This window comes from Halichoeres trimaculatus, unplaced genomic scaffold (assembly GCF_033239565.1).
Source record: "Halichoeres trimaculatus isolate MK-OKI-2021-1 unplaced genomic scaffold, fHalTri1.1 fHalTri1_scaffold_13, whole genome shotgun sequence".
Taxonomy (NCBI): Eukaryota; Metazoa; Chordata; class Actinopteri; order Labriformes; family Labridae; genus Halichoeres; species Halichoeres trimaculatus.
The window spans coordinates 11,440,757-11,584,935 of NW_027437191.1; the positions used below are offsets into that span (position 1 = coordinate 11,440,757).

At 39.6% G+C, this 144,179-nt stretch overlaps 6 protein-coding genes across 7 annotated transcripts; 3 read left to right on the top strand and 3 right to left on the bottom strand.

Annotated features, from left to right (window-relative positions):
- Positions 1-817: 817 nt before the first annotated feature.
- tcf23 (transcription factor 23) lies at positions 818-9,191 on the top strand. Its single transcript, XM_074685597.1, has 4 exons — positions 818-1,349; positions 2,822-2,974; positions 5,989-6,153; positions 8,550-9,191. Exons 1-4 carry the CDS (start codon positions 1,173-1,175, stop codon positions 8,685-8,687), a joined length of 633 nt encoding a protein of 210 aa, XP_074541698.1. The 5' UTR covers positions 818-1,172; the 3' UTR covers positions 8,688-9,191.
- An 8,411-nt stretch (positions 9,192-17,602) lies between these two features.
- On the bottom strand, positions 17,603-49,977 carry slc5a6a (solute carrier family 5 member 6a). 2 transcript variants are annotated; one of them, XM_074684957.1, is made up of 18 exons: positions 49,767-49,977; positions 36,679-36,786; positions 33,667-33,900; positions 33,354-33,575; positions 32,726-32,791; positions 30,379-30,430; positions 30,169-30,236; positions 29,483-29,637; positions 29,254-29,394; positions 28,366-28,495; positions 27,218-27,306; positions 25,919-26,031; positions 25,681-25,748; positions 25,466-25,552; positions 25,134-25,312; positions 24,926-25,029; positions 23,520-23,641; positions 17,603-23,440 (listed from the first exon to the last, which is right to left on the bottom strand). In XM_074684957.1, the coding sequence occupies exons 3-18, from the start codon at positions 33,790-33,792 to the stop codon at positions 23,240-23,242; spliced, it is 1,923 nt and encodes a 640-aa protein (XP_074541058.1). In that variant the 5' UTR covers positions 33,793-33,900; positions 36,679-36,786; positions 49,767-49,977; the 3' UTR covers positions 17,603-23,239. The 2 variants fall into 2 exon arrangements, with proteins under 2 accessions (XP_074541058.1, XP_074541059.1); XM_074684958.1 differs by lacking the exon at positions 49,767-49,977 and adding an exon at positions 40,197-40,208.
- Positions 49,978-52,132: 2,155 nt separating this feature from the next.
- Positions 52,133-57,573, bottom strand: rpl7l1 (ribosomal protein L7-like 1). Its single transcript, XM_074684532.1, has 6 exons — positions 57,470-57,573; positions 56,808-56,916; positions 55,576-55,739; positions 53,546-53,683; positions 53,345-53,457; positions 52,133-52,868 (listed from the first exon to the last, which is right to left on the bottom strand). The coding sequence occupies exons 1-6, from the start codon at positions 57,481-57,483 to the stop codon at positions 52,660-52,662; spliced, it is 747 nt and encodes a 248-aa protein (XP_074540633.1). The 5' UTR covers positions 57,484-57,573; the 3' UTR covers positions 52,133-52,659.
- Positions 57,574-58,536: 963 nt separating this feature from the next.
- On the bottom strand, positions 58,537-62,545 carry LOC141801786 (gap junction Cx32.2 protein-like). The gene is made up of 2 exons (XM_074685050.1): positions 62,467-62,545; positions 58,537-60,200 (listed from the first exon to the last, which is right to left on the bottom strand). The coding sequence occupies exon 2, from the start codon at positions 60,189-60,191 to the stop codon at positions 59,424-59,426; it is 768 nt and encodes a 255-aa protein (XP_074541151.1). The 5' UTR covers positions 60,192-60,200; positions 62,467-62,545; the 3' UTR covers positions 58,537-59,423.
- A 7,496-nt stretch (positions 62,546-70,041) lies between these two features.
- On the top strand, positions 70,042-73,774 carry LOC141801873 (gap junction Cx32.2 protein-like). The gene is made up of 3 exons (XM_074685180.1): positions 70,042-70,105; positions 72,754-73,103; positions 73,229-73,774. The coding sequence occupies exons 2-3, from the start codon at positions 72,770-72,772 to the stop codon at positions 73,747-73,749; spliced, it is 855 nt and encodes a 284-aa protein (XP_074541281.1). The 5' UTR covers positions 70,042-70,105; positions 72,754-72,769; the 3' UTR covers positions 73,750-73,774.
- A 3,268-nt stretch (positions 73,775-77,042) lies between these two features.
- gja1b (gap junction protein alpha 1b) lies at positions 77,043-84,864 on the top strand. The gene is made up of 2 exons (XM_074684840.1): positions 77,043-77,198; positions 80,564-84,864. The coding sequence occupies exon 2, from the start codon at positions 80,580-80,582 to the stop codon at positions 81,747-81,749; it is 1,170 nt and encodes a 389-aa protein (XP_074540941.1). The 5' UTR covers positions 77,043-77,198; positions 80,564-80,579; the 3' UTR covers positions 81,750-84,864.
- The last annotated feature ends 59,315 nt before the right edge of the window (positions 84,865-144,179 follow it).

The following is a 144,179-nucleotide window of genomic DNA, read 5'->3' on the forward strand; positions in this document are numbered from 1 at the left end:
ACACACACACACACACACACACACACGCACGCACACACACACACACACACACACACACACACACACACACACACACACACACACACACACACACACGCACACACACACCTTGGGTTCCCTGGGAAAATTTCTGCCAGGTGTAGTCTCTCTTCCATAGGAACACCTGTTGGCAGTTCTTACAGTTAGTTGCGGCGTAGTTTCAGAAATACTTGTTTGAAAAATATCATTTCTCTTAAAGCTTTGCTGACCATTAAGTAAATTAAAAGAACCTTTGTTTTTTTTTTTGTTTTTTTGAGGCACCTGCTCACCTGTTTTTCATGTGGCTGCATCAAGGAGCAAGGATTTGTAATACGCTACTCCTCAAGCCTGTTTACAGAATATGGTCACCCCATGATATTGGTCTGACTGACAGTAGAAAAACAGAAAAGTCTTTGAATCAAATATCTTGTCTTGAGCGTACAGATTGTGAAGTCTTGTGCTGACAACAAAATAAAGTTCACTTCCGCCTCTCTTTGGTAATGTTCAATGTCGCTGTGCCCCAAGATCCCGATCCAACCCTGGTCCAGTTGTTAACAGAGCTCTGAGTTTCCCAAGCCCCCCATTGCCCTGGCTTGGGACACCCTCACAGTACTGCACTCCCTCGAGAACTGACCGCCTGCCTGCCTGATCTTCTTGGCAGCCATACAGCCAAGGGAGGATTAGGACGACCAGGCCGCTGAGATAAGGACCACATGAAGTTCCCCACATTACCTCACCCGATAAGGAAACAAGCAGAGAGGGAAGGAGGGAGACGGTGTAGACTGGGAGGGATTCAAGACGGTGATGCGCAGAAAAGCAGACTGGTTGTGAGGTTTGCTTAACTGATGAAGGATCTGGATGACACTGACGCTACCTGAGAGACCAGGGGAACTTTAGGGCAGAACAAAATGACACAGAGTAGAGCATTGCTGGGACGTCCTTTGAGATCATAATTGCCGCTGAGTTTTTAATCAGTGTTTTAACATGCTCTCAGATAAGATAGGAATATGAGCTCAGACCCTGCGCTCTTTAGAGTACATACTTATTGTATGATACAGAGGCTGCAGTTCACAACACAAGAGAGCACTTTGAAAGCTAATCAACAAAACTTAATCAGGACAGCAGTCGTGAGGGGATTTTATTGAACTATTTTTATGGCGTCCATGGCGGTAAATCCTCTGGAGGGTCTCATGTCAGTTGCTGCAAACCACCAGTTGGTCCCAAGTTCCAATGCTGAACCTCCGATCCGGCAGCACCGTGCAGCCAAAAGCCCAGCGGACCTGAATGGGCACAAGAGGGGTACACGCAGCAGCTGTGAGCAGAGGAAGTGGGTGAGTCTGAACAAATAGTGTAGTTTCCGAACCAAAAGTTCAGCAGCACCTTTTATTTTTTTTTAAAAAAGAAGCAGAATTCAATAAGGCAAAAAAAAATTCTTGCCATAAATAATGCCACCATACTAAGGTCAAAATCACACATCATAGTGAAGTTTTTAGAGTGTTTATACTGACTGCTTAACCTTCATGTTGTGTTCGTTTCATGTTACATATCTTTGTGTTCCTGCTAAAAAAAATGACCGGTCCATTAGCACTCATCATGAAAACTGCAATAATACAAATATTATACATTTTTGTGTTAGAATATCTTTTATTGACTTAAGTTCTTGTGATCATAACACATTTGAACCTGTGTGACCTGTAGGCCTCACTGATCTAAGCTTACACACATGGAATTCAAGTTCTATAGACCATCGTCTCTGTTTTATTTTTGACTGTAAGAAATGATCAAATGAAACAAAGTAAAGTCAAGTTTATCAAAGACTATTTTTGGTCAAAGTTACCACTTTTGCTTTGAAACTGTTTAATATTTTTTAAGAGTTGCATAAAATAACACTGATAAAATTTTAAAAGGTACCGTAAACATTTGAATTATGTTCAAAGGGAATTGTCCCAAAGTACATTTATAAATATATTCCAAGATTATTGTCATGATACAGAACAGACAAGCTATCAAGAACAATAATATAACTATCATCAGTCCATCAGATATGTGACAAAATAACAAAACTAATAACAAACATAAGAATGCCTAACACTCATCTGTAACCCAGGTCAAAATGTCACAGTAGAGGAGTCTTTGCTCACCTTCGGGGGACGCTCATCATCTGTGATGATTGGACTTAGGTCATAGATAAGGGTTGGGTCTGTGTTGTCTGTTTCTGACACTTCCTCCTCTTATCCATCCTCACTGTCAGCATCCTGGCCTCTCCTAGTCACCAGTTTGGTGATCACATTTATGATAAAAAGCCTCATGGTGCATTGACCTGACCTGATGCTGCCACTCAATGAATGGGGGGAGCAAGTGTCTCAACAAAGCATTGATGTATCAACAAAACTACCAGAAAATTCATTTTTTATTCAAATATAATCAAAACCTTCTTTCCCATTTATTTTCATGTTTATTCTTTTTTGACTGAACTCCAAGAACATGACAGAATAGAACAGAATACACACAAAATAATATCAATGACATTTATTTTCTCTGTTGGGACAAATTCATAAAATCTCAAGTCAGTGTGAGCAGGTTAACTGAGTTTTTGAAAGATAAAACTTACAAATCAGTCAAATTTGACCAGAACACAATATAAGGGCTAAAGCAGAATGATACACAGGCTGTTTGGTTGTAATGTTAATCTTTGTACGATAGTGCATGAAAGGCTGATATTGTCCGTAACTGATTTGTATTGAGGTCAGTTTTCTGAAGAACACACCAAAGTGTCCCACTCTTAACATTTCCACTGCTGCAGGTTCACACTGTGTGTAGGTCCAGACCAAACTTTGGGTCCAGTTGTGGGTCCCTAATCCAGTCCAGAACCCTAAGGAGTCATCACTCACCAGAGAATGCTGCGCGAGAGAGGAGTCGCATACGGAACCTGCGACAGGCCTTCCACAGTCTGCAGGTAAACAAACACTCACAGTTTGAACCAATCAGAGTGAATACTGGACTGATGACTGCTGTGCTCCTCTGGCTGTCTGTAATACAGAGGGATGTACTGAACTAATGCTCTGTTTTATGGCCGGCTTCACTTTTGTGCATTAAATGCTAATCATTTATGGACATTTACTTAAATAAAAACTGCTGTGATATGTAAACAAAACATTTTTGTTCTTTAATGTATCAAAAATATATCTATTTTTCTTTGTTGAAACAGCTGACAACATATCTTTGTTTTTGATCTTCTCTACAAACTTAGACCAAATGAGACTGATGACTGGAGTGTCTTTATGTTCAGTTCCTGTTATAGCATAGCTAAAAAACATTAACAATTCAGGCCTGTCTAGGTTTTTCTCACTTTTCTTGGTGATATTCAGCGCTCAATGGACTTATCCAACCACCATCCAGCATCAAAAAGGGCTCTGATTCAGACTCTTTGTTTTTCTTGGTGACTTTTCACCATTTTGAATTTTAAACTGAATTCATGTTTTTATTCCCAAATTGCAATTAAAGGTGCTGTGAGGAGTTTGAAAGTGATCTTGAAAAATTCTCCTTTCTAGATATATGCCTGATTGTAAACCACAATTTAAAATTAGATTATCAGCGCCAATATTGCTGGTTACAGCTTAGTTTGGGTCGGCCAGGACCAAATTGATTTACGGCATGTCTAGGTCTCTATGACAACGCTACGCCAGCTGACAAAGTTTAGTAAAGATCTGTGTTTTTCTCTGCTAAAAATGGTTTCTGTGATTTATTTCGTAGTGATGGTGGACACTGAAGCCTAACCGTCAGACAGAATAAGGACAGAAGAGCAGAAGAAAGATAAAGGGGAGAGTGATACAGCATGAGCTAAAGGCTGATTAGCCTTTAGCTCATGCTGTATCACTCTATAACACAGGAGCTAAATTGTTTGTGATAGTGTTGATTCCAACCCACAGTCAGCAGTTATTCTGCAGTGGTCTGTTCAAACTTGAGAGTCTATCAATGAAATAAAGAGTGAGGTTACGTTAGCTCTGTTTGGTAGATGACTGGCAGGACATCTGCCAGTCATCTACCAAACGTTACACATTACAGACATGTCTCAGAGCACTGGACTGTCAGCTGGGCTAAATATAAATGGCTACTAAACTACATACAAACTGACAGTGTTTACTTGTTGTCACATTACAGATACATCAGAGCACCAGGCTGTGATGTTGTTAGCATATAGCCAGCTGCTACAACGTTTGCTTGATGTCACGTTTCAAACCGTGGCGTTACGTAATTGTACCGAAAAGTACCTTACCTCAGTGCATTGCATCCAGTAAAAAGTTGTTTTGCACAAAGATTTGTTTTGGTCCAATCTCCATTTAATTCCACAACAAACTCATGCCTCACTAAAAGTAATTTACAACAGTGAGCGGAGACTCTGGGAGTGCAATTAAAACAGATCCTCCTCATAGCATCTTTAAACACAAATAACATACTTAATAAAGACATTAACAGAAAAAAAAGGAAGAAGCTAAACTACAAAAGCTAAAATTACATCCAAAATCTTCAATGTTTCTGTTTTTTTTCCTATCAATGTTTTTTATTATTATTTTCAAAGCTATGCACCACATTGCAGTTACAATTGATCGATAAACATTAAAGCACATCATAATTTATCATAAAACAAAATAAATGGCATAACCAGTTTACAGATGTGTTTAAAATGTGAGAAATTGAAAAAAAAAAACTGGGAAACAAAACGAAAATCCACATGTAGGGGAATTGAGCTCCTAGAGTCACTGAAGGTAATCAAGTCAGAAACACTTTGAAGTTTTTTTGTTTAGAGGGCTGAAGGTTTAACTTGGCAGGTAAGAGGCCACAGCCTCAGATTTACATTTCCAGTTCACTCCTCTGACTCTGACTCTACGCACTAAAGACATTAAACACCTCAGATCTTAAAGGTCCCATGTTATGCTCTTTTTCTGCAGTTTAAAATGGATCATTGATGTCTTCATGAAATGGTGGTAACATGTTTTGGTCCAAAAAGCAAATAAATCAAGTACAGCAGCATTGTTTCCAGGCTCTTAAAGCCCCTCTGTTCATAACGCTCTGATTTAGTGGGCGTTACCTTCATATGTAAATGAGCCACCGCTGATACCGCCCCGCTCTTCAGCGTCACTGAGAGCGGCGCCACGAGCTCCAAGTGCACAATGTTAAGAAAACAGCAAAGCTCGTTTACCGTAACATTACTGGCTAAAACAACAGGCTAACCGCAGCTAAAGTTAGCATCCTGAAGCTAACACAGAGACAGGGGGGACACTGAGGAAAAGCTCTTACATCTGCTCCACAGCACACAGCATTTAAAATACTCACATTTCCAGGGTCTGAGGTTTGTTGGCGGATGGTTGGTAATGCACCTGGATTCAGGACCAGTCCGTTCACTAGCCCTCTGTTGTACTGTCCAAAGTTGGAAAAGCAGTCGGCCGCGAAGTGACTAGCACACACATGCACAGTCTTACTGAGTGTAGCTGGCACATTTCCTTGATAAATGAACTCTAGCCACTTAGTTTTGTCTTCTTCCGAGATGGGAAGCTTGTGCATGAAACTATGTGGCTGTTTACAGCCAAAAACAGAGCAGTGATGGCTGCTGGAGCAGGGGTATCTGTTCTGGTGGACCAAACAGGTCAGACTTGCTCCTGATTGGTCAAAAAAGGGAATCGCTGACGTCGGCAAATCCCCAAAATCCAAACATCTCATTTTAGGTCAGGAGTTTACATTCACAAGCACTACTAAGTGCAGATTTCATCGTTAAATATCACATTTTATGGGCTGGGAGGAAAGCCAAAGACCCACAAATTGAACTATAAGACTTAATAAAGTGATTTTTGCATAATATGGGACCTCTAAAACTACAAACATTTTGTGAATATTTTGACCATGTGTTCTTCAGTGCAGTTCAATGTAGATCTGATAAAAAAAAGTTGATCTCAGTGCGTTTGTTTTCCACAGGCTGCTCTGCCCTCTGTCCCTCCAGACACCAAACTGTCCAAGCTGGATGTTCTGGTTCTGGCTACAGACTATATAGCTTACCTAACAGAGACCCTGGACCAGGGGGAGACACTGGCTGATCATTCCCTGTCTGCCAGACCAGGAGGATACCTGCATCCAGTAAAAGTAAGAAAAAAGATCCAACAGTTTACAGCAACATTACAAGTGCTGCTTTGGTCTCAGCAGATGTCTGTTAAACATGAGTCTAGTTCTGCTCTGAGTTTTTCTCTGTTAAAGGAAGTTTTTCCTCGCCACAGTTACATGCTAAATAACTTGCTGCAAAGTGCTCTGCTTATGGTATATCTAGGACTGATCTGATTTCTTCCTGTGAGATATGACTGGATGTTATCCTGTTTAAATGTTGGGGCTTTATTAAAAAAAAAAAAAAACACAGATCACAGTCCAGACCTGCTCTGTCTGTAAAATACTTGAGGTGACATTTGATGTAATGTCGTATGACTCAAGAGTGATGGATGGTTTCTGTAAATTAGTAAGATGTTGTCACCCAGGGAGGTACAGGAAGAATTTTCCACTGCGCAGGTAAAAAAAACAAAACGCAAAAACTCTCGTCATCTCTTGTTTCTGAGGCGTCAAGCTGGTTCTGATAAGTCAGCTATGTGGGACTTTCCACACATGTGAACATGGAAGGTGATTTTTTACTAAACAAAAATAGACACAACACTTTTTATGACCTCAAAGATCAAAGACTTTCTATTTTTAAATGGATTATGGTCTAAATCTGTGTTAGTGAGCTTTTCTTCTTGTCAGAGATAAACCATCCAGCCGTATCCAGGTGGCACATGGAGATGCTAAATGGACAGCATGATTACTGCACAGGTGGGCCTTAGGCAGGCCATGTTAGAGCCTGATATATCAATTAACCGTAATGTGATTAGTAAAATGCAACAAACATGCAAAGATTTTGATCTTTGTTTAAATGTGGTGTGTGGTTACAAGGTCCATGTCATGTGATTTTCCTCAGCAAGAGGTCACATTATTGATAATTTAAAAATAAATAAATAGAATAAAATCAATAAAAAAAGTAAAATAAATAAAATAAAGTAAAATTAATAAAATTTAAAAAAGAAAATAAATAATATAAGATTAAAGAAAATATCTAAAATTGTAGTGTATGCATAACATACATATAAATGATATATAAAGTAACATGTAAGTTTTCACATTAGGGCAAGAAGTTCTGTTAAGCTTTGGGCTCAGCATCTTGTTACATTAATCGAAAAAGTGGTGTGCACAGACCTTTTTAAGGGCAGGGATTAACCAAAAATAAAATAAAAAAATACACTTAGTTCACTTTTTTTTTAACAATTGGACCCCACCCCATGGTCACATTACTGTTAACAACTAGTTATTACAGTTCAGGTTTTGTTACTTTTTTTTTTTCATATTTATTATAGTAGGCTCCAACAGGCTGCAGAACCAGAAATGCTTTAATTGCTTGGGCTAAAACTCCCTCCACCAGCAGGTTTGGAGAGGAAACTGCTTAAATCAATCCTAGCAAAAAGAAATAGGACAAATAAGTTAAAATAAACAACAACAACAAAATAACAAAATATCAAAAACATTAAAGTAGGAGCATATGGTAGAAGACAGGCAGGAGTGACTACATGTAAATACAACACAATAAAAGACAACTCTAAAACCGTGCACTTGAAAAATCACAAGTTACAACAGTAATTAAATTTTATCACGAAAGATATTATTTTGAATAATAATTTTAAAAAACCTGTTGATATTATCAAGGGCAGTGGTTGCTTACATTTGTGAAGCACCGTATATAGAATCTTTAATGAATTCAAACAGGCAGCTGAAAGCGTTTTACAAAAGAGTCAAAGACTAGAGATAGAAAATAACAGCGATATGTGAGTAGAGGATAGTCAAAAGTTATTTTGGTAAAGCAGTCCAGTGTATAAAAGGAATTATTACAAATGTAAAGTTAGATTCAATGGGTCTGCAGTGCAGTTTTTAAAAACATTCAGATGGCTTGTTCGTTCTAATGTCCAGAGGCAGAGGATTTCACAGCTTTGAGTCATAGAAACAGACAGCTCTTTGTCGGGTGCTTGAAACAGAAAAGAAAAAACATTTGAGGAACTAAAGCTGTGTAGAAAATGTAAGAACAGAAGCAAAAACATTAAAATCTACTTTTTAGAGAGTGTGAAGAAGAGGGGCTATGTGACCTGTGTTTTATTCATGTTAAAAATGTGGCAGCAGCGTTTTGAAAAAGTAGAAGCTTTTTAAGAGACTCCTAAAGTAATAGTAACTGAAAAGTAACAGATGTAGAAGCCCAGCGCTCATGTCACTGAGCAGACTGAGAGTTAATGACCTAAACTTTTTTCATTTTTCTGTAAATTCCACAAATTTAAAAACAAGACAGAAGTTATAAGTAAACTACAAAAGAGGGGACAACAGACAGTCTGCAACAAAGAAAAAACATTCAACATGAGACTAGCAGGACTTATTAACCTGTATAAAAATCTAACACATTGTTCTGTCACCATCCCCAGAAGTGGCCAATGCGTTCCTTGCTCTTCTGTGGCAACATGGGACATCTATTACCTAATATCCCAGCCAATCAGATGCCACCTCCAGGATACGAGGGTACACGCCCACTGGCCTCTGCCTTGGAAGAAAGTAGGGATTGATGGACCACTCTGTGATGAACTGAGCATCATCACCTGCTGTGAAAGGAGACTTGCACCATAAAAAAAAACACATTATCAGATATACACTATGTAGATTTTGAAAGCCAAGATTCCAGGTGCCTATTTAAGCTCACTGTATAATTAAAAACTGTCAACATGTCTGGATTACACAGAAAACGTGAGTCGCTGTTATCTGGAGTTGGTAGTTACAGCTACTTGTATAAACAGAGCAAATCACATGGTGCAGAGAGATTTAGTTTCACCTTAGTTGGAAGCATTCATTTATTATCTGAAGATTAGAAAAAAAGGTTTTCAGGAACAGCTTTAACACAAGGAAATGAAAAAGCTGCTGTACATAACTCATGACATAACAAATCATCACAGTGGAGAGCACTGTGTAACTTTTTATCTTGATTTAGAAGCTTGTCCAGTGTGTTGGTGCTGTTTATCACGTTTCTTTTGCTGTGTTCAACTTTTGTGCTCAGTTGTAATGATGGAGGTGTACGGACCTGTTGTTTTTTGGTATAAAGATTTTAATAAAAACATTTTTATCCACCAAACAACACTTTTTCTTCTTTCTTCATATATTTCAGCCTAAAGAAAACCAACCCACTCTGAGGTTTTATCCTTTCATCTGGATGTTTGTGGCGCTGCTTGGGGTTGATATTTGTGTGTTGGCAAATGTGTGTGTGTGTGTGTGTGTGTGTGTGTGTGTGTGTGTGTGTGTGTGTGTGTGTGTGTGTGTGTGCATGTGGGAGTGAAAGGATGGATGGACAGATGGGCAGTGAGGGAGGGATTGTTTCGGGAACACAGCTGCTGTGTGATCACGTTGTATCTCTGCAGTAATGAGCACTTAGTTCTCATTACATCCCTGCCACAGAATGCAACCTTTGACTTTGACCAAACATCTGCAGCAACAACTTGTGTGTGTGTGTGTGTGTGTGTGTGTGTGTGTGTGTGTGTGTGTGTGTGTGTGTGTGTGTGTGTGTGTGTATGCGTGTTAAATCTTTCAATGCACAACCTGTTTTCCACACTTTCGGTGCTTTTTCAGCTCAGGGACTTTCCCCTGGAACTATGTGGTTTTCTGCTGCAGGAACAAGGTTCTGGTAAATTCAGGGTTTATAAGTACCTTAAAGATGTCCAGGAACTTTGAGGGGCAGAGCCTGAAAAGGCCATTTCAAAGATGGGTAGCACCCAGATCGTTTTTATTTTCTCCTTCTTATGTTCACAATAGCATCACATGAAGCTGGGCCACATCAAAATGATCCAGATTTGTAAATCCCATTTCTTGCTATCTAGGATCAGGTAATCTGTCCCAGTTTTATGCAGGTTTTTCAAAGCAACATTGGATTGGATCACCCTGATCTGGATACACATTTTGTAAGATTACCAAATCCGGATTATCACTAGTCTAAACGAGCCAGTTGTTCAAGGTAATCCATTAGAACATAACATTTACAACATAAACTGAAGGTTCTAAAACTAGGAATGGATTACGTGATCTAATCCAATTTTGAAACCTTCCCTTTTGAACAACCCATTTTCAGATTTGAATCTAATCCAATAACCAAAATCCGATTAGATTGGATATATTACCTGATCTGGTATGAAGAAACATAGGAAGACAAAGTGTGCCATGTACCAAGCCTTTGAAAAGCTCAATTAAACTTAAATACCAAATAAAATTAACCCCTAAACAATGGTCTTCTTTGAGCCTGATTGTGTGAATGTGTTTCTGTCAGCTCCTGGTGTTACAGTTTAAAGAGTGACCCTGTAAACTGGAGACCTTCAGCTGAACGTGTTCGTGGATATCCAGTTTAAAACCATAGACTGTATAAAACATGAATGAAGCATCTGCAACGTCTACCGTCTGTTCCTGAAACCGTGAAATGAAGCCAATACACGGACGCAGCCAGTTTTTCTTCAAGCAGCTTCAGGGCGCCTGGCGATCATGTGACCTGAGCTGTGCCTCTGATTAGAAAATGAAACGATCCTAATAACTTCTAAACCACTGAGATGGAAAAAAAAAATCACTCACCGTACAGTGTGTGTCTACAGTGAAATCAGCGTTTTAGACCCAAGCTGTTTCTTAAAACAGGCTGTGAATACGTTTTTAATGCTGTAAAAGTCTGTTTTTATGGCAGGGTGTGTACGTGACTTCTGGTCTTTCTGCAGCCAGTCTCAAGTGGATTCTCAATGAACAGTACTTCCCCATAGGCTTCATTTTTACTGACCAGTTGTTGCCACTTGTTTAAAACCCCAAAAGAAGTCTGAGGGAATGCATCCTAGGTCAGTTTTATATACATTTATATGCATGTCAAAAAATCTCTATCAGATAAAAGTTTGATGATGATCTAAAAACCGTTGCAGAAAAATGCTTCCCGCTGAAAGTTGCCAATCAACAGGGTTGTTTTTCGATCTGGCCCCCGATGACAGAGTGGTCCTGTGTTTTGCTGTCAAAGCTATGCTAAGTGAAAACAACAACAACATCAAGCACGCTCAGCCAGAGGGAAGAAAGAAAACTCAATTGCATTCAATTGCTTTATTGCACCAAGAACACTGAGCTGTGGGATTTTGTGACTCTTAGTTAACACGACAACCGTTTTGGGGTGAAATGCAAAAGTATTGTTATGGTTTAGCCTCGTGCTAAAATGGACCTAAAATAGCCGACCTAAGACACACACTTTTGAAAATGGTCTCCAGAGTGGGATTTTTCTCAAATGCTGCTGACGCCGTTGTCGTGTAAACAGTTAGCCTGCGTTTATAGTGGAAACGCTGATGCCACGCTCTGTTTCGCACGAGCGCATACAACAGGACAATAGTACTGTTGTAATGATCGTCGCAAACTACCGTGTTGTGCTTGTGCTGCTCAGTCTGCTGAATCTGCTGACTGTCTTTAACAAAATGAGCATCTGTTGCTCCACTTTTAACTTGGTATTCTCCAATACACCAGATGATCGGCTCAACTCTACTTCAGTGGACATCTCTCAAAAGCGGCTTCTGGACAAGACAGTTAAAGCACCACCTGCAGGCCTGGCATGCTCACTGCAGTGTTTTCAGTCTCTCAGGGTTCCGTATAATTGCAATTTTTTTTCACTGCATATTAGCATTTTTGGATGAAACGTCGTGCAAACAGGACCTTATATTGTACATGTGCTTGTACAGTGAGTTCAAACATCATAGTCAGATTAACCTTGACTTAACAAATTCCACACAATGAAGATGTTGCACTGCATTGTTTTTGTAGAAATGTTTCCTAACAATGAGTTGTGACTTTAGAGTTCGAATGTTCTAAAGTTTGCATACACTCATGTTTGCCACCTTAAGCACAACACACACTAAAACAAATCCTGAAAATGTAAAGCATGTAAAACACTATGTTGAAAGGTAAATCCAATAGAAGTAGATTAGAGGCTCACCATTTTGACCAGACAGGAATACTGTTTCCAGTGTCCTCATGTTTCCACTGTTTCAATAAATCAACCACCAGTTTGCAAAGAACCATGTTTTATTGCTGTCTGATTACTCTGTAAATGCTCAGTGCTGAAATCAGTTCCTGTAAGTCATGCAGATATGTTTGGAGGCTGGACTGAAGAGGCCTCCAGCAGATGACTAACTGAAATCTTCTCCCCCTCAAACAAGATGGGCTCAGCTCCACCAACAAAAGCCCAGTGTTCAAGGCTAGCTCTATAAATCTGCCAGAGGGGAGGGGATGTTTTCCTGTGAGAAGTGGTGACTTATTTGGAGCTGCTTGGTCTGACTTCCAAACCAAAGGTTAAAGAAGGACAGGGGAAGCCATAGAGTTTGGTGGGAAAAAAAGGGTTTACGGCAAAGGTTAACTAACAGAATCAGGGTTCTGTCTGACAATATCTTTGTAAAAAAATAACAAAGAAGTCATGGAGCTTTTACAACTTATTTATAAATACTTTGTGGAAGCTGGAACAAAGCACTAAAGCACCAAAATAAGGCTAAATTATTTGACAACATTCAGTCTCCAAAGTCTTGAATTTCTTTGAGAACTCATTATTGACTCAATTTTTGATGATTTGCTTTAACCTGAAGCTCAACATCAACAAGCTTGTACTGGAATACAGAAGGAAGAGGAGTCCCTCTGCGTTTACACGGCCGGTAATGCAGAGGGACTAAAAACGCTGTAGTAAGCATGCCAGGCCTAAAATACCAAGAGCAAAAGTGGAGCAACAGATGCTCTTTTTGTATAAAGACAGTCAGCAGATTCAGCAGATTGAGCAGCACATGCACAGCACGGTAGTTTGCAAAGATCGTAACAACGGTACTGTTGCCCTGTTGTATGCGCTCGCGCGAAGCAGAGTGTAATGTCATCGTTTCCACTGAAAACGCCGGCTTAATGTTTACACGGCAACGGTGTCAGCAGCGTTTCAAAAAAATCCCACTCTGGAGGCCGTTTTCAAAAGTTTGTGTTTTGGTCGGCTGAAATGCTGTTTCAGTGTAAATGCGAGGCTCAAAAGCAGCAAAACTTGCATTTCACCCTAAAACCGTTGTCGTGTAAACAGCCCCTAAGATGAGGATGAAAGACAAGATTTAGGTCAGCCTGGATAACCCCCTCTCATCCTCTCCTCCTTCTCTTTTAACAACTCAAGAAACCCCAGACCATCCTAATGCTGAGCAGCCCCCCTGACACCACCTGTACATTAACTCCCCCATGTTATAAATACCTGTAACTCAATTTAATGAATTCAAAAGATCAAATTAAGCTCTTGTGCAACGTTTTATCAGTTTCCAAAATATGTAAATGTCAACTATTGATTTGAAAAACATTTCCAAAGAAGTTTGAACGCTTGCAAGCTGTAAATTAAAACAAGGTTTGATCATTTCCACACACCAGTACATTAAACTGAAAATAGCTAAAAGAAAACACATTGACGTGTCACTGTTATGGCAAAAGTCTATAAATGGAAAAGGTTCTGCACTGTTGTTACTCTCCCCTGGAGCGGTCCACCTGCAAATATGAATGTAACAGCACAACGCAGAATGTTCAATGAGGTGAAGAAGAACCCCAAAGTGTCGGCTAAAGACTTACACAAATCTCTGGCACATGCTAACGTCTCTGTTTTACGATACCTACGCCAAAGAAGAATGGAGGTCATGGGAGGACACTACGGAGGATCATACTGCTGTCCACGAAAAAATGTATTAAAAAATTACTGCATTTTCAAAGTGTGCAGACAAGCTCCTGGATGTCCCACAGCACTACAGGCAAAATTTTCTGTGGGCCTTTGACACCAGAAGTATCACAGAGGGGAATCATGGCTCAGGGCAGCTATCATTGACAGAAAAATTGATTCTCATGTATATAACTGTGCAGTCCAGGTCATTCCATAAGCTTTTATTTTTGCAACTGTATGTTTCCATCCATGTTTCCATGTAAAGACAGATAATTAGCCACTAGTACAGCTTTCAAAAAGTTTGTATCCAAGCTTCCAGCCCCCTCATCCCATCACGTCACAGATAATAAAATATTTCACTATCTCCTGCTCATTATAGCCAGAACATGCTGATTACAGCCTGGATTTATGGGGCTCTGAAGCCACACTCCCTCCTGCTTTGGCTGCTCCTCAGCTAGGACTGGGTAGAAGTGGAGAGAGTAAGACAGTAAGGGGGAGGATTGATGATAAGGAAGAGAGAGGGGTGAGGATAAAAAAGAAGAGAGAGAGGGGAGAATCTGGCAAAAGGTGGATCAATTAATGAAATTTGGGAAATATAACCCCCTTTGCATTTTTCTGTTAGTGCTGCAGCAGCCAGCATTACTTTGTGTGGCACCAACATTATCAACAACAAGAAGTCAGGGAGTTCAGTATTACATGGATCTAAAAAGATTTAACAACCTAAGATTTAACAGTCTTTACTCATTTTCTCCTCATCAAACAAAACAAGAACAATGAAATACTTGAATGTCACAGGGTTCATTTATTGGACAAAGAAAATAACTGTCCACAGTAACAAAGTAAAGTCACATAGCAAATTTAATAGCTGTATCCCGCCCCCTTCGCGCTGTCCCGTATAAACGGGAATTTTCTTTTCCACTCATTACTAGTACTTTCTTTTCTTACTCATTTCTTCTGCTTCTTCTTCTTCTGTTCTGTTTGCCGCGCTTAACTGCGAGCCGAGGTGTAACTGTTATAAATGTCCGGCCAGAAACAGCGTCCAGTCAGAAGAGAAGTTTGGTGAAGCAATATTGTTGTCCAGGTGAATATCGGGAGAAATTCGTGAGAATTGTGGGCCCGGGAGATTCTCAGGAGGGGCACTGAAATTTGGGACTCTCCTGGGAAAATAGGGAGGGTTGGCAACTTTGCACTCAAAGGCAACAGAAGTACTGTGGGGGACAATAGTTTTTGAAGCCATGCACAGCAAGTGGATATCTATCTATCTATCTATCTATCTATCTATCTATCTATCTATCTATCTATCTATCTATCTATCTATCTATATATCTATCTATATATCTATATCTATATATATTTATATATATATATATATATATATATATATATATATATATATCAGTCTTAATTTGTAAAGAGCCAAATCACAACAAAGGTTATCTCAAGACATACATATTTACACACACACACACACACACACATATATATATATATATATATATATATATATATATATATATATACTTTTCACATTTAAAACAATTTTTTTAACAATAAAATATAAATATTCTTTTCAATTTACATATTTATTATCCAATATATAACCTTGAAATGCTGTGGTCATGTCCAGCATGAAAAATTGCCTACTCTTCCTTTCCCTCACAGTCACAAGGATACAGGACCTTAACATGGAACGTTTTAATTTTTTTTTATTGCGATAAAAGTCTGTTGGCTTATGGCTGGGTGTGTACATGACTTCGGGTCTTTCTGCAGCCAGCCTCAAGCGGATTCTAGACGAACAGTTACTTTAAGCACTTTTGCATAGGCTTCATTTTTACTTACCAGATGTTGCCTCCTTGGTTTATTGCTACCATAGACTGTAAAAAAATGGACATCATCTTGCTTGGCTCCAAATGGAGTTTACCACAAAAACTGCTCCCCCTGGTGGCTGGCTGCAGTATAGGTAAAAAAAAATCCTACTCCCCAGTCATCCCAGATGGGCTGTGGTCAAACTCTAAAAAATGTATACACCTTGTAGAAATGTTTCTCACGTCTGATTGTTGTGATGATTTGAAGAAATTGTTGGGCTGCATTTTATCCAGGTCCTCTTTTCTCTGAGAAGTTTTGTTTTCATTAGTTATAAAAGGTTAAAAACAATGTTTTCCCTTACGTTTAGCGATGATTGACAGCTGCTGTTAATGTGTTTTTTTTTTTTTTTTCGGGGACTGAAAAGTATGTCAAGAGGTAGAGTCAAGAAGTGATTTGACTCTAAAAAAAAAAAAAAAAAAATTGTCAGATTCTCCCAGAATCCCTCACTGTCTGTACTGCGCAGACTCTGGCTGCACAACTGCTCCAATGGCTGCACCTGTGACGGGGGAATTTAGGCTTCAAAATCGTACAATGGTAAATGGTGGAGACATGCTGATCACTCAGGCCCCGTTTACATGACGCCGAAAACGGTCGATTCCGCAAACATTTCGTTGCGTTTTGGCCTTCCGTTTGACGAGACCACGTTGCGTTTTCAGTGAAAACGTAAACTTTTGAAAACGCTCCCCAGAGTGGAAAGATCTGAATCCGCTCCTCCATCCAGCTTCGTGTAAACACAGAGCGGAGTGTCTCAGGGTGAAACGCTGACGTCACCGCATGCGCACTCGCAGTTTCAGGTGAAGGCTCCGCGCTCAGCCACATTTCCAGTTGAGCCAGTAGGTGGCGGTAATGCGCGTTATGGTTGGATTGCCAACCGTCTCACACAACAAAACGGCAGAAAAAGAAAGAACAGAAGAGGAGACTTGTCCTCCTGGAGTCGTATGAACGCGGATCGTTTTCACGCCGTCCTCATGTAAACGCGGGTGGCTTTTGAAACCGAAAGGAAGAATCTTTGCGGGAGTCTCCGTGTAAACGGGGCCTCAATATACAGTCTATGGTTGCTACCAACACTTAGGTTTAGGTGAATTACTTCCACTTACTGGAAAGATTCAGCATTACAACCACAATAAAAAAAACACTGATGTTAGTCCATGAGATAAAAGCAAAGTGATGCGATGGAAACCCTGGTAAATACTCTCATTTCTTGTCATAAAAGAGAAGGTAACTATTTCACCGGTAACTGTTTACTACTACAAATATAAAGGCCATATAAACCACTTGTTAATTTTCTCACACCAAACATGGATAATTTAAAAGCAGTTTTTCTATCGGTGTAGGAGCAGATCGTGTTGAGTTGGTTACACTTGTGTGTGTGTGTGTGTGTGTGTGTGTGTGTGTGTGTGTGTGTGTGTGTGTGTGTGTGTGTGTGTGTGTGTGTGTGAACTATGGGTGGTAAACTATATAAGTAGGAGCCTTGGTGTTGTGGGCAGGTTTTCCATCTGGTGGTATGAAAAATTTTTTGATTGATGACACTGGATGACATAGGACACTGAAGTTGATGAAGGTATCATACACCTTCTTTTTTGGTAGTGATTTTTGTCAATAAAATGGACATTGAAAACCACAACAAACAAGAGGAGTTTCATTCACAAAGCAGTACCAGTCGGCGCGTCAATTATTACGCCGTGTGAGAGATCTCAGTGGCTTGGCCTCTATAAGTGGTGTAAATAAAAATTCAATCTTTTGCAGATTTATTTTCAATTAACATTAAAACTTTTGTTGAATTGTGATGTGAAATAAATCTGCACCTTTCCAAATTTTTTATTCATAAAAACAGGACCCTGAAATCTTCACTCAGCAGTGCCAACTACCTAATGTATTCTTATTCTTATTTATTGGTTTTTAAAGAGGGAACAGCACATATTAATGAACATTTTTACAAATGTAAATATGCCAGATTATAGCCTTGGGCTAATTTTCATCTGCAGACCCCCTGGCAGGTTGATGGTAGCAAACACAAACAAGACACTGCAGACTAAATACAGAAGACAAGTAGACAGAACAGTAGACAAGTATAAAAAGAAACAGAAACATACATGTTGCACATTCACAGGTAGTGGGCTTTTTGAAAAACACAACAGACTCTTTCAATGTCGTCTCTTCTTTTACAAATAAGTCAGAGAACAAAACTAAGCACCACGCTGAATTTCTTGATACTATTTTTTTTATTTCATCTTTACTCAAGTACATTTAACTTAGAAATCTCACAATCATACATCGAAACATTTTAACAGATTCAAATCAAGTCATTTCAGATGGTCGGTGAGTTTAAAAGGTGCATGCACCTTCCTTACTCACACCTCGTCCATCAACAGGACTCTTCTCTGTAGTGTTTAAATGTGACACAGGATTCATTTTTAACTGGGGTTTGGTCCACTCCAGTGCTCAAGTCTGGGACAGAAGTCACATTTATAGAAAAACCTGGACTGATTATGAAAACTACAGCAGGATAGTTTATAAAATCAAAAACAAATGAAGGATCAGCCAAAGCAGAGGAGCCACCACAGCTCCAGTGTTTTAAGGCTGCTTGTTTACTTGTTTTTGGAATGCATAGCTGGAGGAATTCTTGGAAATGGGGGACACATGTAATAAATATTGTTATCAACAATATTTATTATCAGAAGGAAATTACTAAGTGTCACACACCTCGCTTACAAACGTTTCTCTTACCTGTATTATTAAAGTAAATATTTATTAAAAGGCCTCTGATCAGTAGCAGTGATAAACACAGGTCTACTCAACAGCTCAAGTTGACATTTTTGTACTTAACTCAGCATTTATGGGAGCTGCTGTGCACCGACTAATGGCTTTAATCTTATTCTTTCATCATTGTGCTTCATAAGGTGTTAATATTCACTAGTTTCACAGTGCTCCACTCAATGGGGGTATATAAAGACATCTTTGACAGCAATAAAATGCCAGCACTTGGATTATAGGCCCTCACAGAATGAAGGAGCTCATCTGTAGATCACTGAGGTAACATTACAGGCACACACTTCAAGTAATTTCAGGTATAAAAACAAAGGATTCATCATTACTTAATCATAAATAAAAGTACACATCGTCACATATGATTTACAAGTTGTTCAAAAACTTGTTAAATCATCACATGGTTTTGAAAAATGTGACTGAGGCAAATGGGATGTAGCACTAGATCTGACCAACATTTCCTAAAGGAGAATGTGGTCTAAGGCAAAGGACGCTCACATGTTTTTGAGTGGACTGCTTTCATCATCATTCACATAAGATAGACAGATAACATAATCAACAAATCATCTGAAGGTTTAAAGTAAAATTAAAGTCTTTGTCTGTATGCTTTGGATGAATCGAGGTATTTCTAAGCTTCAGGATGACAACACAGAAGTGTGTGTGATGTACAGAACTTGTGCTCTGGTGGATTTGAAGGTCCTAACATTTCCTTAACCAGGAAGTCTAGAGGAGAACACAATCCTTTTCAAATAACAGGAAAAGCTAAATTCTTTCTTCTCTGCTGTTTGATTGTCTGGATAAATCTGCAACTTCAGCAAACCCCTTTAAAAAGAAGATTTAAGGCAACTGAGACGTACATATTAATGTTTTCAGGCATGTGACGTAGCATGCTGACGCAGCATGCTGACACAGCATGCTGACACAGCAGGGTCACACGGCGTCGAAATACAGATCAACATTAGATAAAAAACTTAAGTACCTCATGTTGATGCTAACACCTCTTTAGAAACATGTTGGACTGCTTTGCCGTTTACACGCTTAACAAGACGCATGACAAAACAACGAAGTCCAACATCAAGGGCACGGACTGCACTGACTGGAAACACAGTACCTCTTCAGACACAATGACAATGGATGACTTGAAAATGTTGAAATGGATAAAGTCAAGAATTCAGTGATTCCAAAAATCATGACAATGACAATATTCAAAATACACTTCACACAAATCAATCACATACTGGCACTGACACTGACCTGGATCAAAAAAGACGGGCACTTACAAAGAGGTCTAGAGTTCAAATACAAACTTAACAGAGAAATGATCCATCTTAACATTTTAATCCGACATAAATGCAACACTGCTTTCAAAACAGGATGGGTCACTGTGAATGTTGTGATTTTCAAAACTGAAACCTCAAAAGCATCGCAATCTACTTCCCTAAAGGTATAATGCAGAGTCCCAACCTGTTTGGAAAAAGATTTGTGCATCGAAATGCTTTTTGTTTCAAGTGACTCAGAGGGTTGCTGTGCTTCATTCAGGGCAGTCACAGTCGGGTGACCGCAGTATTAGAGGCCCGCGTGTAGAATGTGGTCACTATGGGGTACAAGCTTTAAAACATAACGCCAATGAACACCAGAAACATCAGCAAGTTTTGGTTTATCACCAAAAGAACGCTCGGCAAGAGGCACTAAAATGGTTTAGGATGACTTCCACTTCCTGAACATGTCCAGAGTTGTATGCTAAGGGTACGATCACTATCAGTGAACAGAGAAACTTCAAACTTAAGTTGGTTAAAAATGTAAGGTCAAAAACATTCTTTGCCATGTATACTGCCAAACACACACTGCTGGCTAGGGCTCTGCTGCTGCCACTGAACACGATGTCACACTAGTTTGGGAAAGAAACCTGACCTGATTGTTCATCAATGGAACTAAAACTGTGCAGAAAGTGCAATATTGCTTATATGAAGTTAACTTAACAAGCCACTGATCATTTCTTGGTCTATCTGTTGTCAAGAACAGCTAAGAAACCAGAAAATAGTAGCTGAATCTTCAACGCTAGGATTTCTGTGCTCTTTTATTTGGCTGCCTTGCTCTGCTTTGTAGCAACCTGCTAACAGGGCTGGTGGAAATCAAAGCAACACATTCCTTAATGTACACAGGCATGCTGCTGTAGATTATGCGTCCTGTCTGCTACCATGTTGATGATTCCTACAGTTAAATCATCAAAAAAGTGCTCCAAATATGAAATAATGGAAGCTAAAAATACATTTCTGGTGTCCTTAATGGGTTTTACACCCCACTGATGAGCCGACTACCCATAATCTACACAAAATCACAAACAGGAAGAGTGTTTTGGTTAAAAAAACAGAATCCATCAAGTCACTAAAAAAGACCACGGCAAACGATGAAATATCAGAATCTTCCTGCTTTCTTTTACCTGTGTTTCTCTGCACAAAACAGAAGAAACTGCACGTCAAGTTCATGCCACTATGTTATGAGACATGTAAACAAATAAAAAAATGCCACCTTATGCTAAAAAATTCAAACTTAGAGATTTCTGTGTGGACAATCTGTTGGTGTTGATTGCAGTGACACCTGTGGCCAGAATCGGTACTTTTTTTTTTTTTTTCCAAGATGAAGACTATTGTGGGATGAGCACCATCACCCACTGACAAATGAACAGAGAGCAGATCTTCTTTTTTAACTTTACTCTTCTTTGTTCAAGACAACTATTCCCAGGATGCAAAGCGACAAAGTAATGTATTTATTTGTAGTTACACAGCTCTATGGTTTGAAACGTGACGACAAACAAACTTTGTAAACACAGTTTGTAGTTTAGTGTCACATTCTTAGTGTTACCCACAGCCTGGTGCTCTGAAAAGTCCTGGTTAGGTCCTGTCAGTGCTCACCTACCAATTCCAACCTCGCCAAGCAAAGCTAACGTAACCTCAATCTTCATTTTATTGATAGGCTCTCAAGTTCGAACAGACCACTGCAGAATAACTGCTGACTGTGGGTTGAAATTAACATTATCACAAACAGTTTAGCTTGTGTTTTAGACCGTGCTCTATTACGCTCCTGTTTTGCTTCCTTCTGCTCTGAAGTCCTTTTTCTTTTTGACAGTTCAGCTCCAGAGTCCACCATTACTGCAAAATTCATTCATTCATTCATTTTCGGGTGGCTGGAGCCTATCCCAGCTGTCATTGGGCGAGAGGCGGGGTACACCCTGGACTGGTCGCCAGCCAATCACAGGGCTGACACAGAGACAAACAATCAGCCACGCACGTGCACTCACACCTACGGACAATTTAGAGTACTCAATTAACCTAATGAGCATGTTTTTGGACTGTGGGAGGAAGCCGGAGTATTCAGAGAGACCCCACGCATGCACAGGGAGAACATGCAAACTGCACACAGAAAGGTCCCACTGGCCAAGCTGGGAATCAAACCAGGGACCTTCTTGCTGTGAGGCTGCAGCTCTAACCGTTGCACCACCGTGCAGCCTTTACCGCAAAAAAAATTCCCCGAAATCCCTTTCTTCAAGAAAAAGGACAGAGCTTTCTTCTCACTGCTAACCTTTGCTCAGCAGTAAGAAATAACCCATTTTGTTGCTGATAATCTCGTTTTAAACAGTGGATTGTGAACAGGCATTACATAAAAGTGAGACTATTAAGAGATCACTTATTCAAGCACTATAAGTATCTGGTAAATTCACGATCCCGACATCTGACGCCAACAGGTGAAACCGCCAGTGAGATGACAGGAAACAGACTACAGATGCTTTGTTGTCTGGCAGACAGCTGGTGCTTTTTGTAAGGACAATTCACTTTTCTCCTGCAGGTAACAAAATACGTAAGACTAACACAGGGTGACGAGGAAGTGTGCAGAGTCTGGACTGAAAAAGAAACAAACATTCCAGTCGGGACGTCAAAATGAGATGTGTCTGACCACATTCTAAGCTGGGCTCAACCCTCAATTTGTTGCATATGAACACAAGTCTTTATATACATACAACCAGTGGATAGTAGTGCCTTACTTTGTGCTCTCAATCAGGACAAGCATGGACACACACAAACGCACACACATGCTCACAATAGTCCAGGTCTGTTCCCACTGACAGCTCGGTATGTGACTCAGCATTTTATCATCTGTAATAGCAGCTAGGAGGAGACTACTCGTACTCAGCCAAGGCCACAGACACTACAGCACAAATCAAGCCCTCAACTGAAGTTCAGTCTCTTTTTGTCCCACATCCTCTGGTGGATATTCTAAGATATCTTACATCTCTTCTCTACAAAAATAACATATTTTACATGTATCATGTAACTACCTGATTCTGAGTCAAACAGACTGTTTCCAGTCATGGTGCAGGAGAGCTCCCTACTGAAACCCAAACGCCACAGTCATCGGCACACGTCTGCACAGACCTGCGTGCATCCAAGTGTTGCCAGTGTTCGGCAGATGTGTTACTTCTTTGTTTGCTGCTAGTCGGCCTCTCAATGCACAGTTCCAGCCTGGCTAAAGTTCAGTTTCAGAGATTTTTTTTCTTTAAAAATATATAAGAGCAGGTGTTATAACAACACATTTTCCATAAACCTTATCTGTAATCAGACTGAACTGATTACGCCATTAAAAACACACAAACAAACCATCTGGACATGTTCTTTACGATGGCCTGTTTCATCTATTATCTATCTTACTGCACTCGTCACAGACCTACTGGAGGTGAAACTGTGCTTCTTGTGCATATTATAACTCTGAGAAATAAAAAGATCACAAGGCAGTTTCCTGAACTGTGTGGGCTGTCAGCTGACAAGAGGGCAGAGCGACCCTGGTTTCCAAGTCGTCCTCATCTGGCAGTGCTCTTTCACCCTCCGCCTCCTTCTCCTTTGTGACTACGTCGTCCTTGCAGTAAGTTGCTCCACTGCTGTCTTTCTTGGCCATCTGATAAGGCTGGTTGTTGATTTCTTTGGGCTGGTTGAGCAGAAATAATGTTAAATACTCAGCTTGATGGGAAAACACACAAGAGTATAGAATGGAAATGTCAGGGTACCTTAGGGGCCAGAGGAGTGATGCAGCAGAGCTTCTCTCTGTAGCGCTCAGGCAGGAAGAAGAGCAGTGTGCCCAGGACGGGAAACACTGTGCCTGGGGTCAGCTCCTTCTCCTTCATAGGTCCTAAGATGTTCAAGCACATGTAGTGTAAAAAGTACAATACATGTTTCAAATTTAGTAAGTAACTTTCTGATCCAAATTTTTTTTTTAATTTATGAAGTTGTATATGTGATGTCTTACATTTTTATTTTTGAAAAATTAAAAAAAATAAAAATAAAATAAATAAAAAAGTGCAATTTTCAAAATCTTTTGGATTTCAAAAACTTGCATGAATTTCTTTTTTTTTTTAAATTTGATAAATTTGCGAAATATAAAAAAAATCAATTAAAATAAAAGAAATGTGAAAATTTTGGAAAATAACTGAAATTTCAAAAATTTGCATTCCTTCAAAATACTGACATTTCTAGAATACCCAAAAGTTTCAAAATTTGTACAAAAATACAATGATTCCAAATTAGAAAATTTGGAATTTACAAAATCTGTTAAAACTTCAAAACTTTTGAACTAACAAAAATTCAATCAAAGTGAAAACAACAAGTAAAAATTTGCACAATTTCGTAAACATGGAAACTTAAAAAATGGCAAAAATTATGACGTTTAATAAATTTGCATATCTGAAATATGTGTCCCAAAAAATTTTAAAACTTTAAAGGTTAAGAAAAAATCGCAAAATTGCAAAAAAAAAAACACCAAAAAACCCATACAAAATACTTTCAAAAATATATATATTTTTAAAAAATTTAACAAATTTGCAAAACTTAAATATTTTTTGAATTTCAGAAATAAGAAAAAACAAAAACAAAATATGTTCAAAATGTCATAGGTTTGCAAAAATTATTTAAAAAAACTAAAATAAAAAAGCAAAAATTAATTTAAAAAGTAAAAATATATAAAAACTTCCAAATATTCAGAACCTTTGAAAAATTTGCTCAAATTTCACAAATTGCTAGATGTGATGCATATTTAGTTTGACAAAATGTTAGTGTTTGATTTTATTTAGTGTCAATTTCTTTTATCATCAATACCCTCTACATGACATATAAAAATTATTTATTTTGATTATATTTTTAAAGCTACAAGGAGCCACTGCAAAGGAGTCAGAGAGCTGCACGAGGCTCCAGAGCCGCAGGTTGCAGACCCCTGATCTAGATGTAGTACTCACAGTTCACTCAACATGATGCAAATGAAGAGAAGAATACAGATAAATGTACAGAATTTGCAGGAAAAGGAGCAGCTGATGTACTGGTAAGTAAGGAAAACTTTAAACTTAATGGTTACTGAAATTTAATTGTACAGCTGAACTTAAGTGAGGAAACCAAAAGAGTGTGAGAACTTGAGTGTGTGTACCCGTTAAAAAGCTGACGATGAGTCCCACAATGACCACAGTGGTTGAGTTGTGAGCGCTGTACCACATGTAGGACAGAGAGTAGAGCGCTTCAACACCTGTCGGCCTGGAGGAAAGAAACAACATCACACTTCAGCACCTTCAGTCCATCTGTGGAGTTCACTCCTAACAATAAATCCTGTGTCCCTACAGTTAGTTATCAGGATTTACCTCGGCTTGGCTGTAGTGCTGAGTAACGTGGTCATGACAGTAGTGGTCATGTTGTCAAACAAGGGGGGGGCAGTCGCATTAGGTGGTTGCACTACAGGTCCAGGCATACGCATGATGAAGCTGCCAATACCAACCCAGAAGGCCATCGCTAGACCTGCTACTAACCCGACCACTGCACCCTGAGGAGAGGACAAAGGAAAACAACTCAGATCTGACACATAATTTGGTTTGTTTCCATGAAATGCTACAGATTGATGTAAAAAAATATTTTCACAAGCGGAGATAACAACATTTTAACATGTGATAGCTCATTATAACAGCAGCAAACTCACAATGGGGTTGGCACAGGGGAAAAACATGCCTAGACAGAAGAGGCCGAGCAGAGGACCTCCCACCATCCCAAAGATACTGAAGGCTGCCTAAAGGCACAGAGAAACAACGGACATGGTGGCTTCAACTGCTGAATAATCACAGTCAAGGAACACACTGAAAATAATCTTCGCAAAAATTTGATGTCTGACTTTTCTCTAAAGTGCCATTTGAGTACCTGCAGCACAGATCCCATTAGAGAAGCAAGGTAAGCCATCGCCAAACACACCAGGCCGTACGCCAAAGCTGTGAGCCAATCAGGTAAAAGAAACATCAGAGCTGCTTCAAAATGCTGCAGTGAGTTTAAGGGACTTAATGCTGGTTATAATAACTTTATTTTCTGCTGAGGACAGTTACAACAAACACCACAGGTCTTGGAAAGATCACTTTGATTGTAATCTCATGGTTTGTCATACCCAGGCCCTTGGACAGCAGTGTTGCTTTAGCTTCAGTCATGTCTGGGAAATGGGGTTTGATCAGGTCTTCCATTGTTACCGTTGCGAGGGAGTTGAAGGCTGATGAAATGGTGCTGAAAAAGACACAAAGAAAGAGCTTGAATGATTACCGTGGATGATGGCAGACCAGTCAACAAAGGCAAAATCCACTCTTAGGCATCTGCCATTTCCTAACACATTTTAGACTCAAAGGAGATAAAGTGACACCATGATAGAGTAGGTCAAACAGACACAGTCACAGTAATAGTTCATACTTGTAATTTGTCATCTTATGCTGAATATCCAAAGCAAAACAACCTTTGTGAATAACAGTCATGAAGAGGAAAAAATAAGAGTTAAATATTTAACTTCAAGTAAAGGATTTGTTGAAATAGAGGAACAGTATGGTAAATTATCATGGACCACTCCTATACTCTGGAATCAACACCATGGACTGAGTGAACAAACAAACAATATGAGAATTTCAAAAATTTGCAAAAGATTCAAGAAAATTTTAAATTTAAAAAATCTGTTAAAACTTCAAAACTTCTGAAAGGACAAAATTTCAGTCAAAGTGTAAGTATAATTAGCGAAAATTTGCATGATTTCTTAAAAATGGAAACTTTAAAAATGGTAAAAATTGCAAAAAACGCAAAACTTAAATAAACTTGCAAATCTCAAATATTTTTGTCCAAAAACCCAAAAATTTAAAATAAAAAAAAACGCAAAACAAAACTGTAAAAAATCTTTCAAAAATATCAGTTTTTTAAATTCAATAAATCTGCAAAAACTTCAACATGATGTAGGAAAAAAAAGAGAAGAGTAGAGAAAAAAATGTTATAAATGTCAAAGGTTTCCAAAATAATGAAAAAAACTGAAATGACAAAGCAAAAATTAAATTGAAAAAGTTAAAAAAAAAAAGTATAAAAACTTTCAAATACTTAGAACTTTTAAAAATTTGCTCAAATTTCACAAACTGTTGTGAAAGAATAACTGAATTTGACAACATTACATTATGTATCATGGTGTATTTCTGTTTGCTTTGCGAGCAGAAGTATTACATTTAAAGTTAAGTAACTTAGATGTTATTCATTTTGTCAATCACTTAACTTTATGAAAGCACTTAAGCCAAAAAATTAAACTAGTCAAGATCTGTGAGGCTAAAATTTAATGTTTGATTCATCATTTATATTTTCGTGTCAAATCAAAAAATGAATTCCGTTTTCTTAGGCTTTGAAAGTGGATGATGACGTTCTCAGCCTGTTCTCTTTGGAGATTTACCTCAGAGCCCCGCTGAAGAGACAGGCCACAAACAGTCCAGGGAGCCCGGGCAGATCCCTGAACACATCCATGACAAAGTACAGCACCATCTGCACAGAGACACAAGACGTCAGGAGGCTTGACTGACTGTGAGTTAACCATAATTCACTGCTCTATGTTAAAACAAACACGATTTAACCACAACATGACTTTTTATACACTGCCCTGCCAAAAAAAGTTGCCACCAAAAAAAAGGTAGTCACACACTCTAATATTTTGTTGGAGCGCCTTTAGCTTTGATTACAGCATGCATTTACTGTGGCATTGTTTCGATAAGCTTCTGCAATGTCACAAGATTTATTTCTATGTAGTGTTGCATTAATTTTTCACCAAGATCTTTCACTGATGATGGTAGAGTCTGGCCGCTGAGCAACGCCTTCTCCAGCACATCCCAAAGATCCTCAATGGGGTTAAGGTCTGGACTCTGTGGGGACCAATCCATGTGTGAAAATGACATCTCATGCTCCCTGAACCACTTTTTCACAATCTGAGCCCGATGAATCCTGACATTGTCATCTTGTAATATGGCCGTGCCATCAGGGAAGAAAAAATCCATTGATGGAATAACCTGGTCATTCAGTATCTTCAGGTAGTCAGCTGACCTCATTCTTTGAGCACAGACTGTTGCTGAACCTAGACCTGACCAACTGCAGCAACCCAAGATCATAGCACTGCCCCCACAGGCTTGGACAGTAGGTACTAGGCATGATGGGTGATCACTTCATCTGCCTCTCTTCTTACCCTGATGGCCCATCACTCTGGAACAGGGTCAATCTGGACTCATCAGACCACATGACCTTCTTCCATTACTCCAGAGTCTAATCTTTATGCTCCTAGCAAACTAAAGCCTTTTTTCCAATTAGCCTCACTGATTGCTGACTGACGGTGGTCAGACTCTACCATCATCAAAGTAAGATCTTGGTGAAAAATTGATGCAACACTGGATGGAAATAAATCTTGTGATATTGCAGAACCTTAAACAATGCCACAGCGAATGTGTGCTGTAATAAGAGCTAAAGGTGGTCCAACGAAATATTAGAGTGTGTGACCTTTATTTTTGGTGGTGACTTTTTTGGCCGGGCAGTGTAATATTGGAGAAGTGTGTTCACCTGGTCGTTGGTTTTCACATAGCCCTTGACCAGAGGGCTGTCCTCTCCATAGCGAGCAAACATGACCAGACCCATGAGACAGCCGAGACACAAGACGATCTGCTGGCACGGGAAAACGACATAGCAGGACCTGGAAGAGCAGAAGCAATGAGGAAAAACATGGCAATGAACTGTCGCAATACTAAGCAACAGAGACGAGTTGGCCTGCATTTTAAAGGGGATGAAGAAAAAAATAATAATTAAAGGAAAAGAAACTGGATATGGTGTAGAATATTTAAAACTGGATTTTGAGGCAAGCATGTAGATAATTTCTAATTTAAAGCCTTTTTCAAACAAGTTGACACAATCCTGATACGGCCAATCACCTTCTTTTGGGTTCTGGTGATACAGTAAAAGATAAAACTTTTGCACACCACGCTGGTTTTATGATTGAAAGTAATTATTATTAAGACATTTAACTCTAAAAAATTGGTTAGTCTTGTCCTAAACCTCAAACTGTAAACAGCATCATTTAAGGACCACAAACTGAATTTGAGCTACACTGAGTTCAGCTGTGTTGATTGTATGTAATAGTGGGAGCTGAGATGGAATAAAAAGGTATGATGGTGGATAAGTGCAAAGGATGACTACAATAAAGAAAATGCCACGATTAAAAATTCAAAAAAAAAAAATTGAAAACACAACAACAACAACAAAAAAACATAATGGCAAAAAAAAAACCAAAAAAACCTTGAACACAACTGTCCTATCAGCAACAATTCATGTTGTTACGTTTTCTATTTGTTGTCTGGTTTTGCATACAGGGCCACTCTAAAGAAGTCCAAACAATATTTATTCTTAGGCAGCAAATACTAGCTTAGCATGTTGCGATACATTTTTGCTACTTACATTATGGCCTCTTTTTCTGTACGAGAACTGAGGTATCTTTGGACCTGGGCCTGGTTGACCCCATAAAGAGCCAACATGAGGAAGACTCCTCCAACACCAAGGGTCCAAAAGGTGTGCCGCTCCAGCGGGTCAGGGTTAAGGCTAAAAAGAATACAAAACAAACTGCTTAGTACTGATTTCAAGAGGCATAGTCAAGTAAGATGTCCTCTGCTTGTCAAATACCACTTACTCCAGTCCAGCAATGCGGCTGCCATTCATAGCCTTCTTCCACACCTCTGATATGCCACCTGCCTGACTGGCACCAACCACGATGACCGCCAGCTGGCCCGCAAACATCACCACAGTCTGGAAAACATCCGTCCAGATCACTGCTTTCAGACCCCCCTGGGACACAAGAGAGCAATATCCAAGATTAATATCTGCACCTCAAACTGTGCTCAGACATCAGCTGGGACAAACATTCTCTGACGGACCTTTAATGGGAAGAAAAAGTGGAAAAAAAAGGAAAAAGGAAAAAAAAATTAAAATCAAAAAATCTTTCAGGGGATGTTATCATTGATTTAACTCACAAGAGGTCAAATTGTGGAGAATAACTGAAGCTCCAGCACTGTAATTAAATATTGACAGTTTTACAATTTATGTAAACTTGCAACATAAGGTGTAATGACTGCCATGTGGGAACAGGATGTGATATGTAAACTCCTTTGTGCACTTTTTAAAATGTGAAAATTGAAGTCTTTTTGGCTGATGTGTCTTCTATTCTGACAGCCAATGCACTAAGCTGCCTGTTCAACAGGCTCTCAGGAGTAATTTTGGAATTCAATTACTGTTTTTTTCTATTAAAAAAAGAACTACGCTGCAGCATTTTATTAATGTCGTTTTGTTTTACTTTGTCAAAGTAGTTTATACACTCACCAAAGCAGTGTAGAGCATGCACACCAAACCCATGGCCAGCACTGCCCCCCACAGATCAAAACCTGTAACTGCAAGTGAAAGGAGGAGGGCATTGGTTGACTTCATTATCCAGGTGAACAACAGCAACACGTGTGTTATCTCCACTCATATCTAATTGTGGCACGTGTTTGTAAAGATAAGGACGATGTTTCCTGCCTGATCTAGTCTTACCAGCATTGAGTGCCAAGGCTGGAGCGTATAAGACCACACCCATATATATGACCTGCAATGGGAGAGAAACGAATTAAAAAAACAAAACAAAACAGAACAAGAAGGCTCACTAGGGATGGGTAGTAAATTATGTACTTGTATAGATACCAACAAAATTCCAACTGTAGTACAATTACAGTACTATATTTAGGTACCTAAACGCATCCTTGTGACTGTGAGAAAGTGGAAGAGTAGGCGATTTTCCATGATGGACATGAATACATCATTGCAAATTTATGTATGTTTATTCATGAGAAATAAAAATTTTAAATTATTAATTAAAAAACAAAAATTTAATACCACATAAACACATACAAAAGTGCCAAAAACTGGTATCGCCGAGTACAGGTACCTGTTGCCAGGTACTGGGCAGTGGTACCGTACTGTTTCAAATGTGAAAGGTGCCCATCCCTGAGGCTCACAAACAAAAAGCTGGGTTTACTGGCCACATGTTGAGTTGACTGGCTCACACGTGTCCAATTTCATCACTGTCCTCAGTTATATCTTGTCAGGAATAATAGAAATTTTAAAGAGGTCAACATGACATGGCCTTATCATAACGGACTAAGTGTTAGGTGTTGAAGAGGAGCTCTGTGCTACCATAAACTCTTTGGCCACACTGTGTCATTGTGACATTGTATCAGGGCCATTAGGGTGTGTGTTTTCCAGAAGAAAGCCACAAGTTTTTGTGAAACAAGTTGGCAGGTTTTAAAGATTTACCAAAGTTTCAGGATTTTACCAAATTTCCCCCTGGGATTAATAACGTATTTCTGATTTATGATTCTGAAGATCTGAATATTGCAAATATGCAGCCATGCGTCATACCTGCCCTGCTTGACCTCACTGAAATGTCCTTTACAGTTGGTTTTAGAAGGTTACTGGCCAGAAATGTATCCTTAACTAACTTCTAAAAAGAAAAGTTCCTTTTTTCATTTTAAGATCCAAGATTAAAAGACTTTTTATTAACAATTTTTTATATTTACATGAACTGACAGAAAAATTGACATCCTGATTTTTTATCAGTGTGGATAAAAACTTTGTATAAAAATGTAAGTAATAAAGATCTAGAATTTTAAATAAGAAAATAATACAGTATAGACAAATAAGAGAGGTAAAGATCAGTTGTTTTGAAAATTGCAACTGTGTGATCTCATGAATGTGCTAGTTTTTCCTCACATACTGTGACTTAAAACTTAAGCCCTGTTTCCACCAAGCAGTCCTGGTCGGTTCAGTACGGTTTGGCATGATTTGGTACAGTTAAGCCTGATCCCGTTTGCGTTTCCACAGCAAACTGTGCCCTCACGTGGTAGGCGTGTAAGCCGGACGCCGAAAGCCACAGCTGTTAAATAATTGCGTGACATTGTAGCAGCGCGACACAGTTTACCCCGTTAATAAATCCTGTGTGTCTGTGTGCCACCAGGGGAAATGCAGCCGCTGTCGGGGTAGTGACGATTCTTTTGACCAGTCAACAGTCTGCAGTGTTGTAGCTCCACCTTCCAAGAGTGGATCGGTTCAGTCAGGCACCCATACCAAAGGGTCCCAAAAAGTGGGACCGCTTGTCTCGGTCATTTGAGGATCTGTCCCAGGTTAAATGCCACAAAAAGCGTGCCGTACTGAGACGAGCCGAACCGGTCTGCTTGGTGGAAACGCGGCTTTAGAAGAGTACTCTCTTGTCTGGCACAGTTCCTCCTTCTTTCTGTTAGCTTTTTTCACACTGGCTTTATCATTTAGCTGTTTGTATGCCTAAGAATGTATCTTTAAAACAGAAAAAAAAAGGATTTTTCTCAGATAATCGCGAATCAAAAAAATTCGACACAAGCACTGATGTTTGTGTAAGTGTACTAAATTATTTAACATTATGTGGAATTACTTTGAGTATGTCATTAGCTTAGCATTAGATGGTTTGTAATGATGATGATGATGCCTTTAGTTATTCTTTGGAGTATCTGTGCACGTCCATTTCAGTGTGATGTCTAGATGTGACTGTGTTTTTTGTGTTTTTTTTTTTCCCTTCAGGGGATAATAAAGTTAAAGTTTAAGTTGAAGTAACTTCAATTGCTGGTTTCTCAGAGAGTGAGCTATTTGACCTGCAACTCCGAGAGAAATACATTAACTTTAGACAAATGCATTAACACACAACTCCACTCACTTTAAGTATTTCAAGTAGATACACCCAAAATTAAATAAGTTAATTCAAACGGTTCATCTCTGAGGGGGCAAATCATGGGTCCCCTTTATAAAAATGACTTTACTGATTGTCTGCATAGAAAAGTCCTTGAACTAACACAGTATAAAGAAAGGGGGATACCATCTGAAAGATGAAGGTCACAGTCCCACATATGCGAACGGTCTTGTTGAAGCGCAGCTCCAGATACTGTCAAGTGAAAAATGTAAAAGAAAACAAAAAGCATAAACAAAATCAAAAGTCAGACAAAGTTATCATCTCAGAGTCATTCTGTCCTAAATCAGCAGCTTCTGTTTTAAATGTTTAGTCTGAGGGTCGGAAACCACAGTTTACATCCACATTATCAGAGTTCACTCTCTTTGCTCACAGGACATTCACGCAGCATCGTAGGCGGCAAATAATTTTACAGTCAATGAAACAATCAGTGCCTGCAGCTGTAGATGATTATTGTTTTACGATGTTCAATCTTAGGACAAGGACATCCTTTGTGTGAATGTAAACATGTCAAGGAGAAGCAGATAAGAGGTCAGATAAGAACGCTGCGCTCTGAGATCATACTTTAGCAAGACAAAGCCAAGAGAAGCAGGAGACAGGTGTTGACAGAGTGGAAAACAAAACACAGGCAGACAGAGAGAAGGAGAAATTACTTTAAAGGAGAAAGTGAGACATAAACAGGCCATAAAAACACCACGCCAACATCATGTCAGTGCCTGTGTGTGTGCATGCTGTGTGTGTGTGTCATCTTGTGTACCTCATAGGCACTGGACAGCCTCAGTCTGTAGAAGACTGGGATGAAAATGTGGGCTGGGATGAGTAGGCCCAAGAAATATGAGCAGCCCAGGAACCAGTACTGAGTTCCAAAGGTGTAGACCTCAGATGGAGCCCCCAGGATGGCTACAGCTGACTGAAAGGTGGCCAGCAGGGACAGAGACACAGGCAGGCAGCTCATGGAGCGGTCGGCCATGAGGAACTCCTGGAGCAGACAAAATGTTGTCGTCAGACATTGAAACGTTCCTGTCATGTAGAAGCTGGATGCTTTAGAATGACAGCAAAAAAAAGTTTACCTGTGTCGTGCGCTGGCGTCCACCGGAGAAGGCATAAAAAAGGCCGATGCCAGCCGAGGCCACCAACAGCAAGGCGAAGATGACATAGTCCACTGCAGTGAAGTGCATCTGGACGACCTCCCCCATGGTGAGGCTGACTGAGGGGAGCTGGGGAGGCTGCTGGGGGTTCGGCCTCTGGGGATGATCACAACACCGTGGAAAGTTCTTGACCCATAGTGAGACTCAAAAGGAAATCTGTAAGAAAAAAGTGAGCAGAAGATCTCTCAGTTAGACCGGGGCTGAGGAGAACTGTGCAGTGTAATACAGATTTCATCTGACAGGCTTAGACTCAATTACTCCTTCTCCGTTCATGCAGTCCTGGTGCAAGTTCAGAGCTGGTTCAACTCAGCCAACAAAGAGCAAGAATTATGTCATTAAATACTTCTCAGATACATCAGGACACGTGGTAGGGGTGGGTGAAAAAAACTGTTGTATTGTAGAATCAGGATTTTTTGTTAAACAAAGTTTAAATCAGAAAAAATCCTGATTTCAAATTTGTTCAGAAATCTTTTTTTTTTTAATTTAAGTCCTTCATTTTAGTGTTTGTCTATAAGCTGGGTTGGAAAAAAGTTGAGATGTCACATCTCCTAAATTGTTCAATTAAAATAATTGTTGCTAGACGCCACCCTGTTGGTTGTGGCTGCCTGTTACAGCAGCTTTCTCTTTGAACTTTCCTTATAATTGTTTTCGTCACTTTTTCGTCAACATTCACTGATCAATCTGTGCCAATTTCCATAATTTTGAGTGATCGGTGATCGGCCCATTCTTACATATGAAACTGATCTTATATACCCTGCGATTGCTGCTTTTTGCTCTGAGACCTAAAACGCAGGACACTTTATTGGTTGTTTCAGTTATAAAACTTTAAGATTTTATTGTTTCACAGGTATTGTTCAATGATTTTCAATAAAATAAGGTCGGAAAATTAAAGGTATATGCTGTCAGTCATAAAAAAAAAAAAAAAATGTCATCCTCATTTTTGCATTTGGAGTGGGTTATTTCCTTGTATGACTCATTTGTTGGACATGGACACCAAACTGGTTTTGTCTTTTGTCAGTGACATTTTTACTATTTTTGCTCCTGTGTTTATATGGAGATCCTACATGAAACCATGGCTAAACTGTTTATGTTTATTTATCAGCTGTCAGCAGCCTGTAGCATGTCAATGCTAACTAGTGTAAGGCCTGATGTTTTCCCACAAGGTGAAGAGAAGGAGGTGAGGACGACGTGCTGGTTCTCAGGTGTGAGCTAAGAAGTGAAGACATGGACCTGTCCTTCCATCCATTGTTATTGGGAACGTAAGATCTATCTCCAATAAGATGGACGCGCTAGCCGTGCTAACCCAGCAACAGAGGGAAAGCCATAAGGCAGAGTAGCATCATGCTATTCACAGACATGGCTAATGGAGCTCACACCTGACACTTCATCTGCTGTGAGCAGACAGGATCCAGGAGACAGAGACTGAACAGACTGCTGAAGAAGCTCAGTCCTGGACCCTGTGGAGGTGGTGGCTGGCTGAACTGGACAATGATGAACAAGCTGTCATCATCTATTTTTCTTATGGACCTTTTTACCCTTTCTATACACTTTCTTACTTTTGTTTTCTTGACTCCTGAATTTCCCCTTGGGATAAATAAAGTAATTTCTATTCTATTCTATTCTATTCTATTCTATTCTATTCTATTCTATTCTATTCTATGAATCTTAAAAACTGGACTTAAAAAATTGGACAAATATGACACCTGAAATAGTCTGTAGACACCATTATCATTCAACTTATTCACATGGTCTGGTGTCAAAAAAACCAAACTGAAAATCGCAAAAAATTAGAAATATCGAAGAATCACAATTTAAACTGAAGCAGCACTCCAAAATCGTAAAGGAATCAAATCGGGAAAAAAGCATGTCATCCCAGCCCTAAAACGTAGCCACTGCTAACAGTTAGAATAAACACATTAAACTGGATGTTAAAAAAACAGGATCTTTCATTCTGAGTTAACTCTTTTAAATGTCAACATACATTCAGACGGTGCGAAAGCTTCTGATTTACTTTTCTTCACCTAAATGCCACACGTCACATTTTATCTGTTGATCCTCCGAGGAGCTGAATGCTACCAAGCCTAGAGTTTTCTCATTAAAGCAGCCGAAAACACTGACTTCCACAAATTTTAAATAATTATCAAATGAAAGTTAAAAAAAAAATGAAGTAACGCCTGCCTTGACAGGAGGAGGAGGGTTAACAATCATCAGGAGTGTAATTTGAGTGAATGAAACCACATAAATAAGTACAGTCTCTTCAAACTGATCAAGGTGAAGTTGAGAAAAATTTAAAGTTACAAGGCGAACAGGAGGGACTCGGCTGTTTGTGCTGGATTTTCAGAGTGAAATAAACATAAAAAAAATCAACAATAGAAAATGTCTTTTCTGCAACTCAAAGGATTTTATAATTTAAATTAGAGGGTCAAATTTTTTTTAATAGATGAAGATCTTTTTATCATCTTGATACATTTCATGACTACAAAATTATCTGCATCCTCACGGCTATACATTCATTTAACTAATGAAGAAGCACGACAATCAGGATCTTGATATTTATGCTGCCATCACCTCTTTTAAAAACTTCACACATCTGCATCCTCACAGCACAGCATGAGAATAAACTTTGAAGCACAAGTTGACATAGATTAAGTTTTTTATAAAGCACTGTGCACACAAATGCAGAAAACGGTGGTGATTACAGAGAGAAGAAAAACGCAGTCATATCCACATTTCTATCTGCTTATCCTTCTATTAATTGAACCAAATAAAAAATAAATCAGTAAATTAGGTCTTTTTTCTAAATGAAGATGGATAAAGTGAATAACATATTTGTTTAAACTCTGCTCTGGTGGTAAAACTCAGAACTAAATCAATGATTTTCACAAAAAAGCACAAACAGAGCTTAAAGAAGCAAACACAGATGAATTTACTTACTTTTGGGATCAAGCGTCTGCTGGCTGCTCACTGCTGGCACACACTGACCTCTGAAGCTTCAAACTTACTGGAAGGGAGTATCTCTGTGCACACAGCCAAACACTGTCACTGTGGAGGCAGGCAAAGAAAGAAGGTTGAATATTTATCACAAAGCTGACATGTCACAATGTTTCAACAACTAATTCAACACCTCTCAATGTTTTTCAAACAAAGCTGTTTCTTTTCCTTTTGCCACAGAAGACTTTAACCAAACAAAACTTTATCTCTTTGTGTTTATTAAAGAGATACTTTACAGGATTCTCTTACAGTTTTCTCATCAGGGGACCACCACCATGAGATGCTCCTCACTGTGTTCACAGTGTGCAGTGCTTGGCTCTATTTCTATTGGTTGCTTGTTTTTAAAGCAAAAACATGTTTTTGCCACTGAGGGGACTTTGCTCAGTCAGAAAACTTAGTCTTGGTAAAAGCCACACGCTTACTGTGAGGACTGTATGAGACTGTGAGAGATTATGTCTTTGAGTGTCAGGGCTGTCTGTATGATGCCTGAGCTGGTGTGATCAAGCCCTGGCAAAGACCTGAAAAATTCCTCTCTTATTATTATGATGACTTATCAGCTCAAGACAACTCAGTGTGTTGGATAAGAACATAAGCCTGTCAGGTCATTCAGATCTGAAGCACCTATTGCTTAGATCAAGGGTGGCCAAACTTTGAAGGAAGAGCTCCACATTTGATGTTGTAAAAATGAACTTGAGCCTGGATTCTGAACATTTTTTCTCCCCTGTACTCTGTCTTTTCTGCAGTATTTCATTACTTTAATCTGGTCTTCTCTCCTCTAATATGTTTTTGAGCTCTGGATGTTCATTAAACACATTTTCACATCATTATAAAAACATCCATTTAAACACATCAGCCATGCTTGGCCTTTTCAAAGTCTGAATGTCCACAACTTACTGTAGTTTGTGATGAAACTCCTTTAGTAAACAATTCAGTAGCATCTGATGTTAGCCTACCACTGTCAGTATACTGATTTCTCAACTCGCGACCAACTTTTGACAACTGGGACTGTAACAGCTGATCTAATTCCATCACTTAAATCTTGTTGGAGAACTGTTTAAGTTTGAAAACAAAACTAAATCTGCAGGGCGTGACATCCACACCCGCCAACCCGCCAAATGCAGGTGAATCATAGACTGTATATAGAGTGAACTAAGGTTATAATAGTTTTGGCTTTGTCATTATAGTTTAGTTTTAGTTTTGGATTTGACATTTTATTTTCCATTACAGTTTAGTTTTTATTAGTTTTAGAGCAGGCATTTTAGTTTTTAATTAGTTTTGATTTTTGCAACAAGGCTTAGTTTTAGTTTAGTTTTAGTCTAGTTTTAGTTTTTTCATACCTTATTAACCAGGTGCAGGATTCAAAAAGGCCAGATTTTATATAGTTTGTCATACTGTTTAATTTCAAGTCCAACATAGTGCTCACTGCTCAGTCAATGCTGATACTGAACTGTTGGCTGCTGCCTTAAACACAAGAAAATAATATAAACTTAATATAAAAAATATAAACCTAAATTATATAAAAAAACAATGTTGACATAAATTACATAAAAATAATATAAACATAAATTATAAAAAACCAATATAATATGAGCTTCAATAAAAAAACTTGGACTCTGTAACAATAAAGGCAGACTCAAATACAATAAAAACTTGGACTCTGTAACAATTAAACTATTACAGATGCTCTGATTCATTGCTCCACTACGTTTTTTCGCAGCACAGCACACAGCCAGTCAGTGCAGTAAACAAGCTCGTCCCAGTACGTCACTATGATGGTGCTGTGCAGCGCTGACAACTGCCTAAAACTGTCATAAAATTGGTTGGGAAAATGTGTCCGATTAATTTAAATCCTAAAGGCTGTTAATATTGTCAGAAACTATAACTAAGGGAATTTCATCTATAATTTTAGTTAGTTTCAGTTAGTTTTGTGAACACAAGATACAGTTTTAGTTTACTTATTGTTTTTGTTTTCTTTTCGAGTTTTTATTAGTTTGAGTCAACTGCAATGTATTTCAAATTTTGATTTTCGTTTTTAGTTTCGTTTTAGTTAACTATTACAACCTTGGAGTGAACAGTGTGAAATATCTAAATAAGACGTATAGTCCCGTTTAACTTATGTATGTTGTTTCCTCTTCATGATGCATTTTTTGACTGATACCTCTATCAGTCTATATTATAAATCTATAATTATACTACAGAGTGACTTATAGTCTAGAAAGTATGGTACTTAGTTTATTACTGAAAAATGAGGGTTGTAAATAAATATTTATCTCCAACCTTCACAACTTTCACTAAATGTAATAATAAACTCCTCCCTTTATGACTTTGTCTTAATGGATTGTATACTTTCATATTAAAGAAGCACAACCTTCCACACAACCGTTTCAAAAGTGAATACCTGATAATGACCTGTGGCGATAAACATTTATGTAGTCTTTATTTGAGTGTGCATAGGGGTCATTTACATTTAAAAAGCTTGTAAATTTAGTTCAAGTAAACTTCATCATTTCATCATTGACTTTAATAACATTAAACATAATTATCCAACAACAAAATTGTGGCTAGTGAAAATTCTGAGTGGCTAGTAGTAACTCTGGGAAGTCTGTAGACTAGGGATGTAACAATTCAACTTTTCTGGTCCCCATACCGATACCAGGGCTTTGGGTATGAACCAATACCGATACTGATCCAAAACCAGCATTAAATAATAACCTGCATGCTCTACTGTTGGAAAAGACTGGTAATGCTGTGAGTAAAAGACAAAACTGAGTACATATGGAATTACTGAAGTTAATACTTATTTAAACTATAAGTGTTTAAATGTTTAACAGCAGTTTGGTTAAAAAATGCTTCAGAATTTACATAAATGACTATATGATTTTAAAATGTCATAACATGTAGACAAAATCATAGTTTAGCCTTAGTGTCAAGTTTGGACCAATTCTTTCCCACCAATACCCAATCCAGCTTTGAGGGGCTGGATCGGCTTCGATACCCAATACCAGAATCGAATCTGTTTATCCCTGTTGTAGACATCATCATCATCATCATTCAACTGATTCCCATGGTCTGGTGTTAAAAAAGCAATCTAAAAATCGCAAAAATCATGAATATCAAAGAATCGCAATTCAAATTGAATCAGCACTCCAACAATCGTAATACAATCAAATCGTGACAATAGCAGATCGTCCCAGCCCTAATGGTCTAAGGCTATAATGGAGGAGATTACATCCTGGTTGGGTGTTTTGTGCTTCTCTGTACCATGCCTCTTTTAAAGTTATACTAAAGCTGCAGATTAGGTTGAGAGACTTGAGCTGGGGGCCTGACTTTGGACATGCCTGACTTGGATAATTCAACAGAAATGAGTGTAGCTCCATACCCAGAGTGTGAAAAACACAACAAGACAAGCAAAGCATATCAAAGGGCTCATACAGTCTGCCTGGTGTACACATATTGCTCACCTTAGTTTGTTGTTTCTTGGAGACCTTTAATCCTGCTGAACTGTAACTAAAGCTGCCAGCCACTCTGGGTCCAGTGTCACAAAGCCTGTCTATGGGTTTGTTTTTCTGTAAAGTCACTTATAAATGTTGTCAGTCCCAGGATGCACTTACTAGAGCTGGTTTCTGAAGTGTTGAGCTTGCCTTTCTTCCTGTATCAACCCCTTGGTCTGCTCAGATAAAGTGAAATGCAGCAGTTTGTTCTGTTGCAGGATCTGGACAGATTGCTGTTCCCCTGGTTACACCCCATTCACAAGCACACGGGTAACAAACAAGACTGGAGGATTTATGGACCGCCCAGCTAACATTCATTAAAGCCTGGTATCAAACAGGGATGAAAGGAGAACTGATTATCTTTGGTACAGGTTAGTACTGGCTTTTTTACTTATCTTCCAGCTATCTTAAATAGGGATGCAAAATATTGGATTTTTGTCGATATCCCATATGCCAGTATATCGAAACCCCTTTTGGCCGATACCGATACTGATAATCACAAGTTCGTTTGTTTTTTTCACTGTAAAGAAAGCTAATTCTATCCTGTACTGGAATTTATATGATACTCTTATTGTGACGGTCTTATTTGTTTAAGAAACACACATAAAACAAGACAAAAAACATTTGATTTTACCATAAATAAGAAATGTATTATTTATTCAAACTCAAGACATTCAGTATTGAAATACAGAAAAATAATTTCTTTAGATCACATGAACTTTAAATGTACAATGCATTTTTAAACATAACCAAGTTGCATTTGATTATTTTAGAGCTACTGTAACAACCCGGTGACAGACACAGAGCTCTGCAGTGCAAATAAATGAAGTGCTACATTTTATTTAAGGAGCTTATTTTTCAGATGGAAAATAATAATAATCCTAACTGAATAGCACCTTATCAGCTGTGCCTATCAGCAGAAATTTTCACATCTGCCGATACCGATAAACATGCTTTTAAGCTTTTATCAGCCGATACCTATGTTGTGCCAATAATATCGTGCATCCCTAATCGTATCGTATCGTATTGTATCGTATCGTATCGTATCGTATCGTATCGTATTGTGACAGACTTTGTGATATCGGCAAATATCATATCGTTGTCCAAAGAATCGATATCGTATCGTATAGTCATGAAACTGGCGATTTACACCCCTACTTATCAGATGATTTTATTATTGTTAAGCTCACTCTGAATATTAAAATATGCCAAACCATATGTCAAATGTCATTCCTACATGTACGACGTTTGCAGAAAAAAAGACCGCTTGAAAATCAGTTGGGTAATCAGCAAGTTATGATTGATTATATAAGCTGACACCTCAGTGCGCCAGCCAAACAGATTACACTGAGTGGAGCGGCTGACCGGACCAAGATGGCGGCCCCACGGCTCGTCAGCACCAATAGGCAGTAGTGGTCGATGCGGCGTTTACTCTTTATTATGTCTATGGTGGCACATGTTAAGATCTGGGAATAAGACACTTCACTGATCAGTCTCACATAATGCTGTGTGTTTGCCTGAGAGCTCTCACTCCATGTTGCTTCAAATAAAGTACTTAACCACCACCCCTCAGGCAGCTCTTGCTGTGACAGACAATACTGAAGAATGCTCCTTACAACAGAACATTGCTCAAAGCAAGCAATTTGCTTCTGCACTAGTTGTTTGAGGTCTTTTTTTCCACTGGGGGTTTGGGTAATGGCTGACATCCACTAACCGGTGAGCCAAAGCAACTCAGTGTCCATCTTTATATTCAGCATTATAATCCCATGCTGCCGTCTGTTTTCACTCAGAGACTCAACAGCCATCGCAGCAGCAGACAACTGTTTTCTTTTTTTTTTTTTTTTATTAATACCTGACTAACATATTTTAGCAACAGCCATCTAAGACTCTTGGTATGGCTCAACTGTGAAAAGAGTTATAAGTTTTTATCAAGCAGCTGTTCCTGTACTTGAAAATAGGGCTGGTTATCCCAGTGTTTCCTCTACCATTATATAGGAGACCCCCCCCAAGAAGCCAAGTTAAATTTATTTTCCATATTGTGCCAGATTACAGCAGCTGAAGTGATTTAGCGTTACCTCTCATAAATTCGGTCTATATCTTGTTTTGTTTTTAATCTAATAGAATAAATAGCCTTATGTTATTTATCTAATTTACATGACGAGATGTCATTTGTACATCGTCACGTTCAGATTTCTCCTCGCGCTGTTTCATGCACAGCAAAATTACGCCTCAACGCATTCATCGACACACAAACATGTGCGCCTATGTACACACACTGACAAGCTCATTCTGTGTAGTGGACAGAGAGCTGGAAAACCACCACGAGAAACATCTTGATCGACAAAGTCGCCAACCCCCAAGGCTGTAAACCTGGGGAAAATTCTGTAATCCTTCTAAATTTTATGACTTAATTCGATAGCAGTCGCAATTGTCCCAATTCAATTATCAACCAATTTTTGGTTAACATTTTTTTATTCTCAATTGGCAATTATTGATTTTCCGTTTGACAGTAACCCAAAATTACTGCACCATTGAAACACAGTTATTTGTTGAATTATGTCTCTTTTGTTGAGAAACTCAAAGCACTGTCTGTGGAGTATACTTGTTACTTCCGGATTTATTTATTCATTTTACTTGAAACAATTGTTCACGCTTACAAATAAATGTCCACATTTGGATTTTTTTTTTTTTTTTGTAGCACAAACTGGAACTGTGTGTGTTCACAGCTGTGTAATGCCTGGCACCTTCATGACAACTGAACTTCAATGGCACTTGGTAGTTATTGTAGCTTCACTAGCTTATACTGTAGAAAACAAAAATGAACTGGGGGATCTGAACACAACTCTGACGAGGCGATACAAGACTACAGATGTAAATATCAGAAACCAACTCAACTATCTCATGTTTTTCCCCTGTCATTACAATGTTCATTCCCTTAAACTGGATACAACTCCGCCTGACTTGACTCATCAAAACTAAAAAGTAAAGGAATCAATCCAGTGTGCTGCGAGGCTCAGCAGAAACACATGACAAACGTATGTTGTCAAACTAATCGCGTCTTGTTTGAATCAACTGTTGTCACATGGACTGTGCTGTACAGCTCCAGTGAGGCAGGATGAGAAACCAAATATCTAAATGGCAAATCACACACTGTGTGTGCTGTCTTGAAATTAAAGTAACTCACAGTTAGGTTTCAGGAAAGGTGACAGAGTGATCGCTCAGTATTTGTTTTCTTTGGTTTTTAAAAGTAGCGTTAGAGTGGCTCTCACATGTTGTAGATGGTCTTAGACATTTATTTTTGTAAGCTTCATCTTGGGCCAAGTTCTGAGACTGTAGAGAGATAAAGAGACCTGACTTCACAAAGTTGTTCAAGTATTCTTTATAACCATTAGCCAACAGATGCTAGGAGGACAGCGTCAAGTGGATAAAAGAAATATTCACTTAAAGCCTTTTTTTATGTTAGTGAACTACACTGCACGTTGTTTTAGCATTTAATCCGTTTTTGAAAATTTAATAACCGATCCATACTCATCCATATCTTAATCACTATAAATAAAAAAATCATTCTTTTCTCATCACCTGTGCTTGAAAAGGAAGTGCTTCGAATGTCATTAAGCGAAACATCAATTTGTTCTGCTGACTGATGAAGTCATTTGGGTTTTGCTTTAAATCAACCAGTTAATGTTCAACTCTCAGGTTTTAATTGGTGTCATGTCAAAGTGCTCAGAGTGTCTTACTGGCTCATCCTGCTGACTTCTCCTCTACCCTTTCACCTGTTGGAACAGGTGACATGCCTCTTTGCTAAACCCAGCCTTCAGTAAATTTATAAGTTGGGTCAGAGGTGAGGATATCTCAGCTTAACTCAGCAGTTTGAGAGCTCAGGTGAGTCAGTAAAACCCACACCAACTTTTACTGTCAACGTACTCCTCCCCTCCATGTTCCTGTCCAACACACAAAAAGAGACTTTGTGAACTTTATCTTGGGTCATAGCCATGTTCTCTCTGTGTGTATCTGTGGTTTGGGTGTTGCTGATGGGCTCATCGTAGCACACAGATGATTCAAACTGGTGAGGCATTGACTATTGTTGCCAGGCAACACAGGAACAAGCTGAGCACCCCAGCATGCCCATGTTCCCATAGATGGGCTACGGTTCCTTGTTTAAAGGCTTCATTCTGTCCCTCTGGTGCCCTCATAGTAGCTTTACAGCTAAAAAATCCCTCCTTTCTTTTCACTGGTGTTTCAGTAAACCCTCAGTTCAGCCCTTGTCTGATACGCTGCTGTCTCTTTAAGGCCCCCTGCTCCACATACCCACCTCCCTCTGATTGGCCAGCCCTCTGGTGGCCTGTTGGGGTAGAGCTACGGGCGTTCATAATCAGCATGTCTCATGAAGATATCCCTCTATTTTTTTTAGCACATATTTCTTTTTTTATCAGTTTACAGATTTGAGTTTTTTTTTTTATGACATACGAATATGACGCAGATTGAAAATCTGCACATTTAGTCACCAACATACTGCTGGATGAGGCAAGTGCTCTTGTAGCCTTGAACAAATCTCGTTTGAGACTCTTGAGTATTTCCACAATTGTTCAGGACAGGCAGCCTGAAAAGCTGTTGTACATATTTATCCCTTACAGTCAGGGCAGAGTCTCATATTGAGACAATATTTTTTTTTTAATAGTAACTATGCAAAATGATAGTATTATACAGCTGCTAACAACCACTAACCCGTAAGTATCAGTTGGATACTGAGTTAGAGAAGCACTGCCAAAAGCAGGCTCTAAAGTCAGCCTCTGTACAGTGACAAACCTCATGCTGACCACCAATATGTAGTCCATCAAGGTCCGTGAGCCCTAAGAGTCCCTGACTACAAACTATTATATCCAAGAATTCACTGGGGTTCCCTGACAAGTTGGGAGCCTTTCCCAAGGGGACTGGTAGCTAAAACAATCCACAACAGGAGAAATATCGGAAAAGTGGGACTCCACTCCCCTAAACAACACGTGGGCCTGCTGCTGCTGGCTGCTTACTTTACTTGAATCACTTGGGAGCATCCAGACCTTACATCATCTGTTCTTGCCCAGCTATTTTAGCTTAGCAGATAAATTTTCCCAAGAAAAGACTGATTCAGGATTTCTGCATTAAGTTCAACCTAAGAAGCACTGTAACATTCAACATATTATATAGCTCTTCATGTACCAAATACAATAGAGAAAACTTTGCTCTAGCTTTTTGCTAACATATATAGAAAACTGCATTGATATGCAAGAGGTTAGCATACATCAAGAAAAAAATAGTTTTCAACTTTCATCACAGAAACCTATCATAGTTGGTCTTTGTAAACAATACTGAAAATTCCAAATGTCAAAATACTTACAGAAGACAGTTTTCCAGACAGGAAGATAGAAGAAAAGTTACTGCAGACTCATGGCTGACTTCATGACGAAAACTCAAAGCAGACACTAGGTGGTCTACTTAGGCCAATAACATCTAACAAAACAATACTTTGATATTACGTGACATGCAATCTTTAATGTTTTTGTTTATGTCCAGAGTTTTTTTTTTCATATTTATTCCCTTATAAACTTAATAAAATGTTGACAGAAACCCTGTAAAGCTTTTTGTAAACAAAAAATCCACAGGAACTGATAAGAGAATGGATGAAAAAAAAAAACAGATTGATAAATGAAATTGTTTAAGGCATTGCTGCCAATAAAATCTCATCAGATGCTCTTTTTTTGTTTTCTTAAAGTTCACCAGTGCAATAAAGATTTTGTGAAAAAATTGTGCCAGAGAATCGTGACCTTAATTCTAGGCAAAAAAAAAAAAAAAAAAAACTGTGATTCACAGCCAGAGTAAGAACCATCTACAGTTCTACACTAACGTTTCTATCAATAACATAATTACATTTTTGAAATGTGTCATCTAAACAGGTAAGTAATTACAGAAAAACTAGTTATGATCGTACACTGCCATCAGTGATGATAAGCCTAAATACTGTTTAATTTACTCTTTTTCCAGTGAGTTGAATATTTTCTTCTTCTTTTGAGAATAAATGCAGACACAATTCTTCTTGCCTGTTACGTGATTCAGTAAGAAAACAGCTTTAGGACTTGCTACAGCCAGCTTCTGGTGGGAATACTGTGTTACAACCACGCACCAATAATTTTGGAGAATATGTGTATTTATTGTATATACAAGATAATATCTGAATATCGCCTAAAAATGTTGATATAGTGCTGGAAAATTTGAGACCTCAAAATCCTGACACATCCCTTCTTGCCATTCAGCTTAAAATACTGCAATAAAAAATGTGATCCAACTCAAAGCATGTTAAATCACCAGCCTGTACATAGCTCTCTGTTCCCACACAGTTTTCTCTTCCTAAACTCTGCTCTCAAATACACAGAGCAAAATCCACAAAACCTTTTTTTTAAATCATGAATTCAGCATTTTATGTAAAGACCAGCACTTTAACAGTAAATAAGATTTTGAAAGAGTTAAATTACAGACAAACTGACAGATTTTTATTTGCATCCTTACACAAAGGAATCAGTTGTATTTCAGTTAACCTGCTGCATAACTGAAAACGGTGGAGTGATCCCTTGTCAGGGTATAACAAGGTTACCTGAAAAAACAGGGTGATGTGTATACTTTTCCAAAAAGAAAAAAATAAATCACTTGTCCTGAAGTAACACAATACAGCCACAGGTCCAGCAGAGTTGGCAGCTCTATTAGAGGGAAAGTCTAATGTGTGTCAGTAGCAGGATTTTGAAATCTGGGATATTTTCTGCCTTTTTTTTCCATTAGGAACATGGTTTCCATGGCAATCCAATGGCCAAAAATTGTAAATCTGATGTTCTTGGTGGGAAAGGTCTGGGCATCATGTAAGGCTTATATGGCTTTATGAATGATGGAAAACTTTTGAGACGGTCCAACTAAAATTAGCAGTAAGAGTGAAATCACAATCGACAGCAACAAGACACTTTGATTCAGATGTCTTCTCTGGCCACAGTTGATGTAAAAGACAAGTTTTTCTCTTCAAACGACCTCAAAAGAGAAGAAGACACCTTTCAAATGCAAATGAGTCTATTGTGTGTGAATGTGTGTAAATGTGTGTGTGAAACAGATCTGTTATTTGAAAAGCCAAACTGTTAAATAATAACCAATGTTTATGGGAGCTGACTAAAGGAGAATATCTAAAGTCAGTCATGAACCAATGCTTATGCTCATTTTCTTACATGTGTGGGAACTCCTCATGCTTTCCTCTCACCATCCTTGGAATTTGTGCTCACATGGGCCCCAGCTCTGCTTGTATCACGGCGACAGAAAAGGCCAATAATTTAAGTAATCATTAAACCTCAAACTGGACCCTGGCCTGCCTGGGAAAATAAATACCAACACTGAATATCTGTGGTTGTAAATTTAAATGTCACTTATTTCTCTTTCCTTGTCGTGTAAACAAATGCACAATGCAAATATGTTGCAAACATAAACAGAAAAATGTAATACTTTTGTAGCTTAATCCTAAAATGGAAAAAGGGACTTTAACCATATCATTCTTTTTAAGGTCTCTGTACAATAATGGGTCGGAGTTAAAGGTAAACATGGTATATAGGATACTTGTTGACTAATTCTAACGCCCGTCTGTCAACCATATGGTTTGACATCCGGCTTAAAACCAGAAATGAGTGAGGTTTGTATCTTTCTTGGCTGTGACATCGTACGGTCCAGACGTACTCATATTTTTCGCAATAATTCTGATCACAGACCATCTGCTGTCTCGGCTAATTGTCGCCACACGCTCTGCAGAGTCATTCATTTCGTGTTAGCCAAACCGGCTTAGGCTCACCAATGTTTCTGAACGTGGACTGGACTGTTCCCTTCACAGAACATGACATAACACGGTTATTCTGTATCTAATGATACAGCTCCATATACTGTCTTTACCTCAAGAAACGACAATCTGACAGGTCCAGACCGTTTTGATTAATCGCTTTGCCCCCACATGGTTGTGTTGGCCAATCATCCAAACTTTACTACCGCGTGCGCCAGGCGGAACCAAAAACGTGCTCTACGCTGTGTTCACGCTGACGATACAAAGACACCCAAACCATTTTCAAGTCAAACATTTAAGATAATTATTTTGATAAAGAAACTCACCTTTTACTCCTTTAGTGCTGCAAGCAGACTGAATCGACAATACATAACTACACTAGCATCTGTTCGTGGGGTCATACGTTGACTGCCCGCCCACTCTCCTTGACATTTGCTGCTGCCTTCAGTGCACTCCGGAAATTCCACTATCGCCTCCAAGAGCTACTAGATTACATTCTCATTTACATATTAGAGTCCCTGTGAGGACTTTCTAATTGAAGAGTCTCACTGTATAAATTTGCCTGTTTATGTTCAATGATTTCATAACGGAATGATTGGCTCCACAGTTGAGAGTGTATCAATGAAATGAAGTGCCCGGGTATGTTTCCCTGCTTGGTGAGGTTGTATGTTCTATTTATTAAGTATTTATTTTACTAATTTCTGCTAAAAGACAAAAGAGATAAAAAACAAAAAACAGTCAAATAGGGATTTCTTATTTTGCTCATTTCATTTTGTTAGGCTTATCTTGACCTGAAAACAACATTCTTAACACCAAATATTTCCTGCCCTGCATTCTGAAGTATTTTTATACATCAATTCTCACCTTTCCTGCTGTTTCAAATTTTAATCCACTCTTGTACCCCTGTATGTGTATTACCTTTTTTTTTTAACTTATGGTCATAAAGCACATTTTCACATTAAAATTAATGCATTTTATTTAACCATGTCAGCTATAAGAGTTGTAGCAGAGCTTTACTTTCAAACTGGTAGCTTATGCTCAGTCCTGATTAAGTTTTGCAAGACATTAACCGAGATATATAATGCAAATAATTTAGAACACAAAAAATATCTGTGCCGTGAATACTGTTTTAAGATGGAAGCTGAGGGGCCCCATGAAATTGGACCATGGGCCACGATTGGCCCCCTGTCCTGACTCTGAACATGCCTGTGTTTGTTCAAGAAAATAAAACTAGATAAGAATCAAGTGGCTTCTTAACAGTGTTTACTTTTTATGTAATTTGTTTTATTTGACACTGGTTCAACATTTCTTACGCTCCCTGCCTCGTGTGGTATACTTTTCATGTCCCAGTTTCAATCTTTCCGATTTAAATGAATGCACCAAAACACGTGCTTTTCTGTTCCCGGATCGGTTTAATTAGTCCATTGATTTGTTTGCTAGTTTTCCATCTGGGAATAACCCGGAGTTAAAAGCCAAAGAGAATAAAGGTTACGGAAGAATGGCGTAATCCCGTGAGATTGTTACAGAATGCGTACTTCACTGCGTTGTGAAACATCGTTTGACATTACACCATCAACAGCCACTGCTGTCGTGAAACCAACCATCATGGTACAGTAATTAGTTGCCATGGCACTGGCTGAGGATGGGTTCCTCTTAGAGATGTCATGACTCTCATCACACACACACGCGTTAACGTTTCTTCTTACCTGCCCGATTCAGCTTCCAAACCAGGTACATTTCCACACGACCGTATCCTCCATGGCACCCATCTGGTTTTAGACTCACATTAACACCAACCTCAGGGAAAACACCAGTGACATTCACGACCCTTCCTATCGCCATCCTCCTCTTTTCCCAGTGCGCATTCGTGTGAGCGCAGCTGCATAGGTGGCCACATCTCTTTCCCCTCCTCCAGCGGTGACTCATGTGTCTCTCTGGATCTATAGTGACACCAGAGTAACAGCACAGCAGGAGGAGTGAGACGGCACGGACTATTTTAAACCACGAGTCTCAACTGGTTATTATGATGACAATACTACTACTTATTCCGGTCCCTGTGCATTATTACAGCAATGCAGAAATGTAATACTTGATATGGGAACCAGTGCCGGGTATAAATAAAAGACATAAAGGGAGACTTTCCGTAAAAACAACAACAACAGCAATAATAATAATCACAATAATAATAATAATAATAATTATTATTATTATTATCATTATCACAGCCAAAATATAGTCAACAGTAAAGACACTGTAAAAAATATGAGAAAAAAAATGTATAAGAAACAGTCAAAATGATGAGATACTTAGTTGGAACTTTGAGATACTGAGTCGATTATTTAAGACTAAAATTTGAAATTATGATAATAAATTGAAATAAAAAATAGAAATAACTGAAAACACATGACCTGTGAGATACTAAGTCAAAATGTTGACAAAAATACAAAACTATAAAATACCAAGTTAAAAAAGGGAGAGAAAAAAGTCAAAATAATTACAAAGAAAAGCTATTTTTAAAAATCTTATTCAGAAGACACTATATTTACAATATGAACCTTTTTGACTTTTTTCTAAGAGCAAGTCTTTTTATTTTATTTTAAATATTTTTTCAGTTCTTCTTTGTAATACAGAGCTCTGCTGATAGAAGTATGTTTACTGAATACGCCCCAAAATCCTGAGTATTAATGGCATGTGTGACTTGCACAATGTGCATGTGTTACAGAGCTCATCTGTGTTCTTCAGACCAATATCAAATCTAACATTAGAGGGAAATTGGTATGATCAGACAAAAGCTTTTTAAATGTAGTAATCCGCGTCCTCATCGATGTGTGGAAAGCCAACTGAAAACTGGCTGAAGAAAACCTGTGTTTTCTGAACAATCGTGTCAGGACTTGCCAGGCCAGATAATTTGCATGTTCCAATAGCTGGTTATCCTTGACATTACAACTCTCTGAAATATTTGTTAAAAGTTAAGACCTTTCACTGAGTCATCACAGTGTTTGCCTGCCTCTCACCTGGATGACAAAAGGTACAGGTTACTGACTGGATGGCCACATGTTCTCTGTGGTATACTGTAAACTATGTATTCAACCATGATGATATCCTGTTGTACAGTGGGTTGTACTGAAGGACAAGACAAGGATATTATAACCTTCAAACATCTGCTTTAAGGAAGGGTAGAAGGCAGAAGATAATCAGTCGTAAAATGGAAGAATTAGCACAACTATAGCTCCTACAGGGATTTTTATCATAGACTATTTGATACTTTATCTCCAAAATACTCTTTGACCATAACACACCTTTGACTGAAATATCTCTTATTGACGGGCTCTTCTGTGACACTCACTGTTTAATCATGTTCATGTGCCACATTCATCATGACCGTAAATTTCCTATTAAAACAGTTTCCTGGGAGTGATAAAAGATGACAAAATCTACTAGAAACCTCACGACATATATCAAATCCAAACTGTCTCATAGCATTTCAGTCCTTGCTAAAGCAAAGCGTGTTCTAGACTAGAAATCACTCCACATTCTATATAATTCACTAATTCTTCATTAGTTAGATTACTGTTCGGGGGCATGGGGGAACACTTAGGACACTTCCCTTCAACCACTTTTCATTCTGCAGAAAAGAGCAATCAGAATTGTTCATAATGATGTTTTTAGGCACACACAAATGACTTCTTTTTAAAATCCAAGGCTAAAAAAATGTGTGACTTGGTGGAGCACAAAACAGCTCAACTACTCTACAAAGCATGGAAGAATTTGCTGCCAAAAAACACTCAAAATGTTTCATGATAGAGAAGGCGATTATAATTTAAGGGAAGATGCAAAACTAAAGGAAAGAAGTGTGTGTACTGCATTGGGTATTTAATATGACAAAATCCAAAGGGGGAGGATTGAGTAAGTTGATACTTCTTCCTGCTCCCTTTTGCTCAAGTAAACTGAGAAACTTAGGAAGTGATGGTCTTGTTTAATTTTTTTCTCTGCTTATCATTTATTTGTATCACTCACTGTTTAAGCTTGTTATCTACATATGAAAAAAATGAAGTCATTGATTCCAAAAAAGTCAAAAACAAAAAAAAATTCTTTGGTTGAGATAAACCTTGGCAACAGATTTATTATTTCAATGCAACACTAACTGGAGCTAAAACCAGCATTTTCATGACATATTTTAAAGTTCCTTCAACTAGAACAGTGTATTTTTCTATTATTTTAATTGTGAAAAGTGTGGCTGAAAAAAAACACTTATTAGGCATCTTCTACAAACTTGACACTTTTTGCTGTGGAGATGTCAGGTGGGTGTGGATGGGCTACGAGCCCTGCATGTCTGGTCCTTATACAATAGTACATACTTACCAAGGTCTACTCAATAGATTATATTTTACACATTGCTTTCATTCATAACATTGTCATATTTCTACCAGAGACCATAAATGCCTCAGTCAGTCCATGTTCAGAGGCAATGATATAATCATTCAACAATGAGTGAAGGACAAAACAACATTTCAACAAAGGGTTCTGCCCATCCAGGAAAGAAAAAAAGAAGGAATCCTTGAGGTTGCTCCTGAATGTCCATCTTGTGCAGGTATCCTCTCAGTTCAGTTGTCTGATGATAGAGTTAATTTCAGTTCCACGAAACCCTGGATTTCCCAAGTCCTTCAGAAGTCCAGCCTTATCCCTAGCAGCGTGACGAGCGACTGAAAGCTTGAAAGGCAACAGGAAGTTGTTGGCAGCCCTGAAGCTCTTCCCAACGGAGTAGATCTCATGAATCAGGTCCTCCAAACAGATGATACCGTGTGTACCTGAGAGGAAGAAAGCAGGATTTAGTTGAATAAAAAGCATGTGTGCATGACAGGATAGAGACAGAAAACAAATTACAAGATTTTTAAACAAGGTCAGTTATTTAAAGCTACTCAGAGCAGAAGTTAAAGGTTGAGATTGATTTTTTTTTTAACTTCTTCAACCATGTTTGGGTGAAAAAAATATACAGGTTAAACACACTATTTACCAGCTTGACCTTTTATTTGATGAATACAATGACATGCCACTCAATGCTGTGGAATTCTGCAACTTTTATCAAAATAATTGAGACTGTGCAGGCGTGAAACAACCGAGTGAAAACACCTCAACATTTCCTGTAAAATCCCAACTATAAACGGCACAGGTATACCATAGTTAAGCACAGCCTACAGCGGGGTCAATCTTACCACCAAAAGCTGAGCCTCATGACTTGCTGGATAAGGTTTAAATAAACACAGATGATCATTCTGTGACTCACCCATGTGCTGCTCGATGAAGGTGTTGTCTGTAAGAGGAACTTTCTTCTTTCCGTTTATTCTGGTCTGTCCTCTCTTCAGAATCAGCTCACGGACTGACTTCAAGTTGGGAAATCTGTTGTGAATATTAAAATGTGTTAACAAATCAAATATTCATTGTATAAGTTTGAGTTTTTCCAAAATAGAAATCAAACTTTTCTCACCCCCAGGCCACGTATGGCTCCACTATTTTCATCATGTTCATTGAGGTCTTGTTGATTTTGACGAAGGACCCGCTGAAAATCTGTCTCAGCCTCAGCATCTGGATCACCTTCATTACCTTGTTACTGACACCTTTAATCCTTGAAACAAAAAAAAGCGAAACAAATATTAAGTTTACATGCATGAACTCACTCCATTTACCCCTGAAAGCAGCTTGTTGACACTTGTACAGGAGAGATAAAAACTCCACAGCGCAACTTCATGCTTCCAAAAACTTGTCAAACCCTATTTTTAAAAGTTATTTTTCAGGCTTTTTTTTTGTATGTAAAAAAACAGACAGATTTTTGAGGCAGCTCCAAACCCCTAAAAGTCTGATATGCTTTGGCCTCATTTCTTTTTTGTGTCTTTTTAGCCCCAGCCATTCATCTAATTGGTTATTCCTTTTATCCCAGAAGGGGATTGGTGCTACTCTGGAACCAGTTTTTCTGGTTTGGGGTCAGTTCTTTGGAGATCAAAACCCAAAGAATTTGCATTTTATCAGGCACTGGTTTTGAACTAGCCTGGTGGGAAAGGGCAGTCAGTCAATTTAGATCTAAATACTCCTTTCACTGTTGGTGAAATTTTACAAGCAATGTCAGTTTAAATACTTAATGTAAATCCTTTCAGCCACAAAAGCTGCCACTTCCTGTCTGCATTTCAGTGGCTAGTTTGCCCACTCACTTTTATTGTAAGGTGATTATGCAGTAATCAAATCATAGTGATGAAACATTGCAGCATAAAACTAAATAAGAGGGGCAGGATGTTGGTGTGTGTGGACCAGAGAACTGAAGGGAAGCATGATGATCAAACACAGAGGTTGTGTTCACCCATTATTCTCTGTCTTCTACACAATTTTTTGAGCAATGATGGAAAAGTCTGAAGGTTGCCAGTCATTTTTAGGAATTAGAAACTTTAACGGAGTGATCCAGTCAGTCACTTATATTGTCACACAACCATTCATTAATCAGATATAGCACCTGCCTTTGAGCCCCTGTCCAGTTGGTGGCGAGCGTGTGCAAAGTCAGTTAAGTCTTGCTGTTGTGACGGGTTGTTATTGATAGCTTGCTCATAGTTGTCATAGTGACAACTATGAATCTCTCTGGCTGTTTCCAAACCACCTACTACAGACTACATGTGAATGTAGTCTGTAGTAGGCCCTGCAAACTACCCCCTGCTTTAGCATGTAGTATGTAGTATGACTGTTCTGTTGGGTCTGTTTTGTAGTATACCATTCTGGTTTTCAGTTTCAGAAAGCAGAGTTACAGGTGGTGGATTTCATTTTGCATTTATTATAAATGCACATCACAAACTTTGGGTAGATCTCAACATTTTAGTCATTTTGTTAACCATAGCATAGCAAAATCAATCATATTTGATTTTTAATCTTACATCAAAAGTTATATTGTTAACTGAAACTAAATCTGGATTTTTACTTTTACAGATAATACTAAAAAACAGTTCTATATGATCCACGTATGGTTAAAAGAATTGAATTAGTGGTTTTTATGGGTTATAAAGAATTTGTAGAAGTAAACACCTCTTTCTAAAACTGGAAGTAGCAAGATTTACTTGTTTCTTTCACATCACTGACCGTCTAACGTTAGTGTTGTTGTATTGTAGTTGTAGTGCCGACTCAGTCCGGTAGATGGCTAATCGTGTTAGCACTGTGCACTGTGGGAACTTTCCTGGATCAGTAGAACATCCAGGGTTTTTTGAGTATACAGCATATTTTGCAAATTTTCACATACTACCTGCTACATAATGAATTTGGGCCAAAATAATAGGCACTGCTAGTGTAGTAGGCAGTTTGGGAAACAGCCTCTCTCTCTAAGGCAGCCTCTCCTGTATACTGGGACCACATGCTCCAGGACTTGAACATTGAATGAATATAATGATAAAATAAAAATGGTATTTACCACCAAAAATATTCTGTCAGCAAAATGGAGATGTCTCTGGGTGTTGTGGGAGAAATTCACTGTTTGGGTTTACTCACTCTCTGATGCGGACAGCGAAGGCCAGTTTGTTCTTAGCAGGCGGGAGAGGGGGAGGCGGTCTGTGCTGAGCTCTCCTGATCCGAGTTTCATCTCGATGCTTCTTGTGACTGTCTTTCAAAAAATCTTCCAAACGTTTGAACTTTAATGGTTTTCCTTTTGAGACCTGAAAATGTTGGAAACACACACAGATATAAGAAGTGTTTACATCTAGTGTGATCTGTTTATGAAAACACAGCTTCCAAGTTTCGTTAAATGATCGATTTGATCGATTCTGGAAACAACAAATTGAAACCATCATGCTTATTGCTGTCTTCACATGTGCCTCCTCAAGTGAGCCCCATATTTCTGTATATACAATGAAAATGCTACTTGTGATATCATTATAAGTAGGTGTAATGCTGAGTGCCAACTGCCAGCAATCAAATCATACAAAACAGCAGCAGTGGCATTTTAACAGAGTCTGTGTCTAATTTAAATGAGGAGATTACACATTCATCAACATTTTAGCAAACTGTGTGCCTACTCTGTCAAAAAAAACCACACAAAAAAAAACAATCTATGCATCTCTGTAACGGTTGTCAGACGGTCTGTTATAGATATTTAGTAAACCATCCATCCAACAGACTCCTGTCACTGCAGGTACATGCAGGGACCGTCAGAGACCATCAGTGGAGCAAAGTCCTTGAATTGTTTTCACAGAAACAGTGTTTTTTTTTGTTTTTTACTTGACTTACAGCAATGATCATTCTTTTATAACCCATTTGTATCCCCATGTAGTAACCTTTCCTTACTCTATAGATCAGCTGGGACAGCACAGCAGCTTTACATTGGGAGGAAAGCCCAAGACATTATTTATACTCGGGTACTACACAAGAGGAAGTGTTTAAAGAGGAATGTTGCAGATTCAAACACTTACTACAGCATATCTGGACTGCTACATGAATGTATTTACAGAGAAAATTCTGTGACTAAGGGTAATAAAATCAGAATAAAATGTGACTAAATCTACAATAGCTGCCAATACTTACACTGCAGTAGACAACAATGCAAATATTTTGAGTTAGCACAATAGCTAACTGCAATCTACAGTCTGATGGAGGGTAAATTAAATATATATTTGATACAGGTGGTTGAACACTTTTGATGACCTGCTGTTTAGGAAAAGGGATGTCTCACAACTGCATTTCACTTTTCACACATAACTAAATAAAAGCCACTGGTCAGACTTTACCTTTCTCTTCTCAAGTAGAGCAAGCTTGGCTTGTGTAGCTTTGATTGCCTGGTATGATTTCCTTTTTTTCAGTAGATACTCTGGGACCAACTTTATCACTTTCTTTGACCTGAAACATGAGCAGACACAGGTTCAGTAAACACACTGCAGGAAGCTTTGGAGGAATAAGTCAGAAAAAATCAAACGATGGCTGCTGTTAGTCACCAAAAAAGGCCGAAAAATTCTGCAATATTCAATCTGTAAAAGACATTTTCTTCTTCTTCCTCTGAATAAAATGTCATTGCAGCCAAGGCTGGCAGCAGTAAGATATTACCTCAACTGGTAATGTTAACGGTAATGAAAAAAAACACTTGGCGTTAAATGCGTTACAGTTAATTTGAGAAAACTGAGAATATAAAGCTAACAACTACCAATTGGAAAAAGAGAAAAGACTCTGGAGAAAAACATAGAAGCAGGCGTTCCTGTTGCTAAATAGTAGTTTACACTTGGCCCCATGTGATTTTTTGGAGACCGTCAACTACTGGTTTTCGCCATCATCAGTGTCAGTATGGTTCTTCGTCGACTCAACAAAACCTAGTCTACCTGAACATATTCGAACCGATTAATGTATATTAACAGGAAATTAAGATGGTCTTAGATTTTATGAAAGCTTAAATACGTACTCTGATTCAGCCATGGCGAAGGATGAGGACTACACCGTCGCTTGGAGATGACGTCACATCTCACGTGCAGTTCAGTTATCTTTTGTGGCGGGTGTGACACAGGCTGCCCTCCAGTGGTCAACATGGTGAAGTAGTCAATCTGCAGGGCCAGGGCGGGGACATTAAAAAAGTGTTACAGGTGAGTTTTAAGCACAAAACACCAAGCATTGCTGGTATTCGAGAAATGGAGGATATTGTCGGCCCCACTAAGAAATTATTCAATAAATCATGCACAAAACACATGCCCTTGACGTTACTAAGATGTATTTTGTACTTGTTTTATAAAAGAATAGTCTTTAATTGATCCTTCCAGGAACTATATGTGCATTTTTTGTGTTATGTTTATTTGATCTTTTCTAAGAGAAAAAAAACAATGAAAACAGTTTTTTTGTTCTAACTGGCATCACTATGAGTACCATAACTATTACTTACTTCTGCATTCTCAATTATCCAAACATCTTAAAGCTTTCCTATGAGCACTTTAAGACACTAGAGTGCCAACTTCAGTCAATAACACATAAACAATACAGGTTAAATGGGTATATGCAATTGTTAATTCATGTCCACAATGGGGTTCACAGTTTGCCTTTTATTTGTCAGTGGGTTTACAGTCCTTATGTTGACTGCTACTTATTTAAGTTCCTTATTTTAATTAAGCAGTATTCTGCTTCTTCGTCTTGAATCATATTTTGTTTTTGTTTTTTCAAAAAAGTGTGTTTATGTACTCTGTAACCTTCATGTATCAATGTTCTTATTTCATATATCGGCAGATTTTTAAAGCCCCCAATATTGGTATCAGCATCAGCCAGAAAAGTCCTATATCGGTCAGGCTTTAGCAGAAATGTTCTCAAAGTATTCTGTTTATACGCATTTCTTGCATTAATTTCCAAAGATTGATTGTTTTTGAGGTTCATAACACACACACACACACACACACACACACACACACACACACACACACACACACACACACACACACAAAACTCGTGATAAGCAAATGTAATTTATTGCATTTTTTGAAAGGGGAAACTTGCAAATCCATCAGATTGACTAGAACACAAAAGGAGGGAAAAAAAAACATCAACAGAAGTAGAGAAATAAAAAAACATCACATATCAAACAGTGACCAAAAGTAATCAACCACAAACATAAGCACTTTTTGAGTTGTTATGGCATAGACAAATGAGGGCTGGTATCAAAAATATGCTTTAAACTAAAAGAACAAAAAAACATTCAAAACACTGCTTTTTTGATCGCGCGTTTTCGTTACACTGAGCGAGTAGGTATGCTAGACATCAATGTTTTCCCTCTGTTTTTGGGTCAGCTGTTTTGAAATAATTTTAGATTTCATTTTGACGGCATAGTAGACTGCTAAAATCATATTCATAAAAACTTTTTTGTACAGTATTATATTTGTTACAAGCCACATTGATTACTCCAATTGACAATCATCAGTTGCACATCACTTTCTTGGTGAAAGGTGAACGACTTTTAGCACAAACTGAGCAAGCTGATAGATTTAGCATGTAAACAGGTTCTGAAGACTGTCTCTTTCAGACGTGGAAAACAAATCAGGACAATTGTCTGACATTTTGCTGACATCAAAAATCATGACAGTAAAGGGTAACACAACAAAAAGTGCATTTCATCATCAACCTCCCTGAGATCACACAGAGATCCCCCTCAGTGGAAGCCTGTTTGATATTGAGGAAGGATACCACATCAGGTCTTTGCGCTCTGGTATGAGGTGACATGGAGCTCTGGATTTAATTTTGTTTGTGTTTAATTAAAAAACATATGATAATCATATATATGATAATGTGCTTCAAGTTGTGTGAGTGAAAGGAGGAAAAGATCTCTCCATGAAGAGAAAAGTCCGGTTTTCTGTCAGCCGGTTTAGGATCTGTCTTCAGTCTCAACAGGGAGTGACCCCCTCACTGGAGTAGTGGTTTGGTTTGTCGAGGGGGTGCATCTCTGTGGGAATCAAGCTCTTGCGTCTTTTATCACTTCTCAGCTTCGAGATCATCAGGTGAAACACCTCAACTATGTTTAGGATCACTGAGAGAACCGCCATCGCCATCATGAAGATGATGAAGATGTTTTTCTCTGTGGGCCGACTTATGAAGCAGTGCACTGGAGAAGGACAGGGGTAGTCTGAAAATGAAATCTTCGTAGGCATGAGGATGAAGCCGTAAATGAAGTACTGGCCTACAAGGAAGCCGACTTCCAGAAGGATCTTAAGCAGCAGCTGGATTATATAGCTGCACAGCAGGGCACCTTTGAGCTGCACTTTGCCATGTTCGTCTGAATACTTAGGAGCTTTTGTCATCCACTTCTCACCGAGTTTCTGCTGCTGGCGTCTCCTCAGCTTGTTCTCTTTGCGGATCACCAGCAGCACATGGCCCAGGTAGATGAGCGTGGGTGTGGACACGGTGAGAATCTGGAGGACCCAGAAGCGTGTGTGGGACAGGGGGAAGGAGTCGTCGTAGCAGGCGTTCTTGCAGCCGATGCTTTTTGTGTTACAGTCCATGTTCCCCTGCTCGTCCCCCCAGATCGTGTCCACACCGGCAGCAAGGATGAAGATCCTGAAGAGGAAGAGGACGCACATCCAAACCTTCCCCACCACCGTGGAGTGAGATTGGACCTTGTCCAACAGGTCTGATAGAAAGGACCACTCCCCCATGATGACGGCCTGCAGAGAGACGACAAATCAACATGATGACATGATGAGCTGGGACAAATCAAGTGATAACATTTAGGACTGACAGAGACTCTTGGGCCCCGTTTACAAGACAACGTTTCATCTGAAAACGCTAAAACGCAGTGAAAAAAATCTGCGTTTACACGGAAACGCTGAGGGACTGAATACACTGTAGTAAGCATGTCAGGCCTGTAGGTGGCGCTATAACTGTCTTGTCCAGAAGCTGCTTTCGGGAGGTCTCCACTGAAGAATAGTTAAGCCGATCATCTGGTGTATTGGTGAATACTAAGTGAAAAACTGGAGCAACAGATGCTCATTTTGTTAAAGACAGTCAGCAGATTCAGCAGATTGAGCAGCACAAACACAACATGGTAGTTTGTGACGATCGTAACGACGGTACTGTTGTACTGTTGTATGCGCTTGCGCGAATTGGAGAGTGATGTCACTGTTTCCACTGAAAATGGCGGCTTACTGTTCACACAGCAATGGTGTCTGCAGCGTTTCAGAAAAATTCCACTCTGGAGGCTGTTTTTAAGAGGCAGTTTACACGACAATGGTATTAGGGTTTAGGGTTTTCAGTGGAAACGCTGACGTCACACTCCACTTCGCCTGAGCACATACAACAAGACAGCAGTACTGTTGTTACGATCATCGCAAACTACTGTGTTGTTCTTGTGCTGCTCAATCTGCTGTATCTGCTGACTGTCTTCAAAACAAAGTGAGCATCTGCTGCTCCACTTTTGAACTTAGTATTCACCAATATACCAGATGATCTGCTCAACTCTACTTCGATGGAAATCTCTCAAAAGCGACTTCTGGGCAAGAGAGTTATAGCACCACATACAGGCCTGGCATGCTTACTACAGCGTTTTTAGTCCATCAGCGTTTCCTCATCAACGCAAATTTTTTTCACCGCGTTTTAGCGTTTTCATATGAAACGTTGTCGTGTAAACGGGGCCTAAAAGTTGCGTTTTAGGTCGGCTGAAAAGCCGTTTCCGTATACACGAGGCTGAAACACAAGAAAACTTTTGCGTTTCACCCTAAAACCGTTGTCATGTAAACAGCCCCTTGATTTATAAAAAAAAAATTAAAGGTAGGAAAGATAAATTTTCTTTATGTATTAAGTTTTGACACATAGAGTGAAATATCTCTTGACTAAAAAATATATATATTGTAAAAAAAAAATATATATATATATAGCTTAATCATAACACATATATATATATATATATATATATATATATATATATATATATATATATATATATATATATATATATATATATATATATATATATATATATATATATATATATATATAGAAAAGGAGAAAATGAGAACTGGATTTATTTTCCAGTTTATGAAGGTAAAGTTTATAAGTAAGGAAAAATATTCTGAAACATTCAGATAGAAACTATAAAATGTTAGCCTGAATGAGATGCATGGCTGTAAATATCAGAAAAATCCCTTTTAAAGTAAGGTCAAAATTTGAAAAACAAAAAAAAAACAAAAAAAATCTATGATATCTATGGAGCAAAAAAATTCAATAGCTGAAATGAAAAAGTAATGAAAGGAGGGCAGGGATAGATAATCAGATATTAGAAAAATAATTCTTAAATCAATATCTGCCTGGTTTCAGAGGCATTAAAGACAGAAGAATACAATATGTGAGTTAGTTTTTACAGAAAAAAACAATTGTAGGAAAAAAATTTAGGATTTAGGATTTTAATTGCCAGCAAAACTTAGACTGCTTGGAGTCAATACTAAATTACTAAAATTGTATTTCTATACTCCAACATACAAGTTACCTGTTTGTTGTGATCAATAAGATGGTGTTACTTTAAGAGATTCAAATCTGGCTCTCTGTAAGTTCACCTGATAAAAATGAATCACCAGATTAAATCAAGGTGTGCACCTTAAATACAACTGTGTTTTATGACATCAGGAAGGAAAAAAAACACATTTAATACATAATGAGAAAATATTTCTTGACTCATTTTTTGTATGAAACCAACTAACACAATTTTTTTAATCAGTCAAACCAATCCATTTTATCCACGTATTTTTTCTTATCAATATTTTATGCTGCTCTCAATAGTTTGACTAATCACATTTGGGTAAATTATGGACTCCTGCAGTTAAAACAGATTCTTTATCAGCGTTCATCCCATCAAACGTGACATTAAATATAATAAGTGAAACGTCTCAATCGACTATTGTGAATTTAAATTGTCGTCAGAGTAATGCCTGTTCCTACCTTGTTAATGAGTCGTCTTCAGTCACTCTGAGTGTGTCGGTTTGTCTCTGTTTCTCTCACTTCCTTCTTATAAATCCTGCTGACACTGCATTATTTCACTCCCACTACCCTCCCTAAAAATAAGACCTCTTCCCCACCCTTCAGACGTGTGGAAATGGACTCATAAGGTCATATTTTCACCAAATCAGTCGTATCAGTCATACTTTTTCGCTGCCTGCATCCAGCTAGCCAAAGTATCCTGAGAGATTGAAGCCGAGAACAGCTCCACTTTTTGTCTTTAAAAAATGTTATGTTTTTTTTTTTTTTCATTTGATGTATAACTGCAGTTTCATTAAAAACACAAAGTCATCTGACATGTTTGGGGCTGTAATCCTTGGTTACACTCTCTTGGGGTAAAAGAAGATCCTGTTTTTCAGGGATTACGTCAGCATGTTCTGTCTCCATTGTGAGACACAGATCAGTCCCTGGTCTGCTTCAATTTAAGATCTCTATAGTACCTAATCTTTTTGGCTCGGTTTTTTTTTTTTTTTTTTTTTTTTATTTATTTATTTTTTTTAATCAATAAACAACATCAGTCTATACTTTAAATCTGCCAAGTTAGCATTAGTTAACAAGTAACTTGTGCTATGGTATTTAACATGGGGCAATCTCTGGTTGTGACCAATGATTGAGAAGCACTAAAAGTTGTGACAGCTTGAGATTGCTGAGGTGAAGTTTCGGAAAGGATCACGTATCAACCGTCCCCTCTAGCTGACCTTCTCCCTCTTTGGGCTTTGTCATCTGATTTCCTAGGGAAAAAAAAGTAAACATGAAAGCACTTTCCAGAAGTAAAACTAGGAGAGAAGTCTTCACATCATACTGAGACTGGGGGTGGCTGACCAAGCAGCTGCTTGTGCTGCTTTAGGGTTAGAAATTGCTGAATATGGTCATGAGAGGATTTCATGTTAATTGAAATCAGCAAAGAGCACACATGAGACCAGGTATCCAAGCACAACCATTTTTCAAGAAGTCAAAATGTGAAGTGACCTATGACTGTTTTTTAGACCATTATGTGTGTCAGAATCTGCTTTTCAATTCCTCCCTTGCTGCCTTTTAACAGTCAAATTTAATAGTGTATTTCTGCAACATGCCCAGTTGGCTATGGCTGCCTTTTGCAGCAGCTCTCTCTTCTTTGTCCGTTTCTTATAATTTTTTCGTCTCTTTTTCGTCATCTTTGTATTTGGAGTGGATCATTACTTTGTATGGCTCATTTGTTGGTCATGGACACCAAACTTTTTGTGGCTTCAGTGATATTTTTACTACTTCTGCTCCTGTGTTTGTCTGGAGATCCTACATGTAACCATGGCTGCATTGTTTACATGTAAAATCAGTTGCAAGCAGCCTGTAGCATGTCAATGCTAACTGGTGTAAGGCCTGATGTCTTCCCACAAGGTGAGGACGACGTGCTGGTTCTCAGGTGTGTTCTCAGAAGTGATGACATGGCCCTGTTCTTCCATCCATTTTTGGGAACGTAAGATCTATCACCAGTAAGATGGACAACAGAGGGAATACCAGAGGGCAGAGTAGCATCATGCTATTCACAGACATGGCTAATGGAGCTAACACCAGACACCAATGCCACAGACTGAACAGACTGCTGAAGAAGCTCAGTCCTGGACCCTGTGGAGGTGGAGGCTGGCTGAACTGGACAATGATGGACAAGCTGTCATCATCTATTTTCTTAGGGATCTTTTTACACTTTCTATACACTTTCTTACTTTTGTTTTCTTGATTGCTGCTGTGACTTCAATTTTGTGACTTCTAGATTGTAAAATTTACATTAAAAAAACTTAAAATTATTTCATTATACCATGATAAAAGTTTTTCTATACATAAATTTTGGCCTTTGAAAAGTGTGTTCATTTAAATTCTCTAAGGACTGGTGAAGGCTACTTTTGCATTAATTGTTGAATCAATATGGTTTCTACAGAGGTGTTGGGGGAGCTCAAGTTGCTTTTACCCTCATCTTGTCAGAGTTCCTGGGTCTGGTGTCTCTCATCTCACTCCTAATGATACCTCATAGATGCTCTTTGGGGTTCAGGTCCAGAGAGTTGGGGGCTAATCAACCATAGTAACGTCACGCTCATTTAACTAACTTTTGGCCCTTTTGGCATTGTGGGCAGGAGCCAAGTCCTGCTGGAAACAGAAATCAACATCTCTGTATAACTTGTCAGCACAAGTAGAGCTTGAAGTGCCCTAAAGTTTCCTGGTACACATCTGCATTGAGTCTGGACTTCAGAAAACCCAGTGGACCAATAGCAGCAGATGACATGGCAAACCCAAAGCAGCACTGACCGTTGGGACTTTACTCTGGACTTCAAGCAGCTTGAATACTGAGCCTCTCTTCCTCCAAACTCTGGGTCCTTGATTCACAAATGTAATAAAAAATAACTTACATAGGGCGCTGATGGCCTAGGGTCACGCCCTATGAAGTTTGCCCTTGAGTGGGTTGAAAAATAAGGCTCCTCACAAAACCTTTAAGCGAAAGACATCTGCTGCTCAGTTAACAAAACGCCCATATTCATGTCCAGCCATTAGTAAAGAAAACAGACTGTTTGTACCGACAGGGCAAAAAATCGATTTGTGGTATGCATGAGCGACAGCATTAAATTTAGCATTTAATTCAGTGGTGGTAGACCCCATCATTAAAGGCGCTAACTGCAGGATTACAGCACCTGTTCCACTGTTCAAAGGTGGACAACCCTTTGGAAAGATGGGAATGTGTACCTGCATCGCTTTCATACTAACGCTGTAACCATACGGGCCGTTCCATAACGGTACATTGGAACTAATGCTCTTATTAGTGTATTTATAAACAAACATCCATACAGGCCCTGGTCATGGGACAAACCAAACGAGTCTTGATGTCTTTGTTTGAGCAACAAAATCAAACCAAGCAATCTAGAAGAGGGTCAATGATGTTATTTCTACGTACTGTGGAGGAGTCACAGCATGCACAGTGTTCCCTGAAATTATGACCAAGGACCTAAATGCATCAGCATATTCCTAATAATTGACCAAGACAAAGTCCATGTTTTTCTGATAACATTGCTGTGATTAGGCAAACAGTCATACATACAGAGTCTTTAGCTGTGAAAGGTTTACACAACCGAAAGGCTTGATGTGCTGCTGCACAATTGCTACTAGACCTGAGTGCAGCGTTTGAAATGGTCAACCATGAAAATCTTTTTAACAGACTTCACAGTTTTCCTGGCCTTACTAAAACTGTTTTTAACTTGTCTGAACCCTAACTCGCCAACAGGGAGTTTTATACAAGTATGAGTGAATGTCAAAAAGTCATAAGGTAAGTTGTGGTGTTCCCCAGGGCTCGGTTGTAGGTGTGACTCGGCATCAACATCCATACCTATACATGGCCACGTCTCCTATTAACGTGGAACCAACTGACGCTCTTTTTAGCTTTGCTTTAAATCATAGATGGAAAAGACTTTTTATATCTCATCCAGGACAGAGTACAGGTTTTAGCCAGTGGCCCTGGAGCTCAGAGAGAGAAACTCAACAGCAAACTTCAGCTACTTGTTCTCACCCCATCAGCAGGGACAGAACCTCAGTGAAATGTTTGATTCAGATTTAAATTTGCGCCACATGTATAAAATCTGGTAAAAATGGCGTTTTATCACCTGAAGAACATTGCCAAGGTACAAAAGTTTGTCTCTAAAGCCAGTTTTCTTAACTGCGAAAAAAAAAAAAAAAAAAAAAAAAAAAAACCTTTAAATCCAGTTTTATTCAAACTTATTTAACTATTTGCTTATTTCACAGGTTCTAATTTTGATCTCATTTTAAGCCACACACACAGACACACATTTATATATATATATATATATATATATATATATATATATATATATATATATATATATAGTTATATATATATATATATATAGTTATCAAGAAAGTTATTTTTAAATTTCATTGTAGCATCTTATTTTTATTGCATTAATCTTTTAGCTTTTTATCATCATATTCATTTATTTTACTTTGGCTAGTTTAGTTTTTTTATCTTGAGTTTTAACATCTTAATCTGCTGAATTTAATTGATAATTGATAAAACACCACAGAAGAGTCAGAAAAAGGAGAGAAACCACAAAGGGGATTGTGGCAGCTGGCCTGGTGATGAAGTTCATCTTAACAATCAAAACTGAGATCTACATGTACTGTCTGTGACCCGTCTCCCACTCCCACTGGACAGGAGCCATGATGACCAACAGCAGGAGGTGGTGTCACTTCTCTCTGCAGCCTGTCTGTCTGAAGGTCAGCCTCTGCTACAGCATCATGAGGTGACTCAAATGGGTGTTACAGCCCAAAACAAAAAAAAACAGGAGATCACCACGACACAAACAAAACAAAACTGTGGACGTGGAAAATGTGTATGGTTTTCCTGAAGAAAAAGCACAGAGTGTTTAAAGCAACGTAATCGAGACACTGGGTCATTACAGTGACACAACCACAAATAAGAGGAATGGACAGAAACTAACTCGAGCACTTCCTCTGTACGTATTATCTTAGACATGCCACGTGGGTAAAACACACTTCAAGTAAAAAAAATAATGACTGAAATGTATTATCTCAACACAGCATGAAGGCATACCTGAAGTCTCAGGAACTCATCAAAGAATGTTCTTCACACACAAAACAACAGTCCCAGAGTAAAAATTTAAGTATTTATTGGGTGAAGTAGAATCATCAACAATTCATAATTTAGCCAAAAGTTACCATCTTGTTTCTGTTAGATATTAGTGTAAAGTACATATTAATACCCTGATTAAATCCATTCTTCAATATTATAATAATCTTGTTTTTTGATAAGAGTTTTCCTTCTCTGGTTTAATTCCATCCCATCGCTTTAATCCAGACAGGTAACTTTGAAAAACAGGGCCTCACAATGCTCCTTAGTCCATCTGTCCTTGGTACACTTTCAGATCTCTTAGGAGGAGCTGAAAACTGCTTATCTGCGTCTGGGTCCCAGGGGCAGTAATACTACAGCAAAGGCCAACGACCCCTGTCCCTGGACACTTTGCCAGCTCCTCTGGTGGATACTGAGGTGTTCCCAGGCCAGCTGATACATATAATCGCTCCATCATGTCCTGGGTCTACCCGGGAGTCTCCTCCCAGCTGGGGATACCTGAAATACCCCCCCAACGAGGAGTCCGGGGGTATCCTCACCAGAAGCCCAAACCACCTTGTCTTTCTCCACTCGACACTGAGGAGCACTGGCTCTGCTGCCGATCCTCTTCTGGATGTCTGAGCTCCAAACCCTATCTCTAAGACTTGGACCAGACACCCTGCAGATCTTGTCCTTTTGGTCACTTCCCACACCTCATGACCATAAGTGAAGGTTGGAAAGTAGATTGACTGGTTAAGTGAGAGCCTTGCCTTTCTCTTCACTACAACAGCATGGTGTAAAATCCATGTCAATGCTGGTGCCACCTCTATCTATCAGTCTGTCCCGCCTTTTCCCCCTCACTAGTGAATGAGACCCCTAGATACATAAACTCCTGCACTTGGGGCAAAGACTCCAACATGACCAGCAGTCCACCCTTTTCTGACTAAGACCCATGGCCACATGACGTATGGAAATGAGAAGCACACCGTCTGTTGGTGTCCATTCCCAAACTGCAGGGGGCGCTGTATCACAAATGTTTGTCCACCAGAGTACTAAACGAGAGCCGAAGAAGTTTGGCTTTGTCTACAACCCTGTTTACATCTCTGTCCCAGAGATTTTCCCAGGTTCTTCTTTTGTCATATATTTTTATTAGATTTCCTGTTATTGATGTGTGTACAGAAAAGGAAAAGACAGAACAGAATAATATCGGAACAATAACAGCAAATTCATTCACACTTGGTCACACTACCAGAACTAAAGGGCAAGACAACACACTTAATCGATATGGGGTAAGGACAAGTGGTAACGCAGAAATGAAGAGAAAGGGGCAGACAAGAGAAAATTAAAGGAAGAGAGGAAAGGAGAAATACACATCTTTATATGTAATTAAATTGAAATAATAATAATAAAAAAAATAAGTAAATGAATAAATACATAAAAACAAAATCCGCAAATTAGTAGTTCATTGGTTTTCGGCTTCAGATAGCAATGTAAAGCAGAAGGTCGTCTGCATAAAGAGATAATTTATGAGAAAGGCCAAATCGAGAAATCCCTTTGAATTTATCTGCATATCGAAGCCATGGGGCTAAGTGTTCGACTCAGGTTCTTTTCACTAATTCCTCTTCTCTGCCGAGAGTGGCCCCAATTTCACACTATGAATTATTTACCACTCAGTTATCACGTTGATCTCCTTATGAAGAGTCATACAGATGCCTGTATTTCTGCACTTCGACTATTTCCGCCATCGTGTCTGCGCGTCTCCATTCAGCAGGTCAGAAATTTTCATGTGTGCAAGGCGAGGAAATTTTCCACAAGAAAGGGTCTGTGCAAGGAGGCATAAGTAGGAAAACAACGTCATTCATCTGCACGAAGCCACACAGACCCCGCAGATGTCACACATAAATCAGCCTTTAGAGGTGCTGATCTTCATCCAGGCTGCGTCACACTTGGCTACAAAGTGCCCCAGTGCAAGCGGGGGGTCTGTGTTCTACGAGGCCAACAGGACCACATCACCTGAAAAAGCAGAGATTAGATCCTGAGACCCCCAAACCTGACTCCCTTGGCCCCTTAGTTTTGCTTAGAAATCCTGTCCATAAAAGTGATGAACAGAACTGGTGACAAAGGGCAGCCCTAGTAGTTTCACACCCTGACTGGAACAAGTTCGACAAACTGTTTTCAATACTAACCAAAATCTCGCTCAGAAAAATATAGAGAACCAATAACCCGTAGCAGTCGGTCATCAACTTCATGTTCCTTTCCCAGAGCACCCACCATGGAAGGACACGGTCAAAAGCCTCTTCCAGGTTCTCAAAGCCCATGTGGACTTGTTGGGCAAACTCTGATGCCCCGAGCACACTGTCAAGGATATAGAGCTGATCCAGTGTTTCATATTATATTAAAATATATTTGAGTTCGTGAATGCTGATCATCACACTTCGAACTATAACTTCCAGTCTCACACGTCCCACACAAACCTCCCGGCTTTGTTTCACAAAATGAAGTGTTGTAATCTCATATCTTCCCTTTCAGACTCAAATTATCATTTTCCAAACAGGGTGTGTGTGTCTGAGAATAAAAATCGCACACACCCTGTTTCTTCCTCTTTTCTCACGCAAACCTCACACCTCCAAGTGCAGGTGTGAGGTTTGTGACACGTCTATCAAACTGGGAGGTAACATTGGTCTCCAGTTTGACCTTTGATGGAAAAGTAGGAGTAGGGGCGTCTTTATGGGAACTCAATGTGATGAAACATTTTCATTAGAGTCATCAGAAACATCACGAGTCCGAGAAAGGAGAAGCTGAACTGTGTGCGTGGCGATATGTGTGTGTGTTGATATGTGTATGTATGTGTGTGCGCGCATGCGTGCGTGTGTTTGAGTCAGAACAAACCCACTGCATGTATTTAAGTCTCTTCCTGGTCTGGAGATCAGGTCTCTGGATCTGCCCTGGTGGGCTCAAGTACAGTCTGAATCCTGACAGGTGAGTACTTCAAACACTTCACAACATTATTTCGTTAACTTCTCATGTGACATTTTGAAAGTTTGGTCAAAGCCAGTAGCTTGTTCTGTTTTTTATTGTTGCAATCTCTGAACATAAAGTAAAAATCTTTAATATTTTTTCTATTTAAATCTAAGAATGAAATGTTTTTGTGTTTTTATTTGTGTTTAAACTGAATTTGGATTAAGTAACTCAAAGGCTGACTGGTATCTGACATTGGCCATTCTTTTAAGGTTTGGGGGTGTAAATGTCCAAAAGATGCAAAAACTCTTGACTTTGCTTCATGACAGTGTTTGTGCAGGAGTGAGGCAGGCTATGATGGCTGCAAAACATCTTTAAGGGGTTCAGTGCTTCCTGTGAAAGTTCTTGTTTTTTGTCAGACAGAGACAACAACGGTTTTAGACACCTCTCAAAACACTAGAGTTGTCTTCAACTGTCAGTCTGGTTGTGTGTTTGTGAAATCACCAAAACCAAGGAGACAAACAACTCCTGTATTCTTTGAGTTAAATGACTGTATCTGTCATTGAAGTCTGGTGTTTCTGATATCATCACCCTGTTAAAAAATAATGGCCTCAGTCATTTTGTGAGGGAAATTAGCTTTTGGCTTAAATTATCTCTTGATAAAGCTGGCCATCTCTTGTAAAATCGCTTAAATCTCTTTGGTTAAAAGGATCATGCTCTTTATCCCCTATAGGACAAAGGCCTATGCCAAGAGAGTGAATTAGGCCATTTTATTTCTAGCCAAGTCATAATTTTGGATTATTTTGGATAAAATGTGTGAGTAGGAAAATTTAAAGAGCTTTCATGATGGTGGTTGCTTTAAAAAGAAATAGAAACTTAAGTGCAGAAGAAGCTGTAAACATGATTCTTGAATCAGTTTCTACTGGTGAGTGATTAGGTTCACTATCATAAAGGCTAGGGTATGATGTGTAGTAATTCAGTCTAAATTTCACAAGTTATAGTTTAACTACAAACCTAGCTGCTTCTAGCAAGTGACCTATTCCTGGCTAGCCCACTTATTTCTGTAACCAAAAATAAAATAGCACAAGGAAACGATACCCCTCAAAGTTTTAAAATGAAAGAAATGTTTTGGTCTTTTTGGTAGGAGTTGTATGAGTATTCATACTCAGCGTATGATTCACCTGTCATTTGTTTAGTTTAGGTTGGAGTTATTTACATTTTGAGTTTGCTTTATGGAATTAAAGGACAGGTAAAGGTCAGGTTTCATGAAGTTGTCATAACTGGATGTTGGAAATGGGTTAGGTTCAATAAAAAAACAGCAAAGAAGACCCGGAGAATTAAGGAAAGGGACTACCTTCTGATCAATTTGATTTACTTGACATTTGTTAAATTTAACTCAGTCTAATTTAAGTTTGGAGTTTGCACTATGGAATGAAAGGGCAGTTTAAGCCAGGTTTAAGGTTGCCTAAGTCAGACTAGAGTGTTCGAAAAACTGGCCTGAGTCACTTTATTCTTTAATGTTACATGATTGACACACAATACTCTCTGCATGTCAACAGTTATCCAATGTGGTGGGCCTTTTTGATTGGAATGATTAATAAATATCATATGCTCCAAATTTTGTCAAGTTTTTTGAGTTTTCACAAAAACTTGAAAAAACGACTTAGGTCATTATTTTTATAAGCTAGCGATATGTTGTCAGACACATTGAGGTGCTTTTCTACTGGAGGCTGGAGGATCTTTTAGTTCCAGGTAAACACAATGGCCTGTTGTTTTTCTACTTAACCACTGCAGAGACACATCCACACTATTAGGCTCAAAGGAGACGATCAATTATTATACCAAGCCAATCATCGCTGGGTGTCATCTTATTGTGGAGTCAGTCAGTAACTAAAAAAAGATGATTATATGGTTGAACAAATCTTCAGTTAGAAATGTTAGACTTGAGTTGGCATTGTAATTAACTTAACCCACAATGCACTGCTGCAAACCCCCTGCAGGTGCAGCTTCAGTAGTTAACCATTATCAATCACAGTTTTCACCATATGGTTTTTAACATTTCTTTTATTTTTTCATTTTGAAAACAGTTTAGCCATTTTAGCATTCAGTGCAGTCCTTACAAGTGTGTTGGTTCATTCATTCATTTCTATTCATTCATTCAGTTCAATTCAATGACAGATTTTTCAAGATTTTCTGGCTCAATATTTTAAATGCCACTCTATAACAACTGAGCAGGCCTCAAAATGATTCCTGTTTAAATATTGTTTCTTCTTTCCTTCTAGGTAGCTGCACCTATATGCTTTGCTTGTAGGTGGTAGCTCAAATGCTTCAGTGGTGTTTCAATTTTCCTTTGTATTAAGTGAAAATTACTTTTAAGTATTGCACAACAAAGGAGATAAATAAAGAGGAATTTTTTGAAACCAGGCATACAAATAATGTTCAGAAGGACCAGACTAAACTTTTACTGAACTCAGATTTGATGACGTTTAAGTTCAGAAATGTAAAGCTTTTATTCTGTTTCCCAAAGAAGACCTAATTTAGGTTTAATTTCAGCATATTGGCAGCAGATACTCGGATAATAAATAAATAAATAAATTAATTAGAAATAAATAAATAAATAAAAACACATTTCTTCTTCCCTAACTCACTGTGTGGTGTGTTTGTCCCAGACGCTGATTTGCAGTCATGGGGGACTGGTCCTATCTATCTGCTCTGCTCGACAAGGTCCAGTCTCACTCCACAGTCGTGGGGAAGATCTGGATGAGCGTCCTCTTCCTCTTCAGGATCTTCGTCCTGGGAGCTGCTGCTGACAAAGTATGGGGGGACGAGGTATCCGAGTTCTACTGTGACAGCCATGAACCAGGCTGCAAACACGCCTGCTACAACTGGATGTTCCCCATCTCCTACGTCCACTACTGGGTGCTGCAGATCATCTTTGTGTCAACACCCACACTGGTGTACCTGGGCCATGCTGTGCACATCATCCACAAAGAGAAGAGGATGATGGAGCAGCTAACAGGTCAGTCCATAAATCAATAAATCAGTCATTTATAATGGGCATCATTTGAGTCAGGATGTGTCAGGTTTGGGGGATGTAAGGAGGATGAAGACAGGCTGTGTTGACATTTGTTTTCTGTCGATCAGGTGAAGGTGTGGCGAAAAAGCCCAAGTACATTGACGACAGGGGGAAGGTGAAGATTAAGGGAATCCTTTTCTGCACCTACATGACCCAGCTGGTCTTTAAAATCCTGCTGGAGGTGGGCTTCACCGTGGCTCAGTTCTACATCTTCGGCTCCATCTTCATTGTCCGTTTCTTCAAATGTGAGCAGACTCCGCCCTGCGCACGCTCCACCGGGGCCCAGTGCTACATTTCACGTCCCACGGAGAAAACAATTTTCATCATCTTCATGCTGGTGGTGTCGGGGCTGTCGGTGCTGCTGAATGTGGTGGAGATGATATACTTGCTGCGTAACCGCAGCAGACACCGCAGGAAGAAGCTGTCAGCGCAGCAGCAGGTGATCATGTCTAAGCAGAGCTCTTCAAACCCAGAGTGGGGGGGCGGGGCTAGCAGGTATTATGGGTATCCTCTGCTTCCTGTTCCTACTGCAGGACTGACAGGTGAGGAACAGCACAAGGACATGGACTGGAAAGAGAAAGACACCTGATGGAACTTGACTCCAAACTTGTGTTTTTTTTTTTTTTTTAGCAATTTACCTTTTTTTTTTTTTCTTCCTCAGAAAAATCTATCTGAGATAACCTTTTTAATCCTTCATTTATTAACACAAGAACTGCCAACATTTTTTTGTCATAACTTTTCAAAATAAAGAAATAAAACTGTGAAGGTCTCTGACTTTTCCTTAAAGTGGCTATATTTTAATGTGCAGTTAATTTTACACAGATTACACTTACGGAGCATAAAGAAACACTAAATCTGCCAGTTTTAGCTATAAGTGGTCATATTGACCTCTTTGTTTTGGTTCCTCTGAGTGCCTAGCAGTTGAGAAAGACAACAGTTGCTCAGGTGTTGGGGATGCTGCAGGCTTCGGATGGTGGTGAGTCAGGTCATGACAACAGGATGTCAGAGATAAATATGTTTTTAAACCTGTTGCTGATTCTTTAGAGAGACATGCTCACAGAGGAGCTGTGTGAATTACTTCATAAGATGCTCGGACGAACCAATTAAATGTTTTGAATCAAACTGCCAAAATGACCGCTCAAGGCGACTCCAGTGTCAGCAGCAGGGTGTCTTCTCATTTTGTTGCCTTGATTCCTTTCCTTGTCTCCTGCCTGACCCTGTATACCCTTTTCCTCCTCCACCTCTGAGTTGCCCCTCAAAAAAGTGCTCTCGAAGAACAAAATCTATTCAGGAGGATGTGTTAGTGTTTTTTTCTATGTTTCATAAGGGGGGAGAGGAGACTTTTTTATTATTAATAAAACATCCTTAACATCCAAATCATTCGCAACCTAACCCTAACCCTAACCATTTCATTGTCTCCATAATGCATGGTGTTTTACACCATCCACTTTATGAGGCACACCTGTCCCACTATTCGTTTACACAAATTGCTAATCAGCCAATCACATGGCAGCAACTCAATGTATTTGGGCATGTAGACAAGGTCAAGACGATCTGCTGCAGTTCAAACCAAGCATCAGAATGGAGAAGAAAGGTGATTTAAGGGACTTTGAACGTGGCATGGTTGTTGGTGCCAAACGGGCTGGTCTGAGTGTTTCAGAAACTGCTGATCTACTGGGATCTTAACCCACAACCATCTCTAGGGTTTACAGAGAATGGCCCCAAAAAGAGAAAATATCCAGTGAGCAGCAGTTCTGTGGACCAAAATGCCTTGTTGATGCCAGAGGTCAGAGGAGAATGGACAGACTGGTTGGAGCTGATAGAAAGGCAACAGTAACTCATATAACCACTGGTTACAACCGAGGTCTGCAGAAGAGCATCTCTGAACACACAACACATCTAACCTTGAGGCAGATGGACTACAGCAGCAGAAGACGACACCGGGTGACCCTCCTGTCAGCTAAGAACAGGAAACTGAGGCTACAATTCACACAGCAACACCAAAACTGGACAATAGAAGATTGGAAAAATGTTGCCTGGTCTGATGAGTCTGGATTTCTGCTCCACATTCAGATGGTAGGGTCAGAACTTGGCGTCAACAACATGAAAGCATGGATCCATCCTGCCTTGTATCAACGGTTCAGGCTGCTGCTGGTGGCGTAATGGTGTGGGGGATATTTTCTTGGCTCACTTTGGGCCCCTTAGTACCAACTGAGCATGGTTTAAAGTCCACAGCCTACCTGAGTATTGTTGCTGACCATGTCCATCCCTTTATGAGCACAGTGTACCCATCTTCTGATGGCTACTTCCAGCAGGATAACGCTCCATGTCATAAAGCTGGAATCATCTCAGACTGGTTTCTTCAACATGAAAATGAGTTCACGGTACTCACAGTCTCCAGATCTCAATCCAATAGAGCTCCTTTGGGATGTGGTGGAACAGGAGATTCTCATCATGGATGTTCAGCCGACAAATCTGCAGCAACTGTGTGATGTTATCATGTCAATATGGACCAAACTCTCTGAGGAATGTTTCCAGCACCTTGTTGATTCTATGCCACGAAGGATTAAGACAGTTCTGAAGGCAAAAGGGGGTCAAACCTGGTACTAGCAAGGTCTACCTAATAAAGTGTGAGCGTATATAATTACTGTTACATTGTCGAGCAGTGCAGGAACTTTTGAAATTATCAAGGGCAAAAAGATTTAATTCATTGGAACTTTGAAAAGTGAGGTTTGGTTTATGAGTGCTGCTGGTACTAGTACTCTGAGTATACAGTGTATACTGTCAATTTGTTTTTCCTTACATATACATACAAAGCAGTGATACCAGATATTCAGCTGCACTGCACCCTCTCTACCACTGGGTGGTGCTGTGAGCCGCCAAAGTTTTGTGTGCGAGAGAAAGAGGGCTCCAACTTTCAAGGAAAGTTCACCATCAACAGGTTCAGCTCTGAAGTGTTTTAAGTAGTTCTAGACTACTTCTACAAATACTATCACCAACATCATTATTATTATTACCAACATTATTATTATTATTTTTTTAACTTAAAATAGTTAAATGTGTCATTCCTTGTCATTTTCTTAATCATTTAAGTAAAAAGTTCTTAACAGTAACTTTAAACTTACACCTATTTTGATAATTAGCCAAATATTTAAAATAATAGTGAATCACAATTTAACCATATTTATTGGTTTCAAAAACACATTTCACTCATGAAATTCATCAGTTTGTCTCAGTCAGCACCCGGTTGTATGACAGTTATTGAAAGGTTCTAACAATAGTTTTAACCAATTGTTTATTTATTAAGTTAAATCCGGATTTTTTAATTTTCCAAGGATTTGTTTGTGCATGAGGATGATGGGCCTGAAATCAGTCTAAAGACAAAGCATGCTTTATTAAATGCAAACCTCTTCACATTTCTCTGTAAACATCATGCACGTTGCAAAGAGTTAAAGAAAAGACGATAAAGAAAATGTGAACAAATAAAAGAACAATTTAACAAATTAAACCCTGAAAAAAGTAATTTTCACGTCTTCAAACAACACAAAATTTTCAACAAATGCAGAAGTGGTGATTTGTAGATTTAAGTGCAGGATGAGCTCCATCACTCTGATTCTGAGGAGAAATAGGACGTGTCCTCATCATCTCCTGTCTCCGACTTTAAGTTATTCTTCACTTCCTGTGAAACTCTTCGCTCTAAGTTAGTTTACTTTGTCTGGCTCTTTAAAAGTTGGAACCAGAAAGTTTGGGATCCTGGATAAAAAGTTTCTTCTCTGTCCTGTGTGTCTGTCCCTCTCCTCTCAGACGGACGGATGGACGGACAGGGGCTCCGCTCGGCGTTGACGTAGAGGTCAGGTGACCGCTTCCTCTGACGGGACTTTTATAAGGAGCTTTGACATGTTGAGCTCAGTTTCCCCCAAACTTTGGATTTCAACTCCAGCACAGAGAGAGAGAGTCCGTTCAGAGAGACGGAGACTGTCCCTGTGGACCATCTTCTTCCTCTTTTCCTTCTTCTTTTTCTCCTCTCAAATTTTCCAGGTGAGTAAAACTTGCTCCTGATAGTTTTTAGAAGTTTTGAAAGAAGTGCGGAAACTTTTCCGCGCTCGGTGCTCCGTGAGGGACCATCAGAGCTCCGGTGCGCTCCGGGCTGCGCGCACACAGGTTGACAAGTTTGCTGCTCTGTTCTAAAATACTTTGGTTGGTTTTAACTTTAAAGAAACCGACACAGAGATTCTTGGAGGCAGAAAGGTTTGAGTTTACAGGAGTGTTTTCTTTCTTTCTTTCTTTTTTCCAAATGGAATGAAGCGCGTCAATGTTTCCTTTTCTTACCCCGTTTTTCCCCAGTTGTTCAGACTTGTGCTTCTGTGTTTGACCTCTGAGAGTTTTCCTTCACATTCAGACTTATTCAAACACACTAAACTTTTATGAAAACAGCTTTCAGACCCTCCTTTGGGAAACTTCCTCCCTTGTCCGTGTCCTCCTGTCCTGCGCCAGTGCGCAGAGGATGGTCAGTCTGCGGGGAGGCTTTGTGCTGGACTCCATTGTTCTGCTGCGTCTTGGTCATTTTCAGCAGATGAACTCAGTCATGTAGAAAGTGGCGGGATGTTTTCTGGATAATAAGGACAGTACAACGCTTCTTAAATACTCCTCTCATGTGTGAGTCTGACACTTTAAAAGTCACTCTGCACATCCTCTCTGTGCCACTCAGACTTCTTTTGAGTGCTTTAATGTGAGATGAGTGTCAATGCGGGTTTGACAGTGTCCAGCTCTGACTGTAGGTTGTTTTTTTTCCAATGCTTGTGAAGGCCTGTTTACTGCCCCAGACCTGCTCTGACCTTTAAAACCTTTTCTCTCATTGTGTTCATGGCAGAAACTAGAATCAAAGCACGAGGAGATTCATGAGGGGATGTGAGGGGTGGTTGATTAAAACCTGTGGTTTAAATCATCTGAGGTCTGAGGTGAAAATTGCAGCGTGGTGCGAACCAACGCTGATCTGTAAACCTGCTTCTCCAAATCTCCAGAAAAAACTTCAATATGATTTAAACTCCTCACACTTCTTTTTAAATGTTCTGACTTCTTCTGATGTTTCATGGATATTTTTACTTGCTGTGATATGATTCCTTGAAGTTTCCATCACAGGTTTGTAAGTTTTGTAGAAGTTTTTTTTAGATTAGTTAAAGCAGGATTACATTAATGAACGTGTCCTGCAGCCGCTGCGTTTTTTAACCCACAGTCCACGGCATGCAGGGAAGCAAAAGGAAGTCCCCAGGGAACACATCTCCCCATGGAAGAGAGTAAAACAAAGTGGAGACTCAAAATCATCCGTTTAGAATGAAGAGCCTCCAGCGTTTTTTTTTATCTCAATGCTCCAGAACTGTAAGGCGCCATGGTCCTCTGTGACCAAAAGGGGTGCCAGTCTTCAGTGGACAGGCTCAGAGCAGCAGCGTGAACTGATCCTTCTGACTGTGACTGGATCAGAGAGGAGCTTCATTTTCAGCCGGCAGGGCTGCCGGACCGAACAGGAACTCAGCTGATTGTCTGTGTTCAGAGGAAACGCTCTGCAGGAAAGAAGCTGCTCACAGGCCTGCTTCCTGCTGCTGGGAAACACACACATACACACACACACACACACACACACACACACACACACACACACACACACACACACACACACACACACACACAAACATGAGGATCTCTGAATGTCACTGAGAGGCTCAGGAGATTTTCTACTGAGCTTTTTTGGTCCTTTTCCTTTAAACCTCATTCACAGAAACACTCCCTGTGTTGCTTGGGATCCTGAAGATGATTTTTTTATTGGAAAATAACAGAAAATTAATAGAAGTTGTCAAACTTTGACCATTTATGTCACCTTATTACGTAGCTAAGGATGAGAGAAATGTATTCCTCTCTGAAAATCTTTAAAAGCATCTCTGCAGAGATTTTCAACACCAGTCTGTTTAAATCCACCTCAGATAGAGACTAAGTTATCTAAAGTTGCCCCTTTTTTGCAGCGAAAGACTCAAGTCTCCTTCTTTATGCTATCCTGTTTCTCGGTAGTCCAAGATGACATTACATGCGTTGTTGAACAAACTGAAAGAAGCTGCTGGAGAGAAGCTGCAGGGGATGGTTGTTTTTGAGTTCTGTTTAACTGTAAGTTTTAAAGCAGTAACACTGCAGCACTGTGTCTTCATATGATGTTATCTTCAGATTTTTAAAGACTTTAGACCAAGGGTCTTCAACCTGTGGCTCTGGAGCCTCATGCAGCCCTTTGAATCCTTTGCAGTGGCTCCCTGTAGCTTTAAAACTATTATTGAAATAAAGAATTTTTATTTTTCTTACAGAGGGTATTAGTGATTAAAGACACTGGCACGAAATAAAATCCTGCGTTAACGTTTTATTGAACTAAATCTTCATCCCATCTGTCAATAAACGTGCCAGCTTAATATACCATATATCATGCTTGATATGTTGCAGAACTAGCAAACAAACAGAAAACAATGAGTAGTGCAATAATATTGATATGTGTCAAATTTAAATATGCATTCAAAAAAATTTGAAATTTCATGATTGTTTGAAATTTTTTTTACAATTTATAAAATTTCAAAATTCTTACAATCTTGTCGTTTTTTTAATATATATTTTTTTAATTTTAGCAATTTTTTAATTTTTTGAAAATTTTTGAAATGAAAAAGGTTTTAGAAATTTTTGCACATTTTTGAAATTTCAATTTAAAATTTTTTAATATTTACACTTTTTTAGATATTAAAAGTATCTGAAATTTTTGCAGATATGTAAAAAATTAAAAATTAAGACATCACACAGCAATTTCATAAATTCTTCTCATCTAGATCATTATTCTATAGATTTGAAGTATGTATAGAATTTTATACACTTTTTTGTCTTTATTGTCAAGGTAAAGTAGATTTTGTGGCCCCTGCATGACTTTAATCCAGGTGAGCTGAGGAAAAGTGGCTCCTATGAAAGTAAAGGTTGCAGACCCCTGTTTTAGACAAAACTGTGTGTTGATTGTTAGGAAGATCCCAGCAGGATCGTGTGGTCATGTTTCATAGAAAGATGGCAGAGGGAGGCGGGCTTGCACCTCAGCAGAACATGATTCTTGAACCAGACAGAGCTACTGACATATGCATTCAACTTTTTATGGATGAAAACTTGAAGCTTTTCATGTTTCTCTGTAATTAATGAGCCACCACCATCCAGCGTCTGAGGGAAAGTGTTGCGTCACTCACTAACTGGATTATATAAAGTTTTAGGTCGTGAACAAACCATTTTCTGTCCAACAATGACAATGCTGCAAAATGAGACAGGAGTATGCTGGTGTGTGTGTGTGTGAGTGTGTGTGTGTTTGTTCATGGCTCAAACTGTCCTCTCTGTCCCTCCAGCTGACGTCCCCTGAGGATGGGTGACTGGAGCGCTCTGGGTCGTCTGCTGGACAAGGTCCAGGCGTACTCCACAGCCGGGGGGAAAGTGTGGCTGTCAGTCCTCTTCATCTTCAGGATCCTGGTCCTGGGCACGGCGGTGGAGTCGGCGTGGGGAGACGAGCAGTCGGCCTTCAAGTGTAACACCCAGCAACCCGGTTGTGAGAACGTCTGCTACGACAAATCCTTCCCAATCTCTCACGTCCGCTTCTGGGTGCTGCAGATCATCTTTGTGTCCACGCCCACCCTCCTCTACCTGGCACACGTCTTCTACCTGAACAGGAAGGAGCAGAAGTTCAACAGGAAGGAGGAGGAGCTTAAAGCTGTGCAGAATGACGGAGGCGACGTTGACATCCCGCTGAAGAAGCTTGAGATGAAAAAGTTAAAGTATGGTATTGAGGAGCACGGAAAAGTGAAGATGAAGGGCGCTCTGCTCAGAACGTACATTTTCAGCATCTTCTTTAAGTCGATATTCGAGGTGGGCTTCCTGGTCATTCAGTGGTACATGTACGGCTTCAGCCTGGCTGCTGTGTACACCTGCGAGCGGGATCCCTGCCCCCACAGGGTGGACTGTTTCCTGTCCCGGCCCACGGAGAAGACGGTCTTCATCATCTTCATGTTGGTGGTGTCCCTGGTGTCCCTGTTGCTCAACGTCATCGAACTCTTCTACGTCTTCTTCAAGAGGATCAAAGACCGGGTCAAGGGCAAACAGCAGCCCACACTCTACCCCAGTGGGGGCACATTAAGCCCCACCCCCAAGGATCTGTCCGCTGCCAAGTACGCCTACTACAACGGCTGCTCCTCCCCCACCGCCCCGCTCTCACCCATGTCCCCTCCTGGCTACAAACTGGCCACGGGGGAGCGGGGAACCGGCTCGTGCCGTAACTACAACAAGCAGGCCAATGAACAGAACTGGGCCAACTACTCCACGGAGCAGAATCGGCTCGGTCAGAACGGCGGAGGAAGCACGATTTCAAACTCCCACGCGCAGGCCTTTGACTTCCCCGATGACACCGTGGAGCATAAGAAACTGTCCTCGTCTGCGGGACACCACGAGCTGCAGCCGCTGGCGCTGATGGACGCTCGGCCCTGCAGCCGGGCCAGCAGCCGCATGAGCAGCCGGGCCAGACCAGACGATCTGGACGTGTGAGTCCTCTTTCGTCCTCCTCCCGCCTCCACCTGGCGTCAGCCTGAGAATCAGGAAACACGTGTTGAAGAGGAGGGGCTAACCTCGTTCACTGTCGTCAACATAGAGACTCTTAGTCGATCAGAGAGACATTAAAACTTATATGTAACACTGTCAAAGGTACAAGTTGCAAATATTTGTTCAGTGACGTTTAACGCTTAGTGGAGCTAACCAGCTTTAAGAGGACGCAGCAGATACAAGAGAGTTCAAGGGACTGACAGCAGCAGCTGAAGTCAGTCCAACAACAATCGACTATCTTTGATTGGAAACTAGAAAGGCACTCAGAGCGCAGACCTCCGCCAAGCATATTGTGATTGTCACCAACACTTAAGTCCTACTTTAATGTTAGACTCCCTATGATAATTTGTTACCAGAGTGTTGAAAATTATGATCATCCAGTACATATTTTATGTTCTGGATCTTAGTATCCAGAACATTGTCAGGATCTGGATCGTACTTTTACATGTGTCAGAAATTATGGTGACCTTGTCTTGTATTGTTTTGCAAAGCAATCTGACCATTTATGGTGGAGTTATATACACATATGGTGAAAACGGTCCTATCTCACAATGATAAAGAATTCTTCAATCAATCAATCAATCAATCAATCAATCAATCAATCAATCAATCAATCTTTATTTGTATAGCGCCAAACCATAACAAACATTATCTCAAGACACTTTACAAAAACATTCACAGGTCTAGACCCGTAAATGTAAATAGAGTTTTATTGGCAAAAAACCCAACACCCAGACAAGATATGAAGTCTTATCTTATCTTAATCCACCATGAGAACAGGATTTTGCAGCATTTAGCAAGTTACAATGGCAAGGAAAAACTTCCCTTTAACGGGCAGAAACCTCGGACAGAACCAGACTCGTGTTAGACTGACATCCGCCTCGACTGTGTTGTTTTTTTTAAAAAAAGTCCTGGATCCAGACCATGATCCGGATCATCTCCAAAATATAATGACTTCTTCCTTATCCCATTTTGAACATTTCCTAAACATTTCATCAAGATCCGTTCATCAGTTCTTGAGTTATGTTGTTCACAGACAAATAAACTCCCCCAAAACATAATCTCCTTGGCGGAGGTAGAAATGAATAGATAAAAGTTGAAAGTTTAGATTTCCTTTTCACTCCCTGATAGTTTTAATTCTCTGTCTAAGAGACACTTAACTCACCCCTGTCAGGGCTCAGATCTGAATGTGAGGGAACAGTATAAAACAGGGTGCCTTCCTACTTGTGTCTTCTTAACATTTGAGCGGACTAATGTGCCTTCTCGCCTGTTGCTTGTTCACATACATTCCTTTTTTTTTATCACTGTTGTTCTCCGAGTCTCGTGCCTGTACAGTAAAGAATGATCCAGGAGGACAGGAAGCAGATCTCTGACAGGCTCAGGTAGATATTTAAAGTGTATAACAACATTTCAGACTTTTTTTCCACCAGAGACTGAGAAACATTTAACCACTAAGAGCATTTGTACTCCTCTCCTTTAATGACACCAGGCTCCACTGTAGAGATTTAACCTCATAAAACATGGAGTGTATGATGTACGGCTGCCTTTGATGTTGGTGTTCTCACTTGTTTCTTCTGAACCAACGTGAAACAAAACCGGTAGACCAACAACTCCTGAGAGGTTAAACAGACCTTATATCAGTGGAGTCTAGTGTTTTTACTCCATGTGGTAGGAGGGCTACACATTTACAAAAAGTCCTGTCTCTGTTGGAGTCCTCTCTGTAGTGTTATCGGACACTTGAATCTCAATCAGAGCCTTTGAGAGACAAAAACATCATGTTGCAGCCATTACAACCTGTTCCACTGCTGCAGGCTGGAATTATCTACTGGAGCTCATCTCAAACTGTTTGTACCTGTAAACCATTACGACTCTCAAGTTTCTCAAATTGAGCCCAAGTTTTTACCTTAGGATAACACCTTAAAGCTGTGTGTATCTCATGGAGGAAGTTGATAAAACATCTTTTGAGCCTCTAAAAACATGAAAAAAGAAACATTAGAAGATGATCGGGTTGGATGGGGACTGGCCACGCTTTCATTTTGTGTTATAGAGCTGCATTAATGCTGCATTTTTCTTTTGTTTTCAAATGATTTTCTAACCCCAGTTTTCTGTTACACTTTGTTGTCTTGTCAAATCACAGACAGGATTTCCTTACTGAGGATTCTTACTGAAAGATGAGGATTTACAGCCACACACCACTAAGAATGAGAATCGACTACTGTCCAGTAGAAAATATCAACATTAACTCCCCACAAACTGTATATTTATTGACAGTTTTTAAAAGTCAGTCAGTGAGGACTGGTGTTTCCTGATAAACTTTGAATTTATGTGCTGTTATGTTTCATTTTGTGGTTGTATTTTTGTTTTTTTGAGGCGAGGGTGTGTGTGAGGGTCAGTTTGGGCCCCGTAAAGAAAGGCTTTATTACTGTCATTGATTGGACAAGTGTGATCTCCTTTTTATCTTGTCGGTGGTGAAGGTGAACAGTAGAATGATTTCCTGTTTTCATATTTGAGTGAATGATTTTTTTTGTAGGATGTTTTTCAGTCTCGATGTAACCGTGCTGCTTGAGAAATAGATATGTAGTACTGTAAATCAAGCTAACTGTGTCACGATGAAAATGTGAGTTTGTAGAAGACTGCGTAGAGATCTGGACTAATATTTAGTCAGTTTTATTAATGCCAATGTAGCTCCACAAATACCAAACTTTAGGATAAATCTCAACCCGGGCTTATTTTTCATTTTATTGTACTTCTCAAAATGCGCACCACCTTGTCGGTACTTACACGGATCTTTCAGCTACGATGGCGTTTGCACTGAGATCTCGGTGATAGAGATGTAATATGATGTTACTAATTTATTTTATAACAGAATCACTACAGTGCAGACTTTCAGACATCACACCACTGGTTCTTCTGGTTATTCCTCCACTGACAGAACAGACGATGTAAATCCATGGGGATCCACTGTTGTACAGTGTAAGTGCATGACAGCAAACAACAACTACATTCTTTGTATCTGTGAAAAACATTTTAACCAATAAATATTTTCTGTCTCAATCGTTGATTCACTGGTTTCATTTTTGATTCAGGTTCAGCCAAAGTTTCACAAACTCCACTTGGACTCACTGAAAACTGAGTTTTTCTTATTGGTCAAAGGTTAAAATTGTCCCTCAAGAAAGCTTTTGGCAGAAACTGAAGAGGTAATACTATTATTCTGACACACTTCCTGCTCCAGATTATTGGGGTCAAACACATGGATAACCCCACAGAAGCAGATTTTTTAAATCTTCTGACACAGGGAAGCAAGAGCTTACACAAAAATTCACTTTTCTTAATATTATTATCATCATATTACCTTTTTTTCACATTTTTTACTTTATTCTGAACACCTTGGCTTCATTCTAGCCTTTTTGACTTCATCCTAGATTCTGCCTGAATCCTGAAAGTTTAGAAGTAAAATAAAAAGAAATCTTAGATGAGACATTTTAAAGTCAAGATCTGATCATTTCATAACAGTCCGACCTAAAGCTGTTGAATTTTACTCAGTGCTATGGTAGAACATTATCCTTCCTCTTTGATAGTTAAAGGCCCCTTTACAACTTCAGCTATGATAGAGATAAACACATTTTGTCTCCCTTCATTCAGACAAGTTATTCATTCATTCATTCATTCATTCATTTTCTGAACCACTTATCCTGTTCAGGGTCGCGGGTGGCTGGAGCCTTTCCCAGCTGTCATTGAGCGAGAGACAGAGTACACCCTGGACTGGTCGCCAGTCAATCACAGGGCTGACACAGAGACAGACAACCTTGAATTTTAAACTGCAAGCAGCAAAAAAATGTTGAGTTGTTTTGTGGTAGTTTATAAAAAATGACTCAAGTTCTACTGAATTCTGACGAGATAACAACTGTTACAGAGCAACCAGTGTTGTAGAGTGAAGAGTGACCGTGCTTCTTTCTTCAGAAATGTCTCAATTTTTGTGGTCATAGATTCAACAAAGTATAGAGATAGTCCTTCTTCTTTTCTGTTCATTACTTTTATGGACAGGATTTCTAGGCGCTGTCAAGTGGTGGAGGGAGTCAGGTTCAGGGGTCTCAGGATCCCATCTCTGCTTTTTGCCGATGATGTGGTCCTGTTGGCCTCAAACACTGACCTTCAGCTCGCACTGGGGTGGTTTGCAACCGAGTGTGAAGCAGTTGGAATGAAGATCAGCACCTTTAATTCTGAGGCCATGGTTCAGTTTGAAAAGGTTGGACTGTCCACTCCAGGTCAGGAGAGAGCCTTTGCCCCAAATGGAGGAGTTGAAGTATCTCAGGGTCTTGTTAACGAGTGAGGAGAAAATGGAGCGAGAGATTGACAGGCGGATCGGGGCGGCATTGGCAGTGATGCGGATGCTATACTGGTCTGTTGTGGTGAAGAGAGAGCTGAGCCAGAAGGCAAGGCTCTCAATTTACTGGTTACTCTACGTTCCAACCCTCACCTATGGCCACGAGCTGTGAGTAGTGACCAAAAGAACAAGATCATGGATACAAGAGGCTGAAATGAGTTTCCTCCGCAGGGTGTTTGGGCTCAGCCTTAGAGATAGTGTTCAGAGTTCGGACATCCGGGAGAGGCTTGGAGTAGAGCCGCTACTCCTCCACATTGAGAGAAGCCAGATGAGGTGGTTCAAGCATCTGGTGAGGGTGCCTCCTGGACGCCTCCCTGGGCATGTCCAACTGGGAGGAAACCCCAGGGTAGACCCAGGACACGGTGGAGAGATTATACCTCTCTGGCCTGGGAATGCCTTGGTATATCCCTAGAGGAGCTGGTGGAGGTGGGTGGGGACAGGGGTCATTGGTCTTTGCTGATGGCACTGCTGCCTCTGCGACCCAGACCCCAATAAGCGGTGGAAAATGAAATAAAATGAATAGAGAAAGTCCTCAGACATTTTTCTCCTTATCAACATGATAGCATTCTAAAACAGGTCATGAAAAAACTGTTTGAAGCACAAAATACTGAACACAACCATCTTAAAATCAACATAACACAGGATCAATACCAAGTTGCTATAACTGTTTAGGCCAGATTCATCGTACAACAAAATAACTCATAGACTTAATGAACATAGACTGACAATAAATATTTCTGATCAGTTACTTCTCTCATTCATTGTCCTGTTGATTCTCTTCTGTTTCATGAAGAGCATTTCAGTCTGAGAAAAAAAGTCTGTTAGAAAAAAAACAAACATTTCCTTTAAAGTTCAAGTTTAATTCATGAACATGAGGTTAGAAAAGAGCGACACGATTTCTATTTTCCATGAAATCTAATAAATATCAAGTAACCAGTGTTCCTGAGACATCATGAACCAGGTTATATTAACAAGCTGTAGAGCTCAGGATCAGACACACACTAGATTAAGGCTTAATAAAAAATAGATAAACTTATAAAGACCAACAACCATACCACACACAGCAATAGCAACATGTCTAAATGCAATGAGTTGCTGCAATGTGATTGGCTGACTGTATATTTGTGTTAATGAGCAGCAGAACAGGTGTACTGTAAAAAACAAAACAAAACACAGCGGTGAGTAGATGATTATTTATTTTTAAAACAGTTTCCCTGCAGATAGAAAGGTTTATCTAAATCCTCTGAATATTTTAGTGGTACTTAGTTTTAAAATTGTTGAAATCTTTGTAGTTATCATCTAAGACACATCATTCAGAAACTCTTTGAACTATTTGCTTTGAACTCAGTCATCTCTCACAGAGTGGTGAACCTCCTCCCATCTTTCCTTCTAAGAGACTTGAACCCTGTGGAGTGTCTTTTTCACACCCACTCTAAACCTGTTGAAATTTACATTATTTAACGAAAGATGTTCCTTCAGATGTTTTTAAAACCAGTGTTTCGTAGTCACAAGACTTAAAAAAAAAATTATATATATATATATATATATATATATATATATATATATATATATATATATATATATATATATATATATATATATATATATGTTTTTTGCAGATTTAAAATTGGTTTAACTTATTTTTAAAAACATATGTTGACTTGTCCATAGACGACTTAAATAAAGTCAAAGCTCTGAACATTCAGCAGAAACTCACCAGCTCTTACAGCTGACATCTTTGAATGAATGTATTTGTCATGATGTGAAAATATGAGACTTCAAAATACACACATTAGAGGAAACAAGACTCAATTAAAAATAAAGAATACTGCAGGATAAGAAATATTTGGTGCTAAAATGTTGTTGCAGGTCAGAAATAGCCTAAACAACACAATAAAAAGCAATCCTGATAAATCCAGATCCTGACCCTGCAATAAAAAAAAATCCTGACATATTGGTCCTCATTTATCAATCTTGCATGGGAGTTGGTGCGGATCTGGGTGTAAAAATTAGCTTACGACAAATTTCACATGTGATCTATCCAAGTTGCGTATCTGGACCAATCACATCGTATGTTTGATCAGTTGTTGATAAATGTGGTGCATTTCATGGTGCCTCGCCCACAGGATTTTATATATATATATATATATATATATATATATATATATATATATATATATATATATATATATATATATATATATATATGTATATATATTACTGGAATCAGGTCTGTACTTGTTTTTCCTTTTTCAGTCCCCAAAATACAGGGAGACTAGGTTTAAGTGGACTGATTTAATTTTTTTTCAATCTTTATTTATATAGAAACAAATCACAATAAACCTTATCCGTTACTTTAAAAAAAAACAACAACAAACAAACAAACAAAAAAAAACAGGTCTAGATCTGCTAACATTAAAATACCTCTCACTTACGCTAGCACCTCACTGAATATCTCTCCTCATTGTCATGCCTAATTTTTCGGTTAATTAAATCATCAGATCAGCCCCACAGTGTGTTTTTAATTCAAACATGTAAAAACAAACTTCAGTGAGACATGACCTAACTGTGCTGAGCCGTCACTGTACAGAGCTCTACCTGTTATTTTTTCCACTTTATGATCTGATTTTTCTGACCTAATGCTAACATGGTTTGAGGATTGCATCATGCTCTGAAAACATAAAGAATGCTGGCCCGGCTCGCTGAACACCACAGGAACTCAGCCTTGATCCAGATCCACAGAGCGGTCGACTCAGGGCAAAGTGTAACTCAGATATGAGCTTCCGAGAGATGCGGTCACATTCTGTAATCAGAAGGGACACGGTTCTTTTTCACTCCTCCAAGTTTCCTATTTAATCTTTCCACTGCGGTAAATCAAACCACATGTGCGCAGAGCTGCAGCTTACAGAGCACATGTGGCTCAGAGTCAAAGAAGACGTCAAACTCTCACTCATGACGTCTCTTTGAGGGTTTCATTGAGCTGAGAGATGTCAGATAACACAGCCTTTTCCATATACCACAGACTGGAAGGAGAGCAGGAAATGTTACTTTAAGTGTGTTCAATTTCGTAGGAAAGTGATGATGGTAAGTTATTTGTCCTGAAATATCATCTCAGGATATATTTTAGATATTTCATTTCGTATCAGTTGATTTAAAAACATTTTAGATTTCTTTTTTAGAGGGTAGAAGACAGCTCATATTATATTCATAATAACGTTTTGCGCAACATCAGATTTTTTTTTTTTTTATGAGAAACATTGGTTACACCAATTGACATTTATCAGTTGCACATCTTTCAACCTAGAATATTCAACACAACATACAATTATCATATAATAGCAGAAGAATAAAACATTTGCACCCCTAGATTAAATAAAAATACATCCTTACCTTCAGAGACTGGGTGTATTTCTTTAACACAGCCAGTTAAGGAGACCTAATCATATTATTCATTTGTCGATAATGTTTAATGAACACATGAGCCAATCAGTGCTGCTTTCTTTTCTGGCAGTAGATGATATTGTTGCATGTTTGGAGAAGCCATCTGAAGGTTAAGATGGCAGCAATGTACAGAAATAAAATGTGTTTTAGAAACTTAAAAGTGCCCATCTAAAAAAGCCCAAAATAAATTAATTCAAGGGTGAATTGTATTTAAAGGGGCTGTGAGGAGTTTATAACTGACCAAGTGACAAAGTTTGGTATAGAGAAGAGATAAAACACAGAGATCTGTGTTTTCTCTGCCAAAAATTATTTCTTTGACTAATTATGTAGTGATGGTGGACACTGGAGCCTAACTGTAAGACAGAAAAAGTACAGAAGATCAGAAGACAGCTAAACAGGGAGAGACATAGCCCGAGCTAAAGGCTAATTAGCCTCTAAACTGTTTGCGATAATGTTCATTCCAACCCACAGTCAGCAGTTATTCTGCAGTGGTCTGTTCAAACTTGAGACTCTATCAATAAAATGAAGAGTGAGGTTATGTTAGCTCTGCTTGGTAGATGACTGGCAGGACATAACCAGGATTTACTAATGTTACACATTACAGATATGCCTTAGAGCAGTGGGCTGCTAGCTATGCTTAATATAAACAGCTAATAAACTACTTACAAACTGACAGTGTTTACCTGTTGTCCCGTTAGCCCTTAGACTGTAAAAAAAAATGGACATAATCTCGCTCAGCTCAATTGAGGTCTCCACAAAAACTTCTCCCCCTGGTGGCTGGCTGCAGTACAGGTCAAAAAATCTGTCTCCCCAGTCATTCCAGATGGGCTGTGGCCAAACTTTACAAAATGAATACACTTCGTAGAAATGTGCCTCACGTCTGATTGTTGTGGTGATTTGAAGATATCATTTGGCTGTCTTGTATTCAAGTCCTCTTTTCTATGAAAAGTTTCATTTTCAATTGTTTTAAGAGGTTAAAAACGAGGCTTTACGTCACGTTTAATAATGATTGACAGCTGCCGTTTTCATGTATTTTTTTCAGGGATTGTAAAATATGTTGGGAGGTAGAGTCAGGAAGTGATCAGACTCTCAAAAGAAGAAAAATAATAATTATTTTTGTCACCCAGCTCCACTCAGGTTCTCCCAGAATCCCTTATCGTCTCTACAGAGACGATAGACTCTGGCTGCACAACTGCTTCAATGGCTGCGCCTGTGACGGGGGAATCTTGGCTTCAAAACCGTACAATGATAAATGGCGGAGCCACGCTGTCCATTCTGTATACAATTTATGCGTAAGCCTACAGATACACCGGAGCACTGAGCTATTATACAGCCAGGAGCTTCAACGTTTGCGTAATGTCATATTTCAAACCATAGAGCTACGTAACGGTACCGATAAACACCTCTGTGTGTTGTATCCAGTAAAAAAGTTGTCTTGAACAAAAAAAAAAAAATTTTTGATCTGATCTCCATTTAATTCCAAAACAAACACACACCTCACTAAAAATAAGTTATGACAGTGTGTGTGAGACTCCGGGCCACAAGGTGGCGATAAAACAGATCCTCCTCATAGCATCCTCAAAGTGTAGTTATATCACAGTGGTGTGTTGCATCCACTGCATGATGACAAAGAAAGACATTGAGCTGATGACATAATAGTTAACTTGGCATCTCCTCAAGACACCTGAGATAATTTTGGAAAGCATGGCATACTGAAAGCCCACGTGTTCAGTCACCAGAGGAAAAATAAAAGGAAAACAAGTGGAGGCAGTGAGACTGTCAATATTTCTGAAGACAATGTTATTGTTCTTGGCTGGCTTGCTTGTTTGGGTGGCAGCTTTTATTTTTAGCGTGTAAATGAACGTGGAGGGTGGCAGCTGCTGTTCTTCAGACATCCACAGATGTCACAGACTGACTGCAAACCACACACCACAGAGCCTGGGTGGAACTATGGCTTACTTGGCAAAATGCATAGAACGTTTGTGTGTGTGTGTGTGTGTGTGTGTGTGTCTGTGTGTCTGTGTGTGTGTGTGTGTGTCTGTGTGTCTGTGTGTGTGTGTGTGTGTGTGTGTGTGTGTGTGTGTGTGAGTGTGTGTGTGTGTGTGTGTGAGTTTATAAGTGCTCTTTCTAAAAATGGCCTTTCTTCAGACTCTGTGAATCATGACGTCGTATTGAAACCAGAACCAGCTGGCAGGAGAAACAGGCTTCATGTCACACAATGAGCAGAGTGCAGGCATACACACGTCTGAGGTAACAAGTCTCCTCCAGTCCTGCAACGAAACATAAACAAATGGTAACAAATACAAGTGTAAACTAATCTGTAAGTTAGCTACAATTAGAACTGCAGTTAGTGTACGGTGTATGACTGAATGTAAAGATGTATAAATGTAAGCAAAGGCCAATTGTATTGTCAATATTAAATTTCACTTTATCTTATTTGCTTGTTCGTGAATTAGTTGGCATACGTGCACACTTTTACGACACTTCAGGACCTCACAGCATCATGGCCTGTACAGTGTCACAGATTTAGCAACTTTTCAGACATCTCTAGTGATTCTTTTCAAATACGCGATGAGTGACAAATCTGGAGACTTTTCTGGAGTTTGAAGATTCTGACGTAACCGCACTTATCAAACTAACTCTTGCCAACAAGCAGCAGGTGCTGCCGTGAGCCCCTCTCCTTTTCCAAAACACTTACAGGCGGACAGTCCTCCCTGCTCACAGTGGTCCCTCTCAGCTGCAGCCAGAGCAGGCAATGCATGCAAGCGAACCACACATGTGTTTGTCTCTTCTGAAGTGAGGTAATTTTGCGTTTACTGTACAAGGAGTAGACTTTCACTTACTTTTCTACAATCTACTTTTCACATACTTTTGTATATGCCCATACTTTTAAATGTGGAACCATCAGCCCACTGCCGCCTGAGTTTTGTCTATGCTTTTCATTATCTTTCATTCCTTTGGTATTTTTTTTGTTGGAAAATTTATCAGATGAACACAGGGTGTGTTTGAAACAGTATTATTAATGCTTTTAATCCATTTTGTGAACTATAACAGAGCACATTGTGTCTGCCACGTAAACAAAGCAGTTTTTATTCTAGCTCCATGTGGTCACGACTTGAGCACTTTTATTCAATCTTGCAGCGACTGCCTAAATTTGGTTTCCTAAATTTACTTTACAAGGTTATAATAATCAGTTGTCTTCCACAATACACAAAAATCAGTTGTTTTATTGATATTAATTTTCTTTTGTGTGCATTGGTATATTTTGTATAGGAGTAATTCAAATGAAAGTGATCCAATTACATTACTTTAATATTACTGGACTTTGATTATGTTAATGATTACATTTTTCAACAGGTAACTAGTAACTGTTTTAGAATACATTTGTAAAGTAACCCCCCCAACCCCGCTAAGTAATCCCATTTAAAAGGGTAACAAACAGGCTTCGAAACATTATTACTGATTTATGGTCAAGAAGCTTTGATACAGCAACAACAAAAAAACCAACAAAAACACAAATTACCTCATTGTTTGTGCTAAGCTTAGTTTAAAAGTTGAGGTGTGTTTTCCCTGATTCAAAAGTTAGTTTTGGGTGTTAGATGAGAGGCTAAGTCTAGCAACCTTACAGAAGTTGGATATTTTTATTTATTTATTTATTTATTTTTACTAAAGATGATTAGGGAAGCTGAAAAAAAGTATTTGTTTTTTTTAAATCACGTTTTTACGAAGGTCAGAATTCTGACTTTCTTCCCAGAATTTGTCCTCTTTTCAGAAAAAAAAAGACTAAAACAAAAAAAAAAACTGGACATTTTTTTAAAAAAATTCTGACTTTAATTTCAGAACTCTGAGATTTTTTAGAAAAAAAAAATAGTGACAGGAAGTTTTAAATCTGCCTGTCCTTGTTAAGTTAGTTATAGATTTGGGTCTGTTAGTTCGTCAGGCCTGGTGATGTGTATGGATGCACAGTGACACACTGGTGAGTATCAGGATTAATGCAGTGGTAGCAGATGGGTGAACAGGTCACACACAGGTTTGATCCTATGTTGAGTGTGTGTGTGTGTGTGTGTGTTTGTGTGTGTGTGTGTGTGTGTGTGTGTGTGTGTGTGTGTGTGTGTGTGTGTGTGTGTGTGTGTGTGTGTGTGTGTGTGTGTGTGTGTGTATAGACCTTGTTTCAGACTCACACTGGTCTCATATCTCTGCGTGTCACCGTTTCTCTGAATGCAGGAAGTATGGGACTGTTTACCTGGCAGTCAGCCAAAGCTGATTATCACATTCACTCACTGAGAAGTTACATTTCTGCATGTCTGACAAACACACAATCACTATGTACACATGATGTACCGTTTTAATACGCAATAGTTGCACAATGGTCGCTCTGTGTGCAGTTGTGAAGGAGCAAGTAAACAACCTCCACCTCCATCCAGATCTAAAGCATGAACTCTATATGTCTGGATAAAAATAAAATTCTGACCTGTGGGTTACAACTTTTGGTATGTTGGAACTGCTATCATCAGGCAAACAACATGTAATGTTGACTGTTTTCATACATTGTTGTTCTTTCTTGATCCAAGTTCAGTGCATGATAACATAAATTCAACTGATGAAAATACAGACATCATGAAAAACAAAGAGCTTGTTACAAGTTCTAGTAATTCCATAAATCATATGAAAAATGGGTTTAAATAACAGATCATATCACATAAAAAAATTATGTCATTTATGTTTTGTAAAGATTGAGGGTTGGATTTGCTTAAGTATTGTGCAGCTTTAGACAGTTAAGAGTGAAACATTTATCTCCACATACAGCCTCTTAATATCACTCTGACGTTGCTGTTAGCATGTTAATCTGTTATATTAATCAGGGCTTAAATCAATATGGATCTCTCTGAGGGTCAAGACTTAAACATATGAGCTGTGACATCACACACTGCAGAGTTTATCAAATTATTAGTTTAATTAAACCAGCAAAGTTTTGCTAGCTATGCCCAGGAAGTACCTTGGATAGGAACTCCATTGTGACTTAACTCCTAAATGTAATTGAAAAAAAAAAAAAAAAAACTCCACTCAGCATCTGGCTTCATGAAAAGGAGGGGGAAGAATACTAAATAAAACACATGACTAAATACTCCTAAAGAGCAGTTTTAAGGTTCTCAATTTTGATAACAGAAAACTTTCTGTGAGTGATGTTCAGTGAAAATGAGTGAAGTAAAGTTTGTTCCTCCCCACTGAAGTTTATACGACTAGGAGAAACACCTTTTGTTAAAATAATGAGTGAACAAAATCTTCAGACCGGGTCAGAAATGACAAGAACTCACAACTGAGGGATAGTGAGCAGGTTTAAAGTAGAAATTGAAATTGCAACAAGAAGAAACAGGAACAAGAGACAAAAAACAAACAAACAGAAAATGAGTTATTTATCAAAATCTGCATTTAGACTCAGAGTGTTCACATCAGCTGATTAAAAGTTGAAGACCACAGCTTAAAAAATAGCTGCGATCTGTGCAGAAATCTCTCTTATGTTTTTTACATTCAGTGATTCACTCTGCCATGACTAGGGATGTATACCCCGAGCCAGTATACAAACTGGGTTGGTTCCCAAATACCATTAAGAATCTCAAAAAACGGAACTGTTATCGGTACTTAAACGTCTCTTCAACTGTCACGTAGTTATGACACTACCGTTGTCGACAGGTGATGACGCAGCTGGCTCAAGCATGTTGGTGAGGGCTAAGCGCTCGAAGGTTTGGGCTCACTTTCGTAAAGTTAATGAAAACCTTTCCAATCTTTGTCAGGGAGAAGTTGTGTCCAAGGGTGGAAATACTAGCAACATCACCAAACACTTGGAGCGCGTGCACACTATAAAGCTAAAGGAGTGCAGGCTGTTTAATAGCTATAGCAACATGAGTAAAGTTAGCAGCCCGGCTAACGCTTAAGACTACAGCACCGTAGCACCGTTTTTACACCCAGATTTGCGCCAGTTCCCACGCAAGATTGATAAATGAGGGCCAATGTGTTTTTTTATATTGTCAGTGTGAAAACAGTTGTGCACTTAAAGTAGTGAATGCAGAAGTACATGATAATGGACGCAGCTTCTTCACCCTTCCACTCAGCTCAAGGTTTACTCCTCCCAGGCCGACACAACCAAAGAATCTCAGAGGACGGGGCCAGTCAGGACACAGACCAGATGCCCTCACAAGTAAAGTCAGTTTGACCTTGAAAATCTAAATTTTAAAGTTTATTTTAACTCCCACAATGTCATTTGTCACAAGTTTTATTTGAACATGCCAATACAGTTTTATTTCAGTTTTAGACTTGTTTTAAATCTGCAGTCTGGCAGAATAATAATAAAAAAGTTCAGTCTGGGTTTCTGTGGACCCTCACGGAGCCTGAACAGCTTTGAAAGTAGTTGAACGTTTCCACACATATGTGTTTTTTCCTCTGTCTGCTGACCAGCAGGTGATAATAATTTGAGCTGATTACTAGGATTCCTGCTTCTAAGAGAGCTGCTTGTTTTTCTCTGTTGCATTAGCCTGAGGAAGATCCTGTGGATCAAAACATTGCCGGGGAAAACAGGAAACAAACCTCTTGTACCTTTGTGCCGTCCTGTTGGGAAATACAAACATCATTTCAGAGCTAAGATCAAATTTGACTCACTGTCAGTGGCATGTACTTACAGATCAAAGTGTACAACTGACAACCAAACTGAGTGATTTTAGTCTTTTTAAACCTCAGAAGAATTCAAAATAGATGTCACCAATGAAGGATGTGAGCACCAAGTGGGCCCTGAAGACAGGTTTAAAGTGATCTGGGTAATTCCCAGGATGTCTGTCCACCATTAACCTGGGTAAATGACCATAATAACTCATGCTGAATACTGAACCTGAATCAGAACCTTTAAGGGAGCTGATCCAGCTTTCAGTCCAGAAACGAAAACAAAAACCCGCCGCAGAAGCATATCTTACCGAGGAAATTACTTACAGACCAAAACATTTTTGACTGCATTTCCTGCCGTACAGGATTAACATCTCTGTGAAATGATTTTGGCTGAAGCAGCCAGATGCTGAGAGCTCTATTAACCCACATGACCAACAAAACAATCATATCCTGAACACACAAGAGGAACTAATACTGCTGCTCTATCAAATGAAATATGTTTTGCTTCTTTAATGTGAGACACAGGTTTTTATTTTGAGTGTCTGAACTTGTTACAGAAAGGATCTCTGCAGAATTAAACCCTTTGCCCCAGAGGAAGATGACTTTTGTCACTACAAACAGCCAATACTTCCTTCATTGAGTTTATATTTCTGTTCTTCCTTCTCTTCAGGAGAGCTTCAATACGTCTAACTTGAGTCAACCACTGATCTAAAGCCTAATGAAACACATGCTGTTTGTTAGTACACAAGACAACGTTCAAGGGATGTGTGTGTGTGTGTGTGTGTGTGTGTGTGTGTGTGTGTGTGTGTGTGTGTGTGTGTGTGTGTGTGTGTGTGTGTGTGTGTGTGTGTAAAGTGGCTTAAAGTGCATTAGGAGGCTAAAGCAAACGATTATGACATTTAAGTCCGAACACAAGACCATTTGTGGAGGAGAAAATGGAAACTGGCACATGCCGAGTTAGACCAGGTCAGCATCAGGTTTCAGGGTCACCAGACCAGCACGCTTACTGATACACACACACACACACACACACACACACACACACACACACACACACACACACACACACACACACACAAATACTTTACTGTAAACAAGATAACGTGACTCTCACAGGACGGACGTTTGATGAATCACTGATCTTTTACCTTCAATCACCGTCATTTCAAACCTTTACATCACCTCCTACAGCCTGTCTCTATATCAAAGAGCTTCAAGACAGACCTCTGCTTTCCATACTTTGTGTTATTATATTTCTCAGTGCTGTCAAACTGTTTTTACCTTTGACTGTTTTATGAAAGTCATATGATCTCTTGCTGATTTTTGCCACAGAAAACAATGGTCGGCATGTTGGTGTTATCTGCAGTCAGTCTTCAAGACTTCCTCTTCTGTACCTTGTGGTTGGTCTGAGTTTCACTGTGAATTGTGGGTAAGCTTAACCCCAAGCTCACACTGAATCCTGTGCGGGTCCGGTGTGGCTTCCGCATGTAATCCGTATCATTAAAATCACTGTTGTAGGCTCACATTAGCCCCACACGATGCGAGTCCGGTTGCGGGAGCCGTACGGCACAACGGAAAGAATCTGCAAGAAGTCTATCTTTTCCGGACGTCGGAGAGGGTCTGCGTCAAGCTGAATGAAATATGACGAGCTATACAGGAAGTGTATACCGGGTGGCATGAAGATCCATTGTTTTCTAAAATAAAATCAGTTTACAAACAAATATAACTTGACTCTTCTTTGACAGCACAGCCGGGCTAGTAGTTCTACTCTCGCAAGTGCCCTTTCAGCACCTGGCACTGGAGCCCCCCGCAACCTCTATCTGGAGCTGATGTGAGTGGCAGCTTGCGGAAAATCTGCACGGTATCTGGACTGCAACCGTTCCGGAGCCAATGTGAGCTCGGCGTCACTCTGGCCTAGATCAGTGTTATCAATCCAAAATAAAACAACTTTTCTTGGTATTTTCATGAAACCAGCAGGTTCTTACAGAAGCGCATTGCATTCACTGGATAAAAAAAAAATAGACACCTTATCTCATAATTACGAGATCCTGATCTCCTAATTACGAGATAAGATCTTGTAATTACGAGATAAGATCTCGTAATTACGAGAAAAGATCTCGTAATTATGAGAAAAGATCTCATAATTACGAGAAAAGATCTTGTAATTACGACATCAGGACCTCATAATTACGAGATCTTTTCTCATAATTACGAGATCAGAATCTCATAATTACGAGAAAAGCAAAGTGGAAGTTTCTTCTTCGTGGAATATAGTACGGAAGTACAGAAGCGTAAATCCTACTGCAGTGATGGAGCTGTCCCAGTGCTATCAGTGGCGTGGTGTGGAGATTTTTTTATTTATTTATTTTTTGAGGAAGCCAAGTGAGACAAAGCCTCTAATCTGTATGATTTTTAGGGAGTGTGGTACATAAAAGACTATGTTGCAGCTTGTATATCGCTATTTCATGTAACGGAGCGACCTGTTAGAGCGCCCAGAGAGCGCTTATTTTACTTACTTTGAACAACGACACACACCCTTCCCTCACTCACTCATTCACACACGTACATTGTCCTCTTGATTTAGCTTAAACATCTTATTAATTCATTCCACTGCCCATTCAAACACACAACCGACCGCTTCATGCACACTGCTAATGTGCTAACCTCCCTGATTTCATTCAGTGGCTTGATGATGACGATACTGTGATTTGATTGGCTTGAGGCCAAAGACAGGGTGGCTTCCCCTGACACAGTCTTGGCCAATCACAGATGAGCAGTGTCATGACCACGGCCTCATCTGATTGGCTAATCATTTTTGTTTTGTTTTTTTTTCACCAAGGGAAAACAGAAAATCCACGATTTTCTGTCCTGGTTTTAAAAATGGAAAAACGAAAAAAAATAAAAGATTGTGTCAAAATTGTTTGTGTGATATTTTGATATTAAATGTGAACATCTCTATATAAAAATTAGACTAATAACTCACAGTGAAGGTTTATACAGACATGTTCCTGAGCTTTTTCTTTATAAGTAACAGATCGCTGATGATTCACTCCATCTTATCCGTGCGCATCTGCGCACTCCCATGTGTTTCAATGAGACAGTCAGTGCACAGTCTGCTGCTGTCTGATCTGCTCTCAGATAAACCAAGAAACATCAGAGAGGAGCTGGCCCAGACGGTGACGCGCTTCGTGTCCTCCAATGCGCCCCGCTGTCCATTCCCCTGTTGCAGGGACAGCGGCTCCGACCGTCTCCGCAACCGGCTCTTTACAGCACACTGTTTCCGCGGTGGGGGTCAGTCTAGTTAATCAGCCCTCATCTGCAGCGCATTTAATGGCGAAGAGAGGTGGTCATTTGATTGGTGAACATAGCGCTCGGCTGTGTTAAACCTACTCACGGCTTTTCCTCCCCTCTAGCATTTAGGGAGGCGTGGATGCGCCGCTCTTGGCACTGCAGGAAACTTGCAAAGTGCGCCGGTCACACCCTGTCCGTGCGGCGAAGGCCGGCGCAGGGCAGGTGCACCTGCGTTTGCGTCTGGTCTACGAATTTAGAGCCCTGATCGAAGTCATGAAATTGGTCAGGGCACATCTGATTAACCAAAGTGCTTCTGCGGTGGTAAAAGAGTCTTAAGGCTGACGTGAAGAGGGGCTAAATACCATGAATAAACCAAAAACATGCTGCGCAATGTTGGAGAAGTTCTCATAACACAATCGGATGATTGTGCGGATGAGAAATAAAGGCACAAAGCTGTTATGCATGAAGTGAGCCATTATAAGATTACTTATTGGTATACTTAAATTCTCTTTTTCCTAAATGCAGCCTCTTTACTGATGAGAGAGCGCTGCGGAAAAGAAATTAAGGCAAAGCTGTTACGCATGAAATGATTCATAGCTCATGGAACAGGTGAAAAAGAAGGAGAGAAAAAACTTTATCTTCTCTGATGGTTTATCTGAGAGCAGATCAGACAGCAGCAGACTGTGCACTGACTGTCTCATTGAAACACATGGGAGTGCGCAGAGCAGTTGAATTTCTCAAGGAGCACAGAGCAAGGTTTTTTTTTGTTTGTTTTTTTAACCCTCTGGGATCCCCGGGACCCAACAGGGTCCTTTTTGCAACTTTAAAATTTCCAAAAGTCAATATTTTTGCCTGTGTTAACACTAATGATATGAGATTTTCCAAAGCTTTTTGGTATAGACCAAAGTTAAAAACTCCAACCTCATGTCTCGTCACACCCCCGCAGTTTCAAAGTTACACGCACACTGCACGTTCAGATCCCTTGGCCCTTGAGGGTTCCCCATTGACGGCCATTCAAACTACTCTTTTTAAATAAACCTGCTTTTCTCTAAAAATAATAATGCATCAAAATCATTGTTACCATAACTTATTATCATATACAAGGCTCTAATAACTTCACCTTAAACAACTCATTCTGCGATTCAACTTTTATAATTTTTGCATTTCTGTCCTTAAATAGCAGGTGCCTTTTTGAGAAAAATGTCATAAAAATGTAAACTAGTATTAAAATGGGTGAAAGTTTGATAGGTTTGGTTAGGGCTGAAACTAGATAGGAGGTTTAAGCTTTGAAATTGGAAAAATAAATATTTACTTATAAGATTTCTGCAGCATTTTCCTTCAGGGACCCTCGAGGGTGCCCGGGATACTAAGTGTGAGTGTTTCTAGAGGGATCCCAGAAAGATGACGTCCCATGCATTATTTTATCCATATGTTATTAAAATAGTTTAAATCACCTCGGTCATATTTTAATGATTGTTTCAAACAAATAATACTGAAAACAATATTCAAAAACATGTATTCTAGTGTTGATTCTGAAGAGCAAACTTGGCACTTGAGAAATCAGAGAAAACTGCAAATTCCAACACGTTATTTGCATTTTTAGCTGAATAAATGATGTGTGTGATCATGTTTACTTTTTGTATGAAATAAAAGTGAAATATCACCCAAATGATCAATGGGATATATCCAGGTATATCCTATGGACATGAAATGTAACCCTAATTATAGAATCACTTAGGAGAAAAATGTGCCGCTGCTTTTAATGAGGGTTGATTTGACATGATGTCTCTTATCTAGTTGTCTCTGGTGTTACTCATGTTGTTCAGAGTTTATAACTTGTGTCTAGGGGTTATGACCAATTACAATCAAGTATTAAACACAGCCGGGTGCTGAGTAAGAAAACTGGGTAATGTCCTCTAACACGGTGTGACACAGACAGAGAGAATGAAGAAAGACCTGAAGTTACCCAAAGTTTCTTCATGTCAGAGTTAAACACCTCCAGGATTTCACTGGACCTGAACTGTTACCCAGTGACTGAATCTTGTCAGTGCTCTGAGTGTCCTTATCCTGGTAACCACAAGGACCAAAACTGAAGTTAAACTCTCCAAATAACCTTTGTCTGTGTCCTGTTTGTCACCCACAGCTCATGACCTCAACATGGAGGAGGTTTGACCAGAGGCAACTGTGTGAGGAGATTTGAGCGAGGAATGAATGAGATCATTGGTACGAGGGTCTGGAAGAGTTTTCCTCTCAGGGGGGACGGGCGTCCCATCAATCCTATATCCCAAAGTCATGTGATTGAACAGGAAGGAGAAAGTGTTGCACTGTGATCTGGTTTGCTTTGCTTGGAGAGCTGGTAGATGAGCACTGCATAATTTAAAATAAATACATAACTTTGTTGCTTTGCATCCTGGGAAAAGTTGTCTCAGACAAAGAAAAGTAGAGTTAAAAGAGGATCTCAGAGCTTCTACTACAATGTGGGATTAAAATATCCGAGATCTCTCTCTGTTACTTGGGTTGACTTAAAGCTATGGTCTACGATCTAAAACCCAGTTTGGCTGATGAGACACATTTGAAAAACACAGCCTCCTGCACCCCAGCTCATATTGCCCTACCTCGCCCCCTAACAACATGCCCCCTCCGACAGAGCAAGAAGCCGGCCAGCAGAAAATGTAACAAACACAACAGTCATCCTCCTTGTAACACACAGTGGTAGCTTTTTCAGTTTGACCTGAGAGGATATACCTTTCTTGGCGTGTCTTCACCAGCTCAGTTTACCATGCTAAAGATGCATGGCTAACTTATGCCAAAATCTATTGACAGAGCCGACCCGTTCCGACCAGCAGCGTTCAGTCATTAGCAAGTACAAGCACAGACTAACCAGAGTTATTCAGCTGACATCTCCCACTGTGGTAAACAAAGAAGTCTGAACATACCTGTTCAGACAGAAAGTCAGCTGTCTCTGTGTCAGTCTTCAGTCCCAAATCCCTCTGTAGCTTTTCCCACCGGTCGTACATTTCTCCAATATTCAATCTCTGTTGGCACCTGTATTGCTCATAATTCTTCCTTGCTTCAGCCTTTTCCTCGAAACTTTTTTGTTTTCTTCCCTTCCCTGTGGAGGGTAACAGTAACAGCTTCCTGGTTTCGGTCTTCTCTGGCTCCATGACGCTTCGGTAGCTGAGCAGCTAACTGACGTGAGAGGGGTAGTGGGGAAGGACGAGGTGGGACCATGGGGTTGGATGGACTCAGGCACAAACCCCAAATGAGGGTGTGGGCGGTTCGGATTGGTCAATAATTATGCTGTTTTGCAGCTCATGTACAGAATGGATTTTTTTCGTTCATTTTGCTTTTAATATTGTGTAGATCAGACCATCGGACCATAACAGCCTCATAAACATATTATGATATTAAAATATATATGATTACCAAGCTTCCAAATTGTAGACCATAGCTTTAATGAGACATTCCCAATCCTAAAAGGGTTACAAGGAAGCTGGAATATTTTTCAACTCAGTAAGTGGACCCAGGGTTTTCCACTCTTGATCTGTGTGTGCTCAGACAAAAAGGGGTGGAGTTTTCAGCATCTGACCAATCACAAACATGGAGAAATCCTGCAGAGTGGCCTGCTTTACCCTGGAGGAGCAGACAGTTGTTCTTTAGAAATATGGAAAACTAAAACACATCACCCAGGACAAAAAGCAAAACTGCCGCAGCAAAATCCAGGAAGGAGTACTTGAAAAAATTGCCAACTCTGTTAATGAGTAAATTTGTGAGATTATATGATAATTAATCATTGGACATTAGAAACAGATAGCACCAAGTTTCACTTTATTACAGCACAGATGTTTTGGGCAGAGTGCTTCTATCTTGTATCTTTTGATGCTTATCCCCCAATGTGAGTGAGTTTTGTGTTTGGAAATATTGATTCCTGCATCCCATAAATTCATGTTTCTGCATTTATGTCCTGTGTGACCATTATTATTAACCTCGTTATTCCAAATGTGCCTTATTGCAATGTTACATTTGTAACATGTGGCTTGAACTGTTGACAAACGTAACTCAGTCTGTCTGATGAAAATCCTCACTTCGGTATAGGATGTCATCATGGACATGAAAAGGATCACACCTATCCCTCAAAACTCTTTCTCTTCTAAGTGTTCCTTTCACAATCCTTGCACTAAGTTAGGATCTTCTCAGAATGGGCAGATCATTTTCCAAGAGAGCTGATTGGTCATGAGGTGGTGCTTTATAACTCGATCATTTCCAATCCAATCAAGTCCAACTTTATTTGTTGAGCACTTTAAAAACAAACACTGCTGACCAATGTGCTGTACAGGTGAATTAAATAATTCAAATAAAACAAAATAAAATACATGGCAAAAATAGGAGAAAGAAACACTTCCTGTGAAATTAAAAAAAAAAAAAAAAAAAAAAAAGATTAAAAATAAAAAATAATTTAAAAATAAATAACAAAAATAAATAAATAAATAAAACAAAATTAAAACACCATTAGAATGCATGACAAGAGCAATTAAGTAATTAGATAAATGGAATAAATAGAATCAGGGAATACTGTGTGTTTAAAGCCAGAGAAAAAAGATGGGTTTTAAGAAGAGAACCTAAACATTTATCCAGAACCTAACCTGCTCTAGAGCAGGATTAGCTATAGGAAGTGAACCAGTGTCACGGGACGGAAAATCCAGTTTGAAGCCAGAAGTTTCTTCCATAAGAGAAACTCCAGCTTCGTAGTGCAGGCCTCTGCTCTCCATTCACTTCATAACAAACATACACCTTGGTAGGAGACGGAAACTGAATCTTTATCCCAGAAAAACACTACAGATTCTGGCAAAATGTGTCACTGTCATCAGTAGCAACAGACTGTCCTCACAGACACTTAACTGTGTTCAAACAGTCTGCCTGTCTATAAACCACATGTGCCAGCCCCTTTCTTGAAAACAAACCAGCAAATAAACAAAAAACCCAGAGACTACAGTTCAGATGAGAATGAAGTTTCAAATTTTCAAATAACATTGCAAGGTGTTAGATTTCCTGCACTGCAGAAACATGTTTTTCTCTCTGGAGAAATGTTGGGGGGAGGAGGAGGAAGCCGATGGTTACCTTGATTGACCCAGGCTCAGATTAGCTGTGAGAAAAGTGTTGGTAGAAACAGCATAAACTCAAAGAGCAAAGGTGTTTCAATCGACCCCAAACGTGTATTTTCATCTGGTTCAGTAATGAGTCAGAGCTTCATCCTTAGGTGTGTATGGAGCCATTTCGTCAAGATTTGTAACAAATGAATTTGTTGTTTTCTTTAAAGTCTACTCCCTCTTTGTCAAGATGAGTTTATCCCTCAAAATAAATGACTTTCGCCCTCTTTAATATGTCAGTTGTCCTCCTCTTCATCCCTACACCCATTCTTTGGCCCACTGGCCTCTGCGTTTCAACCGACAAAGGTTTTGACACGTACTTAAACAGCACGCCAAAAGCTGGATGTTATTAATGAGCCTTTAGAAGAAGCCCCCTCCCTGCCCGGGAGTACGTACGCTAATTGATTTGTTGTTTCCTTTTAATGCTGTAATTACAGTTCACATTAATTCGTGTGTGAAGCAGCTCGTTACCCAGTGTGATCATGAGAAGGCATGAGCTCACACTGAGGTACAGACTGATATAACCCGTCAGCTACTCATTGTTCTGTGCTTTCTGACGGCTGACGTGATGACTGAAATGCTTCTACGCTTCGACACTGAACAACTCAAGTAAACACACTCTACCTCCAGGATCTCCAACTGTAAAATCTTACAACCCAAATCCCAAAAAGTTGTGCATTGTGTGACATTTTGATTAAAAAAAACAAAAAAAACAGATCTGTCAAAATCTGTAAACATTTAAACCATATAGTAAACTGAGAATGGTGCAACAACATATAAAATGTTGAACCTGAAAAGAAACATTGTTTTTATGATGCCAGCAACACACTTTAAAGTAAGGACCAGGGCATATCGAGGTTAATTCAATTAGGTTGTCTTAATTTGGTTAATCTGCAACAGGTTGGGTCAGGGTATGAGGAGAGCGTTTCAGAGGGGCTGAGTATCTCTGAAGTAACGATGGGCAGAGATTGACCACATTGTGAAGGACTATGAAACAAACACTTCAACAGTTTACTTTTGCCTCATGTAGAAGTGCAAAGAATGAGTGGTTTCCATCATCTACATAACAAAATATCAAAGTATTTCAAGAACCTGGAGAAATCAATGAGTAAGCAGTTTGTTGAAAACAACAATTAAAGTGAAATAGGCTGTTCATCAGCTGAACAAAAGCTCAAGACCACAGCTGTAACAGTTTTTCTCGGTTTCTTTGGTTCATTTCTCAGATCAGAATCAGAAATTCTCAAAAATACTTGTTTAATCTTCAAATCATCGTGTCACTTGTGCTCATCAAAAAAACAGTTTCTCTTTTTCTTTGAACAAGTTGCAGATGCTTTGGAACATCCATGCAAATAATTATGTACAATTCTCTGCTGTTTCCTACATTATCAGAAGAGTTTGTCATGTTGATCAAAATGGATTATCATGGGTCTCTGTTGAAATGTCTTACCCTCCACCCTGTTTTGCTATTTGTACAAACCGTTCTGAGAATTGTATTTCCTGGTTTTCAAATGGCGAGAATGATTGGAGAAATGGGCCAAAGCAACAAAAATATGGATTCAATGTATTTTTCTGTCAGGTATTCACACTGTCATGTACGATGGCCGGTAGGTGTCGGAAGATTTGCAAAAGCCACAACACAACGGAAGTAAAGCCACAACAGAAGTTAAAAGAGATTAGATTAGAAAAGTTGTGTAAGTAAATAAATGAATTTCTTTTCAAGCTGCAGCTATGATAAATATAACTTTGCAGAGGTGTCACCTTGTGATATCCATCATAGTACTTATATTTCTCTATTTACCAGTGAATTGTCATTATATAATTTAGCTTTATGAATGGTTAAGGTCATAACATTAGCATTATAGCTCTATTTATCATAACTGAAGCTAAAACAAAAACAATCTTTTACTCACTTCCATAACTTTTCTGTGTCTGTTGGGTTAACTGACCACTTTCACCTCCGTTGTGGCTTTGGCATCCGTGTTTTAATGTTTGCGTTCGTGTTGTTGCTTTTGCAAATTGACAGACACCTTCTAACCATCACAGTCATGGTTAAAACCATACAAATACCCCTCAAAGTTTCAGGATTCTGTTTTGTGGAGTAATGGCGCAAAACTGGAACTTTTTTGGGCCTCTGGCTCAGTCTAGAGGGGGAAGAATGAATCAGATGTTCAAAAGGACACAGGATGAGGGATTGCGGTGTCTCTGTGATGCTCTGGGGCTGCTTTGCTTCATCTGGTACTAGAAACCTGCAGCTTTTACAAGGCAAGGTGGATTCAGGAAATCCTAATAGAAAATGTAATTCTGTATGTGAAGAAGCTGAAGCTTGGGTGTTGTTGGACCTTCTAACAGGATGGTTATCCAAGGTATATCTCCAATCAGGCATAAGTCAAAGATTAGGTCTCTGAGGAAGTCCAAGAATATTCATGCATGGCCATCACGGTCATTTGACTTGAACCCCAGAGAAAACCTGTGGTGGGATTTTAAGATGTTGGTAGAACATAAATGCAAGAATACTCATGAACTGGAGGCTGAGTTCCATAATAAATGGGTTAAACTTCATGAGGATTGCTGCTCTGGGCTGGTGTCTGACTACGCATCACATTTGCAGAAGATCTTAGCAGCTAATGGTTGCTCCAGGTTATTCTGATGCTTGTCCCAATGGGATTGAATAATTGTTTTTTTGTCAATTTCTAGAGAACATTTGTGAATACTGGTTACATTGAGAACAGCTTTCATTTGATTTTCTTTATACTGCAAACACCTGAGTGTTGATTCCCCATATCAACCTCATATGCAGCGTGGGCTCAATAATTGAGGTGTAACTGTATAAAACATAAAAATATGAAGATATGCCCCAGTTGTCTGACAGTGCTGGGACAGTTGTCTGACAAATTTAGTCAAATAAAATCCACTTATTTTGTCCTCGGCATCGTTATCAAGGTCTTTACTCAGTTACCACTAAACCGACACCAACCTTTTACCCATCAATGAACGTGTCCCAGAGATCCTTCTAAGCTTTCTTTTTCTTAACAGCAATGAAAAGCAGCATTGTGTTTCTAAATTTTATGAATCAACAAAGCCCAAACGACTCTTTGAAAGACCCAGAGCTTTCCTCATGTTTTGAATCAGATCTTTATTAACTCTGGTGAAACATTTATGTGCCTTTAAATCAGAGCGTGCTGTGACCTCAATAAAGGAAATTTCTCTGCTCCCTGTGAAATACAGCGCTGCACCCAACTGGTCCTCGGTCATCCATCAGAGACAGAGAGGAGGACAGCAGGTGGTGGGGACTCTGCATTCTGCCTCCACAGAAACCATCCACAAACATTTATCACACAGAGCCTTGATCCTGGTTCAGTTTCAGGTCTATTTATGGGGTCCGATTCTTAACTAGAAAGCCATGAGTTAATGGGAAGCTGAACCCAGGCTGTTTTAGATTACATCCCTTAAATCTGTCACCTAATTGCCAACACAAGAAAAGGGACAACTCTTTGAGTTTCAGTCAGTAAATAGCTCAAACAGACTGACAGATACATTTTTCACACTTGACGGCATGTTTACTTCGTGCTTCTTGTTTGTTGTTTGTTTCCTTGATGTTGGCAACACATTTGCTGAGTATCTGTTGCATGTTGCTAGATGTTGGCTTTATGCCTGTGTAACACACATTGAATGGGGACGATGTGGTTCCATAAGGAAAGGTGTTTTATTTACAGCAAACTGCAAACACAACAGACAGTCATGTTTCGGTATTTACACGATGCGGCTGTGCAGACTGACTACTATGATTTGAGTGCGCTGACTTCCTGCATCACGCAGGGGACACAATGACAATGAAAGGACTACTCCTGTGAACTAACCGTACATGTGGTACTTTCAAACAAACGTGTGGATGAATACAAAAATGCCTGCTTAGCTCTGCTAGCATGCTCCTCGTTATCAACAGCAGCTTCTGATGCTAGCATGAGTTAACTGCCGTGCTACCGGACAGAATCAACAATACTAGCGTGCAAAACATTACCGAACACATAGCGACAAAGTAAATCTTAATGTTTGAACTGTGTGTGCACTTATTTTTCACCTGCAAACACAACAGACAGACAGTCATGTTTCAGTCTCTACACGATGCGGCTGTGCAGACTGCCTGCTATGATTTAACTGCGCTGACTTCCTGCACCACGCAGGGGACAGATGCAGTTGTTGACCTACCCTAGCTACTACTGACACCTACTGGCCAAAAGGAATATCGCCTTGCAGGTACTTAAACCCAAGCAGGTGAATCTTAAAGTGATACTCCTGGATGGAACAAGTTACGTCCTATCACAAGGTTTAGGGCAGAAATTACCCCTACAGCAGTGTTTTTGTGCAGCAGAAGCCCAGGACGCACGCACCAAACACCCCCCTCCCTGCTCCTCTGCCGGTTTCCTCTGCACTTGGACGGGGCCATTTTTTACTTGACCAAAAACAAACAAATTTACAGAATGCTCCAAACGCGTCCAATGCACCATCCAAGGTGAATTGGTATCTAAACGCATCTTTGCATTGACTTTGTATATCGCCGCAAATTCATGTTTAGTGTGGCCGTACCATTACAATCTGGACGTGTCCAAGAAAACTCAAAAACTCTTGTTTCGGGGGTACTCCAAAGTCTGTGTACTAGCTCATTTTTGCTACAAGGAGTAACAGCTCTTGTCTCAGCCCCCATGGCATCTGTCTGAGATCCTGGCCCTATCTCTAGAACTGAGCCCAGCCGTCCTGCTGAAGAGACTCATTTCACCTGCTTTTGTCTGTGATCTCGTTCTTTGGTCTCCCCGACCAAAGGTAAGGTCTGGAACGTAGCTACGCTCGTTGATCAAAGCTTCATCTCACAGGTCAGCTCCTCATAATCTTCTGGTACAACATCTGCATTTCTGCTGATGGTGCAGTTCTCTCTAACTTTGCTTTCTTCTTGTCTTTGAAGGGTAATCTGTGAAATTTAGTCAGAGCGGTAAATGATATCACTTGTGTTCTGATCAGCAGAGGTTCCCTTAATTGTAATGAGATCATCATCCATGTTTAACAGATCAATGAACTCGCTATCAGCTGCTTTTAAGCTGCATCACTCCTGATGAATGAGGTCCACCTCTAGCTCTGTCGTTTGGGGAGACATGAAAAGACACGTCGAGCCTTCATGTAACAGTCTGCTGCAATCATTCTCTGATTTCACAATCACGGTTCCTCTCAGAGGCAATCTCTTGGTAATGTTGTGTTTTAACCCTGCAAAAGTCTAACATGGAACGCCAAGCTGCCAGGAAGCATTTTACAGGGAAGAAAAAGGAGACGTGGACAGTTTGAGAATCTCTTGATGCCTGACCAACAGCTGTTAGCATCGAGCACCCAATCTTTAGGACCATATAAATGTCTGAAATATGTCCAACATTTCCTGCTCTGTCGTGTCAGTCAGTGCAAACACAATCTATTTAAGTTCTCCTGAAGCTTTAGTCAGTAGTGATGATCTAAGTTTGTTCAACCACCACAGCTTAGGATTTACGGTTGTGGGGACAAAACTAACAACATTAAAAGACTAGAACTTTTATTTTGTTTCACAAAATATTTGATAGTTGATATTTTTTATCAGAATGTTTCAGTGCAAAAGAAGAGCCTAAGTAAATAATTACTCATAAACTTAACCCTATACTTTAAAGGCAATGTGAGGACTATCCAGAAAAGTGAGTGTTTTTCTGGGATAAGACTCTGTTTCCCATGAGCACTATCACCCACTGTACTGCACTTGGCGCGCTGTGATTGGCTGAGGTAGCCATGTCCACTCTTGGCCCAGAAACGTCCCAAAACAACCAATACATCTACATAGAGGCAGAGGAGAGGGTTTGAGGCAGACACAGACACTGACACACATGTATAGAGGCCCATTGGAGATGAATAGGCAGGATTATTTCTGTAAAAATTGATATTCTGTTTTAAGGAAAATCAGCTATCGTAGCTAAAATGTTGATACCTCTTCAGGTGAGGTGAAACTAGTTTGATACACAAACAGAATCACTTATCAAAAAAAGACTCAATGCCTTGAGAAGAGAAGACCTCATCCAGACCTTATCCAGACCTCATCCAGAAGTCTGATTCTCATGAGCTATGTCCTCAGTCATATGCTCAGTGCAAACTTAAAATAGGTGAAAAATGAAGCTCTGTCATTTAAATGACGTCTGCTGTAAAATAACATGAATCAAAGTGACCTACCACAGGTCTTCAGAGATTTCCATTCTAATTGACACAAAGTTTATCATATTTTTTTACCTGTTATCTGGGTGATACATGTGACCATAAATTGTGGTATCATTGTTTTCCATCTCAAAACAGAATGAGGCACAAAGAAGTTGTGAAGGCTAAACTAAGGTTTGTATGGTGGCCCTGAAAGGCAATGGGAATAAATATTTCAAAAGCCCAAAGTACATTTCAGAAGCACTAATATATCTCACGAATATATTCAAAAAAAGATAAATGCATTTCACAGGACATAAATAAATCTCATAGAACAAAAAAATATATACACCTAAAAACACAAATACATTGCACAGAATGCAAATTAAAAATCATGGATCACAAATTTAAAGTAACCGATCACAAAATAAATTTCACCAATCACAAAATTAATCTCAAATCTCAAGATTTATTTTGGGATTGGTTACTTTTAACTTGTGATCCGTATTAAGGGTCCTTGGCTGCAGCAGAGTTTTTTATTTGCATAGTTTTTATTTGCATTCTGTAAAATATATAAAATTATATATATATATATATATATATATATATATATATATATATATATATATATATATATATATATATATATATATATATATAATTTATTTGTGGTTTGTGAAATAAATTAGTGCTTCTGAAATTTTTTGCACTTTTGAAAAATTTATTCCCATTGCCTTTCAGGGCCAACATGTTTGCCTAAAGGGACAAGAAAGCAAACAATTGAAAAGAAAAAACAAACACATAAGTCTTGGCTTTGAATGCATCAGAATTTAGATGTTGACCTTGACAGCTCTACAATAAACACTTATCAACATGTGCTGAGTACTTATGCAGATATAGAATCAAAGAGTTTGCACTACATTAGTTATGATAGAATATTTCTAAAAGAAAGAAAAAGTTGAACATTTCACTTACATTAGATTCAGAGACCAAGAAGGATCCATTCCTTCCAAACAGCAGAGGCTTGGGTTAGAATAATTTCCAGCTCATAATCTACAATCCAGAAGGATTAACTATACAGATTTCAGGGTTTGTAGAGGATAACATTCTCCACATCAGCTATTGAGTCTGCTGCCTTGACAAGGCTTATCTACAAGGACCCAGGCGCACGACTTGTATGAGCTTTGTAGGTTTTATTACAAAAAGATGTATAGAACAAAAATGAACATAAACCTCAGCAGGTGCTGGAAAACCACAAAAACTGAAAATCACAGGAGAGCCTGGCCTAAACACACCTGGAAACAAAACACTCGACTTGATACATCAACAAAACGATCTGGCATGACAAGACAAACAGACACAGGACAAAGGGAGACGCAGACTGTAGCTGTGTCCCAATTCAGGGGCTGCAGCCTACGGAGGCTGGATTTGAAGACCGATTACGTCACAGCGGTGCGTCGGAGGCTGTCCCAATACGGAGACTCCTCCAAATGCGGCCGACGAATCTGTCCTCCGTTTCGGGGGCCGCGAAGGACGGGTTTGGTGAATCCTTCATAGCCTCACATATCCCAAGATTCATTGTGTATGAATGCTGAACATGATGGACACGGCTGAACTCCAAAAGGAGTCCTGATTTATACAGATATGAAGGATTTCTGGCAACAACTATGTGATTGTGTTTCTAAAACGTGAAAGAATATTTGGTTTTTCCGTGTGAAAATGTGTTGTTTGGGCTCTTTTCAAGTAATATACTGTGGAAAAACAGTTCTTTATGAATCTTCTCATTATTTTATAAAAATATATCCATAAATGTAAATTCTCTTGGGAAAAAAACTTACTTGGAGTTTTTATTTATTTATTTATTTATGTATTTTTTTACAGGGAATTCACAAAAGACATTAAATCATTTCAGCAGCTTTTATTTTATACTTATTTATTTATCATCCCCCCAGCACTTGATCAAATGTTGAAAATGTACGTTGTTGCCTTACTCTCATGTAAATGGTAGATCTATACTCTATCAATAGGGATAATAATAATACAAATGATATAATGATAAAAATGATGATAATAATAATGATAATAACAACGCAAAGTAATAAAAAGATAGTAAAAATCATCCTGTTTAAATGTGAGGTTTTGGTTTACGTGTGTTTATAAGTAATGTAAGCCTGACAGGTGAGGGCGGTGCTGTGTGACGTCGAGGGTGACAAACAGGAAATGCTTCGTAGACCAGACCGTCTCAATTCAGTTCGGCCTTTGCGGTCTTCGCAGGCTATAAAGGCCGGGTCCTCCGAAGGCTACAGCCTCCGTAGGCTGCAGGCCCTGAATTGGGACACAGCTAACATATACATGAGGTAATGAGCCACAGGTGGAGACAATGAGGGCGGGGTCAACAATCACAAGAGCGGGAAACACACCAGGACAGGAAGTGAAGTAATCTGAAACAAGAGGAGAGCCATTACTACAACATAAAAACCAGACAGGACAAAAAAATATCACACTGAACTAAGGATGTGAGTTAACATATAAGACGAGACATAACATGCCTTCAGCAAACTAATGAGTAAAATACTGATTAACAAGCAGGGTGTGTTGATGAGTTACTCACCTTGACTCACCTTGGTATGAACTTCCTCACATTTATAGTGGAGAGGCAGACTTTGTGCCTGAGTCACTTTTTAACATTAACGGTTGAAACAAGTTGTTGTTGACTCAACTGCAAAACTTACCCAACACTAGATATGAAGCATCTGATTTTCTTCAAAACAATTATATCCCAGCAGGCACCGAAACGGATACAGACGCTGTTATTTTTTAGGGTTTAAGATTTCTTTTTCCACTCTGGTTCATTTGAAACAACAATCTCTAAATGTCTCGACACAGCAGCCACAAACAGTAGCAGTGGTATTAATATCAGCAGCCAGAGGTTAAGAGAGTGTGCAGGATATTAAAGATGAAGTTCACTGGAGGAAAATGTGTGCATATGTGTGTGTGTGTGTGTGTGTGTGTGTGTGTGTGTGTGTGCGTGCTTCGAGAAGGTTGAGAGGTGAAGTCATTAGAAAGAGTCTGAGAGTCTTGAGGAGCGACTGTTTGGAGCTGAGCACATTTATTTTCCTTGCTTGTTATCATGTTCTGGTCTCGAACGCTTTGTGAAAGTCTTTGGGGTTTCCAGGCAGTGCAGCCGGCATGAAGCAGAAACTCTGAAATTATCCCATTTATAGCTAAGTGTTCTTGGCTGTTGACTGCGTCCAAACACACACACACACACACACACACACACACACACACACACACACACACACACACACACACACACACACACACACACACACACACACACACACACACACACACACATTCTCTCTCGATCAAAAATGTCCTCACTAGTTACAGCAGCTGCATAAGAATCTTTTATATAAACCATTTATTAAACGTTTGTATGCACAAGAAGTATTAAAGAGGGTAACTATTTTATCTGAACTTTTTTCTTTTTTGTATATTTTCATGGTACAAAATTTATTTGGTAGATTTCCTTTAGTCAGTAGTTGTTAAATACACTTCACCACACTTCTTATGTCTATTTCTGAAAAGCCCAAGATGTGTGCACAAGAGCTCAGGCAATAATGTTGTTGCCCTGTTAGAAGACCTATTTTTTTCAAGACAAATCATTTCCTGGTGTTTATTCAGAGCCTGTCCCACCAATCAGGCACCTTGCTCACCCATCTGATAAAAAAAAAAAAAAAAACATTTTTGTGCGTTTTGTCACAGGACTTCCATTTTTACTGAATACCAAAGCAACGGCGCATCAGTTTGCCCAGAGCGCATGCACAGTACTCTCTGGAGAGCTGACTCCTTTCTTTGAGGGACAAACTTAAACAAAGTCTTTGTCAGTTCATAGGTCAGTACAGCCACACAGCACTGTCTGGAGTGACACAGACTGCAACAGAGGACTATCTCGGAGTGGACCATGATGGAATATTGGTGAACAACACAAGTTTTTGGATGATTAATGCAGTTTTAGGAGCGGCGCTGTCTATGCCCCGATGGATCCCATTACACGGACGTCCGCTGCACGATTTTGGATCTAAATATCTCCCGAAGCACTGCTTGGATCTGGAAAACCTTCTGGGTGAGTATTTTGTTCTACTTCATTCTATAAACAATGTAAAAGCTGTATAAACCGAACTTATCCTTGAAGCAGTCGAACAGGCGCTGTTATCCTGTCATTTCTGCTTTAATGGTGAGGTTTACCTCCATTAATGGTGGGTTTTACCTCCATTAAAGCAAACGCTTACCTGGCACATGCATACCACGAATATACCTTTTTTTCGCCGTTAGTACAAACGGTCTATTTTTCCCGCTAATGGCCTGTCATGCATACCCTGGATTCACAGGTCTGAGGTTTTGCGGCCCAAAATAACTGAGGAAGAGGTTCATCATTGGGGTGGGGAGCACTGGAACTCCTTGGTCTCGAGTCTCAATCCGTCTCGTGGTCCTTCTGCATGATGGACTGATCTACCAGAGAGAGCATGCAATTATCATGCTACAGAGTGAAGATGGAAAGAACGTGTATCTAGTATGAGTTGGTGGATGGCAAAACTTTTCTGCGTACAGCAAGTGTGATCTTCTTGTCTGAGGCCACCTGTCGGTCACAGCAGCACCAGGGGACAGAAGGTGGAGAGACACTGATTGATTAGAGGTTAATCAAAAACTGAAGATGAAGGTCATGATGAAGTGTCACTGGGTGTGATGAAACAAACTTTTAAAGAGAAATCAGAAAGTCAGAAAAAACCTTACCATGGTCATCAAATAGGCTGTTTCAGGCAGTGCTAATTTTGTCAATGCAGACTATGACAAAAAATATTAATTGACGAACCTTCTTCACAGACGAAAAATAAATAAAGAATAAACAAAAATTCAGGCATGATGACAAAGACTGTGATGAAATATAACTGACATTTTCGTGACGAGACAAAAATGTTTGGAGGGACAAAGGCGCGGAGTGGCACCAGGTTGAAATGTATCACAGAAGCTGATAACACTGTCCCTGGGCCGCCTGCACCAGCTTCGTTTTTTTCCCCACATAAACAGGCCTTACCTTGACAACACATCTGAGCACAGCCTATGGTACAAACACAAGAATGTAGACAATAAGAAGAGCAAGGCTGGAGCTGAAAAGGTGAGAAATAACAGAAGAAAAGCATCAGAAGCCACATGTGTCACAAACTCAACCACTTTTTTATCAAGACGAGCAGTGGGATGAAAAAGAAACTCTGAATGGAGAGGGTAAAACAGGTAAGGTGAGATGTAAGAGAAATGCTTCCTACAAACCATCGTCCAAGTTTATGTATTATCCAAAAATAGCATTGTAATGTCCGCCCGGACGCTCTATTAAGCTGGTCTCTGTCGGCTGTGACAACATCAACTAACAAGTTGGAGAAAAAGAGAAAACATGAAAATGGACGGCTTGTCAAAGTCTAACTTTTTTTTTTTTTTTTTCTAACCTTTTTTATTCTGTGTCTGGACGTAAAACCACTCCATGCCCTCTTCCTCAGATCGATATCTACTTTGCTGTTCCCTGCTGCCCCCCACTACCAGCCCTCAGACTTCACAGGCACTCAGGGTGGCCACTTCTTTCTTATACTGAGCCTCTGTTGAAAGAACAAACATCACCCACACACACTCACACACACATCAAAGCTGCTTCACTGAGCTCAAATTAAAGCCTTCCTCTCTTTGGCTGCTGAAATATAAATAAAATTGTTTTATCAGCTCACAGTGTTTGAAACAAGCAACAGAAACCAGTGTGACTTGATTTGACTGATCTAAATTTGAAGACTGTGTCACTAACACTGTCCCTCTGCTCCTCTTCCTCCTCTACCTGACAGTTCACACATCTTCCTCCCTCCAGCTGTGGCAGTGAGTGTGTTTTCAGTGACCATGATGAAAAGAACAGTGGCGGGCAGAGTGCGTTTTGTACCAGGCAGATAACTTGTTGGCGTATTCTCCATCACCTGCATTCTGATTCTCCTGACAGCTCCTCTTCCCTCCTCAGCTGTCCATCTGTACTGGAGGTAATAACACTCCTCTGACCACAGAGAGGAGGCGAGAGGAGAACCGAGGGCAGAGGCTGACAGGTTGATGGGCCTGACTGTGTAATTATAGAAAATTAACCTGTGGGTTGCTGTCATTTCCTTTGTGGCATTGGCCCACAGGGAGTATATCCAAAGTCAGGCCTGGGGGCCAATTATGGCCTGAGATACATTTGTATACGGCCCTTAGCTTTATTTAAACCATAAATTGATTAATTATTTCGCTCGAATGAGTCATGCTGTAAGTTATATTTCAATTTACATTTTCTGTAAAGGTCAAATGCCAAACCTAAGTATGTCTTGTCACATATCTCTAAACTACACCTGGACTGTGCAAAGGCTACTTGTATAAAGCTGAAGCTCTGTACACTCTGCAGAGACTCAAAGACTCTTACAGCTGATCTCTTCAAATGAATGTTTGATGATCTAAAAATGTGTTTCATGAACACCCAGAGTTGAAACACACGTAAGAGGACATAAAAATAAATTAAAGTCATGAAACAGTGCAAAGCAAAAAAAAAAAAAAAAAAAAAAAAAATACAAAAGAAATGGAAAAAATGGCACAGTGGAATGCAGGATAAGAGAAATATTTTGGGTTAGGATGTTGGATACATTTTTATTTAGACCAATACTCCCTCTTTGGTAGGGTACCGAGTTAGGTACCTTTATAGGTACCTAAATGCATCCTTGTGACTGTGAGGGAGTGGAAGAGTACAAGGCTATATATTGAATAATAAATATGTTAAATTGTTATACATATATATATATATATATATATGTATATATATATATATATATATATATATATATATATATATATATATATATATATATATATATATATATATATATATATATATATATATATATATGGACTTTTTTGGGTCTTTTTTACAGAAATCACTTAAAGAAACTGTTCACAAATAAAGCGTTCTTGTTACTTTCACAGTTAATATGTCAGTGAGAGCTGTTGTCCCTTTGTCATTTTTCACAAAATCAAATGTGGCCCCTGTGAAAAAGTTCGGACAGTCCTGATTTTGAGCTTCTTTGGCTGTGGACTGGCCGTCATGTATGAAACCACAAACACTGGTGATGAGCAGACTTCACATGAGCTCATGTGGCTTTAGGTTTTTTTCACTTTCTCACAGAATGAGTGCTGTGGGAACATGAGGCACAGACGCTCTCCTGTATACACAATAAAAACAAACATGTAAACAAGCATTATGAAAGCACAAAGTCTGATCTGTTTTCTGAAATTCAATAGCGATTCTTGAGTGAAGAGTTATTTTCAGTTTCACATATCAGGTAAAAGTGTTACCCAGATTTTTCAAACATGTCAAACATGGAGCCACACCCTGAGCCGCCGCCTCCTCATCCTCCTCATGATAAAGCTCAGTGAGGTTGACAGTGCTGAGAGGATCGTCCTGTCCAAACCTCAGCCTGTGATTACAGCTTCTGTGGATTATAATTTAACTTCTGTGGAGCGTCATCTCAGCCAGCTCAGCACGCTGAGGCTGCAGGGGCAAAGTCTGAGGATCAGACCTTCATCACCTACAGGACAACAGGCTGTGCTGTCGCCAAAATCCATTTAAATTTAGACTCTATGGACAGTCTCATGAGCACCAGGGAAAGGTGGAAGCAGTCGTCTCGTTCTGGTTGGAGTCTGAAGCTTCGTCCGCTGTTTCCTGGCCTGCAGTTCTTTAATAAAAAGGCCAGTTTTGAAACAAATTAGGACCAAGTCAGAAAAAAAGAAGCTATTCATACTTGTTCAGCCTTTTTATACCAAAGAGAAAAAAAGGGACCACATCAGACAGGAAAACAATGCCCACAGCTTGTAATTATGTTTGAAATGTGGTAAGTAGAATATCAAGATTTCCAATTATTTTCAAAGAAGAGGAGAAAGAAAGGAGCCTGGAGGAGATATAAGTCTCTGCTTCACATGGTTCCACTTTACAGGCCTGAAGAGAAACAAACAAATTGCACCTCATTTGGTCTGCTCGGGTATTTTTAACTGCTTTTGGCTGGCAAAGCCGCAGCACAATCAATTGCACGCTCGAGAACAGCACTGACTCTGCAGAAAAGGCACACACACACACACACACACACACACACACACACACACACACACACACACACACACACAGTGAACAGTATCCAGGGGTTTTACATGAGAAAGTTGCAGCTCTTGTGTTTGTGGCCTGGCGTGACTCTCTAACAGCTCTGAGTCAGCGAGTCGCTGCAGTAAACTGACGGATGCTGAGCAAAGTGACCACTGCTACTGCATCTTTAACTGCTTTCAGATATTTGTGAGCCTCATGATGTCGGGTTCGTCTAGATTAGAAAGAAAGTTGAAAAGTTACGCAAGGCTGGGACAACGTGCTTATACTGGGGAACATCTGAAGAGTTTTTACCTTTGATTTCACTTCAGAGGCTGTGTGGGCCTGTGTGGGCCTGTGGGCTGTGTGTGTGTGTGTGTGTGTGTGTGTGTGTGTGTGTGTGTGTGTGTGTGTGTGTGTGTGTGTGTGTGTGTGTGTGTGTGTGTGTGTGTGTGTGTGTGTGTGTGTGTGTGTGTGTGTGTGTGTAGAAGAAAGTATCTTTGAAGGTACAGAATAGACAGACTGGCATTTGTTCTTGTTCACACACGTCTCTGTGTGAATGCCAGATTTTCATGCAGCTGACTAACTTTAGATGGTAGTATTACTGACACCTCCTGCATATTGAAGGATATTATCAAGGTATTACAGTTTATTAAAGTGGCCAAACGTATGAGAATTAGCTCAAAGCAGAGCTTCTAACTGCACATTTTTTTTCTGTAAAGGTAAAAAACTCTTCTTCTACATCCTACTCCTCTAAACTCAGCAGCACTGACACACAGCCCTAAATCTAAAAGGAGTGGGAACCAATGATATCATAGTTTTGCATTTCCTATATTTTCTATTTGGTTTTTGCTTTTTGTTTTTTATTTTATATTATGTGGGAGTTCCCAGGGGTGAGATTGAAACAATGTCATAAAAAGCATTGTGTAAAAAACTTCTATATATCATACCACTTTAAATATTGGAAACTCACCAAAGACAGATGAACAACCACCCTCATAAAGGGGGGTTACCCTCATAACCTTATGTTTCTAGGCACTGCCCTGTTGGTTGTGGCTACCTGTTACAGCAGCTCTCTCTTCTTTGTCTGGTTCTTGTAATTGTATCATATTTTTTTCCTGATCTTTGCATTTGGAGTGGATCATTACTTTGTATGGCTTATTTGTCTGTCTGACACCAAACTGGTTTCGTCTTTAGTGATATTTTTTACTACCTTTCTCGGTAGCACTTTAGATTACAGCCCGCGTCTTACAGTGTAGTTTCCCGTCTCTTACAGTGTAGTTTCGTCAACTGTAGGGGTAACTCTCACACATGTACCTTGACATTTTGCGGTACCTATCGGGTAGTTATGCTCGCGTCTTACAGTGTAAGTCCTGGAGTCTTACAGTGTAGTTTCCCGTGTCTTACCATGAACTTGTCAAAACAGTGTAATTTTCCTGGACATATGCTCTAACTATGCAAACCTTGATGTATCACTTCCTCTTAAGAATCAGCATGGATAAAGATTATGTAGACCAATGATAAAGTTAAAAGCTGTAATGTATTGATGAGTATGGGTTTCACATAATAATGATATTCAGACGTATAAAATATCTTTATTTTTTTATACACACAGAGACCCCACATTGTAATTCTCCTTTTAAGTTACTGATCCATTAAGATCACACTTGCCTTTGCTTACTGGCTAACTATCCAGTATTTTCTGTTATAAATTGCCTCTGTTCTTCGTTGATGTGTTGTAAGCATTTTGTATATAATTTCATTCAGGCAACTTGGAGGGCAGACCGGGGTCCTTAGGATTTTGCGTATTTGCGTTCATGCCTTTATGCGGGCAGCCTGGGGTCCTCAAAGTTGTATATCCCGAACGGAGATTCCGCGATTGTTTAAAAGCATCTTCAAAACATCTTATAAGTTATCAGTGATGCATTCTTGAGGAAGTAAGTACTTTAATAGCTTACACGTTATCTTTAAGGAGTGTTCAGAGGGGAATAAACATTTAGTTTGTTTGTTTATGTGGCAGGAATTTTGGCTCTTGTTTCCCTTACGTTGCACTGCTAATGCTAAATAGCTAGTGGGCGCATCATTAACGTCTGGTAGACACTGTCTTTGATTCACCTTCTGTTATTTATTGTTTCAGATACCATACACTGCCAACCCTGTTGAGATGCACTACTGATAAGTGGCTGTTGGACGTTGATGTCACACACATTATTCATCCTCTTTGTTCATTCAATCTCCATGCATCCGGCCGTTGCTGTAATGCTGTTTCTTAAAGGATACATAAAAGACTGAACTGTGGACTGTGTATCTGCCTTTACTCTCTGACTGGAGTATCTGTGTGGATAAAGTGTCCAAGCATTATTCATCATAGAAACACAGATGTCAGTAGCTTCAACAGTTCCACTGCAACAACCCAGCACTTTACCTGTAACTACTGGTCAACACCTGGAACTGGACTAGATTATAAAATGCACACTAGTAGAGGGTAGTTGAACATTAAGTACAGCGAACAAGTGTGCACTTTAAAATCCAGCCCGGTTCCAGTTGTTGACCAGTAGTTACAGGTAAAGTAGTGGGTAGTTACACAGTAAGTAAAGCCAACAAGTGTGCACTTTATAATCCAGCCCGGTTCCAGATGTTGACCAGTAGTTACAGGTAAAGTAGTGGGTAGTTACACAGTAAGTCAAGCCAACATGTGTGCACTTTATAATCCAGCCCGGTTCCAGATGTTGACCAGTAGTTACAGTAAAGTAGTGGGTAGTTACACAGTAAGTCAAGCCAACAAGTGTGCACTTTATAATCCAGCCCGGTTCCAGTTGTTGACCAGTAGTTACAGGTAAAGTAGTGGGTAGTTACACAGTAAGTCAAGCCAACAAGTGTGCACTTTATAATCCAGCCCGGTTCCAGTTGTTGACCTGTAGTTACAGGTAAAGTAGTGGGTAGTTACACAGTAAGTCAAGCCAACAAGTGTGCACTTTATAATCCAGCCCGGTTCCAGTTGTTGACCAGTAGTTACAGGTAAAGTAGTGGGTAGTTACACAGTAAGTCAAGCCAACAAGTGTGCACTTTAAAATCCAGCCCGGTTCCAGTTGTTGACCAGTAGTTACAGGTAAAGTAGTGGGTAGTTACACAGTAAGTCAAGCCAACAAGTGTGCACTTTAAAATCCAGCCCGGTTCCAGTTGTTGACCAGTAGTTACAGGTAAAGTAGTGGGTAGTTACACAGTAAGTCAAGCCAACAAGTGTGCACTTTATAATCCAGCCCGGTTCCAGTTGTTGACCAGTAGTTACAGGTAAAGTAGTGGGTAGTTACACAGTAAGTCAAGCCAACAAGTGTGCACTTTAAAATCCAGCCCGGTTCCAGTTGTTGACCAGTAGTTACAGGTAAAGTAGTGGGTAGTTACACAGTAAGTCAAGCCAACAAGTGTGCACTTTAAAATCCAGCCCGGTTCCAGTTGTTGACCTGTAGTTACAGGTAAAGTAGTGGGTAGTTACACAGTAAGTCAAGCCAACAAGTGTGCACTTTAAAATCCAGCCCGGTTCCAGATGTTGACCAGTAGTTACAGGTAAAGTAGTGGGTAGTTACACAGTAAGTCAAGCCAACAAGTGTGCACTTTAAAATCCAGCCCGGTTCCAGTTGTTGACCAGTAGTTACAGGTAAAGTAGTGGGTAGTTACACAGTAAGTAAAGCCAACAAGTGTGCACTTTAAAATCCAGCCCGGTTCCAGTTGTTGACCAGTAGTTACAGGTAAAGTAGTGGGTAGTTACACAGTAAGTCAAGCCAACAAGTGTGCACTTTAAAATCCAGCCCGGTTCCAGTTGTTGACCAGTAGTTACAGGTAAAGTAGTGGGTAGTTACACAGTAAGTAAAGCCAACAAGTGTGCACTTTATAATCCAGCCCGGTTCCAGATGTTGACCAGTAGTTACAGGTAAAGTAGTGGGTAGTTACACAGTAAGTCAAGCCAACAAGTGTGCACTTTAAAATCCAGCCCGGTTCCAGTTGTTGACCAGTAGTTACAGGTAAAGTAGTGGGTAGTTACACAGTAAGTAAAGCCAACAAGTGTGCACTTTAAAATCCAGCCCGGTTCCAGTTGTTGACCAGTAGTTACAGGTAAAGTAGTGGGTAGTTACACAGTAAGTCAAGCCAACAAGTGTGCACTTTAAAATCCAGCCCGGTTCCAGTTGTTGACCAGTAGTTACAGGTAAAGTAGTGGGTAGTTACACAGTAAGTCAAGCCAACAAGTGTGCACTTTAAAATCCAGCCCGGTTCCAGTTGTTGACCAGTAGTTACAGGTAAAGTAGTGGGTAGTTACACAGTAAGTAAAGCCAACAAGTGTGCACTTTAAAATCCAGCCCGGTTCCAGTTGTTGACCAGTAGTTACAGGTAAAGTAGTGGGTAGTTACACAGTAAGTAAAGCCAACAAGTGTGCACTTTAAAATCCAGCCCGGTTCCAGTTGTTGACCAGTAGTTACAGGTAAAGTAGTGGGTAGTTACACAGTAAGTAAAGCCAACAAGTGTGCACTTTATAATCCAGCCCGGTTCCAGTTGTTGACCAGTAGTTACAGGTAAAGTAGTGGGTAGTTACACAGTAAGTAAAGCCAACAAGTGTGCACTTTATAATCCATCCTGGTTCCAGTTGTTGACCAGTAGTTACAGGTAAAGTAGTGGGTAGTTACACAGTAAGTCAAGCCAACAAGTGTGCACTTTAAAATCCAGCCCGGTTCCAGTTGTTGACCAGTAGTTACAGGTAAAGTAGTGGGTTGTCGCCGTGGAAGTACTGGACAGGTAGACAGTTAGCAGTGGCAAGTGTTAACTTAATGGCCGGGTTACTTAAAAGGTGAATTACTATGTGGGGTCTCTGTGTGTTTGAAAAAATAAAGTTTTTTTTTTTTTACATCTGCAAGCCTTATCATTATTGTGTGAAACACATACTCATCAATACATTACAGTGTTTAGGTTCATCATTGGTCTACTTTATTCACCATACTAATTGTTAAGAGGAAGTGGCACATTAACAGCAAAAGCATATGCCCAGGAAAATTACACTGTTTTGACAAGTTCATGGTAAGACACGGGAAACTACACTGTAAGACGAGAGCGTAACTACCCGATAGGTACCGCAAAATGTCAAGGTACATGTGTGAGAGTTACCCCTACAGTTGACGAAACTACACTGTAAGAGAGGGGAAACTACACTGTAAGACGAGAGCGTAACTACCCGATAGGTACCGCAAAATGTCAAGGTACTTTTGTGAGAGTTACCCCTACAGTTGACGAAACTACACTGTAAGACTCCAGGACTTACACTGTAAGACGAGAGCGTAACTACCCGATAGGTACCGCAAAATGTCAAGGTACATGTGTGAGAGTTACCCCTACAGTTGACGAAACTACACTGTAAGAGACGGGAAACTACACTGTAAGACGCAGGCTGTAATCTAAAGTGCTACCCCTTTCTCCTGTGTTTGTCTGGAGATCCTACATGTAACCATGGCTGCATTGTTTACATATGAGATCAGCTGTTAGCAGCTCATAGCATATCAATGCTAACTGGTGCTAGGCCTGATGTCTTCCCACAAGGTGAGGAGAAGGAGGTGAGGACAACGTGCTGGTTCTCAGGTGTGAGCTAAGAAGTGACGACATGGACCTGTCCTTCCATCCATCGTTATTGTGAACATAAGATCTATCTCCAGTAAGATGGACGAGCTAGCCGTGCTAACCCAGCAACAGAGGGAATACCAGAGGGCAGAGTAGCATGATGCTATTCACAGACGTGGCTAACAGAGTTAACACCAGACACCAACCCCACATTGGAAGAGCTTCACCTGCTGCGAGCAGACAGGATCCAGGAGACAGAGACTGAACAGACTGCTGAAGAAGTTCAGTCCTGGACCCTGTGGAAGTGGAGGCTGGCTGACTGGACAATGATGGACAAGCTGATGGACTGTCATCATCTGATACAGCCCGAGCTAAGGTTAATTAGCCTGTAGCTTGGGCTGTATCACTCTCTGGTTAATATAAAATATATGTTTTATGTCTTCTCTCTAATAAACTTTGTCAGCCGGCGTGGTGTTGTGGTGGCGTGGTGTTGTCATAGAGATATGTGCCGTCGATCAATCCAGTCCCGGTCGACTCATCCTGGTAGCTAAGAAGTAGCAATTTGAAATAACCTGTAACCAGCAATACTGGTGCTGATAATCTAATTTTAAAATGTGGATTACAATCAGGCATATATCTAGAAGGGAGACTTTTTCAAGATCACTGTCAAACTCCTCACAGCACCTTTAGATGTAATGGAGCTGAATGTTAGAAAGACATGAATGATTTGATGTCTGAGGACGGTGTACTTCCTGCTGCACCTTGGTTCACCATCTCAACATTTTCTGGTGGATTCTTTCGTCATCTCCAGCTGGTGATCTAACCGAGCAGGTTTCCAGAGATTAGGAGGGTTTTATTTCTTCTGAGGTCTGTTTACTTCCCTTTTAACACGTGGTTGAACACTTAAGGTATCAGGAATCACCCTCAAATTGGCTCCTGTGGGTCAAACTCAACTAGAGTCATTACTTTTGGGTTTTAAATACAAGCAGGAGAAAGAGAGCAGCCTCGTATCAGACCTTCATCACCACAACAGGAAGCTTCTGTTCAGGAGTCTGTCTCTGCACTGAGCCGAGCTGATCCTCTATTATTTTATCTCGCTCATGTCATTCTTCATTCCTGAGGTGCAGTTTGTGTAGTCAATTTTACACTTTATGAATCTTACACAATCGATGGCTCAGTCATGCGCACAGCTTCTCCCTGTGTCTCTGCAGAGACTCTCTGTCTGCGTCTCTCTGCTTCCCCCTTTCTCTTACGCTGCTTCATGATGAGCGGCGTGTTTGAGGAGGCGCAGAGACGTTTGTCCTGTCGAAAATTAGCACTGGCAGTAATAACTGCTTAGTAAAACTGACTTGTAAATACTTGAATCTGTTAGATCTCTCTTTTTGAAACCGCTGCTGTATTTGAGTAATAACAAAAAGAGCCCCGACAGCAGAAACCACCGACTTAACAAGGCCTGTGGTCTCATTTTCATCCAAATTAAAAGTCTATTTTCACAAACAAGAACAGAATGCCGGAGGGATGAGATAATTCCTCGCTCTCACTGTTCTTTCACATGAGGAAGGGTTTTCTAGAAATGACGTCTGAAACAAAGGGAAGAAGCAGCCTCACTGAATTTATATTTCCTTCTGTTATTTCAATATAAAATGAAAACCCAAATTTTCCTCTTTTATTGTTATCAAAACTATTATATAATTATATTTAACACTGAATGGTTCAACAGCTACATGAACACAGACTGTGGAGCCTCTTTAGGCAGCAACCAAAAGTTGTCAGTACAGAAACGTCTGGAAAATTATGCTTAAAGATGTCACAAATGACTGAAAGACTCTTTTTTTAAAACAAATAAAACAACTTATAGTCTCAGTCTAGTCATGTAAGATCTAAAAACTCTTAAAAAGGCTTTGGCATCAGAAACAGGGGCTGCACCCCTAGTTATAAGTTACTTTAAGCCTCAGTAAAACTTAAAGAGGGGTATTCTGTGTTCCAATTTTTTTCTAAACATTAAACAATGCTACCTGTTCATAATAAAAGTGAATAAAATTCAAACTGGATGAGATTGTATAAAGATCACTGCGGGTGGATTTGGCTTCTTTTGTTTCTTTGTTTGTTTATCTATTTATTTATCTATTTGTATTTTTTTATTGTTTGTGTTATATTGTTAATATTTTGTGTATTTGGTTATGTGTGATTATTTTGTCAGTACTGTCTTTGTGACTTGGAAGTGGCTTTGTAAGGTGAAGGGGTGAGACTAAATAAGTTTTGACTTCCTCCTACTCCCTTTTGAACATGCAAATGACACATTTGTTGTTTTGCACTTTGGTTGCCCTTTTTACTTTTTCATGTTGAAACATATTTTTGTTATGTTAAAATAAATAAATAGAAAAAAACAAAACAAAAAAAACCCCTTCTACTTCTACTGCTGTAGAAGTCCCTGAATCTGTCTGTGAGACAGTTAAAATGCTCATAAAAAAAGAAGAAAAAAATCTTAACGAGAACTTCTTCACTAGACTTGTTAAAATGAGGTCCTTGCGTTAGGATCTCTTAACAGGTTTATGACATGATGGAGAATGGGCCTAAAACACCAAGGTTTTGCCCATATATCCACCCCTAACAGGTCTCCAGAGAGTTGTCCAATCAGAGTGAAGGGGGTTAGTGGAGGAAGACTTAAAGTGAAGGCAGCTTTCCTTTGTTCCATGCTGTAAATGGATTTGTGTTCTCCCACAAAAATCCAACCATAGATCCTGATATAGTATGAAGGATTCATGGATTAAAAACAGGCAGTTATATGAAAGTGAGATTAAAAATCCTCACAGAGCCTTGAAAGAGAAAGTTTAGTAAATTCCACACAGGGACGGATATGCATTTACAAGTACTGTGAGGAGTTACCAAGTAATCTTGAAAAAGTCTTCCTTCTAGATGCCTGATCATACTCCACACATCCATCATTTTGTAGTGATGGTGGACACTGAAGCCTAACTGTTGGACAGAAAAAGGACAGAAGAGCAGAGAAAGCTGAACAGGAGAGTGATACAGCCATAGCTAAAGGCTAAATCACAAGAGCTAATCTGTTAGTGACAATGTTCATTCCAACCCACAGTCAGCAGTTATTCTGCAGTGGTCTGTTCAAACTTGAGAGTCTATCAATGAAATGAAGAGTGAGGTTACATTAGCTCTGATTGGTAGATGACTGGAAGGACATAACCAGGATTCACTAATGTTACACATTACAGACACGTGTCAGTTTACTGGGCTGCCAATAGTGCTACTATACTATATACTATAGTACAAAGTTTGCTTGTTGTCATGTTTCAAACAACAGTTAATAAATACCTTACCTCTTCAACATCTCTTAAATGAAGTCTGACCAGACGTGGAAATAGGTGTTTGCCTAACATGGTTCAATAAAAAGTGGAATTATTTGCATATATATATATATATATATATATATATATATATATATATATATATATATATATATATATATATATATATATATATATATATATATATTTCAGATGAAAAAATCTGAAATAGTGAAAAAAGATATTCAATGGGTTAAAAAAATATTTAATAGGTAAAAAAAATATATAGAAAAAGAAAAGTAAGCAAACAGAAATGCTTCAGAAGAAATCATGTAAGCCCAAAATTGCACTTTTTAACTGTAAATGAGTTTGCATAATTCTTATTTTCACATCCATAATGATTGTTGATTCCAAAATAAACATGAAATCCCTGTAATCAGAGGCTCCAGATGAAATGTGCACACTCAGCTTGTTCCAGCAGACAATTGGAGCCAAACCCCAGTCTCAAGTGTTATTATGAAAAACCTAAAAACCTTTGATTGAACTTCCATTTCACACTCCACTGACTCTAAATGTGATTATTTCAATATGTTGCTTTTTATCTGTTTCTTGACAACATTCATAACTCTGCATGATTATTGCTGCTTTAAGAAAAGTCAGCACATTTTGCTCAACCCTCTGACAGTGGAAAGTGCAGCCTCTTCAATCTGTATTTAGAGGATTTTACTTTTAAACTTTTTTTTTATTTGACTTTAAAAAAAATTGTTACAAGTCTTGTCCAGTAACACTTCTTGTGGGGGTTTGAGGGGCGTCATGCCAGCGTCCTCTTTTGACCAGCCGTAACCAAAAACAATCATTGTACTGCACACAGCTGAGGAATTTCTTCAACAACCACGTTCAGCTGAGCACACACACACGGGGCAGAGGTCACTTTTATTTAAACAAAGTCAATAAACTCAGCTTCATGTGTCCATCCAGCAAATACTCACCATCACTTCAGCATCCATGAAGCAGCATGAATCAAACACCTTGTGTTTGTGTGTGTATAAGACAGGGAGTGTGTTTGAGGTCGGAAGCTTGGTGGATGGATCAAACGGAGCTTTCTTCCTGTGGCCTGACGTGTCCTCTGTTTCTGACCTTGTGCTTCATGATAACTTTTGTTGACCAGGCTGTGTTTGTTCTGCTGACCTACGCTGGATGTTCCCACACTGCAGGATTAATAATCTGATGAATCTGGAGTTCTTACCTTCAAATCAAGTTTTGTAAAACCATTCCTTATTCATCTCACATCTGATAAGATAATCCTAAGAACCATCAAAATCCGGATGTTGCGTGGAATGTTCATGGGAAGGGGGGTTTAGGCCCAAAATAAGCATAATTCTCTTGTATTGTGGACCTGGCCAGTTAAGCTGATGAGGACTTTTTGGTATAGTATCCCAAAAACAGGCAGCTTGGCAAGCAACAAACCTTAAACAGCGAGCACTAAACGCAGCATTGATATTGTGGAGAAGAGTAAACGTGTATTTTAATGAAAAAAGATGAAGTGGACAGTGTTTGCCATGGATTTAAACAGTTGCAATTGCCATACCAAGACTTAAAACCTTGAAAAATATTCTCTCCATTCCATTTTCCACCGCTTATCTGGGTCTGGGTGGCAGGGGCAGCAGTGTCATCAGCAAAGACCAATGACCCCTGTCCCCAGCCACTTCCACCAGCTCCTCTGGGGGATACCAAGATAGATATAATCTCTCCACTGCGTCCTGGGTCTACCCCAGGGTCTCCTCCCAGTTGGACATGCTCGAAACACGCCTCCAGGAGGCATCCTCACCAGATGCTCGAACCACCTCATCTGGCTCCTCTTGATGCGGAGGAGCAGAGGCTCTACTTCGAGCCTCTCCCGAGCGCAATGTCCGAGCTCCTGTCTCTAAGCCTGAGCCCAGACACCCTGTTGAGGAAACACATTTCAGCTGCTTGTATCCACAATCTTGTTCTTTTGGTCACTAACCACAGCTCGTGGCCATAGGTGAGGGTTGGAATGTAGATTGACTGGTAAATTGAGGGCCTTGCCTTCTGGCTCAGCTCTCTTCACCACAACAGACTGGTATAGCATCCCCATCACTGCTGACACCACCCTGATCTGTCTGACCAAGCGTTTGCTCTGGAAATACAGAGACTGAACACATAACAACGGGCCATCCATCAATATTCACGAAGCACACCCCACGATGGATGGATTATGTAATGATACCCCAAGATACCTCGGAGGACATGGTTGAAAGCCTTCTCAAAGTCCACAAAGCACATGTGGACTGCTTGGGCAAACTCCCATGGCCCCTCTAGCACCCTTGCAAGGGTATTGAGCTACTACAGTGTTCCACAGCCAGGAGGAAAGCCCCATTGCTCCTCTTGGATCCGAGGTTCGACTAACCATTGCTCTCCCCTCCAACACCCTGGACTAGACCTTACCAGGAAAGCTGAGGAGTGTGATCCCCCTGTCCCCTTGTGTGACCACCTTCTCAGTCTGCCAATCAGGGCTTGACATTAACACCGGCCAAGTGGCCAAATTTGGGTGGATTTCAGCAGTGGCCGGTAACACCGCCACTCCCAATGGCCACTTTGGCGGGTTGAACTTTATCTCAAACATGGAGCAGAGAGACAAGCAAAAAGATGACTCTGATGATAAAAGCTCTGAGGAAATTTAATTTACCTCTCCTTAATTGTCATTCTCATGAAAAAAGAAATCATTTTCTGATTACAATCCTTCATAAATATTTAAGCAGACAGTGTCTCTTGCTGAGTTTTTATCAGTTCAATTAATCCCCTTTACCATTTTATTATAAGCAACAACAAACTACTATTTTAATTACTATGTCTTAATAGACTGCTTATTTTCATATGAAAGGCGCACAGTGTTACACATAACTTTATCAGAGCTGAATACCTGATTAAGGACCTGTGGATTTTAACATTGATGTAGTCTTGATTTGAGTGTGCATAGGGGTCATTTACATTTTAAGAGGTTGTAAATCTGTTTTAAGTAAACTTTAGCATGTCATCATCGGCTTTAATCATATTGAACATAGTTATCCAACAACAAATTGTGGCCAGTGAAAACACTGAGTGGCTAGTAACTCAGGGATACCACTAGCCACAGTGGCTGGTGAGCAAAAAAGTTAATGTCAAGCCCTGCTGCCAATCCAGAGGCACCGTCCCCAATGTCCATGCATTGTTGCAGAGACGTGTCAGCCAAGACAGCCCTACAACATCCAGAGCCTTGAGGAACTCAGGACAGATCTCGTCCACTGACTCTAGTCCAGCAACTTCAGCCATTCTCTTATAGTTTACAGAAATTTGTGTTGTGAAAAACATGTTGTTTCTAAAGATTTCCCCAGGAGAGGATAAATCCATTTACAGCTCATAGACTAGAGCTGGACTGGCTAAAAGACAAAGGACTGAAGAGCAGAAGAAAAACAAGCAAGATTTATTAACGTTACAAATTATGAATACATGATGCCAGGTCAGGTTGAGTAATGAAGGCTTTCATAGATTTTAATTATTTGTTGACGTTTTGTTTCAGTTTCAGTTAAAATTTAATCAGTTTTTAACCCGTATGGTCCCAAACCAACTGGCAGGCTCCAAATACCACTTGTTTTTAAATAATGGCACTTACAAACCATTTGTCCAATCCAAAACTGTTTGCAACATGTCTGAACGGGTGAAAGAATTTGATCAAGATCATTTTGATTGTCGTGTCATTTCAAAATTTGCAGAAAATAAACTGTTTACTACAGGTATTATCTATTATATCGATAATATCTATATACTTACATATGTATATATATATAATTCACAAACTGATGCTGTATTTCTTATAGATGTTCATATCCAGTTATTGTCTTTTTTTTGTAATTGTAAGCAAAGTGTTAAGACTTCAAAATAAGCTCTCAGTCTGTCTTCTTTTGGAGCAGAAGTGTCTTTCCTCATGTCATTAACTGCCTTGCTGTAGAGAAAATTTCAGCAGGAATGACAAAACGTGCCTCGAAAATCATTTAATCCATGTTTTCAGCATTACGTGTCCTCTTGTCTCCTGCTGGTTATCAGGAGGAAGCAGCAGAAAGAGTCATTTCTGCTGATAACTCCTGAATATGGTCTTTGTTACTAACAGGTGTGGGTTTATCAGCACAGTAAGAAGGTCAGGGGCTGTTCCTGCTAATGCCTTCCTCAATCTGTCCTCCTCTTTCTCCTCCTCTCCTTCTCTTCTTCCTGGTTGTGTGGGCAAGGCTCCTCTGTCTCTGCATGCCCGCAGTCTTCACCTGGCAACTGTTGTCATGCATTCATCTTGCAAATGAGACACTTGAACATACACTCACACACACAGACACAGAATGCTAATACACATAGAGGCACTGACAGCGAGGTCACAGTCTTGGGTAGGCTCTATGCTGATGTAAGTACAGGGAGTAACGTGTAGAGCACTGAGGTGAACTTTCCTCACGGTGAAGTGAAATCCCGTCCAAAGAGTGAATCAAAGAGCAGACGGGACGTTTACGACCCTTTAAAATCTGCAGTCTGCAGGTAAAGGCTGGATCTTGCTGATCAAACATCTTCAGACACTCTGATGACACAGTATCACAGACTGTCTAATAACAGGGTCAGATACCACACATGATAACAGTCATACACACTCGCTGATAGCTGAGGTTTCAGAAGTCTTCAGCTCTTTTGGAACAACCCTCTCAGTCCTCTGTAATCCCTCCCTGCGCAGCCTGCATTAACATGGATTATATAATGATACTATGAGCTGCTGACTCAGCGACTTCTTCCTCCAAAATCAAACCATCATGACCTCAGGTTAAGTGTTGGTATCACAGACTGGGTGATAATAATCATAGCTGCAGTGACGTAACCTGACCGTTTGGTGACAAACTTTTTAAAGCCCAGAGTTTGGTTTGATGGCAATGCTGTTTTACCAGGGGGGAACATATTTAGATGAGAGGGAGGGGCTAAAAGGAACAGGATGCCAAGTGCTCAAAGCAATAAACCACCAGCAGCAGCCTGAACCGTTGATACAAGGCAGGATGGATCCATGCTTTCATGTTGTTGACACCAAATTCTGACCCTACCATCTGAATGTGGAGCAGAAATCCAGACTTATCAGATCAGGCAACGTTTTTCCAATCTTCTATTGTCCAGTTTTGGTGTTGCTGTGTGAATTGTAGCCTCAGTTTCCTGTTCTTAGCTGACAGGAGGGTCACCCGGTGTGGTCTTCTGCTGCTGTAGCCCATCTGCCTCAAGGTTGGACATGTTGTGTGTTCAGAGATGCTCTTCTACAGACCTCGGTTGTAACCAGTGGTTATTTGAGTTACTGTTGCCTTTCTATCAGCTCCAACCAGTCTGTCCATTCTCCTCTGACCTCTGGCACCAACAAGGCATTTTCAGAGCAACTTAGTTCACCATTCTTCTTCATTCTTATGCTCAACTTGTGTGTTAACACAGTTAAACACGTGTCCCTAAGTGGTTAGTGTAGCAGTAGTGAGTATCAGCTTTAATACAGCCAAGTCTGGAGCTCAAAGAGTGTCACAAAAGAACGGACAAGAACCATAAACTGTATAAAACCAATGTCACCCATCTGTACTTGATATCATGAAATGAAGTCAATCCACGCACGCAGCCACGTTTGATATGACGTCGGCTTTGAGTTTCTTTTCTAACAGCTACTGGGCGCCCGTCAGTCTAGTGAACTGAGCTGTGTCTCCGATTGGACAATCAAACAATCCTAATAACTTCAAACCGCTGAGTAAAGACAAATTTCACCCAATGTACAGTGTGTGCTGATAGTGAAATCAGCTTTTTAGACCCAATCTACTTTTTGAATGAGGCTGTAACTATGCTTTTTAATGCTGTAAAAGTCTGTTTTCATGGCTGGGTGTGTACATGGCTTCCCAGTTTTCTGCAGCCAGCCTCAGGAGGATTCTTGATGAACTGCAACTTTTAGCACTTCCACATAGGCTTCATTTTTACTAACCTGATGTTACCCTTGACAAGAGCATGTCTGAAATGGATAAAAATTTTTCAAAGACAGCAACAAGAAAATTACTGAAAAATAAAATAAAAACCACACAGCTGAACAGTAAAAAAGGTAAAATAATGGTTTGATATATAAAACATATATATTTCAGGAAAGAATATCTGCAATGTATGGAGTAACAAGCCTGTACAACGTTTTTAGGAGACTCTTTTTTTGAGTCTACCTCAAGCAGTAAAAGTTTGAACAAGCTGCAGCTTGCAGATTTTTGGGAAAACCGGTAAAAAAGAAAAGAGATACAGTACTCAGTGCTTATGTTGATAAAAAAGCACGAGCAGCAGGACACTTTGTTTTCTTTTTGTGCAGATTTGAAGAAAAAGTAACAACTGGGGCTGAAGAAACTCTCACTTTATGGGATCTCCTCTTAATTTATCTAACAGTGCCTGCTGAAGTCACAGATAAACCTCAGATAAGCTTCAATTGCAGCTCTGTGCTCTGACCTTCCTGATAAAAACTCACCTGATTGTGACAAAAGCTGACATTAAAAACTGAATGGAAAATGAAACAAAGTCACTTTAGTTGAGTGAGGATCTTCCTCAGGCCAGCATGGAGCCTCCTGGAAGTCCTCAGTACACTTACCATTAGACTCTGAGATTCCAGGGCCCCGCAAACATCTCATAAAATTGATTGGTAAAGTTTCCCTTGATATAAAGCTACTTTTATTCTTTTAGTCTTCATTCACATGCTTAAAAATATATCAAAATCCTTGGTTTATCATCATCATTTCCACTGTTCCTCCCCTCTTATGCAATGGACTATTCCATTTTCACTGGGCATGTGCAGACTGATGCAGCAGTACAGTAGCAAAACAAACTTGTTGATGTAGTTTTGAGAGGTTTCAAGAAAAATAGAACAGCTTTTAATCACAAAGATGAGAGTATCAATGCTTCAAATTTGGGAAATTCGTATTGATTCAATTTTATCAATACCATTGCCCATATCACTTTGCTTTGATTTCTCCCCCACTGTCTCCAAACTTTTGCTGCTGACTGACAAACATGACTGATGTGTGGCACTTCAAGTGACGTGGATGCTGCTCTGGTATTATATAAAGAATCAACAAGGGAATCATTAAGCATAAAGGCGGACGATGTTGATGGGTCAAACCATTTTTGGTACATTCTTATCAAGAACTGGCTATTGATAAAAGTCACGGGTCAAAATGATAAACTATGTTGATAAATGTTTTTATAAATTAAAGTAAAAGCATTCAGATAGTTCACTTGTTAGTAAATAATAAGGACTTCATATTGCTCAGGAAATAGGAGAATAGTCTCGAATTCACACTTTTGAACTCATAACTCATTCATATATTTTTTAAATGTTTTTTGTTTGTTTGTTGAATTGAATTGATCTCGAAAAAGTCTCCCTTGAAAGTCTCTCTTGATATATACCAGTTTGTAATCCACACTTTTAAATGAGATTATCAGCACCAATATTACAGGTTATTTCTAAATGCTACTTTTTAGCTTCCCAATTGGGTTGAGCAGGACTGGATTGATTTATGCCACATCTAGATCTCTATGACAACACTACACCAGCTGATCAAGTTTAGTGGTGAGAAGAGAGGTCTGTGTTTTTCTCAGCTGAAAACAATTTCTGTGATTAATTTTGTAGTGATGGTGGACACTGGAGTCTAAAAAAAGAAACGACAGAAAAAGGACAGAAGAGCAGAAGAAAGCTACATGGGAGAATGAAAAACCCCAAGCTAAAGGCTAACACAGGAGCTAAACTGTTTGTCATAATGTTCATACCAACCCACAGTCAGCAGTTATTCTGCAGTGGTCTGTTCAAACTTGAGAGTCTATCAATAAAATGAAGAGTGAGGTTACGTTAGCTCTGATTGGTAGATGACTGGCAGGACATAACCAGGATTTACTAATGTTACACATTATAGACATGTCTCAGAGCATTGGGCTGTTAGTAGTGCTAAATATAAACGGCTACTTAATTACATACAAACTGACAGTGTTTACCTGTTGTTGTACTGTTTACAGTAAAAAGTCGTCTTGAAACAAAGGAAAATTGTTCTGGTTTGATCTCCATTTAATGCCAAAATAAACACACACCTCACTAAAAGTAATTCATGACAGTGTGGAGAGACTCCTGGCCACAAGGTGGCGAGGGAGTGCAATTAAAACAGAGCCTCCTCATAGCATCTTTAAACTTTTAGATAGCTGTAAAAGATTTCAAAAGCAGGAAAAAGTGGCCTACATCACATACGCATCCTTTGTCGAAATTGAACTAAAGTACAGAACTTCAATGACTGGGTTTGCCTTGGGCCCCCTAATCACTGAATATGCCCCTGCATGGCTGAAACATGATCCCTGGACTGGGTTTGCAGACATTAGATAAAAACTTGATCTGGTGCTTGTCTTAATAATCTGTGAAGCTCTGCAGGTTTCCTGTGGTTCGGCTGGTGTTGGGGAGTGACTCTGATAACCAGAGCAGGCATTTAGACTCATTCTGTCAGATCGGTGTAAAGAGCCTTTCACACCAACTCGTGGACATGAGCTGTTCCTGTGAGAGGAGTGAACAGGCCTCAGGGAGCTGATGGAGCCTCTCTGGGTGGAGGTGCTGCTGTTGTTGTGTTGCTGTTGAAGCTGCCAGTCAACATGTGGAGCAACACAACAAAGGTAACCACAGCAAAACTGAAGGCTGCTAAGAAACTTCTTGTCACCTGTACAAACACTGGAAACAACAAAGCTCTCAAAATTTCCCCCTCAGTAAAAAAGTGTAGAATAAAAAGGGAAGTCTGGGCAATATTTGGACAATTCGACCTTCACCAAACTTCTGAATGGACATGTCCAGCTGTTCAGTGTTTCAGTACGTATTGGAGCAAAATGCTGTTCTCTAACAAAGTCCGACCATCAGATGTTCTGTTTCAGTGATAGTTTGTGTTGAAAGTGTCATCTTCATCACGTTGTCCACATTTTGACATCATGGCCGAATGATGCGCCAACAGGGCCTGAGAGACGTCATAAGTTTCCTCTGAGTTTAGAGACTCACAGGGTCAGGCTCACTTCTGTCTCCAGAAAAACACAACAGTTGCTAAAAAACCCCACCAGGCGCTCTGCAAAGACAGGCTGACATTTGCTGCTGGATGAAACATATTTCTCTCATTTATTTAACGTTTGCTCCTGCTGCGCTCGCACAAAGCTTGATAATCAGATTTTCTTCTCTGCTACTTCATAAAAAGACACACACACATACACACACCACAGTTAGTTTTGTTAGTTTGTTTCCCAAATTCAGTGCAGGAAAAAACAATGCAAGCAGACAATGATGAGAAAGATTATTATATAAATACTTTGGTCACTTTCATTGGACAATGAGACATCAAAACAAAGAGTTTATTGCGTCTTCGTCTCTCGTCATGCCACATGCCAAACAAACCACAAACAAAAACAAAATCACTCTTCACAGACTGAAGCTTCTGTAGACTTCTCACTTACACAACACATCTCTCAACCATCCACTCATTCACTTTCCCTGACAGTTAGCTGACAAGCCGATGGAGGAGTCGAGGAAGGTTAGCCTTTGAGTTCACTGTTGAAAAAACAAGTAAAGAAAAATACAAGGTGTTTTTTACTATTAGACAACTTCGATGAGAACAGATGATCTGCTCTGTCACAACACTCAAGGTCATGCAAACACATATAAGCTTTATTCTGCTCTTCTGTCCTTTCTCTTTTAAACCAAGGGTCTGCAACCTGTGGCTCTGGAGCCTCATGCGGCCCTTTGCTGTGGCTCCTTGTAGCTTACGGGGGTATTGATGATTAAAGACACTGACACTAAATACATTTTGGGTAAACATTTGGTTGAACTAAAAATGCCTCACATCTTGCAATAAATGACTCTTAAAAAGTTGTGTGTTTGTTTCAAAAATTAATGGAGATCTAATCTTGTTTTTAAGACGACATAGTTTAGTAGCTGTCAATATTTAGCACCACTGACCGCCCCTGTTCTCTGAGACATGTCTGTAATGTGTTGAAATAAAACGTTAGTAAATCCTGGTTAGCTATGTCCCGCCAGTCATCTACCAAGCAGAGCTAACTTAACCTCACTCTTCATTTTATTGATAGACTCTCAAGTTTGAACAGACCACCGCAGAATAACTGCTGACTGTGGGTTGAAACCACAGACTGTAAAAAATGGACGTCATCTTGCTCGGCTGGAAGTGAGGTCACCACAAAAACTGCTCCCCCCGGTGGCTGGCTGCAGTACAGGTCAAGAAAACAGTCTCTCCAGTCATTCCGAGAGCTGTGGTCAAACTTTAAAAAATAAGCACCACATAGAAATGTTTCTCACATCTAACTTTTGTGGTGATTCTTTTCATGAGGTGTAAGAGGTTAAAAACAAGGTTATAGTTTCTTGTAACGATTAACGGCTGCCATTCTTTCTTTCTTTTTTTTCGGGGACTGTAAAAAAGGCTGGAGGTAGAGTCAAGAAGTGATTAGACTCTCAAAATTAAAAAAAAAAAAATCATATTTTTGTCACCCAGCTCCACTCAGATTCTCCCAGAATCCCTCACAGTCTCTACTGCACAGACTCTGGCTGCACAACTGCTTCAATGGCTGCACCTGTGCCTGGTGTATTTTGGCTTCAAAACTGTACAATGGTAAATGGCGGAGCCACGCTGTCCCCCCTACATACAGTCTGTATATAGTTTAGTCTTTTTTTTCTGTGTGACAGTTAAGCCGCGTTTCCACCTAGCAGTCTGGTTTGGTTGAGTATGGTTCTGTACAGTTTGGTACAGTTAAGCCCCCTGTTTGCGTTTCCACAGCTGTTAAATAATAGTGTGACGCCGTAGCAGCACGACACAGTGTACCCCGCTAATAAATCTAACAAAGAAGAAAAATGTGACACAGTAAACAAGGAGCACAGATGGAAGTCATCCAGCATTTTGTCCTCTCTATGATTGGCATGTAGCTCTTTGATACAAAGTACAATCAAGCTTTGTTTCAGAGAAGACGGTGTGCCGCCGGGAGAAATTCAGCCACTGTCACACGGTAAGTGACGATTTTTCCGACCAATCAACAGTCTGCAGTGTTGTAGCTCCACCTTCAGAGAGCGGATTGGTTCAGTCTGGCACCCATACGAAAGGGTCTCAAAAAGTGGGACGGCTTGTCTCGGTTATCTGGGGATCCGTCCCATGATAAGTCAGTGGAAACGCCACAAAATGCATGCCGTACCAAGACAAACCGAACCGGACTGCTTGGGGGAAACGCGGCTTTGGGCTCCAGCGTCCACCATTTCTACAAAATTAATCACAGAAACTGTTTTCAGCAGAGAAAAAAACAGATCCCTGCTCTTTACTAAACTTCATCAGCCAGTGTGGTGTTGTCATAAAGACTTATAGGTGCCATAAGTCAACCTGGTTGACCCAAACGGGAAGCAATGATCAGGCATGTATTTAGAAGGGAGACTTTTTCAAAATCACTTACAAACTCCTCACAGCCCCTTTGGTCCACACACACACACACACACACACACACACACACACACACACACACACACACACACACACACACACACACACACAGACACACACACACACAAAGTAAACATTCTGTACACACACAGTATATTCCCATATGGGACACAGAGGTCATCTATGTCACAGCGCAGCTTTAAGCAAAGAGACAGGAAATGGACTCGTGACGCCGTCCTGCTGTTTACATTAATGTCACAGCTACACACAAATGTACATGCACACACACTTGAATCTCATATGTTAGTTGTCTAACAACAGGTCCCATTCAAGGATATTTTTGAATGCTTGAAACATTTTCTATGTAAGTTTTTAGCAAGGTTTTGAATGCAACTCCAAAAAAACAAATAAAAAAAAGAGAAGAAATCATTCATGTAGTTTTCAGGAGGACCTGCTGCCTGTCTGTTTTTATTCTTATTATCTGTTCAGTGATCTGAGCCAGCAGGGGCAAAAACAAGGGTCCTTCACAAGAAATTTTGAACACTTTGTGCTTTCTGGTAAAAAATTACGATTTATTTTCAGTCATGTTAGAAAAAGGAAAAAAAATTGATACATAACAATAAAAAATAAAATGGAATAAAAATGTCATATTTACATAATTCAATTAGTAAAATTAACTGGAGGGGGCATTAACCCTAAATAACTTACCAATACTTAAAATGTGGATATAAAGAAAATAAAAGGACAGACTGATAAAAAAAACAAAACTATCAGACTGTGTGGATTCACAGTCAGACTGATGAGCCTGATCACGTTTCCTCAAACGTGGCTTCATGTTCAGACGATTTCACAGTTAGAGTTCAAACAAACTGAATCACCTAAAATATGACAAACATGACTCTTTTTCTTTGGTAGAAATCTGGCATACAGGGAATAAAATGAAAGATTTGTGACTGTAAGTCCTTCAGTATGAGAATCACATGAAACGACAGATTGAGTCATTTGACTGTGCACAAAAAATCTATTTACACTGAATTATTAGATTAAAAATAAAAACTGTCATGTGCCGACAGCATTGCTAACCCAGGAGACTGACTGAGTTACATACAGACATACAGTCACGCTGCTCTCTAAGCGCACTCCAATGAACAACAGTGAGACTCTTATTTTATGACAGATGATGTTTTATGATGCAACTTGGTTTTGTTTAACATCAGCTTGAAGTCGTCCTATCCAGATCAGCCAATCGTGGCTTGCTGATTTGTTTAAAGCAAACAACCACTGAACATTGTTGCCCATGATCACAGGTGCTGACAACCAAACACCTGACAGTCAGCACATGGGGGTATCACATGTTAAAAACAAGAGTCAGTAGCAAAATTATCCCAGGAGATTCTTACTCCCTGAAATACAATGACTTAGCATTTTTAGCATTTAAAACCACGGATAATCAAACAAGCTGTTTTTTCTGATGCTATTTAAAGGGAGAAGTTCACAATGAATCAGGTACAACATGGTAAATTTTAGATTGTCAGAGGTTTAAAGATGAAATGAGTTAGTAGAGACCTCATGTAGCAGAGGTTTTTTCACCCATGAGTCTGATTCTGCTTGAGTAGTGTCAATTTCAATATGAAAAAAAAAATTATGGTGATAAATATTTGCTTACAACACATTTTTTCTATGATGAAGACAGGACAATGAAGTAAATCACTGATGATAAAAAGTCTGGAGGATGTTCATTTTGTTTTGGTAAACAAGACGATGAAGAGACAAAAATGTTTGACATTCAAAACCAGGTGAATGTGTGTGTGCGCACGCATCAATTGTCTGATCACTGCTTGATGATTACATGTTTCTCATTCTGCAAATTTGTACAATTATTGGAAAAATAAACGCAATAAACATATCGAATTCAGAATGTAAGGTGTCTTAGTGTTTTTTTCCGTCTGATCCAGATAGACCACTTGGAAAAAAAAACAACTCAGCATGCACAGACCTTTACAGACGTGATACAACCTCAATACCAATCTAAGACTGTATGACAGAATCAATTTAAAATGTTTTGATGAAAAGTACAAATTAATTGATAATGATTATAATTGGACTAAAATATTTTTAGTTTATGTCGGCTAAAACTATCAAGGTAAAAAATAAAAAACACTAGAATGTGACTGGAACCAAGACTGAATCTAAAATAGCTACAAAAATGAGCACTGTGCTTAAGGTTTCTGTCTGTTGAAGTAAGTGTTCATTGTGGATTTTAGGGCCTCTGTTGGCACAAACACACACATACATCCAGACCAAAGAGGGCAGATTCTGCATTGAGTTTCACGGCTTTAATATTGTGGCGCAGAGCGAGCTGGCGCAAGCCTGGCGCAAGCCTGGCGCAAGCCTGGCGCAAGCCTGGCGCAAGCCTGGCGCAAACCTGGCGCAAACCTGGCGCAACCTGTGAAGTGTTAATTTCGTGCGGCGCACCGCCGTGTGCTGCCAATTTGACAATTTGGTAGACCGTCTGCGCAGAGATGGGTGTGGCAGCGCACCCGATGGAGTTGACGGCACACCAGGGGGAGGTGTCAGCAGATTCATGTTGGCGCAGTGACAATTTCGTGCCAAAAACAGCGCAGAAAGTGCTGAAAAGCTCGCCAGCTCCAACCTGGTCTATTATCGGTGCAAAGCGGAGCGCACCCTCCGCAGCTGTAATTTGGTGACAGGCGCACATGTCAACAAAGCCTCAGAGGCAGGTTTCCAGAGTGTCAGTCACATTTTAATGGAATAAACAATCACAGCAATTGCTATTTAATATAACCGTCTGAACCAGCATATACATTTGTATCTATATTAACTGTCCCGTCACATTTGATGTCAGATTAAAGCCGTTTGTCATAATGGAAAGTTAACCTGACGGCAGCTGGAAGTTTGATGCACATATTACAATTAAACAATAAACAGCCTTAACATCTGATACTGAGTATATCTGGCTCCTCTCATTTCATTGAATTCAAAGAAAAGAGGGAGAGAAAAGACGAAGAAAAAACAGACAAAATAAATGTGTGTCACTCAGGATTTACCCGTGATTTCCCATATTTCTCTGTTTTAGTCTTTATTTTTAACGTGATCTAAAAAGATGGAGTACATTATTGTAAGGAGGATGAGGCACTGGGAGAGTATACAGTATATCACCAAAGGTTCTGCTATTTGGCGATGACAAACCAGGAGTGCAGGTGGATCAAAAGTATTCTGAATGGATAAGCCAGCTGTGTAACTGTTTCTTAATTTTGTGCGCTCATTTGATTGGTGAAAACAGCACTCAGTTGTGTTAAACCCACTCACGGCTTTTCTCCTCCCTCTCTGCCATTTGCGCAGAGGGAGGCGTGGACGCGCTCCTCTGCGCCTTGACTGCGCCTCTCTTGGCACTGCAGGAAACTTGCAAAGTGTGCCGGTCACACCCTGTGGACCACTTGGCGAAGTATCAGCAGATACTGCTGATGGCGAAGGCTGGCGCAGGGCAGGTGCGCTTGCGCCTGGTCTATGAAATTAGAGCCCTCAGTGTCACTGTAGACCTGAGGAAACGGCAGCTCTGCTCCAAACACCAGAAATTCTAATCACCAGGGCAGTTACGTTCCAAACAAACTGATGAAGAGAGGGTCTGCTCCAAGCTTTAAAACCTCACTGAGTTCAATGTTCTGGTATTTGGAGTCCTGCAGTGTGCAAGCCGTATTTTTCTCTGGTTTTCTGTAAATGACGTCACAAAGAGTCGGCTCTTCACCTGCTGAGAGTGAAAAGAGCAGGAAGATAAACTCTGTTGTGATGTGAAGAAGAAGTGATTGACGTTACTCCTGATTTGTAATGGAAAGTTTGAGCAACAGTGTATTCCAATACACATCTCACCATGCGCTGCACGTGAGGAAGAGGAGGGGATCTCTGAAAGTGATCTGATGGTAGAAATGAAAGAAACACAAACACACAGATATAAGAGAAAGAAACACACACACCCGAAAGTGTTCCAGCATGATGCCATCAGAAAAACAACCAACGGAGGTGAAACTCTGAGACGCTGCGACACGTTTGAGATGTCACTGAGTGGGTCTGCTGTGTGAGGAAGACAGGGACTCTGACATCACACACACACACACACACACTGCTGCTTATGAACTAAAGTTAACACCTTAGATGACACACTGTTTTTGTAATTTGTGAGACAATATTAAATCAATGTGTGATCATCAGGTCACATCTGAGGCTGCCAAAAAGAATTTTAAACACAGCAGAAGTGATTTCTATCTCTGTCTTTGTGGGATCCATGATTGTTTTCCTTTCTCTCAGAAGAGGCGGTGAATAAATAAATAAAATGAACCACCGGGGAAAAACAAGTCAGACAGAATTAGATTATTATTAAACACTGAAGAAACTGTAACTCGATTATGACACAAAAACGTGAATGTGTTCTGTTGCTTTGTGACTTTCTGTATCACTCAGTGTCAGGAACAAAATGTTTGAACATTTTAAATTAAGTTAAACATCACATCCACGGACACGTCAGAGCTGCTATCGCTCCATCGAAGATAATCAGATCTGTTTGATTTCATAATTCCTGCTGCGCTCAACTGCATCAGAAACAGTCGTCATGGAGAGTTTTCACTGTACGCACACACACACA

Coding starts and splice junctions, on each gene's coding strand:
- tcf23 (XM_074685597.1), top strand. CDS start 1,173: ATGGCGTCCATGGCGGTAAATCCTCTGGAGGGTCTCATGTCAGTTGCT. Junction 1,350..2,821: donor GCTGTGAGCAGAGGAAGTGG/GTGAGTCTGAAC, acceptor CCACTGCTGCAG/GTTCACACTGTGTGTAGGTC. Junction 2,975..5,988: donor AGGCCTTCCACAGTCTGCAG/GTAAACAAACAC, acceptor TGTTTTCCACAG/GCTGCTCTGCCCTCTGTCCC.
- slc5a6a (XM_074684957.1), bottom strand. CDS start 33,792: ATGGGGGAGGTCGTCCAGATGCACTTCACTGCAGTGGACTATGTCATC. Junction 30,431..32,725: donor TGACCTTCATCTTTCAGATG/GTATCCCCCTTT, acceptor CTCCCATTGCAG/GTCATATATATGGGTGTGGT. Junction 25,749..25,918: donor ACTGCTGTCCAAGGGCCTGG/GTATGACAAACC, acceptor ATTGGCTCACAG/CTTTGGCGTACGGCCTGGTG.
- rpl7l1 (XM_074684532.1), bottom strand. Junction 55,740..56,807: donor CTCTACTTGAGAAGAGAAAG/GTAAAGTCTGAC, acceptor CAACATTTTCAG/GTCTCAAAAGGAAAACCATT. Junction 53,684..55,575: donor TTCGCTGTCCGCATCAGAGA/GTGAGTAAACCC, acceptor TTTTGTTTCAAG/GATTAAAGGTGTCAGTAACA.
- LOC141801786 (XM_074685050.1), bottom strand. CDS start 60,191: ATGGGGGAGTGGTCCTTTCTATCAGACCTGTTGGACAAGGTCCAATCT.
- LOC141801873 (XM_074685180.1), top strand. CDS start 72,770: ATGGGGGACTGGTCCTATCTATCTGCTCTGCTCGACAAGGTCCAGTCT. Junction 73,104..73,228: donor GATGATGGAGCAGCTAACAG/GTCAGTCCATAA, acceptor TCTGTCGATCAG/GTGAAGGTGTGGCGAAAAAG.
- gja1b (XM_074684840.1), top strand. CDS start 80,580: ATGGGTGACTGGAGCGCTCTGGGTCGTCTGCTGGACAAGGTCCAGGCG.